Below are 144,179 nucleotides of genomic sequence, written 5' to 3'. Positions count from 1 at the left end.
TTTGTGTTTTTTCACCTAAGCTTATGTCTAATAATTGTCTGCATTCTTGGCCAATTGTGAGGCAGCTCATCTAGGTGTTATCCATCACTGTGGCAGACACACAATTGCAGTGTCCAACACAAAGAGCGTGACCCCCTTAATGTGCTTTGTCAAAGCAATCTGCCTCGAAATAATGGAGACCTGCTTATCCATTCTTTGAAATGTTATCTGGGGACAACATACTGGGAGACCTTATTTTGTAGTCCCACTGACCACAGGAACTGTATGACTTGAGAACTTGCTTTGTTTGTGTTTAAAAAAAAGTTTACATGTCAACAAGTTTCCCCCAACTTGCTCCTGGACCTTTAAGGCCCTATTTACACCTGGTATTAAGATGCTTTTTGTTTGATTGGATCACAAGTAGACGAGGGAGACACATTCTCATTTACACCTGGTGTTTTAATCCGTCTCTTTTGTCCACTTTCGACCACTTCTGTCTTTATTTCTTCAAGTAGAGGGTCTACTGGGTGGGTTGTAAACGTATGGGCTTTTTCAGATCTTTCGATCTAATGGACGAAATAAGCTCACGCAATTTACATGAACGCGACTGGAGATGACGGAAAAAAATACGAAGAGCAGCAGCTTTTGTCTCTGCTCTGACAGCCGCAAGACCACGCTGGACGCTGTGAGTGCGGGTTAGAAATCAGGAATGGAAGGAGAACATTGTGCTTGGAAAGTTTTTCGTCTTCAAACCAAGGGTCTTCAGTCGACAAAGTTTAAATCCCGTCTGGCTTGCACACTTACCATAATGTTTACACATTAGGTCAGTAGGTGGAGAGTAGGCGATTTTTTGTGGCTGTTCGAATGCATTCTACCACATGACACTAATGCGTTTTTGACTACCTCTGGAAGTGGTCGAAAGTGGACAAGCTCAAAGCGTTTTAGACTCCGTTTACATCTGTATTTAGCATTGTCCTCTTGTGATCCGATCAACCAAAACGCATCTTAATACCAATTTGTAAACTGGGCCTAATAGGTAATAATGTGACACAATTGTTTTTAATTTATTCTAAAACAACAAAAACTGCACTTCACACTTACAATGACTTGAATAAACATGTTTTAAGATGAGCATGTTTAATTTCTTTATGACGATTCATTTTGATATGTCATATTAAAATAAACAATATTTGAAACATATTAGTATTTGAAAATCCTTTGCTCCTCCTGCAGATTCTCATAACAATGTCAATAAGGCTTTTAAAATAACTGAAAATGTGACTTTTTTCATCAAAATATATAAACACTTTTTTGAACAATGATTATATTCAAATCCATTCAAGGTAGGGACAAATATGTTATTACATTAATCTTGATGGTTACACCACAGTCATTACATTGAAACGTTTTTGAAGATGGTGTAAAAGTTTTCCAAAACCATATATGAAATCAACGTGAATAGGAAGAATACATGTGTTCTAGATTTAAAAAAAGAAAAGAAAAGAATTGTCCTATTCTTTATCTTGGACACTCTTCTACGTCATTGACCCTAAGACATTTACGAAATTGAAATAATTGTGTTTACAGGATCTTCCACCACTGCTCAGTCAACAGAAACATCAAACGTTTCCGAAGAGCGACTGCTGTTTGATTTAGTGATATTTAATTTTTAATGCATTCTGGTGGCGAATTTGATCCGCTATGCAAATAATTTCAAATACCATTACGCCGCGTGTTGACAAGCATAGCGACAATCCTAGAATTTGTGTTCACGCTGAGCAGTGTAAAGCTAAAAACATGTGAGAGCAACACATCGGATGGGACTTACAACAAGCTAAGATTGCCCTTAATGTTATCTAGTTCGAGACATTAGTGAATTTCAAATTAAAGGTACAGCTGGCTCAAACTTGCTATGTGCCCCACACAAATAGAATACTTACATCAATCAGGATGCATGTGAAGGGCCATTGGAAGCGAGTTTGATGCTTGTTAGGCCCCACATCAAAGACACATTGCATGCCCAAAAGCCATTTAGGTCCCAGGGAGCCAGTCCTTCTCACATCTCCTCTGCTCACTCTCATGTAGTTTCCCCTGCTTAAAAATCATTAAAATGGAAAATATCGTCTAGATTCCCTCTGTTCAGTTTATTTTTATTTTATTATTATTATTTAAAAGACTCGCACACTAAAACCAGAGAGGGATGGTTTGCTGGTCTTAGAACTTGGTAAAGAGGAGCCCCACTTTACTTGAGAAAACAAGAATATCCACCATAATTATTAGGGCCAAAGGGGGTCTGAATGTCAACAAGGTGTTTTCAGACTTCCAGACAAAAGCCTTGGAAAAGCAAAAGGGCTTTTGATTATGTTTCTGTTTACAATGTGACATTTCCAGTGATCTTTGGTCATCACTCAGGGCATGTTTAGGCCGCTGCGGATCTGCGTCAACTCCACAAAGGCACAAAGGATTAATCAGAATGAATACGAGTGTATGGAGACTCCTGCTGGGAGCGAACGGAGGCTACTTGCGCATTAATGCAATGTTAGAGAAAGAAAAATAGATTAGAGGCATCACAGTCCAGCTCGTTCAATCAAATATTTAGCTTGGCTCAAGTTAAAGAGGGGTGGGGGCGAGAAACAACTCATGAAATTATGGAGTCCAAATTAAAAGCCTGATTCATATGCACTGTTTGTGTGACTGTCGGCTGTGTTGATGTTCAGATCTGAGGGTTGATCTAGCCGTCCCTTTGTGATGGTCTCTGCCCTAACACATTTAAGTATGACTAAGATCAGGTGGAATGGACCACGGCAGTGCATTTCTCCAGCGATTCCTTTTATGACAGTTCAATAGAGCATGTGCTTGCGCTGAACTTTAAAAGGGCATTAAAAATGCTTGGGGCTCTCCTGTGGTGAAGCCTTGTTGAATATTTCTAAGTGATGCTTTTGGAAATGGAAGAGCTATCAGTTCTCGCTCGCTAGGCCCATGAGTCCATCCTGTGCTTTAATAAGTTTGGATAGCACAAAGCGCTCATTCTCTAGAACTGTCATCGCATATACCTGACGGGAGAGAGGTTCCTGACGCAGCTCTTCGGCTAAATGAATATTGGCATTAGACTTTTGGTGAAACCTTCCCACCCTCAGGCAGCAAAGGTCAGTACATGACAGGGTTAAAACCCCTCTCTTCCCAATCCAACCTCACACCACTATAATTACCAATGGAATAACTGCACAAAGGGAGCGAGAGAGCGATGCGAGGACATATACAGCATATAAAAGTCTGTCTCAAAGCAGAAGATAAGTTCTTATCTTAATCTACTGACTCCACTTGCTTAATTCATCAGACTGGACTTGCTGAGGAAGAAAGAAAAAAAAACTGTTTACTGGTTGCCAGTGTTAATAGGGACATCTTTTAAGTCTTGGAGATGGTTCACAAGGTTTATTGTGGGGAGGAGGCCGGGCACGTTGGTCCTTCGAACGATTGGCGACAACGACAATGTGCATCGCGTTCCTCGCAAGTGGTATTCCTGCTAAGAGCCACTAATTAGCACCTTATCACCCGCCAAATAGCTGCTCGCCACAGACAGAATCCGCCAGTTAGAGTATTTATAGTGTGGCTCCTGTGACTAAACGTTAAGAGTGTTCAGAAAGTGTTCAGCCTGTGCCATGTGTTGTGGGGGTAATGAGAATTCTGGTACACATAGCGCTATTTCACACCCCTGACAAATCTTACCCCACTTCAAAGGAAAATTCAATTCACATTTATTTGTATAGCGCTTTTCACAACACATAGTATCTTTTTAAAGCAGCTTTACAGAAAATGCATTTGTCTGCATTACAAGAGTGATCTGTTGTGTCCAAGTAATGCATTTCAGAAATGTACATATACAAATCACGCAGTTAGTTAACAATGTATTAATTTAAACAATGTGTTAATTTAAGGCAGAAACAATGAGCTTGTTGAAGTAACGAATACATGTTGTTAACAAAATGTTCAGGATATATAGATTTATCTAGGTTCAATGTCTCAATCTAAAGCATCTGTGGAATAACGTTGATTATCATAAAATTGTCAATTTCATTTTTTTTTTTTATAAGCCATTGTTTTAGAGCCATTATTGTCATCGCAATGAAATAAAATTGGATAGAACTTTACACAGGTTAGTTAGCAATTATTTTTAAGAAGGAAAAAGACAAAATTATTTTTTGTGGTAATCAATATTATACCACAAGTTCTGTCGATCGATCTTGACTTGTATTGAGCCTTGACTATTTATTTAAAAACAATAAGGAAAAACATTTCTCAAAGGTATTGTTGCATTACTGCTACAGGCGAGACTGTGGAGTGCCATAATCAAATGTACAAAAAAGACTTCTACACAGGAAGACAACATAATTAAAAGAAGATTTCGGTCAAGTACTAAACAAATTCAAGAATCATACTCTTCTCAATCACTAATGAGAATGGCTGTTTTAGAAGAGAGCAGATTTGCTTTGACCTCCCTCACCTCTCAGAATTTGCTCTCCACCAGAGCCAATTAAAATTACACCAAAGACACACTTTCTCATAGCACCTTCCCCCTTAGCAACAATTACTTCCTGAAAGTAAAAAATACAACTCCGTTCGCACCCCTAAGCATGGCCAAACAAATGTTCCACTGTCTGTCCAACTCTTTAGCTGATGGTGGGGTTGTTTTTTTCTGAACACGCTGACTAACTTAAGATCACACACACACAGTCTGTCTAATTTGCAGAACTACGAATTAGATTGGTGACATAATGAGACCAGCTGCATCTCTGTCAGTCCAGAACGTCTACAAACACACAGTCCAAAGCCATTGCTGGACCAGTACTGAAGAGGTAAAACAGAACTAAGAAAGAAGAAAAAGAACAGAGAAATGTTCTGCTTCAGACAAAGGATAAAAAAGGTGAGGGCAAATCTCTTAAGATTAAATTGAAGCTCAGTGGATTGTGATTCAGTTTCTTTAATTAATGTTAGAATTATTTTAACGGCATTGTTAATGCATTCCTAAAGGGATTGAGCTGCTAGCGATTTTTCCCCCTTTTTTTTCTTGCAGTGAACAAAAGCTCTACACATCTCTCTTGACATTCACACAACTCTAAATTTGCCGGTGTCGGCGTGCAATCGTTCATGTCGGGTGAAATTTGTCTCGCTAGAACACCGTGTTACTTGGAGATGATTTCTGTGTTCGGGTGAGACAACTTGACAGAAAATCTTTGAGATTTCGGGAATAATAATGATGGAAGCAGAATTAAGTGAGGGGTGTTTGAGACTACATCCCAGCACTTTGAGATACTTTTAACATATAAATTGCTCTTCATCCATCCACCCGCTCTGTTAAATCCATCAAAGCTGCCTGCAAAATGACACTGAGTTTGTGAAGACATAAAAAAGAGAGAAAAAAATATCAAAGAAACCACAATTTCACAATCACCTCCACTTTTTAAAGGATTCATCCAGAAAATGCAGCACCCCTGCCGTGGTCCAAGTCATTGTTGTATCAGAGGTGATATTATAGCAGATGAGAAATATCGCCACTCAAAGTCTGTGTAAAAGCATTTTTCAGGGTTTAAGCCCATCATGTGTCTGTGTTAGTGACGATATAGGGGTAGAAGCCTTAGGACCAATACGCTGATCCTCTTTCCCTCTAATGTGTTTTGAAAGGGCAGTTGAGCTCCATGCTGGAATGAGAGTGACATTTAGTTTCAGTCCCTCAGACACATGTTTTTGTCAGATGGCCCACACAGCGAAGCTTCTGAAAAACTAGATCATGCTGCTAAAGGTACAGAAATCCAAATAAAACAGGCTGGGTACTTTTAAAGTCGTCTGGATTTATGGGGCCTGAAAATTTGAATAAAAATGCAATAATCATTCAAATAGACCCCACTAGTTTTCAGTGAACGCTGTACGTACGCAGGAGAATTGATACAAATAGTTTTTAATTCAAGGGAACACCGGGAAACAGAGATTACTGCAATAAAACATTGGCGATATGGAACAATGAGCAAACAAAACAGGAAGTATAAATACACGGGGTAACAGAGGGAACTAAGCAGGAACAGCTGAACCTGAACCATGTTTTTCACATATATATGAATTGTAGGACACAGCTTTTACTACTTGACAATTTCTTTTTTTTTATGTCCTAGTCGATACATGTTGTTTGTATTCCTGTGACAATGAATTGTGAATGAAGATACCCAGTCTCAAAAATTACGCAAAATCATTTGATAGCTTTGTAATTTTTTTGTCTCTTTGTTTAAGGACTGTTATTTTGATATTCATTTGTCTTGTTGTTTCTCAGTTCCTGTGTATTTAAGTTCCTGTTTCCTTTGTTTCCATTGCCATCTTGTTTGTTTCCATAGTTACCCTTGATTCTTACCACGTCGACTTATCACCTGCACCTGTCTCTCATTAGTCCCTTGTCATAAGCTGCTTCTCAATTCAGAGGCTGCATCCTGTGAAGGTTCGAAAGCTGATTGTTCCAGCGCTTGCCGACAAAGGCCCAATTTGAAGGCTCCTTCAAATGCGGCCTGCTTTCCCGTGAAATGAAGGATACAACAGATGGATCCTTTGTGGCGTTGCCTACCCCAGAATTCATTGCACGCCAGTGACGACAGGATTTTGTTTTTAAATGAAATTGCCGAATTACACTTTCAAACATAAGTATTGGGTTTCAGCTTACTCAAATATCTAATGATACAAATTATACAAAAATAAACTTTAAAGCAGCTTTAAAGTGACATATCTTACTAAGATTTTTGTTTTCAGACAGTTTAAAGGTGCATTGCGCAACTTTTCATGTTAAAAATACCTGTTTTTCTATCCTATACATGCTTAAAGAACTGCCTGATGGGCTGAATGAGCCCTTCTCTGCGCACTGAGATTGCCTCTATAATCCTGTACAGTAAAATATATAAGAGGGATTTGGGCTCGAATTTGAGACTGGGCGTGACGTCATGCGCGTTCACGCTCACCAGGCTATGTCTCGCAGGTTTGTGTATTCGCCGGCGCCGCCATTCTCCGCATCAGCGAAGACAACTCCTGCGTCAAAGGTAGAAGATGGATTCAAAGAGACCGGCTTGTAGTCCATTCCAAACCCCAACGCAAACTCCACGTAAAGTAAAGAAAAGAAAAATTTTGTCTAGTGCCACCAAAAGGTCCAAATTGGAGTCAGACAGGCGTCGGAGTAAGACGAGAGTCAACCTCGGGAAGGCATTCAACAAATGTAGAGATCTCCAGTCTGCTCTTGGTCTCAAACGGGATCCTCAATTGGCTTTTTTCTTGATAAAACGGTAAGATATAGCCCAGTCTCTAATGTTTGATACGGCCAATCTATGTATGACAACAAATGACGATGCGTAAAATGTGTAATGCTTTAGCGTAAGCTAGATACATGTACAATCAGAATTGGTTTTACTACCATTGTTAGTGAACAGTTTCATAAACTAGGAATTGTGTTCGGAAGAATAGTACAACATGAAACATAAAACATATCCAATAAAAGATGTGTGTGGTCCATGAGCGTGCACAACTCTGGTTGCAGTTTCGCTTGTCGCCAGAGGGGGCGTAGTTCTGCAAAAACTCAGAGACTTGCGTTTAATATAACCACCTTTAATATAACTTTCAAAAAAGACTTGTACAAATGTTAGCCACTCATCAGGCGACAAGAACAATTCTCCTTAGGCTAGACCGTCCCAACAACGCTCAGTCCGACCTTCGCAGCCTTTGAAGTCCGAGTCCTTCGAAGGATGCAGCCTTTGAATTGGGACACAGCCTTTGTGTATTCTGTTCATTGTCTTGTGAATTGTCATTGGCGTGTTGTGCTGGTGTTTATCTCTATTATTCCTAGTGTGTATTAAATGGGATTTCATCGTTCATCTGCATCAAGCATCTTATTTTGGATTTATCAAGCCAGTACATGACACTTTGTGTGAGAAATAGACCCAAGTTCAATCACAATTTTTTTAATGTTTTTTTTTCACACATTAGTATATCCTTGGTGAATTTCTTGAAATTTCATATCAATTTATTTTCTTATTCTGCGGAACATAAAAAGTTGCAGTAACACTTTATTTTACAATGGCCTTGTTACAAATCGTACTTATAGCAATAACAGTAAATTATGCATAAATCCATGCAACTAACCCTTAACCAAACAACAATCCTAACCCTAAAGGCCTGTTCACACCAAAGACGATAACTATAATGATAAAGATCTAGTTCTAAAAGTCATTCTAAGTATAAAAGAATAGCAGAGTTCACACCACAACTATAATGATAACGGCACAGAGAAACGATAAAGTTGGAATCACATTCAGAATCATTTTTTTTTCAGCTGATGAAAGATAAAAACATTGAGAGCCAATCAGAATCCACCAGACAATAAAGAGTTCGAGCATTTAAAGCAGCAGACGACAAAACTGCAGCACAAGCAATAAAACGAGATTGTCCATTGGTGTTGATGCTAATACAATTATAGTTATCTTTATGGTTATCGTTCTTTGTGTGAACAGGCCTTAACCCTAAGTACATGTTGTTAATACATATTGCATAGGACTTAAATGTGCAATATTTTACTGTAAAAAGGACTTAACATCTGGGCGTTGGCCTGCTTTGACTATAAAGACAAGACGTCACCTTCCATGGAGGGTAAACCAAAGAAAAAAACAACAACACATGGTTTTAAAATGGGAGAAAGGAGCAATCTTAGAGCATCGTAGTACCAGCACAACGATTCCCCATGCAGGCCTGTCCTGCATGATGTACGTAACACGGCCATATCTTCCCCCAGCAGAGCTCTGATTGTTTTGATACTTTTATTAACGTCGTCTCAATCATAAATCACCAGCAGGGGCTGCAGCCAAGTGCTGCTCTCTGCATCAGATTACAGGTGAAAGACAAAGTTCTCTTCACTGCCTCATGCTGCCATGCCTAACCCACAACCCCCAAGAGGTGACTTGGTAATATTTAATGTACAAATATACAGTGAAAAACTGTATTGAAATGTAATCCATCAAGTTTTTTATTTAGATACAAATATATAAAAATGCGCTGAGCTGAGGAGGATTTTTGCATCTGCGATGATTCAATGACATGGTTATCCTCCGAGGTTCATCTGTTTTTATCAAACTCGGAGACAAAACCAAGGGGACAGGCTGCAAGGACTTTCTGCTACGTCAGGCCTCAGTGTCATATTGCTTTAAATGACCTCTACGGACATCAGCCCCTGTTACTGTGGATCCCCTGATGGTATCTGGGCAGGTTCTGTTTAAATCGCGATGCCGCAACTATTTGCATCACAATATAACCATATTGTCCTCTTGAGTTCACCTGGTAACCAATCGCATTGCTCATGGGAGGTCAGGTAATTCAATTTAGGATTTTTGAGTTACGGGACACTAAAATCTGGCTTAGTGATTGTGGAAAAAAAACAACAAAAAAAAACCGTTGAAACCCTGGTAATAATAAAAACTAAACTAAAATATAAATAATATTTAATATGAAACCCTTTGATAATTAATACAATATTCATATTTAAAAATAATAAAATAAATGTATTAATAAGTAATAAGACTCCATTTGGTAACTAGGCAATATACATTTAAAATAACAATACAATAAATAGAATAAAATAAAATAAATATTAAAAATATTTGCATATCTAGGTATACAAGATATATCTAGGTATAAAAATGACAGAACTTTGATCATAAAACTAAGCATTTTTTTATATCACCTTACTAAGACTAATAGATTAATATAGGAGATATAGAGTGACAACTGATATTTATATGCATTTTATGCCAGCAGTCTGCTACTGCTATTACAAGCTTGCAGTAGCAGCATGATGCATTAAAGCATGATGTATTAAATATAAATAAATAAAAAACAAAATAATAATATAAATGGCACTTTTTATACTTAATATTTTTTAAATGTTTAAATATAAAATGTGCCAACCCAATCTAACCATACAGCCAAACACATTTTCATTTGACAGCAAGTCAATCCAGTACACTAAACTGTCCACATGTCTCATAGTGCTCAGATACAATCTGTAATTCCTTTAAATCTGGGCAGTGCAGACATACTATCATTGTAGTAATAGCATGGCCACGCAACCTCATATGCCTCTGTACTCAAACAGACCCCGGGTAATTTGTTTAATTTACTCATACTGGACAGAGGGCCGAGAACAGACTGCTGAAAATATCACATTGTCTTCCATTTGCATATATCACGTAACAATATGCCATGCACGTCACAGTAAAAGGTCAATAATGATGATTTTGCGGCCACTCATACATGCACACATTAACAGAGATAATGTTGCACGTTTAACTCTATTACAGTAGTTTTGGATGACGAGCCCAGTTATTGCAGTGATTCTTTTCAACTTTTGTAGTGCTGAGCACAGAATATATACAGAAGTGGCCAAAAAAATGTCTTGTCTAGGAAATTTGACATCTTCACCCTTTATTCAAATATTATTAAAAATGTTTAAAGATTTTGAAAGCATATGGCATAGCTGTGCTTGGAGTCAATTCTTTAACAATGATATATGCCAAATTGTGCAGACATATTTTTTTGCCAGGCTGTCCTACAAATAAATTATGAACATGCAAAAACAATTAAGAGAGAACCAACTAAATAATATTATAACTTAACTTATGTTGTAATATTATAATAATATTATAAATTATTATCTTGTAGTCAGTGTATGCTTTTCCTGTGAGCTTTTTGCTTCGGAGCTGAGCGGTTGTTTGTCAGCACTCTGCCAATCTGCCTTCATTCATGAGAGGATGTTCTGAGTTGGAGAGATTGCACATTCAACAGTGTGTTTTGCCCCAAAGAGCAAACGTGCACAGTTAAATGAAGCCATCACACCCCTGGGCACTAAAAGAGCAAGCACGGGTGATGTTGCGTCTTTTTAAAGATGGCATTCCACCCGAGTGTTTCTGAATGCGGTCGTTTCCTGGCCCTGTCTGACAGCCACAATCACTGCCTCATGTCAGGGCCGTAAGCACGCTGAGGCAGCATTCGTTAATGACTCATGTTCTCACTGAGGGAACATGACCATCACGATGTTAAGATCGAGACTCCAATACCTTGAAAAAGGTGGAGTCCCCTTTGCTACTCCCCGTTCTGGTTTCTCTGCAGAGGACCACTTCGGTTGAAATACAGGGTGATCTGATAATTAAAGTGGGAGCTCTCCCACCAGGCAAGTCCCCATGGGCCTCTCACTCCTCACAGACATCCATGCTTTCACTCCACATCCATGGAATTCACTCCACCCCGTCCTAAATGTTTGCGGTTGGATGATTGGTATCTCGGTGCGGGGCGTGCTGCACAGTACATCAGGCCAAAGCATTGAAAGAGCTGCACAAGGGTAGTTGGACGAACTGGGGTTGATGCAGGAACTGTGTACGGAGACGGACCTCGCCCTCTGGCCTTTCTACAGAGTGCCCTTAGAACAAGTGTCCAGGCATGCTGTTGTCACAACTGATGTCTCCTGAACAGGCTGGGGCATTGTATCCAACAGACTGGACAGGACCTTGACTGCAGTGGCACATCAACTGTTTTGAGTTGCTAGCAGAACTTCTGGCCCTGTGCCGGGTTCGACTGTTGTCGCAGGGCAAGCATGTACTGGTCTGGACGGACAACACGGTGGCGTACATCAACCATCAGGGTGGTCTACGTTCACATCGCATGTCGCAACTCATCTGCCATCTCCTCTGGAATCAGCAGCGGCTCAGGGTGCTCCCTGCCATTTACATTCCGGGCGAGCTCAATCGTGCAGCGGACGTGCTTTCACTACAGCTCACGCTCCCGGGAGAATGGAGACTCCACCCCCAGTTGGTCTAGCTGATATGGAGTCGACCCAGGTAGACCCGTTTGCCTTTCTGGAGTAATCTCGTTGCCAATTGTTCTATTCCCTGACCGAGGGGACCCTCGGCACAGATGCACTGGCACACAGCTGGCCCCGGGGCCTACGCAAGTATGCATTTCTCCCAGTGAGCTTGTTGGCACACACACTGTGCAAGGCAAGCAGGTCTTGATGGTTGTGGCTTATTGGCCCACCCGGACCTGATTTTTGGACCTGACAGCCCCTCCTTGGGTAATTCCCCTGGGGAAGGACCTGCTTTCTCAGGGATGGGACACCATATGGCACCCGCATCCAAATCTCTGGAACCTCCATGTGTGGCTTCTGGAAGGGATGCGGCAGAATTTAGCAGCCTACCACAGGCAGTGGTAGAGACTGTCACTCAAGCCAGAGCACCCTCTACTAGGCGAGCTTATGGCTTGAAGTGGAGTCTGTTTGTTGATTGGTGTTCTTCCCACCAGGAAGACACCCGTAAATTCCCGATCAGCTCTGTACTTTCTTTCTAGCAGGAGAGGTTCGAGCGAAGGCTGTCTCCCTCCACCTTGAAAGTGTACGTATGTTGCTGCCATTGCAGCACATCACGATGCAGTAGACTCTAGGTCTTTGGGAAAGCACTTCTTTTGTAGCGCCCTTTGAGCTGCTACAGTCAGTCGAACTTAAGATCCTGCCTCTTAAGACAGCTCATTTCTATCAAGGGGGCAGGGGAGCTTTAGAAGCTTTAGAAGCTCAAAGCAGCTCTTTGTCTGCTTTGGAGGTCAGCAGAAGGGAAAGGCTGTCTCCAAACAGAGGTTGGCCCACTGGAAAGTAGATGCCATCGTCTTGGTGTATCAGTCCCAAGGTGAGCCGTGCACCCTCAGAGTTGGAGTGTTGCCTCCTCCTGGGCGTTGACGCGGCACCTCTCTGGCAGACAACTGTAGAGCTGCGTGCTGGGCGACACCTAATACCTTTGTGAGATTCTACAATCTCCGGGTCGAGCAGGTTTCTTCCCGTGTGTTGGTACAAACAGGTAATGTGCGGAAGGGCTGGCTTGGTGTTTTGCTTGCTGCACCATTCCCCTCTAAGGGGGGATAAGAGGTCCCTATTTGCTCTCCAGGTGAGTTCCTCACCTGGCGAACCCTGAATAGAGTTTCCTTCAATCGTCCTTCTGCAGTCAGACACGGTGGAGGTGTTCCACGCCAGGCCCAGTACTTGGGTTGCCTGCCCAGTTGGTCAGCCCCTGTACTGGGCTAGTTGCCCCATATGTTATGATTCCCTCTTGGTAATCTCAAATGTATATTCCACGGTAAGGTTTCCTTGCCGGTAAACCCGTATTTTTCCCTCTGCAGATTCTGCTCTGACCTGTCTCTGCGTCCGTAGAGGTCTTCCATATGTAGCACTCTCGGGTCAGTCCATATGCTAATTCCCACATGTTACCTCCCTATGGGCAGGATGTGGTCTCTGTAGAGTCCCTTTCCATCTGGATTCGGCACGCTTCCCCAGTGTTATCCAATCAGCCGTGGCTGAATTGGGTGAAACAGACCGGAACTGTGGCTATCAACCTTCCCCTTAGAAGTTTCTGTCCTTCCATCCCACCAGGTAAGGAGGCCTGTTAAACTTACACGGGCGCTGGGAAGGGTCAGCAGTTGTGGTGCTTTCCATAGGGACCCCACAACGTCAGTCTTATCGACGTAATGATGAACGTGACTGACAGATATAGGGGATGTCTCGGTTACTGCTGTAACCCTCGTTCCCTGGGAACAGATGGTCGGGACCCCGTCTCGGCTCCTCAGCACAAACCTGAATGAGTGAGTTGCCAGCAACTTATATACACGATGTTTGGGGGATGGAATGGCTTGCCATGAAACTCTCAATCGCCAATGTCCATAAAGTCAGTCTTTTCGATGTAATGTCTCCATTCCCTCCTTCAGTAACTGAGATGTTTGCTTTTTTTGCCAAATAATTTTGCTGGATAAATACCTTAACCAAGTTTAGTGTTTTTTTGTTTGTTGCTTTTCTCATATTTATATATGCCATGATATTGAAAAAATAATAAAATATATATATATATATATATATATATATATATATATATATATATATATATATATATATATATATATTATATTTTGATGGTTTAATCAAACTTGTAGGGCCATTTAAAACAAATATCCTCTCTGGAGACCACTTTTGGCCGCTACAGTATGCTATATGTTGTAACTTTATTATATTCATTAATTACAGTTTTTGTTGGTCAAAATAAAAGGTTTGTTAGATACTTATATATATTTAACTTTTTCAAGTTCTTTTACTGTTTAAACTTAGCTGAAAATAATAAGCTATTTACTGACATGCACATATTGTGACAATGTACCATATGATGTGACATTATATGACACACTTTAACAAAAGGTCATTATTTAACCACAATTTATATAATTTAAATACAATTTTACAGAAATTGACTCTCACAATTTTACAGAAACTGACTCTCACAAATTAATTGTTACAGATCCTGAATAGAAAGTGTGACAACTAGCCCCAATTCTTCCCTATAAAGATTGCATTCAAATGATGTGTTCATTTTTCATGTGTCAAAAGACCCTTTCATCCACCATCCTGTGGAACCCAATTATCCAAACCTTTTTTTTGTTGTGAAATGACATTGTAAACAGAGAACATAAACAGGCTTTCTTTATTTAACTATGAACCATTGTGTGGGTTTTATGGATACCTTAGCAGATCTTTCATCCTTCCTACTTTGTTTTTTTGTGGATCTGGGGAGCTTGTCTGAGAGGATCTTCAAACATGTCAAACAGAATGATGGGATGCTCTTTAGAAAATCACTCACTTTATTTTAGTGCTGTGAGGAGGTTTTTGCTGTCAAGCCAAGCGGCAGGTCATCTGACTGAGATAGCCACAGGGTTTTACACATCAAATGCAAATGCTATCTGGCTTTTGTTTAATCCGCCTCATCAGGTAGCCGAGCACAGAGCAGATCAAAAATCCCCCACTGCCCTGGACATTTGCCACGGAGGACCCCTCTGCCAAATCTGCACTGGAGCTTCAAAGCAACCTGCTATGTCACCTGTGGCTTAAACACAGTGTGTTTGTCCACCTGGACCTCACAGGCTGTGCTGAGGTGGCCCTATCTGTTTATCAGTGATAAACCTAGCTAATTAGTCTTAAAAGACTAGTTTGCCCACTGCTAAGAGCTAAGTTACTTTGAATATTTGAGCTTTTTCCATAACATTTTTAATTTAACAAATAAGGATTAAAAGGAATATTTCACTTAAAAAATTATTTTTTTCTTTTTTTTTTACTCACCCTCAAGTTGTTTCAAAGCTGTATGAATTTCTTTCTTCTGCTGAATACAAAGGAAGTTATTTTGAAGAATGTCTGTAATGTGGATGTACCCCATTGACTTCCAAAAAATACTAAGTCAATGGAATGATCAACTGTTTGGTTACCGACATTCTTCAAAATATCTTCTTTTGTGTTCAGCAGAAGAAAGACACTTATAGAGGTTTGAAACAACTTGAGGGTGAGTAAATGATGACAGAATTTTCATTTTTAAGTGAATTTCCTTTAAGTTATTGTTGATTATGTTTTATGATGCATAGCTCATTGCCATGATCCATTAGCACACATTCAAAATATAACGTCATAAATAACTTGTTTGAATCCTTCAAGTCAGCGTAAAAATGTGATCGCAACCTATTTTACATAAATGACACGTCAGTATGAAATATGGTGAAACAAATGTAGGGTAGGATTGACTGAAGAGTAAAAATGGCTGGATATTTAACATGTTAATTTGATATTATATTTACATCAAGCTCACAATGGCTGCATTTACAGTATCTAATCAGACATACAATAAAAAGTTTAATATCTTGAAATAGTATTACAATGTAAAATTACTGTTCTGTATAGCTATATACACGTTGCAAAACAATATGATTAGTCAAACAATGTTTACATTACTTTAACTTATCAAAATAATTAAAGCAGCTTGATTTTGTATGTCAGTTTATTATAATTTAAGTTTAAATGACTTGTACAATCAAGATGATTATACTTAACATTTTAAGGCAGCAACTGAACTTTAAGTTGAAATATGTGGAACACACACACAGTTCTTCTCACAAAGTTTTTCTCTGTTATTAATGCAGTGGAATTGTTCCATGAAACAACTTAAAAAGATCCAGCCCCATTTGTAATTGCACGGAAAACAGTGATAAATATTTTTTTTGTTTGTTTGTTTGTTTGTTTTTTAATTCTTTTGGGTTTTTACGAAAGACTGCCATGTTTGAGATGAAATGTGGGGGACTAAATAATTTCCTCTAGAATCAGAGCATTTTAAGCTCTTAATTTGAGTTGGGGAGACGACGAGATAAGAAAATAAAGTGAGGAAGAGAGAATGAAAAACAAGAGGTTCTCTGCTTGTCGTGCAAGAGATTGCCATCTGTGGGTTAACAGCTAGTTATGATGTCTGAGCCCATCCAAGACCCAAGCTGATTACATTTTTGACCTGCAGTTTAATGGTGAGAGCATTTTTGTTACATTTCCAAGAGGAGAGTCTGCACTCCATGGAAATTGAAAAGCACTTGAGCCACATGACCAGTTTATCTCACCAGTAATGGCGGGGAATGACAATGCAGGTCATCCTGCAGAATTGGCCAAGAGACAATACATATCAAGCATGCTCCATCCTGGACACAAACAAGCTGTAGTGCACGTTCTATTTAATTATGATTCCTACAAATCACATTATCTGTCGTACACACTTCACCAGAGGCAGGTTTGGCTTATTAAGTTGATTGCACAAAATGTAATTATACGGTGTATTATAGTGAATGTATTGTTTTAGAAGCCACATTGTAAGTTTTGTAATAATTTTAGAACTTTAGTGATCTTAAAAGTTCTTGTCTAATGGACAGTCTTGTCAGCATTATCATTACAATTAACATTAGTGTTGATGAAAGTCTAAGTATATAATTGATACTTTTATATATAAATTATCTTAATCATAATTCATATATATATGTAAATTTAATTTACACATCACATTTACACAACACATGCCAGATGTATACAGTTTTAATTCAATAATATTAATTGAATATATTATGCATTTATTTAATAAATAAAAGTTAACTATAATGATATAAAGTATTTTGGCATTTTTAAAAAATTTTCACCATAAATCGTAATTTCCGTTTCATACGTTTGACAAAACAAAATCAGTCTTTCCACATATCACCTGAGGTACACATATTTGATTAGGACTAAATAAAGAAACATGTCCGTAATCTCAAAAGTTAACACATCACTTCACAGAATCATGAAAATACTTTTCCTATATCTGAGAACATCCAGGAGGTCGAAGGCCTTGTTGTTTTACTCAAATACAGTTAGGTTAACTCTATATAAATGGCTTTGCAATGGTCCTGTGGCTGTAGCGGGGACATGTGACCTTTTCATTTGGCATTTGTGCCAGTGCCCTGCTGGAGAACACGGCTGTCATATAGGGATCCTTGAAGAGGGGGTGGCAGTGCCCGCCCGCCCGCCTCACTCTCCTGCCGTAGTCTGCTGTGCCATGTGGAGACCCAGATGTAGCAGGCAGAGTAATCCACACTCACACACTCATGAAAGTGCCCATCTGGCCCTGTACGTGCACACTAAGCTCTGGGAGTACACACACGCAAGGCATGGGCAGACTGGAGACCACGATGATGTTAGTGGGGATGCAGTGGCATTTACTGACCTCTGTAAGATGTAAAATGACTTTCTGATTTCTACATACAGCACACGACAACATAAAATCACATATGCAATTAGACTGTACATGGCCAATAGGATGTAGACACCTCCCAGACTCCATGGGAAGGCTTTACAATAGATGTTGGAACATGGATTTGGAGATATGCTTCCATTTAGACATGAGTATCAGTGAGGTCAGGCGATGGGGTCTGGCTCGCACTCGGCATTCCAATTCATCCCATAGGTGTTTAGGTCGGGGTTTTATCTACAGCAGATGAAGTCCCACAGACTCGGGTCATGCTGGAGCAGAACATGTTACCACAAAGTTAAAAGCACAAAATTCTCTAGAACGTTCACTACATGCGAATTAAAGTTTCTCTTTACTGGAATTAAGGGGTCTAGTCAAACCTGTTAATAAGGAGGGACTGTCAATATACTTGTGGTCGTGTAAAGCATATGTGGAGAAAACAAGTGTGTCAGAAGTACTATTAATATACAGTAGATTAACATATTCAAGGGTTTTCTGTGTATAACTGTAACCATGTTCTTTGTTATTGCTATTCGTACAGTATATGTTCGTTAACGTCTTTTGAGTGTAACATTTTAAAGAAAATACTAAATGCTAAAAAATAAATTAATTACTTAAAAGAAATACTTTTATTCAGCAAGGATGCATTAAACTGATCAAGAGAGACAGTAAAGACTTTTACATTTCTTTTACTATTCATCAAAGAATCCTAAAAAATGCACCATGGTTTCCACAAAAATATTGAGAAGCATAATTGTTTTTAACATTGACAATAAGACCTTTCTTCAATAATCAGAATGGTTTCCGAAGGATCGTGTGACACTGAATGCTGGAGTAATGACTGCTGAACATTCAGCTTTAAAGGGGCTATGTGTAGGTTTTTACTTAAAAAAATCTTTAAGATAGAGTCTTCATTTGTACATTTATGAGCCAACCATAATGTAATAGAAAGAATGACACCTTGACTGTCCACCACAGTTGCCTCTATCAGCCTGTAGGCTCAATTGTGTTTGGAGGAGTCGGGTCCGAATTGGCGTGAAAATTCACAAAATGTGACGTCATGCGCGTTCTCATCTACTTGAGCTTACATCCGTACGACAGCCATTAGTAAGCAGCGGCAATCGCTAGCAGTAGTGTTTCAAATGGATAGAAGCGACCAGCCTCCAGCACAATCCAGATACCCACGAAAACTCCTCGTAAGTAAAAAAAAAAGAAAAAAAAAAGCCTTATCTAGTGCGGCCAACGAGCGTGCGCACCGAGAACGAGCATGAGACTGGCTGCAGTTTCTCTAACGGCCACTGGTGTCAGTAACGGTAACAAATTTCAGAACTTCCGCAATGCTCCTTTAACATCACAGGAATACATTTCATTTTAAGATATATTCAACTAGAAAACAGCTATTATAAATTGTAATAATATTTCTAATATTTTGATCAAATACATGCAGCCTTAGTGAACATAAGGGACAACTTTCAAAAAAAAATTTTTTAATTCTGGCCGACCCCAAACTTTTGAACGGTAGTGCATCTTAAAACACTTTGAAATCGAGTGAAACCGAGTACAAAAACACACACACTGGAACTTTCGTCAAATTACAGTGGTCTTCGGGAGCAAGGCACAAGAAGCCCTGTGAGAAGGGAAGTATTGAAAGATATCAAATAAAGTATCCATTAGGTTACACATACAATAATTGTACACACTCTACAGAAAAAGATAAGAGATCACTAACAGCTCGCACTCAGCTCTCGGCACTTTTATTAACATGTGGGAGTACAGTAACTATACAGCACTTCACCTTTCCTTTTATTTAACATGCTCAAAACTAGGGATGGCCCGATACCATTTTTTTTCAAACCGATACGAGTACGAGTATTTACATTTGTGTACTTGCCGATACCGAGTACCGATACCGATATTTCTACCGCAAAAGTAATAGGCTCCCAGAAAAGAAGACGACTATTTTAGAACACAGGTTAGAAGACAAGGTTATTTTCTTCTCTGCTTGTTTTAACAAGTCTAAAAATAAATAAAAATTAGTAAAATAAAAAATGTATTAACACACAAACCACTGTTAATTTAACATAAAAGCAAGCAGGCTAGTGCATGGTCTGGCATGACTGAATGCGCGCAAAGTGCGCTCCCTTAATAAATCCTAAAAGCTGACAGTTCATCGCGATCTCACACATCTCTGTTATTATCAATGAAGCTGACTGCACAATGAATCTTTCATAATATCCACACTTTGTTTGTTATAATTAGAGGATTTGCCAGCATACAGAATTCAGCACTGAACAAAAAAGTCCGTTTTGAGCGGTGAGGGTAGTCTATCTTAAATGCTTCTGATTGGCCATTGCGTTCAAGAAATCAACACATATGTCTGTGATTGGCTACATCGCTCAACGCTGTAACCATGTTATGAATAGAAACTCTGTCCTGTAAATCGTTTCTATTTTGTTGTAGTTGTTCTTGTTGCTTTTCTGCAAGAGATGAATAAAAATCTTTTAGTTTTTATGTTTTATTCATAGATATTTCTAGTTTGCGGGAGTCCCGCGAATCGTTTTATTCTCTCGTAACCCGCACACACAGAGTGAGTGCATTACCGCCCGCGCGCGCGCTCGGCCATCAGATCTATGATGCGTCTTCAGATGTTTAATTAGATTGCTGGTGTTAAACGATGTACTTTCTTTCCCTCCTCTCGACACCTTAGCTGAACATAACTCACAGTCTGCCTTGCTGTTGTCATCACCCCTTTTCTTGAAATGAGCCCAAACCGCCGACATTATACTTTCCTATGCCTCAGTTCACCTCGACAAAGCACTCGCGGCGGCCAGTTTCGTTTTGCAAAATGTATGTGGTATTGGTGCGTGGTATCGGCGAATTTTTATGAGTACGAGTACGAGTATATTAGGACAGTATCGACCCGATCCCCGATGCCAGTATCGGTATCGGGCCATCCCTACTCAAAACCTGTTACCATCTCAATCCTCATTAGTCATGTCATTATAATATTGCTACATTATTCAGCGCTGCAAGGGTTGAGAATGTTACTTGTTCTAAGTGCAAAGATGAAGAACAGGCAAGAGAGAGGAAAGAAATTTCTTTAACATGATATAGATAATAATATTTGCTATGAGGACAACCACTACTTGCATTGGCAATTGTTTTGATTATGAGTTTGTTTCTGGAAAGATTTTTTTTACACCTATAAACTGATGGTGGAAATAAAGAAATCCAAATAGAAAGCAAGCAATGTTTTAGGTAAATATACTTTATATATTTGGATTATATAACACTGTTTCTGAAAGTCTCAGAAGTTCTGAAAATCCCTTGAAAAAGTGACATGTGCAATGAATTATATAAAATCTATTATATGGCAAAAGTGCTTTGGGATATTGATTAAGTAAATTAATAAAGCTTTGTACCAACTCAAGTGTACTAATTAAACACTGTTTTGATTATACCATCCAAAAAAAAAAAACATCCATCCATTTTTAACCCAGGAAAACAGTGGCATCATCCATTTCCGTTTCCCCCCCCCGCTTACGCTGGGTTTCGTCTTCTGAAACTCTGCTAGTGTCAGCAGCAGGGCCTCTCCAGACATTTAAATAAGTCACTTTTTTTTTGCTTCCTGCTCCACAGGTCTTATTCCCTCTGGTCATATTTATCAGTGGCAGCCCTGATCCTCTCCTCTCACAGCTTATAAGCAAGTGTCTCCTCTCTCCCGCCACTGCCGGTGAGTCCTAACCTTTGACCCCTGCCGTGTCGCACTGCCTCAGATTGGTATGGACTTCATGCTCTTCAGATCTGCGAGGCTGGAGGCTAAAGGAGCTTTGCGCTGCTCGCTGGAGTCGGTGGCTGAAGTAACAGCACATGCACCTTTGGAAAAAAAAGAGAAACAAGAATGTCAGCAAGTAGAAGATTGTGGGATGGCACTTAGTAACAGATTAAATAGATGTCCACAAGTCAAACATTATATTTCTGCTTAGTATTCTGAGTTATACACTAACATTCAAAGGGTTGGTAGGATTTTTTGAAAGAAGTCCCTTATGCTCACCAAAGCTACATTTGATCAATAATACAGTTAAACAGTAATATTGTCAAATATTATTACAATAAAAAAACAAAACTTTAATATATTCTTGATTCATATATTTTAAAATTTTACTTCTTCCTGTGATGGCAAAGCTGAACTTTCAGTAGCCATTACTCAGTCTTGAGTATCACATGATCCTTCAGAATTCATTATAGGCCTATGCTGATTTGGGCGCTCAAGAAACATTTCTTATTATCAATGCTGAAAACAGTTGTGCTGCATGCTTAATATTTTTGTGGATACCATAATGCATTTTTTTTCAGGATTCGTTGATTGAAAATCAATGCTTTAAAAGCATTTATTTTAAATATTTTTTTAACATTATAAATGACTTTACCGTCACTTTTGTTCAATTTAATGTGTCCTTAATAAATAAAGAAACATTTTTAAAGGAGTAAAGAAGTAGTGCATCTGTAAAATTGTTTATTATGCTATTTTTCAGTGTTTTCTTTTTTTGTGTGCACCATTATTGTTTTAAAATTTATATATTTTTAAATAAAATGTATTTTTTTATTTATTATTGTGCTATACAATTCCCGTCTAAGCAAGTTCTAGGTCAGAATAAGCTGTAATGTGGAATAGAACTTGGTCCGCTTAGTTAAAAGTCTGACTCCACCAGACTAGAGTCTTTAACAGCAGAGTTAACTACCACTGTTGGGTGGATACTGACATGTGATGAGATGTAGAGATGAATGAACTTAAAACTAGTAGTAATACGAAATGGTTCTATATTCATCCATACCGTAATTGGTCTTGCATGTTTAAGCAACCTTAATCTCATTATTATCCAATTTGCCTTCCCTCTCTCTTACAGGTCCCATGGGAGCCTTGAAAAATCCTCTTGAGATCCATAAATGACCAGATATGCCTTTCTACAACAATTTATTCTCTGCTTCCTTACTCCAGGCAGATCGTAGCATATTGGATTTAGGCAAGCAATCATCTTCAAAAGACATATTGTGGACCTCTAAGTGAAACATCACCCAAGCTGTCACTCTGCCACATTTATGTAGCTGTATAATTACAGAAACAGTTTAGAAAGTGTTGAAGAGAGATAATAAGAAAGGTAGCAAATCCGAAAGAATCTGCTCAGAACACCTTCAAAGTGAGACGCACATTTATGAGGTGATATCAAAGTGCCAATTACTACAGTGCTCGGATGACTTCATTTACCCTGCAAACTCAAACATTTGAAAGTGTAAAAAGTAAATGGTACATGCAAGGCACATTATACCTCTCATATTTTTTATGTGATCTGATCACGATATATATATACACTCACCCAAAGGATTATTAGGAACACCATACTAATACTGTGTTTGACCCCCTTTCGCCTTCAGAACTGCCTTAATTCTACGTGGCATTGATTCAACAAGGTGCTGAAAGCATTCTTTAGAAATGTTGGCCCATATTGATAGGATAGCATCTTGCAGTTGATGGAGATTTGTGGGATGCACATCCAGGGCACGAAGCTCCCGTTCCACCAAATCCCAAAGATGCTCTATTGGGTTGAGATCTGGTGACTGTGGGGGCCATTTTAGTACAGTGAACTCATTGTCATGTTCAAGAAACCAATTTGAAATGATTCGAGCTTTGTGACATGGTGCATTATCCTGCTGGAAGTAACCATCAGAGGATGGGTACATGGTGGCCATAAAGGGATGGACATGGTCAGAAACAATGCTCAGGTAGGCCGTGGCATTTAAACGATGCCCAATTGGCACTAAGGGGCCTAAAGTGTGGCTTCACAAATGCTTTGCTGCATACCTCGGTTGTAACGAGTGGTTATTTCAGTCAAAGTTGCTCTTCTAACAGCTTGAATCAGTCGGCCCATTCTCCTCTGACCTCTAGCATCAACAAGGCATTTTCGCCCACGGGACTGCCGCATACGGGATGTTTTTCCCTTTTCACACCATTCTTTGTAAACCCTAGAAATGGTTGTGCGTGAAAATCCCAGTAACTGAGCAGATTGTGAAATACTCAGACCAGCCCGTCTGGCACCAACAACCATGCCACGCTCAAAATGGCTTAATCACCTTTCTTTTCCATTCTGACATTCAGTTTGGAGTTCAGGAGATTGTCTTGAGCAGGACCACACCCCTAAATGCATTGAATCAACTGCCATGTGATTGGTTGATTAGATAATTGCATTAATGAGAAATTAAACAGGTGTTCCTAATAATCCTTTAGGTGAGTGTATATATATCCTGTGTATATATATATCTTTTTTTTTTAAGCAGCAGACGACAATGCAATTACATTGGTTAAAAGAAGAACTTAAAGTTAGTGACTCGCCATGTCACAAATTATCTTGAAACAAGTAGTCTCTGAGACTTCAAGGGTGACAACTAAAAACATTCAGAGAAGCATTCTGAGATTCATTTCAACAGTCACTCAGCTCTACAATCAAGAGCCTCTCCATCTGAAGAGTCGGGCCACTCACAAGTTGCCAGGCAACCTCAAAGAAGAAGTGGAAGTGTCACAATCGAGAAGAGTCATTTAGACACCATCATTCCCAGGTTACAGTGCACTTCAAAAGCTTTGATAAAGTGTTTACTTCATCTGAAATAGTAATTAATGGAGTGTCAATTTGTTATTCAATCACTCTTGACCCTGAAAAACATCATTGCATTAAAATGGCCCTTTTTCCGAGCCCAGCCCGAGTGATGAAATTCAGATGGAGATTCACAAATGGCTAACCACATTTGAATAGAATCTGCAGATGTCACATCATAATTAACACACATCAATTCACCCTGGCAAAAGGAGATAAAAAAAAATCCCGAAGCAATATGTTGACGCATTTGAACGTCCATCTGTGTATGTGGATATTTGTCCTTTAAAAGGCGACATTGAAGCTCAGGAACGGAACTTTAATTGTTTTGCACATTTCTGTTGAAAAGTACTCGGCAAACTTTGTAGCCAATAAATAATCCGAATCGCAGACCAAATCAAGCGTTCTTCCAAACTCATTTTCAAGGCCAGTTATTTGAGAGTTATCAGGTCCGATCGCACAATCCCATAATGCAGGTCTATGGGGACAAAGGAGAGCTCCATTCTGGCTGAATTGAAAAACACAGTTCTTGTTCTTAACGGTAACTAAGCTGTCAACAGATAAGGAAGTTCACAGTATCGCCTCCCTGGTAATCCATCTCGTGATCGCTCGCCTTGTATTTTCTTTCTAAACAGCTTGGAAATATGGTTTGAGGCCTTTGCCAAATGTCACTCCAAATGCTTCCTCCAAATGCTCCCACAATGAAAGATTTAAAATTGTGGAATGAAAACTGGAGCACACAGAAGGAGCAAAGGAACACAGTGTTACTATATGCTAATGGACTCCATGCCCATGTTGCCCACTCCATGCCCACTCCATGCCCACTTTTATCCAATAGACTGTCAAAGTACTTACCTCCATTTGACAACACAAAACAAGAACGCAAAAGTCCGTTGAAACTGCCTGTGGTGGCACAAGTGGGTGCTCGTGCTCTCCACATGTGTCTGCCTGCTATCTTCTACTGCGTATGTGCAAATGAACCACATTTTCTACGAGTTCAGTAAACTTAGTTGCAATGATTTAAGTAACAGAATAAGAAGAAAAGTAATAAAAACTCACTCAAAATGAGTAATTTCAACAGAACAGAAACAATTAAGTAATATGAACTTGTTTTAAAGGAGTAGTTCACTTTAAAATGAAAATTACCCCATGATACTCACCCTCAAGCCACCCAGGTGTATATGACATTCTTCTTTTAGACTAATACAATCAGAGTAACATTAAAACAATGTGCAAAATGTAAACTTTATCACCCAGCTCCAATCTGCTAAATGCGACTATAAGGCATGAAGATATTAAGATATTATACACATTACCAACATTTTTTTTTCAGTAAAGCCGCTTTACTTGACTTGAAAATGTAACTTTTACTACCATTATTATCATATTTCGACCTATGATTCCATAAAAGGTGCATACTGTATGTTTACATGATGTATGGATGATAAAAATAAACTAAGCTTATTGCTGTACGCATGGTTAGTATGATCCATAGTGGTAGACCTGGACATTCTGTATATCAGACACCATCATGTCAAATTTAATACCTTAAGAGTAAGCACACATTCGTGCACACACATCCGACACCAACCCTCCCCCAGTTTGTCAGCTCCCCCCTCCAAACCACAAATGCTCACCGCATTATCTGTCAATGCTGATTAAATAATGTAATTAATGACTTAATTAACATTTCTGTAATCTATTTTAATAAATCTCAGGCGGCGTAATGAGCGATTTTAACCTCCGGGCTCCGAGTATGAAAATGTGCAGCGCCGGGTTGGAGCGGTCGGGGGAGTTTTCCTGCGTGACAGTGAGACGGTGGGACTGAAAGGGGGGCACATGAGCAGAGCTCAAGGCTAGTGTCATCAGACTTGCTGTCTGTGCAAGATGAGAAACCTGTGGCAGAACCCTGTCCTCACTCATCATGGCTGACACAGAGGCCTCACGTGAAGTTAAACCTGCATCATCACATCTCAAATAGCATCATTACTGTTTTGGTGTAATAGTACTTGAGCTCATCTAAACAGTTTGTGCTGAATAATCTATATTTTTCACTGTGGAGGACTGACAGCTGTCAAAAACACACCCATACATGCTGTCAACAAACATCCGTCAAATGCATTCGAAACAGATCTGAAGTGACGTCACTTGGAAATTAATGTAGTAGGCTACACACACACACACAATTATAGTACCCTCCACTTTCATTCAAAATATTTACAAAATAACCTTTAATTCATGTAAAATGACAGAAATAATGGATGAATTAATGAGATAAATGTTATATTTCCCATTTATGTTGTACATTTTTAAGTTAAGTAATTGTAAATACTTATTGCAAGTAGTAAGCCATGACTTCCTGTAAGTGCTAAGCAATGATTTCCTATACTATACCCGATGCTATATATTTTTAGCATCCAAAAAGTATATTTAATATTGCTAAGTAATTTGTAGGATGACTCCCTAAAAAGTAGATGTGTGTTTCTGTGGCACCACCAAAACATCACTTGTTTAAGCATCCAAACTGTAACGCTTAGATCCGAAGACGAATATGAAGATAACACAAACACAAGGTTTAATAGATAAATCCAAATAGACAGCCAACATGTAAACATAAACACGAACACAAACAATACCGGACACTGAGCAGAACACAGGCAGGAACTTAAATACACAGTGATGATTAACTAAAAGACAAACAGCTGTGATGATTAGTGTTAGTGTCCATGGTGATTGATGAGTGGCGGGAAACTAGAACAAAGGAACACATGTGATGAATGGAAACAAACAGAAAGTCCAAGAAAACTGAAACAAACTGAACATGTTACATGACAGTGACACCAACCAACCCTACATAGAAAAATACGGCTTTGTCCCAAATTTTCAACCAATGGCTGAAGGAGTGATTAGGGAAACCTGATTGAAAACAGTCACAACAGCCAAAATTTCACACATCAGCTAATGTTTTTGCAAAGTTAAATTATTTTTGGACAATAATTGATTTTTGCTAGCATTTCTTTTTCTTGAAGACGGGTGGACTTTCAGAGAATGAAGAGAGGTTCGGAAAAGGCCTAGTCCCTTCAACTGGACCCTGACCATAACCCTGAGTAATTGGTTGTGATAAAGATCTGACTCTACTTGTTCACAGCCTGGGGACTCACAAGAACCCTATTGTTTATCACTGAGTGCTCCCTGAACCTAACAGACCATCAGCAAATGCATTACAATTACAGGCCCTACTCAAACAACATGTAGATACAGTGCAATGCAGTCTGTGTTTGTTCAGTTTTATGAGGTGGAATTTAATCATCCAGATCACACAGCACTTTCTTCTGTCATACATTTGGGCTTTATGACTCGTTGGTAGATTTGAAGATCAAACAGATGGAGTAGCCTCGACCCTGGGGTGAATCTGTATCAGTTCGGACAAAAGCATCAAACAACCTTTGTTATTCAGAAACACCACGTCACCGTTGATCCCAGACAAGAGACAGTACATCATTCAGTATCTTCAAGTACCTGAACAGAAAAGTCTGAGGGTCAAACTATCCTGACTGTCGCATCCCCACATAATGTTTCCAAAATTGCACTCAATTTCCAGATGCCTTTAATGTCACTGCAATTTTGTTCTGCCTTAGGACAAAATGTGCATATTACCAGGACAGCAACCCTACATTAATAAGCTATTGTGATAAATAAATAAGTAGTTTCCTAAAATGAGATGAACATAACAGGGAAAGGTCAGGAGACATGCAGAGAAGAGGGTGTTTTTTTTTCTTTTGTTTTCCTAAACGGTTGTCTCCGAGCGCTTTTCCAAAGGTTAAGATGACAGAAGCTCAGCTGAGATGAGGGTGGGTAGGAGGGGCTGGTCCCTAAGCGGGGGCCTACAGTCCCCCAAGGGTCCTTGCTGACTGAGACGCACCCTGACAGTAGGCAGCAGGACACTGGCACACCACGGGCAGCATGGGCACCATGGGGCAAATCCCCTTCTCTGTGCCTCATACACACACACACATGCACACGCCTCCCAACCGTAGACAGTGTACGGAAAAAAAAAACAAAGACCAGAAATGAGAGGATAATTGTAGTGAAATGGCATAAAGATCGGAAATGACCGAGACGGGAAGAGTGCCAATGAGTGAAAGTTAAGGAGAGAAACAGATTGTGGCAGTGCATCATAACCCAATAAAAGAGTGCCATTACACAGCCATCGGGAACATTATGAGTCCTGTTCCAGTCTCTTCTTATTCCAGTGCCCATTCTGATGTCTAATTCTACTCTATTGTTTGATGATGGATTAGCTGACTGGATTTTCATTTGCATACCACAATTGTCATTCTTTTTAAAGGAGCAAAAAAGTCACGGTGGAGTTTCTTATAAATGGAACTGCACTAGAGCAGTGGGTTGTAATCCAAAAGAGTCGCAGGACAGCAGGAAAAAAAAACAATGATAAATGCAAATAATAAAAAGCAACTGACCATATAATTGTGTATAATTAGGACCAGTTTATGGGCTTTTAAAAAGGACGAGAAAATGCTTCCAGTATCTGTTGTTGTTAACATTGAAGGCTGTGACTTTACTGTGTAAATGTATCTGTCACTTCAACAATTTAGGTAGATGGGTCACTTATGTGACTAACACATGACTAAGAATTTGACACTTTTTTAAACAATACTTTACAAATTTTTTTTTCCTTTTCTTTCTCATAGACACTCTTATACAGCGTCAGCATGTCAATATGCCAACATGTACAGGTTGCTTGAGACCCCCTCGTTCTAAAAACCATGAACAAAACTATGCAAGGTAACAAAAAATACTGTACGACCCAAATTACATTACATACGGGTTACATTTTTCTTTGGTGTTGGGCTGGTTCCACTTTAGTTGAGCGCTAACAACAGTAAGCGAGAAAATAATATGTATCCAGAAGACATTGCATGCATCTGTGGACATTTCAAGTTCCCAAAATAGGGGTTTCTTGCTCCACACAACATTCTTTATGCAAGCTACACTTAATGAGATGGGATGTCAACTTGTTACACAAGACTGATCTTACACAAGATATCAGATAGCTTTTTGGTAATAAATAACTCCCATGCAATTATCAAGAGGTGGAATTCGTTACACGAACATTCTACAATTGTCTGCTCATTTGCATAGATTGCACCTGGGGTGCAATGCATCAAAATGGCACCCCCTCTGCCCTGGTAATCACATACATATACACATGCAGATTGGTGCACACACATATAAATATGATTGTAAGACAAACCTTTTACACTTACACATGTTGTGTTTTACAAAGAAACAAAAGGTAAAAAAAAAAAGAAGAAAGTTTTTCAAAGCTGATAATATCAATATTATAACATTGGTTACACTTTATTTCAATGTTTCACTGACATTCTACTACCTATAAGTACCTTTGCAACTAGAGGTCAACTAACTCTAGTTAATTACAATCATTTTACTACAGCAAACGTCACTGATGACATCAAAACTTAGCCTACCTCTCCTAAAAGAAAAGATATTAAAAAAAATAAAAATAAAGAGATGAATATTCGTGAGCAGGTAACAGTTTTTCACTGTTGTTTGAAAAAAAAAATGTTACAAAAGTTTGACATAATGACATAAGGAGACTCCACGTTTCGGAAAGAAGTCTCATTTGTTTGACGAAAAATACAGTAAAACTGTAATATTGTGAAATATTAAAATATAATATTATTACAATTATTAAAATAACTGTTTTCTATTTCAATACATTTAAAAATGTAATTAATCTTAGTGTCACATGATCCTTCAGAAATCATTCTAGCTTGTTGGTGGTCAAGTGACATTTCTTATCTTTATCAATGTTGAAAATAGTTTATATATTTGTGGAAACTGTGATGCATTTTTTTAAGGATTCTTTGATGAACAGAACGTTCAAAACAACAGGATTCATGTGGAAAAAGTAATCTTTTGAAATGTCTTTACTGTAACTTTTGATCAATTTAAATGGAACCTTACTGAATAAAAATCTCTCAGATCCCAAACACTTGAACGGTAGTGTATGCTATAACTGTTAAAAACAGTGTATTGTTTTTAATCACAGGTTTATCAACACGATGAGATGAGCAGTGGACCAATAAAACTATAAATCTAAAAATAATCCAAGCCATCTGATTGGCTACTTTCACAGAGCCATTATACTATCCACAGCTCCTTCTGCTATTTAATTCTACTTATGTTGTTCTCTGGGTTTGATTTTGCTGTCAATAATTTGCAGGCAGTGTGATGATTCGAGAAAGACATTCTACATCTCTCAGGTGTACATGTACTTGTGTCTGGTTTCTTTTTATAGTAGTTATATGCATCTAACATGGGAAATAGTGTATATAGGCACTTTAAAATCATGCAAATTGAGTATTTGACAGAACAGGCTGTAGATTAGCAGTAATGTGTGCAAATGTTTTTATTGGCCTTGCTCTTAATAGAGTAACTACACTAGATATGGACAAGTGTACTTAGGACAAATGTTTGATATGACCAAGATACAACATTTTATCCTTCATGGTAAACCTGGGCTTAAAACAACATTGTATTATACTTAAAAAAGCCTTTTTTTCCTGGCCCAAAATATAAGGCGAGATATGTAAAGCAATGCAGAACTTTAGCCTGATGCGTCTCTCTAACAATTTAATGTGTTGTTTAAACATAAACCAATTTCCCGTAGTAAAATTACAGCTCATTACTAGTGTGGATAACGGCTGGAACAACAGTATAATGGCGTGAGAGCAAATTACCAGCCCAGCCACAATATTAATTACCAGTTCACAAGGCACATTCCTAGCTGAAAAAAGTGTTTAATAAGAAAACCTATGAACCCTATTTCCTTGATTACTAACAGCCACAATTTTTTTTTCTTTTTTTTTTCTTTCTCTCAAACAAATAAATTAAAGGAGGGGGAGGGGGGGATGTATTGGAACAATTATCGTACATATCACAACATTTAATTTCCCTCATTATTCTGAAAAGGCACCCACTGTGAATTTGTATCACCGTTTTCACAAATATCATAAATGTACACATTTCGCTCAATGACTTGCCTCAATTGTGGAAGTCAAGCAATGTATTTTTTTTTCCATTATGGATACAGAGCAGAGTTGATCATGTTTATTTCAGAAGTTTAATGCATTATTTACAAGTCGGATGCTAATAAAAGCAGACTGCTCATTTACTAATGACTTGAAACACCCGGAGCATTTTTCCAATTACTTATATTAAAACTGAAAAACACTCTTATAAAACCTAGCAGGATAAAGAGGGAGAGGGAGGGAGGGAGAGAGAGAGAGAGAGAGAGAGAGAGAGAGAGAGAGAGAGAGAGAGAGAGAGAGAGAGAGAGAGAGAGAGAGAGAGAGAGAGAGAGAGAGCATAGATAGAGAGAAAGTATGTGTATCTTGTTTTTTGCTTTAATTGAAACGGTACAAAGATTATTTCTCTGTATCAAATAGACAAAGGAATAAAATACAAATGCGATAAATGAAGGCTTGTATTCAAATAAAGGCAAAATGAACAGAGGCGCTCAGGAGAAACAGGATAACGCTGCTTCTTTTCAAAAACACCCGGCCTCTCTTTATGACCTGTTCATTTCAGATCTTTATAAAGCGATTCAGAATCAGGCAAGAGAGCAGTTGTCATAAGTCAGAAATGAATGTATTTTATGAACCTGTTCTCGGAGGAAAATAACACTTCAGATTAAATTTGTTTTCTTGTCAGTTGTTGACAGGACGAGCCCAGCAACTTATTACTGTTCGATCTGAAAATGGGTTTTGATATAAATTACAGTAATTTTTTTTCAGTGTAAATGAAAGACATTACAGACATACAAATAGTGGATAGTCAGATAATCAGACATAAAAAAAAGCTATTCTCTGTTATTGGACTATGGATTTGTCACACGTTTTTTTGAATCAGCGAGGAAGCATGCGAACGGTTTTGCAACGATACCGCCCAACTGGATGAAAAAAAAATGGGCATTTTTATTATTGTTACAGCTTTTACAGTAATGGATGCTGCTCTCATAGGTTGTATTGATTGTATGGATTTTTTTTCTCTCTTTTTATTCTTCCAAAAAAAAAAAAAAACATCAGTTTCACTTCTCTCTAGCTCTGAAGTTTTCACAGAGAGCAACACAAAACGTTTCTCATTCATTCCTAAAAGATCTCAAAAGACCTCGAAGAGTAAGAAAGTTCATTTCCCATCATTATTGTAATGCAGACCGACCAATCTTTTAATAACATCAGTTTATGCACACTCACTAAATATGATACATCTCATGTGGACAGGACACACACTGCATTATTATCAAAGTGTTATATTAGTGTTTGGCTATTTTTCCTATTTATTTCCCTATTTCCTATTGTTTTTCTTTTCTTTTTTTTAAAGGAGCAATATCCACCAGGCTTATGAGCTGCATGTGTCATCATGTATTTCATCTAATGACTTGTCATTACTGATAACATCTAAATGAGTTACCTATTAACTTCATATGCTCCACTCATTGGAAAATACAGGAAAATTAGTTAAGCTTGGCTATTGAGTTACCACATATATATGTATAACAAATGAAAGAAGGGGAAATGCGATCAATATAGCTTTTAATTTTACACCTCATTGATCATGTCAATATCGCACACACCTTCAGCCATCTGTAGGAAAACTGACTCTTTCTTGGCTAGATTTCCAAGCTGAGTGTGTATGACTGAGTATAGGCTAACGCATATCTCCTTTAAAAGAAAAATGATTGCATGCGCTCATGCTCACTGCTCATGCAATATGATAATTAGGTTCTACAACACTACATAACCTACTTACATAGGCAACATACACAAACATAGACGAAAGGAACCTCATGTGATCTCATTTCCCTACAGTTGGCTTATTGCTTTACTGATTATAATGGTGAGCATACAGAAGTAAATTAAGAGTGAGATAGTAAAGGGCTGATTGAAATCTAATCAAATTGATCTCAACTTTAATCAAGCATTAGTAATGACTTGAGGCAACAGTGGCCTGCAAAAAATACGGCACACACACACACATGCGCACACACACACGCGCACGCACACACACACGCACACACGACAGTCTGAGAAGCCATCTGGTCATAATGAAATATGAAAGGCTTGTTTAATCCAACACACTTTAAACACATACAGATAGATATGCACTGTTTAAGAAGAGCTGGAACAAATAACACAGCGGTGGTCTGGATCTCCCCTTCTCGTTCTCTGATGTCAAAAGGTAGTTGGAGTTTGCAAATGGTGTCTCATGGTTTATTGTCATTTCTATAATTAGACAGACACAGATGTGCACACCTCCTGCCAACTCCGAGCCTCAATTCCTAAATTAATTTTAGTTTCCCTATTCATCTCTAAAACAGGTTGAACTGGAATAGGGAGTTTTTTTTTTTTTTTTTATTGGGAACATACTCACTCAGGTGTTTAGCCACAAGGCAGGTATCAACAAAGCTTGGGCGGAACTCACTTGATCAACAGGGCTTCACTAAGCAGGCCGAAGCAGATTGCAGCCGACTTGAAGAGCGAGTGTGGAGGGGGATTTTCAAAAGCAGTCATCATCCGATACACCACATACGGCACCAGAGCCAGCAGGAGAACAGCGATGACTAGAATGGGCCAGGTCTGCCACTGAGAAGCCACAGTCCGCCAGGGTGCACATCTCTGCAGCTGATACTGAAGGAGACAATAGAAGGAGTCTCATTAATGAGGGATAAACAGAAAGATGATTTATTAAATATCTGAGTTAGTAAAATTGTCTTTGTCACACTGTAAAAAAATACTGTAAAAAAAACCTGTAAAAAAATATTTGACCAATAAGTTATGACAACATATGTTTTTACATCGCTTTAACTCATCAAAATAAGTTAAGCAATTTTCAACTTTCATAATAACACTAAACCCCCCCCCCCCCCCCCCCCAACCCCCCATTAAATTATAGTTAATGCAATTTAAGTTAACACGACTTACACATCCAAGTTGATTCCACTTAAACATTTTTTACTTTTTTTTACACTGCATATGTGACCCTGGACCACAAAACCAGTCACATGGGTCAATTTTTTTGTAATTGAGATGTATACATCATCAGAACGCTGAATAACTAAGCTTTCCATTGATACATGATACAAGGATAGGACAATATTTGTCTGAGATATAACTATTTGAAATCTGAGGGTGCAAAAAAAATCGAAACATTGAGAAAATCACGCTTTTGGTGCATTCACTCACACAAATAAATGTTTTATATATTTACGGTAGGGAATTTACAAAATATCTTCATGGAACATGATCTTTACTTAATATCCTAATGATTTTTGGCATAAAAGAAAAATCGTTCATTTTGACCCATACAATGTATTGTTGGCTATTGCCACAAATATACCCGTGCGACTTGGGACTGGTTTTGTGATCCAGGGTCACATATACAGGTGAAGTGTGTACTTTTTTAACATACATTTTTTACTATCCCTGCTCAATGTAGGCTGAAAAGAGTAAATATTGTGACTGGGGCATTTTTAAAACATTGCCCTCCTTGTTCGAACATCTTTGTTTGTGTGAATTAGATGCAGATGGGATAATTCCTCTGGAAACAGAGTGTGACAAACTTTCAAACATCTGGATACAAAAAGCCTCGATCTTCATTGTTGGCAATTAAAAACAATATAGAGATAAATATTACAAACCTCCTTGGGCTACATCAATGAACTAATGTTTTGAAAGTCAGATCAGGTCCTGATCCATAAGAAAACAAGTGCACATTTGTACCGTTTAACTTTACAGTGTAAACATTCACTTTTTTTTTTTTAATTCAATAGCTAGTTAAACAATAATTACATTAACACAATAAACTTTAATCATATCAGCAATTCAAAATATTTCTGATAAAATATCAGAAAAGCTTGTATAGAAGTATGCTGTTCTGTTTTCGTTCCGTATTCTGAGGCCTAGTCATTAGGGCTCCACAGAAAACAAACAAGCCGCCTTTTTGAGGCTAAACATCCATCCTGACTACAGCTTGTGGTTTCACACCTGTTCTCTCCCTCTCTCTCTCTCCCTCTCTCGCCTTGGCTTCAGGCATAGAGAACTCTGTCACGGCCACACATTGCATGCGTGCGTGTGTGTGTGCACTCCTGCGCCCTCAGGCACTTTGTCGCTGACATTTTGTTTTATAGCCTGTTTTATTAATATTCTTGCCACTTACCAAATTAATATCCGAGTTGGTGAGAAATTTAATAACCACAAAATATTTTACAGGAAAGTATTTACTCTGAGGAAGTAGATGAATAGATCGCCACATCCTCAATTCATCTCATAAACCAAACAGAGGATTTTCTGTAGGCCACACAGAATGCTCACCTACAGCATATTAGAACGGGTCTTTATTCCTCTTACAACTTAAAATCTCAGTCCTCGTGTTTTGCTTTTGTGGATGAGGAATAACAAATTCCCCTAGAAAAAAGAAAAGAACTTGAGAAAAAAAAAAAAAAAACCTGACAAGCTAACCACTCCTGGTGTGATATCTGGAACAGCATTTAATTAGTGTCCCTGCCTCATCTGCAAATGCATACCGCCGCCTCACTTGTGTTAGAACAGCTATTCATTAATTAGATTCTTTGTGGCAAGTGCCACTGAACTATCTGCACTGTTTAAGGTTGCATCAAGCTGCAGTAAGTGCTTTCCTGATAGTGGGACGCATCCATCTTCATTTCTCAGCCTCTATGTTTGACTCTGCCCTTCAGCCAGATGGAGAAAAACAGACAGAGAGAGGGGGAGAGAGCAAGAAGGAAATAGAGCTTCAGAGAGACCTGATACGATTCATCCCAGGCAGACCCTGAACTTTCACCTGCTTTTATTTCCGCACCGAAGCTAATTAATTTACAGTGGTAAAGTGGATGCCCACTTGTGGAGGCGTACAAGAGCTGCCATGATCATACGGCAACAGATACAAACCAACATGTGGAGCTTTTCAGGATCTCACTGGGAAAAAACCTCAACATCAAAGTCGGACAAATATAAACAGGCCAGATTCCTACAGCAAACAGACATGGGCCGTGAGAGGAGAAGCTGTTCCACTAGCATACAGATACTTCCTGAATGGCCTTTTCTCCCTCCCTGTGGTTCAAAACTACACAGTGTACCTACACAACTCCCATGCCAGCCTAATCTTCATTCAAACAACCCTCCTTCATCTGAATGTAAACACTAGATAGTCTTTACATCACGAGCTTTGCTCCTCTGGGTGTTTTGCATTGCTGTGCTCCAGGTGTAATATTGGAGTTTATTTAGTCAGGGAGGGTACATAGCATTAGTAGAACAGTTAGACTGGTTTCTATATATGGATGCATGATTGCCTCTAGTCCCACAAGAGCACTGATGGATAAATGGATTTAGGTTTGACTTGATGACGGTTTGAAGCTGCTGTTTTTAATGGGGGCTGTGTGTTTTGAGTACATTTAAGGGGGTATTTACATAACCCAAGAATAGGGGGCATTGCAAAGTGCGGGGCCTGTGAGGACCGTCATGCTTGCTAATACAGTTTTAATTTAGCTGATTTCCTTCACCCTCATGTACCTCTTTCCCAAAGCCAAACCCAAATTCAGTTCCTACATGTCACACGCAAACATTTAGGTTTCTCTTCAGTAAAAAAAAAAAGAATCTGTATACCAGCATACTACCCAACCCTAACTTGAAGTAGCCAAGACATTGGAGCTATAAAGATATTCTTACTGACAACTCTCAATTAATGTAAAAGAAAAAGCTGCCATTCTAAAGTATTAAAAAGTCCTGCTTTTATTTATACACTTCAACTTATGGAGGTAAAGTGTCTGGCTTTGTGCTTGAGCTGAATAGATACATGGCAATGTATTTGTTAAAAAAGAAACATAGTTTTCCATCTTCTAAAGATAATGGACACAATTCCCAAGGTAAACTCTGCTGAGAGCTAATATGATGTTGAACAATGTGAGACTTCTAATGGAGGGACAGTAAGGAAAAGAAACGCACAGGGGAAAATAAGGGTGGAGAGAACGGGTCAGTCTCTTTGTCTTAAATAATCAGAGGCAAGATGGCAGAGGCCGGTTAAAGTGTTTTTTTTTTTTTTTTTATGGGTGAGCAATGAAATGGAGCACTACTGTGCAGCTGTTAGCCTTGTATCTCTATCCTCTCAATATGCCCCTGGACCCCTGTCATATTTGTATTTAAACAATGGCTATCAAAGCTAAGGAGACTCAGTTTGGGTTAAAAGCACTGCAAAAGGGTCATAAGATACAGCAGGAAAATTTGATTACCCTGGAAGACCGAAAGATAAGAAGCAGCATTATTGAGACAAGCAGTGGAAAAGATGGGCTTGTGGGTTTCCATGTTTTTCCTGTTCTTTCTGGAATAGAACTATTGGATGTAAACTGTAAAATCAATTGGCATTAGTGTTTGTTGGTTGGATGGATGGATGGATGGATAGAATTTTGTAATCTATCTATAAATTACAGGAACGTCTGTCTGTCCGTCTGTCTGTCTGTGTGTGACTTTTATTCGCATATCTCTCGAACCGTTAGTCAAATGGATTTCAAACTTGACAGATGTCTTGCTACGGGCACGAGTAAGTGCAGTGCCAAGTTTGACGTTGTTTGGATTAGAAATGCAAAATATATCGTTAAATATATCGGTAAAAGCAGCACACATTGGCTTTTGCCGCTCCCCCTCTCACAGTGCACAATGAGTGGCCACTTCCCCTCTCACACTGCACACAGAGGCCACTCCCCCTCTCACACTGCGCACTGAGTGGCCACTCCCCCTCTCACACTGCACACTGAGGCCACTCCCCCTCTCACAGTGCACAATGAGTGGCCACATCCCCTCTCACACTGCGCACAGAGGCCACTCCCCCTCTCCCACTGCGCACTGAGTGGCCACTCCCCCCTCACACTGCACACTGAGGCCACTCCCCCTCTCACAGTACACAATGAGTGGCCACATCCCCTCTCACACTGCACACAGAGGCCACTCCCCCTCTCACACTGCGCACTGAGTGGCCACTCCCCCTCTCACACTGCACAATGAGTGGCCACTCCCCCTCTCACAGTGCACAATGAGTGGCCACTCCCCCTCTCACACTGCACACTGAGTGGCCACTCCCCCTCTCACACTGCACACTGAGGCCAGTCCCCCTCTCGCACTGCACAATGAGTGGCCACTTCCCCTCTCACACTGCACACAGAGGCCAGTCCCCCTCTCACACTGCACACTGAGGCCACTCCCCCTCTCACACTGCACACTGAGTGGCCACTCCCCCTCTCACACTGCGGCCACTCCCCCTCTCACACTGCACACTGAGGCCACTCCCCCTCTCACACTGCACACTGAGGCCACTCCCCCTCTCACACTGCACACTAAGTGAGCACAGCGCAGGACCAGAGACAGAGAGGGTCGAAAAAAGCAGCGAAGCTTAAGTAGCGTTTTCTCTGAGTTCACTGTGTAGCCTGCTCCCTGAATCGTGTAGTTAAATTTTCCATATTTATTGTATGTCATTATGTCAGTATCAGTATTTGCTTTCTACCATGCACAAATAAAAATGTCACTGAACTTTTGTTGTGTAATTGTAGCAATGAGCACTCAAACACACCAAACCAACAATTACTAAAAACACACACAAAAACTGATTTTGCACGGGCACTTTGCACTAGTTAATTAATTAATTATGATAAATCAATAAATGATCCATACATGCATTATAAATATGTTTTTATAATACAATAATATAATACAATTATATATATATATATATATATATATATATATATAGTTGGAACTGAAAATACTCACACTCTCTGCAGTCACCACAATAGCAAAAATCCCTTTTGTATTGTTACAATGTACATTTTTAACCTTAATAAAGCAATTACTTTGGATGTGCATCTCATATTCAAGTGGGATAAATTCAAACCTGCTATAAGTTGATACAGATTAGCTCTCTAATGGGTAATGAATGTAAAAATTATTCTTGCAGCTTTTGAAACATGACCTCTTTACATGTTATGAATACATATGTGCAATAAAGTGGAAGTAAAGGAAAAATTAACTGGGTCAGGCATCTGATGTGATAAAAGAGATGCTTTATATGTAATTAGGTATTCAAAATAGTGGTGGATAATTAAACATCATATTATCCCAAATGGTGCGAATTTGTAACATCTTTACTAGGTAATCCAGTATAACTGCATAGTTAATATGCTTGTTGTAATAAATTAACTCTTGGTTAACAATCACAGACAGCATTGTGTTCATCACCTCCTAATGTTTTATGAAAATGACCTTTAGGAGCCATCCTAATCAATCAATTAGGCGACACAAGGCCTATTGGGATTATTTAAAAGCCAACATCATGGAAGTAGGACACTATACACATTCTTCTATGATCCATATTAATAAGGCAACCCAAATACATTTTCTACATTTGTGCATTACATATACATGACATAATTTTTGGAAATGCATTTCACCTGAGGGCCTAACTACACATCTATTATAAATTTGTTTCTATATTTACAAGATGTCCTCTTTGCACTAGTGCAAAAAATAAATAAAGTATGCAACCAAAAGAAGTCCAAACAGTACACAAGCTTTGCCGCCGATGTGGTACAACCAGCACAGATCCATTGCTATTTTAGGTACGCTGGGATACGCAATCTAAGGAAACTGTCACAAAAACATTTCTCTCAGGGGAACTCATAATGACTGATCAAATCTACAATAGGGGCACAGTTCATCTTTAACATGCTGTAAATGATGTCTGCTGAAGAAAGGAAACAAAAAGCACAAACGGTCAAGTGAAAGGAAAGATAAAAACACCCCGGAGAGAAAGGACCGAGTTGGAAAAGAAGGATGGAGAAAAAAAGGCATGCATATATTTTGTCCTCTCCCTCCGGCTGCTGTTTTGCATAGCCATTGCTGTGTTGGCGTGGGAGTGGAGGGCTCTGTTAGACCAGCATTAGCATAAGTTGATCAGAGGGCCTGTCTGAATCTGACAGGAAAGAGGATGGACCCTGAAGTGAACACTTTGTGACCACTACGAGATTCAGAGAGACAACTTTACTACAGCATCAAAGACTCATTTCCTGTAGCTAAGTGAATACTGACGGTTTGCTTAGAGGTTCCACTTGCTTTAAAAGTGGGAGGTGTACAGAAAAAATATAATATAAAGTCTTGCTTACGCTTTAGTTTAGGGTCCAATTCTAACTGTTAACTAGTTGCTTATTAGCAGGTATATTACTATATTGGCTTCATTAGTACTTATAAAGCACATTTTAATGGCTTGTTCTGCATGACCATATTCTACATCCCCTAATCTTACCCTACCCAAACTTAACAACTACCTCACTAACTATTAATAAGCAGTAATTTAGGAGTTTAATGAGGCAAAAGTTGTAGTAAACAGTTAATTAATAGTGAGAATTAGACCCTAATCTAAAGTGTGACCACAGTCTTCTGAAGACATACGATAGCTTTGTGTAACAAACAGACCAAAATTTAAGTCATTATTCACTGATAATCTTCCAATCCAGTTAGAACTTGAGAACTGGATCAGTCAGATTCGTGAACGAATCATTCAGGCTGGTTTTGTGAATCAGATCAACCTTGAATGATTCATTCATGAAAAGCACACTGTCTGCTACACACCAACTCTTATGAATGCACAAGGCCAGATTTTCAGTGAATAATGCATCCGTTCCTAACACAAAGAAGTACTTCATCACAACATTTTCAGTTTTGAAAAAAACATTACATGGGAGTGTTTTTCTTTCTTTCTTAAAAATATACAATTGACATCTAATTCAGCAGTGCAGTAATAAAAAATGATACTACAATAATACAGCAGAACATTTACATTTAGATTTTTTAAGAGTCTTTCCTTTTAAGCACTGAAGTGTTACGATAAGTTTTGTTTTTATTTTCCACATTTTTGGTCAAAAACAAAACAACAACAACCACTGTTCTAAGCAATTGCTTTCCATAATGATTCACAGTTCGTTAGTCAATTTAATTTATAATTGAATCGGATGGATGTGGCTCTGCCTAACTCCCTGTCTCCCAAGGATGAGAGCACATTTAAACTGTTTCATTAACACCAGGGGCCTATAGAAAAACGACCCCTGAGCGCACAGTGATGTTCCGAGTGCAAGTTGTTCTGCAAAACATACAGCGCTAATGGAACATATCCGAGTGCTGTAAAATACTACTGGGAAAAAGAAATGACAAGTTTCATGACAGCTTTGCCTCTTTGGCTCACTCACAAGCAGTCTCTCATAAAAAATAAAAATAAACCTTTAGTCAAATTAATTCAACAACTGGCAGCACTTTGCTAAGCCACCCAAAAGCACCCGAAATCTCCACCCTTTGGCAAAAACGTACCACAAATTACACATAAAAGCTAATTAATACAAAAATATCCCAACAAATGCACTACTTGCGTACAAAGGAAGCTTTATAGTCACATAACTAATTTAAGATTGCACATTTTCCAACAGCGTTTCGAAGTTTTGCTGAGGAGCAGAAGCTCGGACAGAGCCTCTGAAACGAGCTTGTGCGTTGTTTGCAGACCGACAGTCTAACGTTCCTGAAGCATGAGAGTAGAGTCCATTAACTAATAGAGATTAAAAGCCTGATGCCTCTCCCCTTCCCTCGGATTACACTTCCAAAGCACAAGGCTGATTGATGAGAACCAGCAGGCTGCCTGGAATCTCCGCTTTCATTAAGGTTTCCCTCCCTCCTTCGCTCTTTCCATCCACCCATTCCACCATCCGCTTCCACCATATACCTCCGTCCATCTCAGTGGGGGAAGAGGGAGGTAAACAGATGGAGAGGTCTGGAGGAGATAAGTGGCAGCACTTTAGCATGAGCACTAGAAGGGTTCCATGCAACCAAGGGTCACTTCTGCCACCTGATGTGATCTATTCTGACATGAAAGAAGTCCACCTATATGTCATCATCTGCTTTGTGCAGGTTCTCCCATGAGCAAGACTGGAGTAGTCAGAGTTCCTGGACCAAGAGGTTTGACTTTTACACTTTAAAACTGCAGAGAAATGAAATAAAATGAGTTCAATTTACTCAAATATTTCAGAAAGTTCATTGCTCTTAATAAAACAAGATATGTGAACTCAATAACGGATTAAATTAAGCTGAACTTAAACTGAATAAGTTGCAGTCAGACCACCATGCTCTCTATAATGAGACTTAAAGATGAAATTAAGTGTTATTTTGTGTGTTTTTCCCACAAGATTAATGTAGGTAGAGATGTGTTAGTGTTTAATGTTCTGTTATGTTGGGATTTATAGGGGTTTCTGTTGTGTTATGTTGCTGTTTTGCAGCGATTAGTTTAGTCAACCTTTCAATTAAATTGCAATTAACATGTTTGTATAGTGCAACATCAAAATGTAAAGTTCTGCTAACTTAATCTTTGAGTTTATTAACTTTAAAAAAAAAATTATATAACTGATTACCTCAAAATTTTTTGAGTTATGCCAACTTATCCGTGTATGTCTTATAAGGTGCTCAAAGAGTCCGCAAGATGGACGATTTTTGGAAATAGCAGTCCGAGATGGAGATAGAGGCAACCAGGTAAGAGTGTGTGTGTTCGAGAGGGGCGGTTATGTCATTCTCAGGAGGATAAGGTGCCCTGACAAGGCAATCAGGAGTGAAGTGATTCTGCAGCCACGCAGCCTCAGTGCTCTCGTCCCTCACTCTGATGAGCTTTTGACAAATGGAGAGCAGCCGAAATTGGTTTTGTATGAGTGCTTTCAGATCTGTCTCTTAGCAGGATTATTGCCACCTGTCTTCATTGGCTACATGAGTCCGTCTATTCAGCTCACTCAAGGGTTTAGCGGCTGGTCGTTCTGGATAAAATGGTGAAATGGCTCAAAAATAAAACCCACTAACCTTCCGTCTCAGCCTTATAACTATTAATATTCAATCCAGCCCTCCCCTCTACGGTCTGGGCCCAGGTGACCAAATTGCAGAGGTCAACAGCGCCACTCCAAACAAATCTGTTCATCGCATATCGTCCAAATGTCAACCAGAAGCTGAAACAGGAGGCTCATGGAAGTGCGGGACCTATTACCAAAGCCCCGTCTCAAACCTTACAATCTGCTCATGCTCCTTATTAAATTAATGACAGATAGTGCATCACAATCAAGTGAACCTCCATAATCGGATAAGTTACTCAATTCAGATAATGAAAGCTGGGGGAAACTTTGTCTTGAGGACAGTGATATCTCCAGTGATCAATCAAGTAGCAGCTGCAGCACTTTAGAGATTCTCTTCTGTCTAATCATTAATACGGCAACAAAAGAAAAACTATTATTTTAAGCCTGGGAAACAGAATCAATAATCATGATCGATAGGCAGATTCACAGACTGTGTCACATTTACAGGATGAGAGTGTTGGATTGCGGTGACTCAGCTCTGTTTTTTGTTATGTGAGTATTTCCACATCAGGGACTGGAGGGAAATAGGGGGGAAAAAAAAACTGAGGATACAAATGGAGGTGTGTAATGTACACAGTGATGTTGTACAGGGGGAACAACAAATTTGCAGTATTAAAGGGTAGTTATTAGATCTCATAGGAAAATGTAACTGTTACGAATAGCGAATTCATATCCATTCATACATTAATCATACAAAAACATATGATTATTAAAACAAATCATGAAGGTCCACTCCTAACCCCAGCCCAAGCATACACTAAACTACACTAGGCAGATCGTACGGAAATGTTAGCCTGACTACGTCAGACTTCGTACTTCCGCTCAATTTCATTTCGTTTCTGTACTTAGTCTGAGACATCGACATGTCTCTCAGTTTTCCTCCGGCCTGAAAACAGCCGGCCAATCAACGAACAGAGGGCGGGCTGAGAGCCGTTGACGTAGACGCTAAGCGCCGAGTTTTAGTTTGGGGAAATCGAAAACGACCGCGGATATGGAGACACGGGATGCAATTCGCTCTGTTGTGGAGAATATTCCCGGCATTTGCAAACTGAAGCCCAAACAAGAAGAGTGTTTGTTAAACATTTTGAATGGAGGTGATGTTGTGGCCCTACTCCCGACAGGTTTTGGTAAAAGTTTAATTTATCAAATATTATCGATCGTCAGCGAGAAATTGGGCAGGCCAAAGGCCGGCAAGGCGATAGGTGTGATTGTGTCCCCCTTGGTTGCACTCATGGAGGATCAGGTTAAGGAGGCAGCAAAACTCGGTCAGCCATGTTCACTCCGGTATTTCGCTCGATGGTTTCGTTTTCGCATCATACATGTGTTTACAGTGGAGGGTCGATGCGGCTGAGCTGGCGAATAACACACGTCATAACCAAACGTTATGTGATTGGCTTACGGGTAACCAATGATTTTATACTTCAGACAAGCGCCCCCCCGCGATAAAGTAAACACTTTTTAATGATGACATGCCAGACTCTGTCTATGAAGCAAAGCGAAGTAGCAGAGTTTGGTATTACCAGGCTACGGAAATGTATGAATTCACACAAATTAGCCACCAATTCACCAAAACGTTAAAAAAGTTACAAATTACCATGAGATTGTGTTGATTAACCTCAAATTGTGTCTGGCTTTTATGCAGCTCTACACAATTTCGATTTGCAGATGGCACAAGGGAGAGGGGTGCACCCATGGGCCCCAAGCTACAACCACCCAAAAAATACCCAAAAGCTTCTCCCTATGGCAAAAACATACCACAAATTACTCATAAAGTCTAATTAACACAAAAATATCCCTGGAAATGTACTTTTTGTGTAAATGAGCCAGCATTATAGACCTTATTCAGAGGAGCACAATGTGGTATGAAAGCGAGACTGTGAGGGATAGACTTACCGTGTTTTTAATGGCATCCGCTTTAAAAAGCTGCATAAAGCTCCTAGATCACTTATAATTTTCCACAGCTCATGTTGTCTGGAGTTTTTTTATCTAATGAGATTTATTGGAAAGATATTTTTGCAGTGTTTCGTTAGCAGAACAATCCAAAAAGCAGATTAAATAACAGTATAACTCAATGAAGAGATGTATGTCTATCCCTAAAAGCCTCGCTTTCATTAACGTTAAAAATAAAATATGGCGCTGCTGTGAATAAGGGCTATAGCTTTATACTCTATGCAAAATCCAGTTGACCTCAGTTGAAGTGATATGTATAAACATGTGAAGATGAAAAGGACTAGTATTCACTCAAGGTTAGTCTGACACCTGTGTCAGATTGTAAGCACGGGGATTTTTTTAATTAAAAAGGAATGCCCTCATAACAAATGGGACAGGACAGATACATCAGAGATCCATTAATTAATATGCGTCAGTATGGTATGTTTGGCACAGACTGAGCTTATCAACTGTGGTGAAACGAGAGCTATTACACAACCTTAAGCTGTGGTAAAAACATCAGTTAGTGAAATTAAAGGTGCAGAGTGAAAGAGAGATACACTGTCTGTATATGAGTGTGTATGAGTGTGCCTGTGAGTGTGTGTGTGTGTGTGTGTGTGTGGACCTTGTAAACCCTACGTTGTGGGGACAAAAGGTCCACATGAGGAAAACAGCTTATAAATCATCCTAAATGTAAAAATACAGTTTATATCTCGCAATTCAGTTTTTTTTTTCCTCCTCAGAATTGTGAGCTATAAACTAGCAATAACCTTTTAATTTTTTATTCTGCGGCTTCCATAGACTGCTACTGAAGAACTGTCACCAAAACACCAAAATGGTCTATACAGTTTGTACAGTATAGAAATCATTATGTCTATGGAATGTCCCCATACTGTAAAACATGGAAACCCAATGTGTGTGTGTGTGTGTGTGTGTGTGTGTGTGTGTGTGTGTGTGTGTGTGTGTGTGTGTGTGTGTGTGTGTGTGTGTGTGTGTGTGTGTGTGTGTGCGCGCGTGTGTGTGTGTGCGTGCGTGCGTGTGTGTGTGTGTGGCCTGGTAAACCCTACATTTTGGGGACAAAATCCCCACAACGATGGAAATAACTGAAATTTTTGTCCTTGTTGGGACATTTTTTGGACCCCATAAGGAAAACAGCCTATAAATCACACCAAGTAATGTTTTTTTTTATTTGACTTGATTCATAATGTAGGTTTAGGGGTGGGTTAGTGTAAAGAGTTTGTAAAGTATAAAAATAGTTATGTACATGGAAAGTCCCCATAAAACATGAAAACGTGTGTGTGTGTGAGAGAGAGAGAGTTCAGTAACATCTCTGGTTTACATGTATAATACACTGTTTGTTCCTTAGGCTATATTCCACAGAAGAAAGAACAACATGAGAGTGAGAAAAGTATGACCAAATTTTCATTTTTGGGTGACCTGTCCCTATAAATATGGTTAACATACATACTGTTTTTAAACAACTAATATGAAGCTACACATTCATGGATTGAACTATACCTGACAACAAGGAAACTCTAAATGGGAATTCTATAAATGTTGCTTTGTGGAAGGGTTTTATATGTCCATTTCAAACCATAAAACAGAAGGAAAGGGCCTTTTTGAAGTGATCTATTTAAACTTATATCCGTCACTACACAAGAGCCTATATACACTTCTGGCCCAAAACCTTCTGAAAAACAAAGTCTGCAAGATTTGAATTAATTCACATTCATAAAAAAAAAAGAACTTACATCTGACATTTACACAAGTAAGTGGGACATCAATTATGTAAAATTAAACCAATCCCTTGTGTTTGACTTTGGATGAGTGCCTTTAAATACCTTATGGCAGTAATTTTGCAAATGATTAGGCAGATAACTCATGATGGAATGGTAATTTCAGTGATTAATACAAATAAGGGGGGATTGGTTGGAGCCATGATCTAAAAAGTCATTCTTGCATTTCATAAAAAGGGTCATATCATATAATTGTACTATTTAATTAAAAAAAATTCCCTTGTAATGTTAGTCATGGTTTCTTGCCACAAACAGTTGCAATTTATATTTACCTGATCATGAACTGCCAATGTCAGGTAAATATAAATTGGTCTCTCTGACCTTTAATATTAAACAGTCTTTGCTGCTATATCTTAAAGACCACTATGTAAAAACTCTTTGTTAACCACTCAGCATATGTTTTGCTGATGTTAGGACACAATAATTATTAAACTGGGCGATTTCAGATAACAGTTCAACTGGACTAGCCAGCCATTCACACCTATGGACACCTACGTCAAATTGCAGTGCACACAAAATAATTTCATCCTGCGGGGGCAGTCGTGGCCTAATGGTTAGAGAGTCAGACTGGTAACCTGAAGGTTGAAGGTTTGATTCTCATTACCAGAAGGAAATGACTGAGGTGCCCTTGAGCAAGGCACCTAACCCCCAATCGCTCCCCAGGCGCCGCATTGAATAGCTGCCCACTGCTCTGGGTGTGTGTGTCCATGGTTTGCAGTGTGTGTGTTCACTACTCCTAATGTGTGTGCACTAACTTTAAATAAGGGTTAAATGCAGAGGACATATTCTGAGTATGGGTTACCATACTTGGCCTTCACATATGTCACTTTCACTTATTAATGAAGATATAACTGCTAAACATTAGTAAATGTTTGCTAAGGTCCATTACATACTATTAACAGATACAAATTTTAATTTAAGAAATATATTAGTAGTATATTATTTGTATTTGATAATTCATGTTAACTAATGTAGTTAACTAATATTAACAAATGGAACCTTATTGTAAAGTGTTGCCATATAATAATCACAGTGTAGTTTAGAGTGAAAGTTTCAACCTACTGTAAAAAACATTTGTATTTTCAGCAATGCTCAAGAACCCCTAACAATAATAATATTTATCACTCTAAACAGAGCGTATTCTTCACCACAAACTACACAGATCAGTGATCACATTAATAAATAACAAAGCAAATAATGTTTAGCACAAATTTCCCTAAAGACTGTCAGCGAGCGTAATCAACTCTTTTAAGTATGTGTTGATTAAAGTAAAAATGAACTGTTTTGTCCTCAGGGATACGAGGATATGAGGCTGCCTCTTCTGTTCTCTCTCTCTTTTAACACATTCTCTTCAAACTAGAGCCCTGCATTTAGTCTTCCATAAGTATAATCATCCAGAAAATTAATAATCATTTTCGAACACCACAATGAATCACTACGCTTTGGACAATTAATAATGGAGGAATGAACCAAGATCTATAATTACAATGCTTATGATGCATATCATCAAAATTTTAATCCAACATTCCCCCGTTTAATTTAGCTCAGGTTGTTGGTCATTAGTGGCTTTTCCGGTTGACTTGAAGGTGTTTCAATCAGCAAAATCATTGCTCACCTCAAAAGCTGTATGCAGGTTGATTAATTCTGTCAAAAGAAGCCATGGGGAGTTTTTTTTTTCTCTCTCTTTCCCAAAATGAAAACTAAAGCGGTAGTTCTCATCTCGAAAATGTAAAATGATTAAATTTAGAACGGCTACTTTTGTGAGTACACCGTGCAGCAATATTGATTATAAGATAAAATGCAGAATATTGACTTGGAATATTGATAAAAAAAATCTAAAATTAATTTCAGCCTTTGAATTTCGTCAAACCAGTTAAACTGTCAACGCCCACATGAAGAATGTAAATACTGAGTGAACCTTTTAACGGTTCTATTGTTGGGTGTGTCTTAAATGTTCATGCAAGCTTTAGGGCAGAACAGGCATCCGTCCCCCACGGCCTTGAAAGTACCACTCAACAAATTAATTACCATTTTTTGATGAAATATAGTTCAAGCTCGTCCTTATTTCACATAGTGAAGGGCCCTTTGCTCTTCACACAGGCAAATGGCATGTTTTTGCATTCATGCACTAGAATGACAGGATAAAAAGAAGTGGGTGGGGTAGCACTTCTCAAACCAACAGGTCAATGCGAAAAGTGGCCTGAGATGTTGTGTCATTTCCATAAACTCGAGAGCAAGCCCTCACATTGAGTGGATATGTTCAACTCAAAATATCAGCACAATTGCAAGCTTAATAAACCCATTTACTCAACTAATCATGAAGAAGAAAAGCAGTTCTTCAGCCTGGTTCAGAGGAATCCAGGAGCGATCGTTCTCAATGGACTCATTACAAATGATTGCGCACTCTTCTACAACTCCTCATTGCAGCTCCATGGTCAATGACAAATAAGAATGCCCACGATAAAGAAAAGGAAAAATCCTTTAAAATCTACTTTAAAGCACATATGCCACATTCTTAGAAATGCACTCTTTGGACTCTTAGAAAAGTTTTCTGTCATTTTCAAGAACAATTTCAGTGTAATGACTCTAAAAATGCCATGTAAAAACGATAGTTTTATTGACAAATATTATTTTTATCCAATACACTTTTTTATGAGACTTTTATCTTCATTGTGATATCAAGACAGTTGAATCATCCTGACATTTTTGCCTTTATTTTCTAAAAAAAAATATTTTAATTAAAAAGAAGTATTCAAGTTATTGTGTGTATAAATTTCCTTTTAATTTGTTTTTGTTAATTGATATCCATACAAAAGGCGTTGCTCAAAAGATCTCAAGCAAGCATTAAACGTGTGTATGATTCATTATTATGTTTCATTGCTATCATGTAGACGTAAATGTCGAAAGATAAAATGTCCAAGGCTTTGTCTTCATTTTACTAATTAGATAAACTTCAGGAAAAAAGACAAATGCAGTTAGCCAGTCTAGTCATAACATATGACGTCTTTTTAAACACAGAAACTCATGATCATTACTTCCGTACACCAACCCGGTACACACACACACACACGTTTTAATCAGTTTCTGAAGATGCAGTCTGAAAACATCTCTGCATTGAAGTGGTTGAGGAATGTCCTTGAGATTTTGCGGATTTAAATAGCCTATTCTTGCAATGAGAGGAGCTTCATTAAATGAGCTAGAAAAATGTCTTTTAACGTTCTGAAAAAAAAAAAATCCTCCTCAGTAAAAAAATTGTGTGTTTTCAGAGGTCCACATATTCATTAGCACACAACATTATCGTACCTTCTGACAAAATGGCAAGGTAATTTGGTCGCTTCTAGTGTAACAGAAAACTGATCCCCAGATTCCAACTAATGACCCGGCTACTTTTTTCCAGTAAGGCAGCAGCAATTGGCACTCAAAAGTGCATGCTAAAACTTACTGGACCTCGATGAATGACCAATTGTAGTTACAATATCAATGATATCATTGTTAAGTTTGATCTCAGATGAAATGGACGCAAGCAGCGTATTTACCAGTCCCACGAACCAGATGTTGTCTAAGTACAGGCAAACGGGGACGTATATCTCCACAACCGAAGACGATATACATTTACCTACAGAAGTGCTTTTGCAGTAAGCTTTCTCATGCATTCAAGCCCATCTGTTTGGGAGAAGTGAGCAGCGCAGTCTTTAGCCTGTGATAACATACTGCTTTGTAAAGGCTGACTTGTTTTACCATCGCTGAAATTTCCTGACAAGGAGAAACGAATATGACAACTATCAGAACAACACTTCATTAGATCTGCCTTTGCTAAAATTAATCAACGGCAGGCGGAGGGCTGGGAACGCGCGTGAAAGGCAGGAACATCAAATAGAGCGCCGTCCCAAAGCCTGAGCCTTTGTAGAACTTGTTTACTCTCCCCAAGCCATTCAAAATGTCAAACTTATTTATTCTAACTTGAAGAGGCACTGCGGCCTTCTTTTTATATTTGTCAACACTGCAAGCCACCAAAGCATTATTTGAGGAGAGAAGGCAAGAGAGAGAGGGGGAACAGGAGAAAAAAGACAGACAGACAGAAAGAAAGCATTCCAGATAAAATCCCTTTATTTCTCCATTTCTCTTGAGGGAAAAACCACCCTGACCACTTCATAGTTCTCGCTCTGCCATGTCAGGGCAGAGTGTTGTGCTGAAAGCACAAAAATACCAGTGCAAATCATGACCACACACAATGGGCATCTGATTTATTTAAACACCCTGTGACTCACTCAAAAACACTTTTTTCCCCCCCCCTGTAAGCAAACTCCTCCATGCTCTTCAGAACCAACAATCTAATGAATGAACATGCATAAAATGAGCTAACAAAATGATAAAACTATAGAGTTGCTTCATAACTGAATCAAATTTGTTTTAGTTGACGAATTTTGCAACATCGACACTGCTGTTTAACTGGATTGAATCAACATTTGACTCGAGCTGAATAACTACTGTCTTCTGTAGAGTTGCTTCACGGCTGAAACTGAATTTATTTTTACTGAACTTTTCACAGTCATTGAACTGAACTGAACCAACGCTGAACTGACTCGTGACAATGACAGTATTGGTTTTTTTTTAGAGCTGCTTTACAGAATTTGTCTCATATTTGATTATGTTTGCATCATTGGTTATTTGTATTAATGTGAATCTGCTTTGAAACGATCTGTATTGTATAAAGCGCTAGAGAAATACTTTAAAGGTGACTTGACTTGACAAAAGAGTAAATCTCACTTTGAGAATCAATCGTTCCGATCTTTTTGGTTTCATTTCGCTGCATTTGTTCGGTTCTTTTCTGTCTTACTTTGTGTCCGTGTTGAGATTTATAGCGCTCGCATCCGCTATCTGCACTGGCCACACCTTGGCAGAGACGGCGAATGGTGAGCGTTGGAGAGAGCAGGCGGAACCAATACAACGAGCCATATGCCTCAACATATGTATGCTGAGCAGCAGGATGGATGAAGGAGAAAAGGAGAGGGAGGTGGGGAGGAGAGCTAGAGAAACTTGAGGAATCGAAGAGAATAAAAGATAAATGTGAAATATGGGTGAATGAGAAAAGGAGAGAGAAAGAGATGGAGGGAGGGGGGGCAGGTATGTCCTGACAGGTCTTAGCTTGTCACGCTTTGAGAGTCCTCGGCCATTAGCAGTGGCAGCTTGACAAACTCTGGCTCATGATTTATTCTGCTAAGGCATGTTGCGAGGCTGTCGGAATTCGTCACGTTAAAATCCTAATTAAAACTGTTAATCACAGATTCCTGTTTGTTCAGCACACCGTGTGAAATGAAAAATGCATTCAAATTATTCACTAATGCTCTTTTTAGACAGGTAAGCCTGCATACCCTCAAGCGTCAATATGCACAGGAACTCTGCAAAGTTTTCACCAAAGCTTATGAACACCTTGGGGCTTGCCTTTTATATATTTTTTTTCCTCGTTCTCATCACTTTCATGTGCACATCTGCAGTTTTAAAATTACTTCAAACAAAATACCTTGTTTTTAGGTTAAAAAAAAGTGCAATGACTAAAAGCTCATGAAACAACCTTTATTTGCATGGACGTAACTACATACATTATTGATTTTCAGGGTCCCTCAATTAAAATACATATAAAATACTGTAACAATGAAAATGTGTTTTTTTTTCTTCATGTGGGCACTCTTTTTAGCTTGCCCCAGATCTGTTTCTAAACTTTTTCTTGCTATATTAGCAAATATGCAAATTTCGGTTATATTTAAACCAGTTTAAAACAGTTCTTCATATGAATGGATCCCTAAAACAAATCTTATATTATTATTTCTTCTGTTTTTTATTATTATATTATTATCCTCTCATGAACCAAACAATTTTAAGGGCACTATTATTCAGAATTTGGGAGATGGTCCTCACTGCAGAACACGAAATCCAGGGGGAGGAGTTGGATCCAGATCCAACTCCTCCCACCTTACATATACCTAAACCTACCCATCTCCGCCCCCTGATCCCTAACCCCACCCCTAATTCCTACCCATCTGCACCCCTTGATCCCTAACCCCACCCCTAATTCCTACCCATCTGCACCCCCTGATCCCTAACCCCACCCCTAATCCTACCCATCTCCACCCCGTGATCCCTAACCCCACCCCTAATCCTACCCATCTCCACCCCGTGATCCCTAACCCCACCCCTAATTCCTACCCATCTGCACCCCCTGATCCCTAACCCCACCCCTAATTCCTACCCATCTGCACCCCCTGATCCCTAACCCCACCCCTAATCCTACCCATCTCCACCCCTTAGATCTGGATCCAACTCCGCCCCCTGGATCTCGTGTACTGCAATGAGGTGCTACTGGAATTTGGGGGAAGGATATTTTTATTCAGCATGAGACATTAAATTGATCAAAATTGACAGTTTATACAGCGCAGTCTCATCCCAAGACGTCATATAACTGACGTCTTGGGACGTCTTTTGACCATACGTCAATATCCGCCTTTTTAGGGTACCCTTAAACGTCGGTTAGATGACGTTATCGGATCCTAACTCTACCCCAGACCTAAACCTACCCCTAAACCTACCCCGTCACTTAACTGACGTTAAAGGTAAAGCGTCAGTTGTATGACGTCCCAGGATCGTCATAAACCGACGTTTAAGGGTACCCTAAAAAGGCGGATATTGACGTATGGTCAAAAGACGTCCCAAGACGTCAGTTATATGACTTCTTGGGATGAGACTGTGTTGGTTTATATTACATTATGTAACATTATATTATATTGTTTAAAGTTGCAGTCCATAACTTTTTTGGGTTAAAAATGATCCAAAATACATTTTTGAGCAAGTACATAACCAGCCAGTGTTTAGAACTATCTACTTGCTTTAGCTCGATTCAAAGCGGTAAGCTTGTAATAATGTTTTTAATTCCAGTGGTACTGGTGGATTTTCAGCAGGAAATTCGAGCATGTCTTTACGTCATTACGTCACATCTGTACACATAAAGAAGATGTCCCGGCTAGTAGGCTATATTGCGTGTGAGGATGTTGGAGGTAGAGATTTATAGCCTTTTCTCACAGCACTTGATATAATTAAACTTATCAATTTGATGGCGGATCCAGAAAGGTTCAAACGACAATCACCAGTGACAACTGGATATTCACCCGTTATAAAATGCAAAAGACTTCAGACTTCGGAGTGGCTACAGAAAAAAAAGAGACTGCAACCGGGCCCATGCGAAAACAAGGATAAATATCGGAAGGGCTTTTGAAAGGTAAAAATTAGATTCCAGTTTTAAATATGCATCTGACTACAGATAAGTGTGTATGTATTTCAAAGAGAACTAGTTCTAAGGAACATTAATTTGTTGGTATGACAATTCGAAATTAGACAGCACAGAAATGGAAACTGAACTACAGGTAGCCCTTATACACATTAAATGTAATCACGCAATGCGGATGTTGTTAACATTAACAATTTGAGAACAAAGTATAGTTTGACGTGATAAGCGATTGTTAGATTTAATCAGCACGATTTTGTGCAATGCTTTTTTTCCCTTAGTTGGTCAGAACAAAAGTGGATGTTACTTGTTCAGATGACATTTTCCGGTGAAAATTCTTATGTTGGCCATATTTCCAAAAAGAATAATCTGTGATTCCGAATGACAGTATCCACACCGGCACGGTGACTGACAGCCGCACATTCTCCTCAAAACATTGGATTCATCCGCGCTGTGCTGTGCCGAGGCACAACCCACGTAAAGTTGATAATTCTGTGAATAACTGCAATTGCAGATTTCGAACAGAGATGGCGACAAAGAGGGAAAACTACAGACTGCAGCTTTAAATAAATGTTCTTTTAAGCATTCTATCATTGATTCCACAAAAATATTAAGCAGCACTGTTTTTAACATTGATAATAAAAATAAAATGTTAACTAAGCACCACATCAGCATATCAGAATGATTTCTGAAGGACAGACTGCAAACTTATAATAATAATACAATTTATTTATAATGCACTTTGATTGCTTGATTGCTTTATTGATTGATCTGACTATTGTCCAATATTGTAAATTCTCCTTTGGCGTCTCATAAAAAACAAAATTATACACATACACAAATCACAAGCATTGCACATACATATTATATCAATATGAAAGTTATATTCACAAGGAGTTGCTTACCCTTCATATAATATTCTAATTGTATAAAGGAATGTTTATACATATGTCTAAGATATTTTGGGACATTAAACCTTCTTCCAGATGGAAGCATTACAAATTTTGAGTAAAGTGCACGTGTGGAGTCAGATACAACCCTTGTTGCTCTTCTGTGTATTGCCAGGAAATACAGTTTATCATGCTGTGTTTGCTGGGATCCTTTTTTTTTCTGCCATTCCCATTATCCTCTGCAACTTATTCTTATTCATCACTCCTAAGTTACCATACCAGGCTGTAATATTAAACAATAAAATACTCTCAACATGACATTTGTATTCCATTCCCAAAACGGATTGACTAACATCGAAACTCTTCAGTTTACCCACAAGAAACATCCTTTGAATTGATATTGTGTACATTCTCACAAAAACTAAACCTTGTATCCAGTTAAGTTGCCAAATATATCAAACTTTACACCATCTCAACTACCTGATCATATAATTTTAGTTTCCTTAAACACGTTTTCCTTAATTTATGTGCAAGGCACTCAGTTTGCACCAGTCTTCAAGAACAACCACATTTTTAAAATAGGTTTGCTCACTAATTACTTGATTATTAGAACAAAGTTGCACCAGAACCATATCATAAGCATACTTAAACAGACCCGATGTATTAATTTGTAGCTCATTGGTACAGTATATAAGAGTGGTGACAACACACAACCCTGTGGTGCCCAGTTTTTTTCTTTTTTATATGTCTATTCATTCAGTTAGAATTGGTTAAATTTTCCTAAATTCACAGCAAGTTTGTTTCTTGGTTGGTAAGGCAGCAGAATTCCTTCTCAAAATCTGTACTGACCACACAAAATGAGTAAACGAGGAAATATCTCTAGATGTTTGAGTGAGGTGTGAGGTTACCATCTTCATGAGTAACATTTTCCACCCCATAAACAGAGAAGCTTTTCCACACACCAGCATCCAGAACATTCCAGACCTCTACTGAAGCATGTTCAAATAAAGCAGATGAACAGAAAGAAGGACAGAAGGAAAGTTCAGACAGGTGTTGGGGTTAGTAATTGAGAAAATAACGTTAATTTTCTCAATTCTATATAATGGCATATATATATATATATATATATATATATATATATATATATATATATATATGCCATTAACATGTTATTTTCTCAATATATATATATCTTTTTTCTGCGCCTGAGCCGAATTCTAGTATTTGGATGTGCAAATCCATTTTGTATTTTTATTTTAAGACATAAATCCTAAAATAAATACATGATATGTTGATATGTGCTGGCCAAATTATGAAACATTTTAACAGAAAAGAAAACTACACTCGTCACGGGGGTCTTTATCTCTTTAAAAGCTAAAAAATAAAAAAAAGTCTTAGTTGCAGGTAGTATTAGGGGAGGGACATTATCATTGTCGAGACCATTTGATTGGACAAAAAATTTCTGTGTACACCAAGACAAGTCTGTAAAAAATACAGCCCAATGTAGCTACCGTGTTAATTTTCCATAACACTTTTTTGCAGGCGTTTTAGCCATATTTTGAAATATGCATTGTGTTTTTAGAATTGAAGAAAAGCTATTTTAACTTCAGTAAAGTTGATTTTCGGCCAAGACATGATCCGTTTTTGTTCTTAGTGTAGTGGAACATACGTTGCCAATATTTATGAGAGACTCTGCAAATTTAGAATACATACATCCACTGAAATTTAATTTAGTCAGCATTTATGAGAATGCTAACATACAGATTTGCCTCAAAGCTAACACACATGGACTAAAAGCCACAAAATGTAGATTTTGTAGTGTCTTTAAAGGAATGAGTTTGATATTACATTCTACTGTTGAAGAAGAATTCAAAGATGCCTGTCTGAAAAACCAGACCGTGAACTGAAGTGCCAAGTAAAGATAGAGGCAAAGAATGGGAATGCCAAAGAGGATTCTTGAGGGAGAGAGGGGGTGGGATAAAGGGAAGTAAAGGGGACTGGTGAAACACAAATGGTTCTGTGGCTGCCTGCTGTGAAGACCCCATTAAAAACAACAAGGGAAGCAGCAGGCAGTCGGTCCACACACCTCTGCGCGGCTCTATGATGTATCTGTCAGATAACCCAGCGCTACCCAATGAAGGAACATCAGACAGAAGTTTGACTGGACAAGGAGCAAGGCAGAGGAGATTTGGAGGTGGAATTTTGGCATTTTGAGCATTCGTATCTTGTCGTCAGCTTTCTTTTTTGTTGTCGGATGTCATTTTGTGCCACCCACAGGAGAGTGTTTTTCCTTTCCTACTTCAAATGCTAATAAAGTGTTCAGGCCAGTGACTTTGCTCATATGATCAAGTTTGATTCAAAGTTCTAATAGAAATCCTAACCTTATCTCAATCCCCATATCGTTTCTGCCCAAATTTATTTCCTCAAATCATTCAGGCCAAATGTCAAAGCGGCTGCACCATGACTCCTATCAAAATAGTGCTTCCATCTTCCCTCCTACAGTCGCTGTAATCCTCTCTCTCAGAGCAGCCCACCAATTTTATCAAGCCTTATATGATGAGCGCATAACAGCTGAAGCTTACAACTTAAACCAGACCAGCGGGACAGAGTTAAATCTTTCAGTTCCCATCTGAATTACACAATAGGTTACGAGCCTGTTGGATTTGCATCACACAAGGAGTGTGTACAACTCTCACTTTTAAAGAGTCCCGTAAAATCACGTTTTATGGCTAAACGTTTTGAAGCTACACTTTTAGCAGATATACACATTTTAAATCTTGGTAACATTTTACAATATAGTTCAATTTAATAACATCAGTTAATGCATTAGGTACCATGAACAATGAATACTTTTACAAAATGTATGTTTAGTGTTATTTTCTACATAAACTAATATGATAATGCATTAACTGTTGTTATTTTAACATGTTACTGTAAATTCATTTTCTTCTATTTTCCCTATTGGATTATGATTTTAAAAATAAAAATCAGCATCAGCATAAGAAAGAAAAGTGTGCTCGTCAAGCAATTTCATGAGATCTTGAAATGCAAACAAACAATATGGATCACCAGAGAGCGATTTTTCCACTGCAGAAAGAAATGGTGGCATTTTAAAACATGAAGCAGTTCTTTTTAAAATGTAAAAAAAAAAAAAAAAGTAAAAAAAAAAAAAGTAAAAAAAAAAAGAGAGACTATGGGCAGTGTTGATTTAGGCCTGTGACAGGCTTTTGCTGCACTTAATGTTGCGGACTGAAAAGAAAACACTGCTTTGCAGTCAGAGCAGGTGTGAAAAAGCCTTAGCATAATTCATTTGTCTGCCTAATTACTCCAAGGACAGGCCTAGTGTTTCACCTACAGCCAACGCTAATGAGCAAACGTTACCTTCCACAAAACTAATACATTCTCGTTAATGTGAGGGGAACCAGCCCCTACCACACTGAACTGTCTCTCAGATGAGCCTCCTCTTTTCAGTCATTGGTGGTCACCATCCCTCTGTAATGGTCACACTGACCCCGTGCAGTGCATTAGCCGCATCGTCCTGGCTGTTAAGCCCTTTGTTTAGCTAGATCAAGAGCACATTAATGGGGGAAGATGAAACGGAGCATGCTGCATTCAAAAAGACAGCCCTCCAGCAGGAAGTAGGAAGTCAAGACAGATACTAACTACACTGGCTTTTAGACGTGCAAAACCAAAAAAAGTATGACACAAAAGCAATTCGAACTTATAGCACCTCAGGAAGTGGTCAAGCTATGTTTCGCTTTACATATGCGGTGCAATAGAACAACAGTACTAACACAGTCTCATCCCAAGACGTCAAATGACTGACGCTTTTGACCATACGTCAACATCCGACGTTTTAGGGTACCCTTTAACGTCAGTTAGATGACGATCCTAGGGCGTCATCTAACTGACGCTTTACCTTTAGCGTCAGTTAGATGACGCGGGTAGGTTTAGGTCTGGGGTAGGGTTAGGATTAGATAGCGTCATCTAACTGACGTTAAAGGGTACCCTAAAACGTCGGATGTTGACGTATGGTCAAAAGCGTCAGTCATATGACGTCTTGGTACAATGGGTAAGCTATTTTCTGTCAATGTGTGCGACTTCTGATTGATTAGCCACAAGGTAAATGACTAGAAGAATAATAAAGTGAAGTAAACGGTAAAACTATTTGCGCTCAAAAACAATGTGTTTCTGATCACAATAAATGAAAACAATATGATAACAAATACAACTTTGCAATATCAGGCAGCATAACAGACTGCTTTTGTATAGCTAGACTAACTGGAAGCGAATGACAACGGAAGCCTCACACATTCAAGTTGCAAATGGCCGCACCTGCTCTTGCTTTAAAAATAAGCTGGATATAAAAATATTTGTTCAGTGTGAGTGACCAATCAGAAGCAACCTCTGAAATACTTCTAAATGTTTTGGCCATTACTTGTTACCATACAAAGCTAATGTATGCTTAATGTAAAAGCTAATTAAGATGTTTCTTTAGATTCCTGCACAAATGACTGACAATCTGTGCTGCAAAAAACTCTGGTCCATGCCATCTTTTATCCCTAAAGTGTCTGTGAACAATTACAGCTGAACTTCTCGTTCTCATTTTTTTTTCAATTAACAAAGACTCATGGGAAATCACTGTTGCCCCACAACGGTTTAGAAAGTTTGTATATTCATCCTCACACTCAAAAGCTCACACATGCTGTGACAGCCCTTATAATATGAGTAATGGACTAACTGACAGAGCGAGTAATTGATTTGAAATATCAACAGGGCTGAATAACCTCTACATGTAATTCGAGCCCATGTAACTTTAAGTGGATGGCACTTGAGTTAAATGCTCTGTGCGATAGAAGAGCCATGCACTTGAATCATCTGTTGAGATGTGTAATGTTCACTGCTGAGAAGCAGGTTATATTTCATATTTACTGTAAATATGCAGTCAGATCTTGATGATAGAACTTGTTTAGTATAAATGAATTAGGATTGAAGTGATGCAAGTAATTTCTCAGCTGAATGTAGTGTTATATATGTTTATATATAAAAGCACGTGCATATATATATATATATATATATATATACTTCACTTCAACCCTATATAAAAATAACTATGCTATGTTACATGTATGAAATAAATAGTGAAGAATGAGGGATTGGAGATGCCTTTGTTCTGTGTTGTATTGGTTCTTACTGGACAATTTGTTAAAATTTGTTAATTTTAATATTTAATAAAAAATAAAACTATTAAATAAAATAATAATAAAAAATAAAAACATTACAATAAATTTTGAAACGACCCAACATTTTTAGAGTGTATGTTAACTATGAAAAGAACATAATTATATTTAAAATCAGCTCGGTTTAACCCCTGCCTACATCGGTTTTATCTGAATACAAATAATTTTGTCATTGCAACAGATGTTGGCTTCACTTCACACCCCTAGAGAGAGCAGCAGTGACATATTTTTGTAAGCCAATCCGGAAGTTACCATCAACCTGGTTCCCTCGCAAAAATCCAATAGGATTTTTTTTCATTGGCTTTTGGATTATTGGAGAAAATAAGCTCTGTGACCAACAAACGTTTTTGATTCTTACATGTTTTGCTCACCATGATAATCTTAAGAAAGTTTGAAGCCTAAATACAATTGGCATAGGTAAATTATTTTTTTTTTTTTTTTAAAGCTAAAAAATGCTGCCTCCGCTGTCATAATACGTAGGTAGAAAGGCAACAAAGCACGTCCGAATCCAATGACCGTGCCACATCCTGTCTATTGAGATACCGGATCGATTTTTGGCAGCTTATGGCGCTTTTCCATTACCAGTACCAGCTCGACTCGACTCGACTCGCCTTGGCTCGCCTCGACTCGGCTCGCTTTTCGCTCCGTTTTCCATTGCAGAAAGTACTGCCACAAATAGTACCCGGTCGTCATAGCGACGCCTTTCGTTCCTCGTTGCCCCATCAAGCTCTCGCTGGATCCTCTCTTCGGCAACCAAACAAAGGAATGTCTGCACCTCCTCGTTTGACCACGGCGTATTCTTCCGAGTTGCCATAATAATAGTAGTAAGTTTAGTAACTATCTCTGGCCAAACTATTTAAAAATGGCGGGGTTATTCTGGATACTCCATCTGGCACGTGCAATGATGACGCAGATTCTCTGTGACCAATCAGCAGTCGGCATTGTTTTCACGTCACATTTTAGTATCGGCTTAGCTCGCCTTAGCTCGCTTAGAACCTCGCCGGAGGTGGTACGAAAAAAAGTACCCGAAAGCAGGTACAGGTACAACTTTTACACAGTGGAAAACCAAACAAAGGCGAGTCGAGTCGAGCCGAGGCGAGCTGGTACTGTGTAGTGGAAAAGCGCCATTAGATGTATCCTTGGCAGCCTTTGATATCCCAGAATCCTATGCGTTCCATTCCGTGACAGTTGAGCTCAAACAAATTGCTGTTGGTTGTCAGTTTGAGTGTAATTGTACATTTTGACCAACTTTTTTCCAGTTTTGATGTAATTTTTAGCGATACATTTGTATTTTAGTAATTAAATATTTGCATAGTTATCACTAAAGCTCTCACTATTTTGTTGCAGATCATTCAACCGTTAAGCTGCCTCAGAATTATTGCCTCATAGGGCAGACTTTCAGAGGCAGTCATTAGACTATAAACTACACCGACCATCATCGCATGACTGCAACATCACCACAATTAAGTTTCCGATAACTCTTTCAGTATTGATTAAAAAACCCAAAAGATTAAAAACATTTTCCCTGAAAGTTTGAGTTAGAATAGGCTCCAAGAGAGTGACTAGTAAGTTTACCTGTTCTGCGTGATGACGTTTAATGTCCTCAACAGCCTCTGTAATCCCATTTAGCCACTTAATTAATAGTTTACATCCACCTTTTTAAAGACAAGTAAAAGCTTTAAAAAAGGTGTTACTGATATATTTTATGTCATAGAATAAAACTTGTAAATATCTTGAGCTTGTGTATTTCAGGCATTTCAGCAAAAACCCATAAAAAAAAATCAAATCATTTCTAGGTTTTAGCCTACAAAAATACATAATCCGTGCAGAACTCTAGTCTGTAGTTAAGTAACACTAGCGTTAGTGTAGTTCTGCTAGCTACAGTTCACCCGTTAGTGTAGTTCTGCTAGATACAGTTCACCCTCTCATGAAGTGCTGAACTTTCTTCATCCGTGCTAACAGGCCCCACCAGTGCTTAGCTCCACTCGCTGACCTTTAATTCCACTCAGACCGTATACAAATGACTTCAGTCAAGCCCACTCAGAACATGCACGCACAAGCGAAGATACTCGTCGATTGTTGCCACTCCACTTTCGCCCGGTCTCTCTCTCTCTCTCTCTCGCTCTCACTCTCTCTCTTTCCGCGGCATTATCTCCTCGCCTGTGCTCTAATGACTTCCCACCGAGAGAGGCCCTGGCGAGCAGCTCCGGCTCTCGGCCCCGAAGAATAGCATTAGACACAAGGTTATCTGGGCATTACACTCACTGTAACATGCAATTAGCTCGCCTCCTCCATTTTCATTACACAATTATTCATTAATGTCAATTTAATTTTATGCATTGTTCTACATGACCGAAGGCTGATTACTGGGCCCTTGCACTCCAATATCCCAAGTTAACCGGTGGCAGACTCACTCGCCGGACCGCTAATTGCAATTTAGCCCCAGACAGCACCTCCCCTCTTTAGTCCGGCTTTAATGGAGGAACTGATTCCAAGACAGGTAACGATTGGAAAGACAAAGTGCCTCTAGCTGAATGGAAAACAAATGCCCCGCTGCTAAGCTGTTTTCTTTGCGATAGCACATGAGGTAAAGCCTTTGTATTCAGAGGGTGAGGGATAAGAGAGTAATATGCTCGGTGTTTCTAGCCTGATACCCTATTCGTCTCTTCCCTCCTTCCGACTGTAATATGACTCAAACTGGGAAAGTGTGGCTGGAGTTAATATGATAGTCAGGTGAGGCCACACTGTGGTGTGTCGTCTACTATGGCCATAAATTAAATAGTGCTTGGTATAATGCGAACGTGTCTACATATTTCACAATGCAGCCAGACAAAATGAGTAAATACACAATGTAATATGACCAAAACAAATTCTTGGTAGATTATAGCAGCAGCATGTGCTCGCAGCATGCTGACTGCCTAGTGTGTTTAATATGTTTCAGAAGCTTCAGCACACCTTCAACTTGCTGTTGTATAATATGGAGAGATATTTCAGGAGGTTGTAATAAATATAGCCAGCATGAGCATTTGTTTTAATTTATTTTTTAGTCTTCAGTTCATTCTTGACCAGATTTCTGTAAAGAATGCACTATAAAATATACTTTTTGTCATTGGAACCAGACTTTGTGACATTGTCAGTTATATCTGAACACAATAAAACTTTATTTTCATTAACATTTACTTTCTTTACCAGTCAAATCGCATCGTATTTGAAAACAGCAGCTATGGTTGTTCTCCTTTTGCATTTCAAACACAACTTCAACTAAGCCCTTTCGATTGTCAATGCATTTCACTTTTGCGCATTACATCATTGCATACATCATAAGATTTAAAGCTACATAACAAGCAGAAAAGTTACTTTGTTTCAGTATTCTTTGATGAAAAGAAAGTTAAATTATAGTAAAAAAAATATTGGTAACACTTTACAATAAGGTTAATATTAACTAATAATGAACTGCACTTCTACAGCATTTATAATCTTTGTTAATGTTAATTTCAACATTTAGTAATACATTATTAAAAAGTAGTTGTGTTTGTTAACATTAGTTAATGCACTGTGAACTAACATGAACAATCAATGAGCAGCTGTATTTGTATTAACTAACATTAACAAAGATGAACAAATACAGTTACAAATGTATACAGTAGATCAGGGTTAGTTCATGTTAGTTAATACTTTAAATAATGTTAAAGGGGTCATATAATGGTACATGCACTTTTACAAGTTGATTGTACTGAAATGTGTGTTGAAAGTGCCTGTACACAAACATCATGAAATGATAAAAATCCATCCAGTGTTTTTGTTTTAATCTCCTTATATGTTTTCCCCTGCCTCAAATCGAGCCGTTCGAGCCTGTGACGTCACAAGCTCGCACGCCCCACCCACGATTGTTGAATGACAGCCGCGTTTCAACACAGACCCGCCCTCGCTCGTGAGCCAGCTGTCAATCATAGTCTGCGCGGACCGGCGCAGTAATTGTTGATATGCTGGAGCACTGTCTATGAGCAGAATGGCGTCTAAGCGATTGTGGTGTTCTGTTCTTGGGTGTAATAACGAACACAGCAGTCATTTTAATGTTCCTAAATCCGAACCGCTGAAGACGCAGTGGCTGAGTTTGTTTTCGAAGGGAATATTCCCCACGAGCAACGTCAATGCTTTCATATTTGCGCGAATCTTATAAACGAGGAGGGTCAGTGCTGGTTTTGCTAAGAAGCTGCTCCTGGACCGGTACCAACTATTCGTGTTCCTGCTGGACCTCTAGAACAACTGAAGTGAGTGTAACGTTTTATTAACCTTTAATATTTATATTAATCTTTGCAAATCGCTAGATGCATGCTTCACAATGAATGCGTCTAAGGTTTACACTTAGGGTACATTACGGCATGTTTTCTATGTACGACGTTCTCAATATAATTCATAATCCCACGTTTATACTGAACAGCACGTTATGGTTATTGTGTTACAAACGGTGTACACAGAACAGAGAGGCGGGGTGAGCAAAGCTCATTATCATTTAAAGTCATATGCACTGAAACGGCGTGCTGAATACAGAGCTGTTTTTGACCGAGTAAAATAAGTGTTTTCTTACAATACTAATGAGAATTTTTAATTAAAGTATAATACAAAGTTTTAATTTAGACTCTAAAGAATCATATTAGCTTGTACAAAAATGGCATTATATGACCCCTTTAACAAATGAGACGTAAGTCTTAACAGTAATTTTTTTATCAGTTTAATGTATATGCAGACAGAAGACCCCCAAGTTGTTCCAAACACGTATTAAATTCTTCTGCTAAACACAAACGAAGATATTTTGAAGAATGACAGTCAATAAACAGTTGATAAGTTGAACAGTTTTTTTTATTTATTTTTTTTATACTATGGAAGTCAATGGGGCCCATGAACTGTTTGGTTACCCACATTCTTCAAAATATCTTCTTTTGTGTCCAGCAGAAGAAATAAATTCATAGGTTTGGAACAACCTGAGAGTGAGTAAATGATGACAGAATTTTCATTTTTGGGTGAACTATACCTTTTAAAATTCATGGATTGACCCAAGAACCACATAGAGTTTCATGGGGGCATTTCAAGTTCGTTAAGTTAAAATTTGCATTACAATAATATACATGGATTCAAGTTGGACTGTTCTTAGGTGAGGAAAAGCCTTAACAGAGCTTCATTCAAAGATCAAACAACAGATGTTCCTGTTTCGTAATCCTCTGTTGTCTTTTTGATTTATCCGAGTAATTCAGAGAAGGAGCCAGTTTCATCTGACATAAACAAGTGTCCATTTCATACATCAGAGAAAAGTAGTCCCTCACCTGCTCGACGTTACCAATGACAGAGGAAAATAAACCACTTCAGGTTGCTTTGGGTGTGGTACGAGGTGAGCAACAATCTTATCAGTAGCAAATAGATGCTCTCTACCTCCCCTTCCTGTCCCACCTTATACTCTCACTATATCAGAAAAAAGGCATCATTAACCTTTTGCTTCTCTAAAGCTGATGGTAATCAGGTTCTGCCATCTTTGGCTTTAATAAAGCATTAAACCAACAAACCGTTTCAGATTTCCCCCGACAAAGCCCCTACAGCTCGTCTTTTTCGAGCTCGCACAAACGCGCACCTGAGGGGGAGAAGGGTGTGTCGCGGCGATAATGAAATCTCCTTTTTGGAGCAAAAAATCGTTTCACACCGTTCTGTCGCAGCGAGTTAGGAGACTCCTCATCCTGGAAATGATCAACTAAACGGGGCGGTTTGCGCTTGACACGCACCTGCCGGAGCAGGCGAGCGTGCGATTAAAATGTGTAAATATCAGCAAGTACCTGCAGGCCAGAGTGGACCCGTCTTTCATGAGCTAAGATCCACATCAAAGTGACTCCGGCAACAGAGCTCCAGGCCAACCTGTTCAAAGCACGAGGCCTCCTCTGAATTCTGTTTTATGCTTGTTGTGCGTATTGTGTCTCTGAATAGAGCATGTATGATTCACGGCGGAAGGGAAAGGGTACAAGGGTTTAATCCAGAGGATAGATGTGTGTTGGGAGCACAGAAACGAGACACGGTAGAAAGAGATTCATTTGCCTGCTTTGTTGTTCCTTGAATAAAAATGATTTCGGCCTCTTTCTGCCGGAGACCTTTTGTAGTGGGGCAGTAATTACTGTCCATTTTCAGGCAAAGTGTAATCAAGGCCTGAAAAAGAAAATTAGATAATAAGCATCAAATGTGAAAAGGAGGGAACAGCGAGAAAACTAGAATCTTAATTTGGAATAAAAGAAGATTTGATTAACATGACCAAAGGTTTACAACATCTTGTTTGAATATAATAGATAGTAATTACTTTCATATTGAATCAAGTTCACTTCAGAGCAAATTATTTAAATGAGAAGATAAAATGTATCTGGATTAAAATGAGTATGACAGCTTTCAAGTCTTTCCTTTTTTCAGGGCTTGACCAAATTAGGCTAATTTACAAAATACGCACATTAGAGTGCATCAAGCTTTATGTAGTTTATCTCAAAGCGCTGTGCTGAAAAGGAACGCTGGCTAAAGCAACATCCGTTCTCTTAAGAGAAAGCTTTGTTTTCGCTGTAGACGGGCGAATACTGGCGCATTAACGTCAGAAACTCCCGAAATGCAGTACATGATCTTTTTTTTGGATCATCTGACGTAGAGTAAAATGAAGTATGCCTTCTGTTCCTAGGTCAGACGATAAAATACACTGTTGAAAGTTTGTGGTCAGTAAGATTTTGTTTTCTTTTTAAATGAATAAATACTTTTATTCAGCAATGATGCAATTGGTCAAAAGTAACAGTAAGGACACGGTTACAAAATATTTCTATTTAAAATAAATATGGTTGTTTAAACCTTTATATTCATCAGAGTAAAAAAAAAAAAAATCACGTTTGCACAAAAATTAAGCACCACTGTTGTCAACATAAGAAATTGATTTTGAGCAGTAATATTCCACAAAATTAGTTTTTACTGTTTTGATCAAATAAAGCCTTGGTGAGGATGAGAGATATTTAAAATATCTTACCGACCACAAACTGTTACCTATATTCATGTAGCTATATCTCAAATAGGACACCTCACCACCCAAAGCTGGAGCGGTTTACCAGTTTTTTTTTTTAATGAAGTTCAAATGAGTTGTGACTCACTTTTTAAAGGCTTTGTAAAGTGAACTCAGGTTAAACGGATCAGTCGAGCGAAAAATATCGTCATAATCCCTGACCCACCTTACCTTTCATATTTCCATAAATTATCCAATAAAAGCGCTATTATCAATGTCATAATCAGCAGTACCTAATTGACTTGCATTTGGGTCTCATGAATTATTAAGCAAGAGGATATTGAAATAATGAATATTCAGGGGGAAAAAAGACATGGAGCATTAAGATGATTAGAAGGTATGACATAATCTTCATTATATTGTCTATGTAACCTCAAAGTCTTGTGTCATCCGAATCATTACCCCAGTATAGCAGAGTGTGTTCTGCTATGCAAATGAGCAGTATGGGCAGCCTTACTTCACAGATTCATCAATAAATTGACAGTTAAAACTTCCAAACCTTTGCTAAAAACATCTCCGTGAATAAGCGTCACCAGGCAAACAAGAACTTGTGAAATTAGCTGTTTGACAGGCATAGCAGTTTGGAGAGGTTAATGTCATTAATTCATTATGTCATTATTGGCGTGCCCTGTTTGCAAAACAGCGAAAATAACAGCCGAATCTTTTAAATGACTATTGTAATTGCACCTGTTGCCAATTACAGCGTGTAGGATGCATCAATCACTGCACATCATTGCCCAGCGAAGCAGCAAGTGCGTCGTTCCTGTTTGCCCATGCAGATATACCTGTATGCTTATCAAAATCTCTTTTAATCAATCAAACTCCAACATGAAGAAACTTCATGAAACTTATTGAAGATAAACGGGCATTAAACTGCAGTGATTTGCATGGCTGCTACAGTCCTCCTATTCAATGAAAGCTGATGACTACAGAGAACACGTACATGAATATCAGGAGACAGACATAAACTTACTTTCAGAACCTTGATAAATTCATTAGTCGATGGCCTTGTTCTGAATAATTAGATTTCAATCTCACAGAAAGTTCTTAGGCTATAAAGCTGAAACAATCTTAACTGTCAGAGCTTCCCCGATGCAAGATTGGGAAGAACAAGAATAGGGCATTAAAATAGTTAAGCAAACAAAGTTAAAATCATTTCACTCCCTATTAATTTAATAGGGTTGAGAACCCGTTAACAGTTCAGACAGAACAACATAAAATACTTGTGACAGACCTTCCTGCACTACTTGTGTAGCGCCAATGGCTTTGCAGCGCCAACTTTGTAGTCCGATTCCTGAGCCATATTATTTGTTCTATTTTTGAATATTAATATATGTATATATCCAATTATAGTACGAATAACTCTTAGTGCATTTTCACACCTATAGATTGCTTGTTTTGTTCCGAAACACGGACTTAAATTGATATAATGTTGCATTTTCTTCTTAGTTTGGTTAGCTTTCACAAGGCAACATTTCAAAACGTACCAAAATGTGTGGTTTCACTTTATTTTGATGGTGCCTTTAACACATTCTGTTCCCTATAAGTAGCATTGCACCTACATAACTCTTATTAGAGTGTTAGTAGAGTATTAGTCGACTGGTAGGGTTAGGGTTAGAATAAGTTGACATGTAGTTGCAAAGTTACTTATTGTCAGTAGAATGTATGTTGGGGAACCACCACAATAAAGAGCAGATATTAAGCAGACAGTTTACTTTAATGAGAGTTAGTTGACATGTTGTTGCAAAGATACTTGTAGTCAATAAATGTACAAAAGGGACCATCAAAATAAAGTGTTACCAAATGGGTTTATGCAAGTCACATGAGAGTACAACTGTCCTTTTATTGGTCAGAGTTTCCTCTGCATCATCTATCAAGATGATTGATAATTTCGCTCCATGAGCTTATTGTGACTTTATTTGTAACTGTCGCGACACATGCAAACACTATACGCATGTAGCCGTAATTCTCGATTTAAATGATATACTACATTCGTATATATTAATACTGCAGCAAATTCAAACGTGCTCTCTCTGGATCTCCCAGTGCTGTCTAGAGGTTTACTGTTTCAAGAGACGGAAATACTATATGAATGTTATAATGCAGATACAGCAGGAATCAAGGCTTCATCGGGACAGCATTCTCGCACAGAGAAGTGCAATTCATTATTCAACATTTTAAAAATGAAGAGGTGCCTCTTTTGGTTTTCAACTGTGATAACTAATGTGCTCGCTCACAGAATCAGACCCTACTGCTATTTCCCGTTATGAATTATAATACCAATTGGTTCATTGGTCCGTTGGGTCAGATTGCTTTCATACCTCAATCAAACCGCCCCAGAGTTCGTTTGCAATCGGGCCGAGAACACCTGCTGTCTTGAGGAGGATCCGAGTGTGACTTTTTGTGACGCTTTTGTGACGTAATGCCACTTTTACTACTTGTATCCCAAGCATGAGGCGGGGCCCAGTATGAGGTAGTGGAAGCAGGGCCCCCCTGGGGTCCCTTTCTGTCCATTTGCAATTGATAAGGACAGCCCTGGCTGTGGAGCTCACTTCAGTGCGGGCTCAGCAAAGGTTCACATATCGGCAGTAAAGGGGGAGCTTGCGAACACCATTCTAAAACTCAAAATAGCTATGGGACACCCTACGGTCTTGTGGACTTGAAGGACGAACACACACGCCATCCATTGTAAGTCCACAAGTGCACATGAAGTGTGCCATTTGGGACAGGGCCAACTCCCAATGATGAATGACTCTCATGAGTTATTTTAATGACTCAAACAAGTGCAGCTTAAAAACAACTGAGAGGGTTAAATCAGTGTAGTTAAAGACTTGTTGTTAAATATGCATATGATTATAGTTTGTCAGTAATATAAAAAAAGTTATTTAAAATATATTTAATTACATATTAAACAACAATACTAAACATAAATTGTGGAAATATATTTAATTATCCAATTATTGGATGGCATGTATGGCCATGGAGAGGGATATGAAAAGTCATTAAATAGTTTAAGCACACAATTTAAAAGAATGTGTTTATTAATGAAATTACCTCACACTTGGCAATGAAAATAGTTTTTCTTTTAAATATTTATTCTTTACAATTACTAAAAGAATAATTAATGTATAACCATTAAAGTTGCAATGTACTGGAAGTAGCAACTGATCATTCCTTCCTTATTGTGATGTACTTTCGAGTGAAACAGATTATTGAAAAGGAAAAAAAATAATAGTGTGGGAACTTGGTTCTGTAAGTTGATTCGAGGCAGATCTGAATGCAAGCCTGGGGTTGGAATCAGAATTAAATCAGAATCGAGACTGAAACTGAATTGTTAACTGAAACCTTCTCTGAACCCAATACAAGATGACAAAAACATATAAACCAGGCCTGAATGATATAAAAATAGAAATAACCAGGACATGCTCAGTGACATGGCAGAGAGGACGCCTTCAGTTGGTTTGATTTGTGTGAGATGATCTTCAAATCATCATTAGCTCAACTTTCTCTCTCCAGGCTGTTGACGCACATGCAGTTAGCGAGCTGGACCGTGCTGGATTGTGGAAACAGCCATCCATTTCCTTCATCGCGGCCCCCATCATTGCTACAAGGGTCAATTTGGAGAGCGAAATAAAAACAAAACGTGTGGTTCATTTTCCTGACGATGTCCAGCATTGGTGACGAGTCTAATCATTGTCATCCAAGAGATTTGAATGAATCTACCTCACCCTAGTTTAATTTCTATCTGTTTTAATTAAAAGCGTGTTATATTTACCCCTGACTGCACAGCTTTGAGTGTAGCAGAGAGAAGCCCAAGGGTAAAATTCTTCAGAAGAAACTTTATAATAAGGAATAAAAGGACAAGATTTTTCCACATGCCTATGTGAAATGTAGATTCAGTCTTCCTTGAACACTGTAATGCCCTCCTGCAAACAGTCTTAACATCTGAGGACAAAGGCAAGGGAAGGCAAGTTTATTTATATAGCACATTTCATACACAATGGTAATTCAAAGTGCAATCAATTAAAATAATTAAAACAGTTTAGAATAAAAAATTAAATAAAATACAGTCGGACGAACAGTGGCACAGTGCTCATTCAGTAAATGCACAGCAGTAAATGCACAGCTCATTCAGTAACTGCACAGTAAATGCGCAGCTGGATGTCACAAAGTGACATCTAATGCGCATGTCACAACTACATGTATGAAGACACCACAGGAAAAGCAACTTGGATCCTCACAAAGCTTTCAAAGCAAATCAGAGAAGTCATTATATACTTCAAATATAAATACAAAGTAGCAAACAAATGACAACATTCCCACCAAGTAAAATGGTTTGACAGGACAAAAGACATGCGTAGGCTCCAAAGATCCTTTCATCAGCAGTCTGACACAACCAAACGGAACTTCTCCCATCTGCTGAGGGCTGGACGCAATGATCGTCCACTGAGGGTTGTTTACATTTCTTCAAAAGCCCCATTTAGTTTCCCCTGACAAGGTAGAGTAAGAGAGTGAGGCGAAGATGGATGGAGGCACCTGCCCTAATGGAGGCTCAAACTGTGCCCACTAGTGCACGTTACATTGATAAATTGACAACAGTTGGGACATGCTCTACTAGTAGGGAGAATGAGGCTACTAGGACACTGGCTTGTTCTCTCCCTTGATCCTTTTCTCTCTCCCTCTCTCTCTGTACCTGAGAATAATCCTTACAATGTTACATGCGGTCTTGGCTGTACCACAACGCACCAAACCGGAACCTCCCGACCAACTGTATACCAGGAAATTGGATTTTGTTGTGGGCATGGAATAATTCACGTTTTGGGCCCAGGCAGAAATGGCAGCACACATATGAAGGAAAACCATTTTTGTGCGTTCTGCTGAAAACACCAGCTTTATGCCAGCATGAATTTCCATTCCATTCATTTTAGTCAATGCTGGTTTGGTGCTGATATTTATGGAAGCTTGTTTCCACCTCTGAGTAAAAAAAAAATAAGAAAGGTAACTGAATTACATTCTTGCATTCCCAAGTTTATTGCAAGTCAACTATGCAAAATAAAATATAAATTATGAGAAAGAAACTTGCAACTTAGAATTAATTTCTCATAATTGCGATTGTATTTATTTTAAATGCTTTTATCACCTCACAATTGAGAAACTTTTCCTTTGAATTCTGACTTTAAATCTTACAATTGACTTTATATCTCACAACAGCAACTGTGTCTCAAAATGTGACTTTAAATCATAATATGACTCACAATAAAACTATTTACTGTATATTTTCACCTTTATTCCTCATAATTTTTCGCTTACTTTTTCGTTAACTTTACTACTCCTGATTCTGACTTTTTATCTCATAATTGTGAATTTATTTATTACAACAACAGCAACTTTGTATGGCAATGTTACTTCATATCTAACCATATAACTACTTGTAATTTTGACTCTATTTGTCATTTCTGTCATGACCACTATCGTCAAATACGATTGACAATTAGCATACAGTTAGGATTGGCGGTATGGTTCTGTTCTGTGCAAGAACTCCCAGGAGATCCAATGCAGGCTAGCATGGATAAGAGCAGGGAGAGCAGAAATAACCCCACTTAGGGTAAACAGAACAGAACCAACATGAATGTATTGCAGATATAATTAATTTAAGATTTGAAAGCACAGCATAATTCGAGAATTTATTCTGATTTAAAGGGCAATCTGAATGCCAAATCCTGACTGGGAGAGAGGAGGAGCTGGGGATGGAGGAGGGTATTTAGCTCCTGAGAAACGCGATAGCTGCTGATAATACTGAAGGAGCTTATGTATGTATACAGTGATAGGCGTCGTATTCCTATGGGCAGACGTGGATCAGCTGAGAGTCAGCTGATGCGAGCTTGACTAACGTGACCTGCCAGAACTGACGCTACACTTAATAATTGTGACTTTATATCTCATTATTGCAATTATGTCATTATGTAATGATGACTATCATGTAATGATGAGTTGATATTATGAGAAATAAAGTTGCATTGCAAATGTGTTGTGAGTCAAAATGATGAGAAATAAAGTCACAATTGTCGTAATTTTGACGCACAATGTGCCTGTAAAACATAGAATGTGACTTTAAATTACAATCATAAATGTATTTCTTATTTTAAAATTTTTGTTTCATTTTTTACTCATTTACAGATTTTCATAGGGGCTGAAAGAATAACACAATAAAAAAAATGCTGCCCAACAGGTTTTTAGGCTCAAGGTGTAAGATGAGCAATTTTCAAAATGAATCATTGTTCTGAGCACCGCCTACTGCGGCATCTGTGAGGAATTAGTGAGGGGAAATACATTTAGTTAAAATAACACTGGAAAATGTCCTCACTCCAAATGCAGCAGGCTGTGAATAATAAGTGTGGTAATTTCAGGAATAAATGGAAACAGAGACAAGTGACGTTTCTCAATATCAAGTACACAAATTTCGGACCTGCTTCCTTGGTAGTTCGACTCAAGAGTACAAACTCACGAGAACGGGAGGACGAAAGTCCGATAATTCAGCAAATGGAACAGCAGCGCACTTGCTAACATTACTCACCTCACATTGGCTACTACGTTTATCTTCACATATTAACAATAAAAAGAATTATGGTATAAAACACCACTGCCTCTTTTCATTTTCATTTTTAAAATATACAGTAACATGTTAATGTGGTTCAGGCAATGTGCATATAGGCTCTGCTTATCTTTGGTGTATATGTACAGTATAATAAAATGAAATACGACAAAGCACAACCCTTTCTCTTTTTGTTAAATGTCAGTTTTAATGAACAATAATAGCCATTATAAAAGTATGTATAAAGTATAAGAAGCTTATACAATAGGAAATAAAGACAAGGAAACACGTTCGGTAAAACTACTGTAACATGTCCACTGTAGGCAAGTTTGAACAACCAAAGTGCAATTTATCAAAAATCCCAACGTGAACATATACAAAATAAATGCCTTGCCCAATACTAGACAAGAGACCAATAAAACATGAGGGCTATGTATACACAGACACACAAGACTAATCACCAAACAAGAAACACCTGAACACAATTAAAAAATGAACCAATCAAAACGTGACACATAAGACAAGGGAACCAGTAAGAACATAGGACACATGACCAAAACAACCAATCAGAACATGACACATAGCAAGCACAAGACATGATCACATGATTGCAAGATACATGAGGAGCAAGGGAAGCACATGACAAACAGGAAGCATGACTAAGAGTATGAATTACAAAATAAAAGACATGAACACAAACAAAACCCAAAACCAACCATGACACGTACAAAGTCAGTGCTCTAGTCGAACGGTATACATATCTAAAGTAATGAAGTCTAACTTTGGAACAAATTATATATTCATGAGTCCAATTTTTTCTATTAGATACACAAGACAAACTAAACTATACTATATCCTATATTTAAGCATTATAGAGACATCAGAGGCAGTGGCAAATGTCCGAAGGACTAGCCAAGGTAAGGCTGGTGGGGTACATGAGCACTGAGCGCCCGGTGATCGACTGGATTTCACAACTCCAGTCCAAAATGTAGGAGCATCTTTTCAAATAGGCACTATCTTTAACAATAAACCACAGATTTGAGCTTTGAGAAACTTTATTCTCACCTGAGTAACTCTTTAACCTATATTTCGTGACTCAATAGAAGTAGAATTTTTTAAACTATGCGGGTTAAACTCCTGCTCCATTGACGCTTGCTTGTTGCGAGATGCATTCTGGGATAACGTTTCACAAGTCCACAAGAGCACAAGTACTGACAAGAACACTTATTGAGGAAAGTCTACCGTCAATCCCTGATGAGAGAAGAGGTCAGAGGTCAAGGATCTGTTAACCCTTTCACACGTAAGTTTAAAATATTCTAACTGACCCCCCAGCGTGAGTTTTTCTAGGCGACCGTTATTTAGAACCGGTCACTTTAATGTTTCCATGGTGACGCGTCATTGCTTGTCACGTGACACAGCGCAACCACAACAGCGCTGAATGAATGATGATCTGCTTTTATGTCATTTTTCCTTTTTTATTCATAATATTCACAAATGTATTAGCTATAACATGAAACACTGATATTCTGATTGTCAAGTATGTGCAAGTGGATGTGTTTTGTTGTTTAAACACCTTTATAACGATCGCGTTAGTTGAGCTGTATGTGCGATGGGCGGCGCCATTTTAGTTTACAACACGTCAATTCCTCAACTTCTCACGAAATACATGAAAGTAAGTGGCCGGTGAACTGGGAGAAGAATAGGGTCAAATGTAAAGCTACTTACACAATGTGTATCTGATATGAATAAAACGTGTCATCTTATTATAATGGAAAAGATTGTTATTGCCGCTTTCATAGACATCAGTGTGTATTTTACAAACTCAAAATATTTTTTTTGCTAGTACTTATGTGTATTTAAATGTCTGAAACCTAAAATAAACATTATGTGGTTGAAAACACTGAATAGTTGTGATATATGACAGCACTGAGCGTGTCTGTCTCTGGCTCAGCGCCAGCCAACGCGCAAAAGCACGTTTGAATTTAGCAGTTGATCACGTGATGCACTGACCGTTCTAATCACACCGGTGTGATCGTACGCTCCAGGGACCAGCCAAGACTGATCACACCGGTGTGATCGTACGTGTGAAAAGGTTAAAGCCCAGGATGAATGTGAGAATGTCAGGTAAATATGTATACATAGACACACAGCTAAAAACTATGCACTGTAACCACTCGAACTACTTCTCATCACTGTTCTTCAGAGTTAGGCCACATACTCAGCCTGGATCTAAAACAAGAGAGTTAGACAAGAGGAGAGAGAAATTAAGGCTACGCGGGGCACATACGCACACATTAAAGAGTTGTATTCGGTTTTAAGTCTTGCCCAGCACATGTTGTAAAAGCTCTTCGGGCCTTGCTGTGAATCCTTTTCTGAGTTCGTACCTAATAAGCAACATTTTGCTTCCCTCCCCAGCTGAGTTGTTGTAAGTCAGCTCCTGGCTCCACTCCTCTCTCTGACGTCTGGTTTGCCTTAGTATGCTCTGGGTTTCTAAACAATCAGCAATGGTCTAATTAGTTTTGGCACTCAAACTGCTCTCTGAAGGGAAGAGGACCAATTTAAGGACCTTAAAAATGCCTAGCCTGTTTTAAAGAGCCAATTAGTTAGAATATCCAACCATGTAGCCTGGTATTACTTGGCATCGGTGTCACTTCTCTGCAAAGCAACCAATTATTTACAATTATAGAAAATATTCTCTAACGCACATGGGTTGAATTCAACTGTCTTGGTTTCCCCTACTGGTTTTCTCACTGATCATATTGAATCTTCATCCCCTGCTGTCACATGCTGTCTGCTTTAACATGATCAGAGAAAATGCTCTAAACCCCTCTCATGCTGATAGGAGGAATTCTAGGGAGAATTTGAAAAAAAAAAAATAATGTGATGGTGAGAGTAATTGCTGTATTGCAACAAATTTCATCAAAATGGCTTCTATTTTTAAAGCACCTGTTTAGATCGGGCTCTAGTCTTTCTCCAGCTTCTTCTTGTCTAATTGCTTTGTGAAAGCTATTCAGGTCAAATACAAACATATACACATATAATGTTATAGTGCCCTGCACGCAAGACTAAGATATACACAAGGTGATTTCGCCCTTTCATAACAGGCAAATTTAAAAACAATACTGTATTAGTGTTGCAGAAGAAGCAAGGTGTGACTGGCCTGACTTATTTAATCAGAGCTGGAATATTCTCGAGTTGTCTGTTCTCACAACTCAATGAGTTCACGATTCAGACCTGGCACTGATATAGTTGGGACAAATTATTCTTGAAATCCTACAAATTCTAAATTACACCTCAGGTGTTTCAGATTATATGCATTTTGCTTTAGGTTTTCATGTAAAGTTTGGCACATTGTACTTTCTTACACTCTCTATAGAGTTACAAAGTCACAAATATAGGCACTTAAACTTTTTACTTAGAATAAAAGGAAGAAAAAAAACAGGATGCCTAACAGGGTGGAAATACATACAGAAATAAATACATACATACATGTTCACTTAATGTAATATTGTGATTAATGTTAAAAAATATCAGTTTTTAAGTGAGAATATTTTATCAAATATATTAATGATGGACACATGAATATGTACTGCATAACAATAATTATTCACTTCTTTAAAGCTGCAGTCCGTAGCTTTTTTGGGGTTAAAAATGATCCAAAATACATATTTGAGAAAATACATAACCAGCCAGTGTTCAAAACTCTCTGCTTGCCTTAGCTCGATTCAAAGCGGTAAGCTTATGATAATGTTTTTAATTCCAGTGGTACTGGTGGATTTCCGCGGGAGATTCGAGCATGTCTTTGCGTCATTACGTCACATCTGTACACATAAAGGAGGAGTCTCGTCTAGTAGGCTATATTGTGTGTGAGGATGTTGGAGGTGGAGATTTATAGCCTTTTCTCACTGCACTTGAAAAAGGCTAATTAAACTTATCAATTTGATGGCGGTTCCAGAAAGGTTCAAACGACAATCACCAGTGACAACAGATTCACCCGTTGTAAAATGCAAAAGACTTCGTTTGGACTTCGGAGTGGCTAACTTACAGAAAAAAAGAGACTGCAACCGGACCCATACGAAAACAAGGATACATATCGGAAGGACATTACATGTAGTCACGCAATGCTGACGTTGTTAACATTAACAATTTGAGAACAAAGTATAATTTGCACGGTTTTGCGTGATATGATAACTTATAAGCGATTGTTAGATTTAATCAGCGCGATTTACTGCAATGTCAGAACCAGAACAAAAGTGGATGTTTCGTCTTGTTCAGATGACATTTTCCGGTGAAAATTATTATGTTGGTCATACTTCCAAAAAGAATAATCTGTGATTCTGAATGACAGTATCCACACCGGCGCGGAGACTGACAGCTGCACACTCTCCTCAAACATTGTGTTCCTCCGCGCTGTGAGGTGTCGAGGGTGTTGAAGTACAACTCACGTAAAGTTGATAATTCCGCGAATGACTGCAATTGCAGATTTCGAACAGAGATAGCGACAAAGAGGAAAAACGCCGGACTGCAGCTTTAAAAATATATATATATACAAAGATGTAATGTTTCTATATAAAACATTGTTTAAAGTAAATCTTGAAAAATCTTATAAATTAAATAATTCTTAAAAAGTGTTATAATCATAAAAGAACAGCCTGCTGCAGAAAAAAAAAAAACCCAGCTTGGCCAGTCTAAGACCAGCTTAAACCAGAAGATCAGATCAGGCTTGTTTAAGATGTCTTTTCAGCAAGGTTTTAGACCTGAACACATTTTAATTTCCTTCAAACCCTCTAAAAGTTACAACCAAAAAAGTGCAAGAAAATGAGCTCCTACGAAAATGTTTTCCACTCTCACTTCCCAATAAGCTTCAATGTTGCAGAGGCTCGAAGATTTGAGACTCCCCCAAATGATGTTGTTTTGAAAGCCCGCTCCTTGCAATTATCTCACATCTGTGATAGTTTACCTGAGTTACTCTAGCGATTACTGAGAGTCCTGCAGCCTTATCCAGATCAGATCCAGATGGCCTGACTCGCTCGCAGCTGAGGAAGCACAACCCTGTTTCAGCACCCGAGTCTCAGCTTTCATCAGCACCTTTATTAGGTGTAATCCACTCCCTTTCCTGTGATAGATGAGCAAAACAATCCAAAAACATGGGCGTGTTGCTGACTGCGTGATGAAATGAGCAATTCTAAATGCGTCACAATCTCCTTGGGAAGTTACAAAAGACCCTAAATCATATTATTGACGCCATATGCATGACTATATTAGTACAGAACAGATGTTGTTGCGAGCGAAATGAGATAATTAGATCAATTAAATGGCAGAATTGGTCAAACTTCAGCGTCTTCGGCAGGGGGTGCTGATGAGACCCTGTCTAGAAGCGAGGCAGTGCATATGTTGTCTAAGTCAAGGCTAAAGTGCTACTGATTAATCTCCTATTTAGAACAGTACAAGATGCCGAAGAACACCCTTGTAGTTTAAATCAATGTCATTATCAAAACCGAGGGGTCATAAAAATTAGGACATCAGTCCTCTGGGAACACCTGCTACCCGACTAGAAGTACACAGCTTGTATAGAACTGACAAAAAGGCTGTTAATGGCCCCACCTCATTTTCCATTTCCTCATCTCACAGTTCTGCACTTCTGTACGGCCCGCTGAAGAAATCTAAGAGCACTTTTGTCCTCCTCACTCTCTGTCTCTGCTGCCATGCAAATCTGCACCTTTTTAACCAAACAGATTAATCATGGCATGTTTGAGATTTAGACAGCTCAATTTGTGGCCAGCTTGTTCCAATTGCGGAGGCCATTTTTATCTTGGCTCAACACCTCTGGTATCTTGAAATGCTCTTGCATTGGAAATAAATCATAGGCATTATCTAGGTATTTGAAATGTAATCTAGGTCAGAATAAAGACCAACTTAAGCAAACTTAAATTTGAAACAATCAAATACACCACATTTTCCGTTTTCAAGTTGAGTAATATATTAAACTTCAAAAATTAAACATAATAGAAGGAAATGCAATTACACAGATTTCTTTGTATGATACGATGTGCATGAACCACACGACAAACGTTTACAGGAATATCACGGGGGAATAGCTCGTGTTTAATTGATTTGACATATTCATTTCAATAAATACAAACAATTTCAAAGTAATCCAGTACCTCAAGTTATGTGTGTGTACCTACTTAACTATATTTTGGGGACAAATTTGTACCCAGAAGTGACCAAAACTTGACAAAATCTCCAAAAACCTCCCTTTCGGGACGTCCTCATTTGTAAATCTGGTATAAAAATAAAGCAATTAAAGTTTTTTTTTTTTTTTATGTAAAAATGCAGAAAGTTTTTGTGTGATGGGTTTAGGGGTAGGGTTTAGTGTAAGGGGATATAATATACAGTTTGTACAGTCTAAAAATCATTATGCCTATGTAGAGTCCCCACAAAGATAAACCTAACAACTCTCTCTCTCTCTGTGTGTGTGTGTGTGTGTGTGTGTGTGTGTGTGTCCAGTTGCTAACAGAATTATTCTCAGGATGGGAAAGAGAGATAAGACCTGACGATATTACTAACCCTTCAACACCCATCTGCAATCTTTTGTTTCCTGAAGTGAAGATGAACTCAACCTGCTTGAAACAACAGCCCACTTCCACCCTTCGTCCCTCCCACTCCCCTGCAGGGTCAGAGAGCTCGAGAGAAACATGTTGTCGAACTGTTCTTTTGCCAAGCAGTGAGCATGTTATTGGACAACAGAGACTAATCTGTAGTTGACAAGCCTGACCCAACTTCATTTAAATAAACGCTGTGAGAATGCTAGCGGGCATCGTCTCAGATAATTCACTGCATTATTTAAAGAGAGTCTGCAGGCATCTCAATCACCCAGCATTCACACAAATGTGATTGGGCTGAACTTTCTCTACAGCTTCTCTTGTTGGATTGCCCACTAATCAACTCACACTTACACATTGCCTTTTTTCTTCTTTCACTCGCAGGTGAAATTACTTTGGGTCTGTTTTTTCAGACTTCCAAATTTGCACATGGTGCACTTGCCCTTCTTGAGCTTATTTTCAGTGGTGAACTTTGAGTGGTGCCTGCCAATCATCTCCATCAGCCAGCCTGTTTAAAACGACAGAGAGCCGTAATCTGGATGAAACAAGAATCCAGAGTTATCTAAGAGTGCAGGTTGTTAAGTGAAAGCAAAATATACCAAAGAGCAACATCTTTCATTATTACTGTCCTTTTCTTTCTGCTGAAAAATGCCTGATACATTTTTTAAGTGCCTTAAGTTTGAGATTTAATTTACAAAAGTGGAAGCTTTGAAGTCCTTATATGAAAGGCTAACTACTAATAGTTATAAGGCTAATAGCTAACTACTAACTAATATGCCCCAACAACTAGATGACTTTGAAAAAATAGTTCACCCTACAATAACGATAATAAATTCAATTTCTGTCTCTTCATCACTGTAACATCAAGGAGAAGAAGGACGACGAGGAGAGGCAAAGCTGATGTAGTTGCAGCATAACTTTACATACAAAACACAAGAGAACAACCCATTAACAGAATAAACGCAACAAAACAGTGTGCAAAGCACAGACAATTCATTCATTTTTATGTATAAAGCACTTTAAAACTGCCAATGCTAACCAATGTGCTGTACAACATAGAAATACTGTACATAGAATTCCATAAAACATAAAACAAGATAACCCAAAAATGGAATCAACTAAAATACTCTCACAGTAGCTTAACCCTTAAAAAGCAAATTACAAGAAATATTTTTTTTTACACTGAGCTTTAAAAGTGTTTATAGATGTGACCGCTCTAATTTCATGTGGCAGACTATTCCACAGCCTCAGACACGCAACGGCAAAGGCCTTATCCCCTTTGTGCTTTAAATTAGTTTGTGGGATAGTAAGAAGCAACTTGTTATTTAGATCTAGATGTTAGACCTAGATGTTTGGCGAAAAGTGATGAGCTCAGACACAGAAGCAGGAGCCATCCCATGCACTGCTTTAAAAACATACAGCAATATTTTATATTTTATCCTAAAGTCAACTGGCAGCCACCTGAGCGAGGCTAAACTAGGGGAGATATAATCGCTCGTATAAGCACTCACAAGCAGCCTGGCCGCCGCAGTCTGAACTAGCTGCAAGAGTGAAATGACGGCCTGACAGGTGAACACATTCTCATCCCAAGGCGTCATCTAACTGACACTTTTGACCATGCGTCAACATGCCGACGCACATGGTACCCCTTAAGCGTCAATATGAGACGCTCATCCTTGGGCGTCATCTAACTGACGCTTTTGACCATGCGTCTAAATCCGATGCACATGGCACCCTTTAGCGTCAGTTAGATGACGCTTCCGTTATGGGTAGGTTTAGGTCTGGGGTAGGGTTAGGGTTAGACCACTAGGAGGCGCGTCTCATATTGACGCTTAAGGGGTACCATGTGCGTCGGCATGTTGACGCATGGTCAAAAGCGTCAGTTAGATGACGCCTTGGGATGAGAACGGGCTGGACAGGTTCCCACATAAAGAATAGTACAGTAGTCCAAACGAGACTAAACAAAGGCATTGATGACCTTCTCTAGATTTTTTTTATCAAAAGTAGCAAGACAATCTTCTTCTTCTTCTTCTTGCTATTTTACGGCGGTTGGCATCCAACTTATTGGTGCATTTCCGCCACCTTCTGCTCCGGAGTGTGGAACAGAAAATAGGTTTACAGACTAAATCCCCCTCTCCCACTCACACACACACCTCCTCCCATTCATTCTGCATGTTAATAATTATAATAGTAATAACAACAATTATTATTACCACCATAATTACAACATCAATATTTATACTTTAACCCTCATCCATACTACCTTTAACCTATCACTACTCAATAACCCTTTTAATGTGATATTCTGAACTCCCATCTCCCTCAGCTTATTCCTCATCATCTCTCTCTGTGCTCCATACCTACTACATCTCAACATAATATGCTCTACAGACTCCTCTTCCTGGCATCCTTCACACAATCCAGTATTATGTTTCCCTATTAACTTAAGCGTTTTATTTAATAAACAATGTCCCATTCTTAACCTAGAGATCACAATTTCTTCTCTCCTATTTCCACTTCCAACCCTTGTTTCTTTAACTTCCCTTTGAATTTGATATAAGTGTCTTCCTGTCCTCTCTCTATCCCACATTTCTTGCCACTTTTGATTTATTTTCTCCCATATCACACTTTTAACTTCTGCTTTACTAATACTAACTTGCATTTCTATATTTCCTTTTGTTAATGCCCTTTTTGCTAATTGATCAGCCATTTCATTCCCCCTTATCCCTACATGTCCTGGTACCCATATAAACTTTACTTGTCCACCTTGGTTAACTATTCTTGTTACTGACTGAAGTACTTCCCACAGAATATCTTGACGACTTTTGGATTTGAATGACCGAAGACTTGTTAAAACTGCTGATGAATCTGAGCATAACAATACTTTTTTTCTGTCCCGTCCTTTCTACCCATCGTAATGCAATTACTATAGCCAACATTTCCACTGTATAAACCCCTAATTGATTAGATGTTCTCCTATTGATTCCTGTCCCTTTATCTGGTATCACCACCCCTAATCCTGTTGCTTCCGTCTCTGGATTCTTAGCTCCATCAGTATAAATCGTCCCGGGTTACGTATGTAACCCTAGTTCCCCGAAGGGACGGACGCTGCGTGTAATCGCAGTGGGAACGCCCTCAGCGTGACGCGTCTGAAGCATGAATGAAATCAGTCAATGGAGAGAATGAGCGTACGGCGAGTGACGTCATCGACCAGGAAGCTATAAATATCCCCTGAGTACACAATACGCCAGCTTAAAAGTTACTGAAGCAGCGACCCAAGGGGATGCCGAGAGTATGGCAGGACACGCAGCGTCCGTCCCTTCGGGGAACTAGGGTTACATACGTAACCCGGGACGTTCCCCTTCAGGGACTACCGCTGCGTGTAATCGCAGTGGGAACGCAATACCCACATCCCCATACGACCAAATCCCCGTCGTGTGTCATTAGGAGACACAAGCCGACGAGAGAACCTGAGCCCCAGGAGTGGAGCTAAGATCGAGGGAATAAAATCTAACGAAAGTGTGCGGTGAGGACCAGCCTGCCGCATCACAAACGTCCTGAAGAGAAGCTCCTGAAAGAAGAGCTGTAGAAGCAGCCATACTCCGGGTGGAACGAGCCCTTACAGCCAAAGGTGAAGGCTGATGGGCCGAACCATAAGCAAGTGGGATGGCCTCGACCACCCACTTGCTCATCCTTTGCCTAGATGCAGGACACCCTTTCTTAGGTGACCCAAACAGACGAACAGTTGTTCCGATCTCCTCCACAGGGCAGCTCTGTGGACGTACGCATCTAAAACCCAAACTGGGCACAGCAAATTAATTTTCTCCTGGTCTGACGTCAGAAAAGGCGGAGGACAGAAAACCTGCAGAACTATAGGTCTAACAGAAACAGTTGGAACCTTAGGAACATAACCTGGTCTCGGAAAGAGAAAGGCCTTAACCAACCAGGAGCAAATTCCAGGCACGAGGGAGCCACCGAAAGTGCTTGAATATCTCCAATTCTTTTTAGAGATGAGATAGCAAGAAGAAGGATAGTCTTAAGAGTAAGAAACTTTTCCGAAACTTCCTCAATGGGGTCGAAAGGAGCAAGGGAGAGACCTTCTAAGATGATGGCCAGATCCCAAGCTGGTACCCTCGTGCGAACTGCAGGCCTCAGCGTCAAGGTGCCACGAAGGAAGCGAGACATAAGTGGGTGTTTCCCGAGGGAACCTCCACTTGAAGGGGTGTGGTAAGCAGCTAAGGCCGCCACAAACACCTTCAGTGTGGAGTGGGATAACCCTGTGGAGAGACGGTCCTGCAGGAAATCCAGCACTGTACCAACCGGGCAGTTAACTGGGTCCTGCTGGCGCTCTCCACACCAAGAGGTGAAAAGTTTCCACCTCGCGGCATATAACTTCCTCGTGGAGGGAGCTCTGGATCGGAGGATGGTCTCAACGACCTCAGCCGAGAGACCAGAATCTATGAGCTGGGCCCCCTCAGAGGCCAAGCCCACAGCCTCCATAGCTCTAGACGGGGGTGAAGGATCGACCCACTCGCCTGAGAGAGCAGATCTCTCCTGATCGGTATCTCTAGGGGAGAGCCGTCGAGGAGAGACACTAGGTCCGCAAACCATACCCGGGCCGACCAGAACGGGGCTATTAGCAGGAGACTGAGCCCGTCCCGGCGAACCCTCTCCAGAACTCCTGGGAGCAGAGCGATCGGGGAAAAAGCGTACAAGCGTGACCTCGGCCACGGATGTACCATCGCATCCAACCCCAGCGGGGCTGGATGGCTGAGAGAGAACCACAGCGGGCAGTGTGATGTTTCTCGAGAAGCAAATAGGTCTACCTCGGCAAGACCGAAATGTTTCCATAGGAGTTCCACCACCTCGGGGTGAAGACTCCATTCCCCGGGCCTCGGCCCCTGTCTTGACAGGATGTCTGCCCCCTGATTAAAATACCCCGGGAGATAAATAGCTCTCAGAGAAAGAATTTTCCCCTGGGACCATAGAAGGATCTGACGTGCCAGTTTGTAAAGCGGGCGAGAACGTAAACCCCCCTGATGGTTGATTTAAGAAACCACCGATGTGTTGTCTGTCCGGACAAGAACATGGTGGCCCCTTAGGTCTGGGAGGAAGTGTTTCAGAGCCTGAAACACCGCCAACATCTCTAGGCAGTTTATGTGCCACAGACGATGATGGTCCTCCCACAGACCCTGAGCCGGGCGACCATCCATGATCGCCCCCCCAACCCGTGAGAGAGGCATCTGTCGTTAGCATAACGCGACGACAAGGAGCTCCCAACACAGGGCCTTGGGACAGAAACCAAGGATCTTTCCACATAACCAGGGCGCGATGACACCGTCGCGAACTCATGATCATGCGAAGCGGATTTCCCCTCGGGGAGAATCCCTTGGTTCTGAGCCACCACTGTAACGGTCTCATGTGCAAGAGGCCAAAAGGTATCACGTTGGACGCAGCTGCCATGAGACCTAACAGTCTCTGGAACTGTTTTACAGTGGATGACTGGCCTAGCTTGACCTGATCTACTGCGGCGAGAATCAAAGCAATATGAGCAGGTGACAATCGTGCCTGCATCGTCGTTGAATCCCACACTACACCTAGAAAAGTGGTTCTCTGTAATGGAGAAAGAACACTCTTTTTGGCGTTCAGCCTCAGCCCCAGTCACTTGATATGAGCAAGAACGACATCTCGGTGCCGAACCGCCTGTTGTTCCGATTGAGCTAGAATCAAGCAATCGTCTAAATAGTACAGAAAGCGGATGCCCTGTAACCTCAGCGGGGCTATAGCAGCATCCATACACTTCGTGAATGTTCGGGGTGACAGTGCTAGGCCGAACGGAAGAACCCGATATTGGTACGCTTCGCCCCCGAAAGCGAACCTCAGGAACTTCCTGTGTTGAGGGAGGATAGATACATGGAAGTAAACGTCCTTTAGATCTATCATGACAAACCAGTCCTCGGATCTGATTTGAACATCCCCAGTGACAGACACAGCGCCCTGTAACGTACTGGCAGGGAACAGCTGGCCTGGGCACTCCACAACCCTCCTCGGAGGGGGCGAGCGTCCCTCGGGAAATCGCTCGCCGAGTCTCTCTACGCCCTGTGAAGGCAGGGTTAGCAGAGCAGACCCCTGAGGGCATCGGAAAAGACAGGGCACCGTGTTCTTGTGCAGTGAACTCAGGTCTTTCACGATAGGGACCACCCTTAGAGTCCTGACGTTCAGCACGTCAGGATTTTTCTTTTTCCCGATGAAGTAGTATCCTAACTCCCTGCTGGGTGGGGGACCCATTCCGCCAGGAACTCTACTAAGGGAACCAGCCTCTCGAGGCTGGCCTCTGGATGAACATCCCGAGTGACAGACACAGCGCCCTGTAACATACTGGCAGGAAACAGCTGGTCTGAGCACTCCACAACCCTCCTTGGAGGGGGCGAGCGTCCCTCGGGAAATCGCTCGCCGAGTCTCTCTACGCCCTGTATAGGCAGGGTTAGTAGAACAGACCCCTGAGGGCATCGAGAAAAACAGGGCACCGTGTTTTTGTGCGGTGAACTCAAGTTTTTCCCGATGGGGACCACCCTCAGAGTCCTGACGTTCAGCCCGTCAGGACTTTTTCGACGCGGCCTTTCTGGCGACAATGACTGTCCTCAGATCAGTCCTGCCCCGAAAAGGCCGCGCCGGAGAGCGCCCGCCTCGTCCCTCCAGTTTCTCTGCAGGGGGGCACGAGACGTGACACTCCGCTTCTGCTGTGCCCTTTTGGAAGACGAACTCGACGAAAAACTTTGCTCTGGTTGAACACTCTACATGACAGACACAGTGCCCTGTAACGGCGCACCAGCAGGGAACGACTGGTCTGAACACACCAGAACCCTCCTTAGAGGCGGCGAGCGTCCCTCGGGAAAGCACTCGCCAGACCCTTCTACGCCCTGTTTCGGCAGGGTTAGTAGGACGGGCCCCTGAGGGCGCCGGGAGAGACAGGGCACCCTTAAGGGAGGTGAACGCAAGTCTCTCTCGGCGGGGACCCCCCTCAGATTTTTCTTTGAGCAGGTCGGCCTGAAAAGCCTGCATAAAAGTCTTTTTTTTTTCTTTTTCTTTTTTTCTTTTTTTTATCGTATGAAAACATGCAGGCCCAGCCACCGAGTAAGCCTTCCCCACCAGCACAGAGGTATATATATTTATTTATTTATTTTTTGGTGGAAGAGCCGGTGCTTTAAGTGAAGACGATGAAGCAGGAGAGAGATAGCTCGCGAGCGTCTCCTCCGCCTACAGTATCGTCACATAACCAGCAGATTTAGCACCAACAATGTTACCATAAGCATTGGAATGATTTGTGTAAATTCTGCTTGAAACCGGTCTAACCCAGGTCTTTGAAACCTCAGCATGAAGGTCTGGGAAGAACGGTAAGGACCGGCGAGAAGGTTGAGGTCGTGCAGACAGAAATCTATCATCTAGATTGCTTTTAATTCTAGAAACCTGTCTATCAGCTGGCCACTCGATACTGTTTTTTTTTTTTTTTTTAGCTTTTCAACAGCCCGAGATAACACATCCATAAAACCTTCTTCATTTGCAGTATAATGTGATAAACTAGTTTTCTCTGATGCAAAACTTTCGACATCCAGCTTCTCAGAACTGGAAAATCTCAATTCAACATCATCATGTCATGTGCCTCCACCCGGGCAGAAGTAACCGCCGCAGCGCGTGCTTCCAGAGCCGGGTGAGAGGCACTAGATCTCGGCGGAGATAGCTGAGATCTCAGCCCGTCTCAACGTCGCCAGCGAGATCCATCTGCGAGCCCCAAGACAAGCGCCGCCGCTCTGCCTCAACAGAAGCGGGACCCGAGCCTCGGGGAGCTCGCAGCAAATCACTCTCCTCGAAGAGCGATCGCCGCGAGCGCAGAGTTCTCAAGGGAAAACGCTCGCAATGCTGACAATCGACTCCCTCGAGAGCCGACTGGGCATTGCTGCACTCCCAAACAAGCCACACATAGCTCGTGTGAATCCCCACCCGTGATGTACCGAGTACAGGGGGGAACACACTTCAAATACTGCTCGCTCATATTGTTTTTTTTTTATATAAAATATATATAGTGAAAACTCCTGACAAAACAGACAAACACAATCGACAGATTCAGACACACACAGAGCTGCTGAAGTAACTAAAAGCTGGCGTATTGTGTACTCAGGGGATATTTATAGCTTCCTGGTCGATGACGTCACTCGCCGTACGCTCATTCTCTCCATTGACTGATTTCATTCATGCTTCAGACGCGTCACGCTGAGGGCGTTCCCACTGCGATTACACGCAGCGGTAGTCCCTGAAGGGGAACTGTATATATGTATTATATTTTTCCAACAACCGATTTTTGAACAGTCTTTCTAAATTAATATCCTCCTGAGCCTTCCTTTTTTTCCTGTAACACAAACCAGTCTACCTCTGGCCAAACTATCTTCCATGGCGCAATCTCTGGATAAACTATCGTGGGACTCATCCTCAAATTATACACTTGTAGTTCTTTGGCTATTTCATTTCCAATCCGTCCAAAATTTTCCTTTAAATTTTTCCCATACTCCCAGCTTTCCTGCAATACTGCCTTAGTGATATGTGAATTATTATGTCCTTTTAAACCAGCCCAATAGTTAGCCATTAACTGTTTCCTCCTTAAATCTAGTGGTAATTCTCCCATTTCTACCTGAATGGCTGCTACAGGAGTTGTTTTGACTGCTCCACAGCATATTCTCAGGGCCTGAGCCTGGATTACATCTAACTTTTTAAACTGAGACTTAGCTGCCGATCCAACTACTACACTTACATAATCTGATCGTATTAATGCCACATATATTCTTTTCAATGATGATCTACTTTAGCAAGACAATGACCTACTGAAAATAAGGACTATACTGAGGGAAATCAATGAACAAAACAAGGAACAGGTGTGTGGAATCAATAAAACAATGAGTAACCATGACAACCAATGATATACATGCTAGAAACCATGACAACAGAAAGGAAACACAGGCAATTACATAAGACCTTGAAAATGAAAATGAAAAACCACAAAAACATGGCAATCACACAATTGGTATCGTAAAAAAACTGTACTTGCAGACAACATAAAAAAATAACAAAACCAGTCACATGGGTCAATTTTTTGAAATTGAGATTTATACATCATCTGAAAGCTGAATAAATAATATTTGGCCGAGATACAACTATTTGAAAATCTGGAATCTGAGGGTGCAAAAAAATCTAAACATTGAGAAAATCGCCTTTAAAGTTGTCCATTTATGTTCGCAATTGTGCTGCATTCACTCACAAAAATAGATGTTTTATATATTTACGGTAGGAAATTTACAAAATATCTTCATGGAACATGATCTTTACTTAATATCCTAATGATTTTTGGCATATAAGAAAACTCGATCATTTTAACCCATACAATGTATTGTTGGCTATTGCCACAAATATACCTGTGCGACATGTGACTGGTTTTGTGATCCAGGGTCACATATAGAGTACAATTTCTTGATTATGTTTTTTAACACAATTAAGAATTTAAAATTAAAAGTTTTACTTAAAAGTATATTTTAAATCATTGTTTTTTAAAACTTTTCCCGTGCTTTGAAGAAGTTCTATTATTATGCTGTGTTGACAAAAACATACTAAAGCATGTGCGTAATGTACTTAATGTGCTTAATTATAAATGTAAGTGTAGTGTGCTATTTGATATTACATTTAAAGGTAATATATTTTGAATATACTAAATTCCAACTTCATTTTTACCAATGTCTAATAATTGTGTAAAATATAATAGGAATGACATTTTAGGTAATGTGATTACATAAAGATAAAAAAAAAGCATTTTAAAGTTCAGCTTATTGTATTTAATATAACACATTTTCATTTTAATTGCAATTAACATGCAATAAAGTGCCTAAGCACATTACAAGCAGTTCACAATTAATGGGATAGTTCACCCCAAAATTAAAATTTTGTCATTTACTCACCCTCAAGTTGTTCCAAACCTGTGTGAGGTTTTTTCTTCTTCTGCTGAACACAAAATAAGATATTTTGAAGAATGTTGGAAACCAGCCAGTTGACAGTAGCCATTGACTTAGTAGGAAAAAATACTAAGGAAGTCAATACCTATACCATCAACTGTCTGGTTACCAACATTCTTCAAAATATCTTCTTTTGAAGTTTACATTTTTGGGTGAATATTTATTTCCTTTAAGTATATTATTTCTGTAATAAGTTTTCTTTTTAAAACTATGCTAAACTGTTTTACTTCTTTACAAGGAATTCCTTTAAGAACTACTACCAATGGTCTTTTAGAAAAAAAAAAAGGATACATTTTTGTAATTATTGGAATAGGAAAGCACCCTGTTAGATTAGCATGCATAGACTACATCTCATATTAGAGCGTTAAACAGCTCGGCTCGTAAATGTGCTTATCTCTAACAGAGAGATTCACCTCTTACAACACAGATGGGATCATCAGGGATCAACTAATGCTTCCGTGTATTTTGATTTCCCCCTTTTTCTCCACATAAAATAGAGTTTAATAAAGTCTTAATTTTCTTTAGTACATCATTATTATCTTTTGATATGGATGTGCCATCTGGCAAATGTTCAAGTGAAAGGAGATAAGAATGCGTAATGAGGATGTGGATGACTCTGGCAGATTCAGTCACAGAATCACAGGTGTATTGTGGTTAGTGGAATGAAAAAAAAATCCACGTATTCTCAATAACAATAAAACCTGCACCATTTTGAGTGATTAGCTAACAACCTATGGCTGTTTTCACAGAATATAATGTTTCTCCGAGAAACGTTTGGTTCTAACAGCAAGCAGATGATGGCATGCTATTTATAAATTATTACAAGTATGAGATAATGTCCGAGCAGGAATCATTATGTGGAACATTAAAAAGAAGATATTTTGAAGAACGTTAAACAGTTTTGGTCAACTCTGACTTCCACTGCATAACAAACTGAACCACTGAACCAAACTGAACCCACTGAAACATTTCTCAAACTATCTTCTTTCATGTTCCACAGAAGAATGAGACAATTTTAATTTTAGGAGAAGCATCCATTTAAACGGAACTGTTAAATTCTGTCATCATTTACACCCCTTAATTTGTCCCAATCCTGAAGACATTTCCATTTTCTGTTGAACACAGAGGTAGTAGTTTTGGAGAATGTTTATGGTGCTCACTTCCATACAATGCAAGGGGACGGACCATAGGTCATCAAAGCTCCAAATGGAAAAAAAATAAAATAATAAAACACTAAACAAGTAGTCTGTAAAACACACCATATTCCAATTATTTTGAAACTTTGCTTTGGGTGGGTAACAGGCTGAAACCTCGAAAATCTTGCTTGACAGTTGTGCTCACCATTCACTTACACTGGAAAAGACTGAACTGTTTGTACAAGTTCAGAAAGACAGGAGTGTGCGTAAATTAAGAATTGTTTAGTTGAACTATTCCTTACATGTTACATACACAACATCATCTTCCAAAATAATGTAACAGACAGTGTAATGCCACAGTAAACATATTTACCCAAATGTATAGCGGAAAGAAAATTAATCTTATCGGTATGTCTCTGTGACAGTTGTTACCCTGCTAGGCCTGTCTTTGGCAGGATATTCATAGTTTTATCAGAGGAAACACTTGCAAGACGATGAAGGCTTTGTTCTTTCATCAACCTCCTTTAATTAAATCTACCCATCTTCAGGCATTTCCGTGATCTTAGCAAATAAAACCGAAAGTGAGCACACCTAATTAAAGAAAGTCACTGTTAAAACAACCCGTCAAGACTGTGCAAGCGTTTGCAGACACACCGTGCTGAAAGGATGGCGGCTCCATTCCTGTCAAGCAGCAGAATTTCCCCCTTTTTCTCCCTCTATCTCTCTCTCTCTCGCAGTCAGTTCATGCTAAAATTATGTGTCATTAGTGAATTACACAGGTGCCAGAATGAGTTTATCATCTTCAGTATGTAAATCTTGCCTGTAACCGGAGGTGCTGCTTATAAAAACGTCCTATCTCTTAAGCCAAATGAGAACGCCACACTGATAGGAGATTACGCAGTTCTGATGCAGGCTGCTGCTGCCCCCCCCCCCCCCCCCCGGGCTAGGAACTGAGTTATGATGTGCTCGTTTCCTTAATCTTTATGCAACCATAACGAGGATACACACTGGGCCAAACAAAGAGAGGTGGAGGGGGGTAAACAGTGCATCTGTAAATGATGTTGCTGTTGTTGTTAAACAGACAAACTTGGCTTATTGTGCTGCATTCATGTCAGGAATGTTGCAATTATTTTCCTGAGATTGTCTTATGATGAGTTTGACTGGGTGAAAGGTTAAGTCTATAGGCCGAGGATATATAGACCAACCCGCAATCCAGGGCTACTGGTGAAGCACGGAAACCATGAGAATTCGGGAACGTATAGTGCTACCCATGTGTTTTGAGTGACTATCCATTGCTTCATTATAATCGTCAATTGGGGGAATACATGCTGTAGCTCAAGAAGGCCAGTTCATGGATCTGATTTCAGACTAATCTGCCATAGGAGGCTGATGCGCATGGAAAAATGTTGACTAAACATTCACTTTTTTAAAGGAAATATTTTGTTGCACACATTTCTGATATTTCAAACTTGCTAAGCTTTGATGATATTAAATCCTGCTATAAAAAAACCTGCTAATTACAATACTTTTGTTAAATGTCTCTAAATTTGCTATAAGATCTTTCACAGGAAATTTCTCAATGATTTTATCCTAGTACTGTCAAACCTTTGAAAAACTGTGAAAGACAAACAAGCTCAGGTGCCTCATTAAGAAAGAGAGAGAAAGAGGAGGCTTTTTTTCCCTCCCACATAAATTTTTACTTTGAAAGTAAATAATTGGTAATAATTTTTTCTTTTTTATATGAGTTACAAATACATTCCTGGTTTGGTGTTGATGAATGGCAGCCCATTCTCATCCCTAGGCGTCATGAAACTGACGCCTTGGGAATCATTTTGACCATGCTTCAATATTCGACGCTTTAGGCACCCTTTAGCGTCAGTTACATGACGCGATCCTAGGGCGTCATCTTGCTGACGCTTTACCTTTAACGTCAGTTAGATGACGCTATCTAATCCTAACCCTACCCCAGACCTAAACCTACCCGCGTCATCTAACTGACGCTTAGGTAAAGCGTCAGTAAGATGACGCCCTAGGATCGCGTCATTTAACTGACGCTAAAGGGTGCCTAAAGCGTCGAATATTGAAGCATGGTCAAAATTGTCATTTTAGTGACGCCTTGGGGTGAGAATGGTATTGAAATATTACATGAGGGGGTACATAAGATGAAAAAAATAGAATAGGAAATAGAATGATTAGACTGATATGGATGATAGATTATTGCAATTCTACCTTATAATAGATTATATTATAATACATACATTGATTCTGATTGGTTAGCCATGTATAGGGGGGGGGGGGGGGGGGGGTTAGGTTAATGAATGAAAGGAAGAATCGTTCAAAAATTGATCAATAACATGGATTTAGGGTGAATAGGTTGAATTTTCATTTCATTTCGACTTTAAAGCTGGCTAAAGGGGCCCTTAATTCTAAGGGGCCTTTGGAAGAACTTAAATTGTCCAGCAATTATATAAGTAAATTATGATTTAATGGTGAATTATGATTTAATGAATTAATTTGCTTATACACAGCAACTGATAATCTAATTTGTAACCACATATACTGTACTCAGAAATATTACTTATTTCACTGCATCGTTTTACAGTTGAGAGGTCAGAAAACTTCTTGACACATCAGACGTGTTGTAGCTTGTCTAAGAGTGAATGCCTACTTTACTGTCACTCAGTCTTCAACAATAAAAAGCAACATGAAGCTTCCGCCCCTGAACGAGACCATCAGCATCGACCTTGAGAGGGGACAGCAGTCGTAGCGATGCTGTGCAGGCCTGCTGTCACGTTCACATGCTAATGGAGTAGTGAGTGTCTGCTGCTCCACTTCCTCTTGCTCCTGTAAACGCGCAGATTGTCATTACCCGTGTTTATATGCAGAGATAACACGCCCAGAGCTAGATATCAATACAGAGAGTGAAAGGAGATTATGAGCAGCATTTAAAAGGGCGTCACTCACAAAAGAATGCATTAGGTAAAGGTCCAGATATAATGGATGTCTGCAGAGTGCCCTTGGTAGGGTGCGCTGAATAAAAGCATGCAGATCGCCGCCACTGGTGTCCCGGACCGATCCGTGAACCACTCCGTTGATGCACAGACAGTAGCAATGAATTTTTAAACTGGATTTATACAAAATAATACAAGGGATGGACAAGCTGTGGCGAAATTAAAATTTGCTTCCTGCAGATATTTGAGGTGATGATCAGAATCATTTTTCAACTTGACAGCGGTATGACCTCCTCTTTCAGGCGCAAATGTAAAATTTTCCAGCGTTTTCTACATATATACTAAGCCATTTCATTTTTTTCCCAAAAAAATAAATCTGTTTTTTGTTTTTGTTGTTTTAATTAAACTGTAAAAATCAAAAATGTCGAATCAAATGTAATAATTTATATAAAAAAAATGTAACAATAATAAGCCCCTTTCACACAGCCCTTTGAACCCGGCAAATTGCCAGAGTTCCTTCTGTGTGAACGCAAACACGACCCGGGATTGATGCTGGGATCGATGCCGGGTTAGGGACCTAGTAACATTGCCGTGTTCAGACCCGGAACGTTAAAATTGAACGTTGTTAGTTCACAGTGCATTAACTAATGTTAACAAATAACATTTTTGAAATGTTGAAATTAACATTTTATTAATAAGATTAATTTATTAATCAAGATTAATAAATTCTGTAGAAGTATTGTTCATTCTTAGTTCATGATAACTAAATTAGTTAATGTTAACTAATGAAAGTGTTATCAATACATTATTTAAAATGTAATTAAATTGAACAATTTATTTTATTTATGTGACTTTTTTCAAATCTTGTTACATTCCACATTATACAATAAATTCCATTTTTATCACAGGATTCTGTAAATTCTTAGGGCCTTAAATGTATATGTCTGTAGAGATGCATGTGGTGATATTACGTTTATTTGATGGTGATTGAACGCTGTTGGCTTTGGGCATAAGCAAGAGCAGAATTCATCATTAATGATGAGCGGACGCTAATGCCGAGCTGTTCGGAGCCCCAGGGACTGCTGGGATTTGGGTGGCCTATTAGCTAAAGCCCTAAGGCTAACAACACCAGACCAAAAGTGCTCTCCATAACCTACATGCGCTAACACACTCCTCACACTCACACTCTCACACATACTCTTCACTTCCACTTTCAGACCTCCCTCGGTTAAGCGGACAAGACCGAGGGGTTAAATATTGACCAGAGTTGGACTCACTTAGTGTCAAGGTGTATTGTACTCTATCTGTCAAACTCATTTGGATGATTGTGTCTTGTCCACACTGCTCTGCCTTATGGCCCCTTCCGTGTTGGGGAGAGTGCCTGAAACCAGAGTAGCGATGGAAAAAAACACACCTTCCTCCTTCCTTCTGACACATTCACAGTATAAGAAAAAGTTGAGCATTAAAGCATAGTAATCCCATAATTGATGTCAGATATGTGCTGGCCCTTTGAGAGGAGCAGTGCATCTCCTCGAGGGTTGAGAGACGATACTGAATGAAAGGTGGAAATGAAAGGAAAGGGGGTTGAGTAGAATCTGAGCTGTAACTGTATCCATTTGAAAGAGCATTGTGTTAGAAATTCACTATCCAACCTAGCTGACACAGACATCCTTAAGGCTATAAATGCTTCAAGCCTGTGGCCTGAGTAAGAAAGCAGTACAAAACTGCTGCCCTGATAGAAATTCTGACAGGACTTTGTCCAGCTTGGCCACAAGTATACAGCAAAAATAGCTATTTGTGGATCAACAGACCCTATACATCATACGAATACTGGTCGATCAATTTAGGTTGTTTGGCCAATGCCAATATTTGGCCCATGCCACCAGACAACAGGGTGGCCGATATAAAGTTGATATATACATACACTATATATATATATATATATATCATACTATTTAATTTAAAGATAGTAAATAAAGCATATCGACTTAGACAATATCGGTCAACGACTACATACAACACAATACAATATCACAGAAATGCAAACTCATAGAAATACTAGAAGGTCAAAAGGTAAAATTTGTTCTACTGTCAGGCCCCATTATATTTCTGACTAAACAACACATGGTATTTTGAGGCCCTAGCAACATTACAAAACCATAAAACCATGTAAAACATTTCAAATATTTAGGTAATTCATTGCTTTAATGGATAACTGTGACAGGGAAGTATAAGGGGAGATTGTCAGAAGATTATAGAGATGAAATGGTCAAATTCATTATCCTGACAGCTGGAGATTCAGGTTCCTTTTTAACACAGCACATGTAAATTTTCCAGAATGCAAACACATTTTAAAGAGGTTCTTGAAATCCAATTAAATCAGATTCAAGATTACCAAATTACCATTTTTATTAACCTGCAGGTTAGCAGTTTTGTGATTTAAAATTCCTATTAGGAAGACTATTAAAACAGCCTCACCATGAATGTGGAGACAAGGGTCATTTAAAGAGCAGGGAAAAAAACATATGTAACTTCACATTTTCTTTTCAATTCATTATCCACCTCCCTCTTTTAGTTCCATGTCTCCTGGAAGCATAGCAAATGAGACGGATTAGGGTTTAATGAAAGCACTGAGACCAAGCAAAGAGCAGAAGTGAAGGAAATCAATGTGGGCCATCTTAGGGGCCAAGCTTGGAAATGGAACCTGAAATATACCCCACCGCTGAAGCCTACCAACGTTCCTCCTTTTCTCAAACTGAATTTGAACATTTCAGACTTGAAAACCCCTAGGAATCCCCTTCTCCTTTGGCTGTATGTCTGTCTGAGGAGACGGAAAGAAAATATATATCAAAAGAACATTAACCTTTACCACCCATTCAAAGATGAGACCTCAATTAACAGAAGTAAATAATCCTTGTAATTACTTCATGGCCATACTCAGCTGGCATAAAACCTACTAAATGGACCGTTAAAACATAAAATGGGTATCTAATTGAAAAAAGAGGGCATATGAGACTGGGATGTAGACCAATCCACACAGCTCTTCCTGTGATTAAAAAAAAAAATCCATTGATATTTACGTCACACAAGAAGTTGGAAATGATCAGATCAGGGCAAGCCATCAAATGTGTAATAACATTTAAATGTTGTGACATTTATTAAGCTTATTCATTTACATTTTTTATTAATTAATTTAGATCTTAACAAAAAAAAATCGTAACAAAATAATCGTTTTACTGTTTAGCTGTTCCTATAAATGAAAAGCCTATAAATGGCAGGCTAAGTCTGACGCCACCACGTTCCAGTTACAGGAGGAGCGTTCCCTCAGCATTCACATAATACATTATCGACTTCTATAATTCAATGTTAGGCTGCATAGATTAGGTCAGCCGGAACTGGGAACACTTCCCTTAAATCCTGATGTACCAGCCCGTTCTCATCCCAAGGCGTCATACATGTGACGCTTTGGACATTTCGTCGAAATGTTACGCACATGGCATCCTTTAGCGTCAATATGAGACGCAGAACCCAAGGCGTCATACAGGTGACGCTCGTCTAAATCCGACGCACATGGCATCCTTTAGCGTCAAAATGAGACGCAGATCCCAAGGAGTCATAACCGTAACCCTACCCCAGACCTAAACCTACCCATAACAGTGCATGTTATATTGACGCTAAAGGATGCCATGTGCGTAAGATTTCGACGAAATGTCATATGGCGTCACCTATATGACGCCAAAGGATGAGAATGTGTTGGATGTACTCGTTACATCATAATAAGAATGGCATCTACGCTAATTTTAGTGTCTTTGTCTTTGAAACAATCTACATTGTTAAAAGCGCTATATAAATGAGGATGACTCAAAGACCAGACAAGGGATTTCATAGATCTGGCACGCCACAATCACTACCCTGACTACTCGCTCTGATTCTTTTATTACACCAGCCTCAACGAGCAGTCCAAGGCACGCCTGCCCATGAACTTGAGTGGGTGCTGGTGAGATGTGGATCCCCCTACACCATCTGCACTGCAGATGAAGATGTCCTCTGCAGCCCCACTCCGGACCCAGAGCCCAGTCAGCCATCCAACATGCCCATCATGGACATTCTGCCAGAGCCCACTGCAGACACAGAGCCCAAGACCTCCTCAATGCCAGTGCCAGAGCTAACACTTGAGCACAAGATCGCCCCGGAGCCTGAGCCTAACAGTATGTCTGACCAGATGCGTGAGCTGGCAACATTGTCCACGCCAGTGGATGTCGTCGTGGAGTTTAAAAGAATGGATTGGAGACCTACCCATACTCCCACCGCTGAGGGTGAGCTGAGTCTGGCCTCTGTAAAGTTATTTGAGTATTTAAAAGAGGACATTCCCCAAAGTCTCCCACCTGGTCATGCCCAGCTCCAAGTCTCCTTCATCTGGGATGGTCCCACCCAGCTTCCCTCTTCCGCCTCCTCTAACTAAGCCAGCCAGTTTCCTCAGCCATGTTGAACTCTCTCTTCAAAGTTCTTTTCAACTTTCACTCACGGTACTTGTCCGCTATCGGTCTCGTGATGGTATTTAGCCTTGGATGGAGTTTACCACTTCGCTGGCTCCATTCAGTCCCTCGTTTTCTCCTCTGTTATTTACACACACAGATCTGCTTCAGTCCTTCCAGTCTTCAGTTCCGCCTAGGCACGTGGATCCCGTCTCCACAACAGACTGCCGAGCTTGTCACTCCACATTGGCTCGGCTCCGCCTTGGCTCCTCCCTACCTCGGCTCCACCTGGGACCAACGTCCTTACAGCTCCACCTTGGTCAATCGTCGCTCTGCCTGCGTCATGGACTTCCAGCCCTTCAGCTGCACTGAAGGTGCGGAGATCCGGAGGTCCTTCTTCCTGGCTGTGCTCGGGGTCTTCAGCTGTCTCCTCTATCCATCGTCTCCACCCTGGCTCCTCCCACTATCGGTTCCACAGTGGGCCATCATCCTGGCCGTGCTCGGGGTCTTCAGCTGTCTCCTCTATCCATTGTCTCAGCCCTGGCACCTCCCTCCATCCATTCACTCCCCCATGGACTGTTCTGCCAGCCCCTCCTTGGTTATGACACTTACCTTAAATGTGTAATGTGAATAAATAGTGTTCATTAACAGCCATTGTGATAATATGCTAATTTGAAGAAAAAAAAATTCTTTACAGCACAACTTAACAAGCGGATAGAAAGTGATTATCAAAAATAAACCTACCCTGACAAAAAGTCACTAGAGCAAAAAAATACCACCGGTCTTCCATACACTGTAAACTGTTTTTTTTTCACATAACCTAAAAAATGCATTTCGTTTGATAACATCTAAATTAATGTGTGTCATTCAAGTCAAATATAGTATTTAATATGACTAAATTCACCTGAAACCAATTTTTAAATGTCAGGTCAGACAGAAAAAGCTTGTTAAGTTAACAACAGCACATTCACTTTTCACATATATTTGCAAGTTATAAAATGAAGAATAAATTTCAAACTAAGTTTTATTTATGTTATTGAAGTACTGTGAGCCCCTAAAATCACTGATAAGTCATTGCAAGACAATAGAGTATAATAAAAGAAAAAAGGTGTGCCTGTTCCCAATTTCTGTTCATTTGTTGGTCTTAGTTAAGATAATCATATACATCAGCAGTACCACTTCACTATGATCAAAAGATGACAATAGAGAGAGAGGATTTGACACAATTTTCGGAGCCTGAGGAGGACTCTAAATTCAAAGCTTATGCAAATATGTTTGCGGTATTCAATCGAGGACTATTTGAGCTAGGGCAATTCACATGGAGATTGAGGATAAATATGTTTTCATTGTGCTCAGACAGTAATACATTCATTTCCCTTTATTATTTGTAAGAATCACTGGCAATATCCTTCTGAAATAAGCATGACATTAAAGGCCCAGTGGAAAATCAGGATGGAACAAAAAGCCTTTAATTTAGTTGGTGCCAGAAGGCAGAGTAAGGATGAACCAAATGGAGGGATCCTAAAGTTAAAACTTGCCTCCCAAAATTGTGCCTCTTTTCCCTGAAACATGAACTTAATGAAATAGATACCCTGTGCATTCATAAAATACAAAATGTAAACACAATTGATTTGACACGAATGCAAAAGCCTGTTGCCAGACCTTGCTAATCCACCAACGATTCAGCAAGCAATGAATGTTTCAAATTTCTATCCAACAACCAGGAAAGACCTTCAGCCAGCTTCAAAGTTGCTGGTAACATTGGAAGACATTCATGGACACCAAACCTTCTTTTCTTTCTGATGTTTCTTTGTTCAATCTCTCTCTATCTCCCTCTCTCACTTTTTTTTCTGCTCTGATATTAACATTTTGCTTGTGGCAAGTGGAGCAAATGTGGATTGGTATTTTCATTATAAGTCACCCCAAAGCCATGCTCAGCTGTATCTGTGGTTTCCAAATTGAGCTGTAAATTTTGAGAGCATCTGACACCCGTGCCCCAGGCTTACATCAGAATACTAACAAGAGGACGACGACATTTCCGTCTCCGTAATTCGAGTCGCACCGTATATCAGGTCAAGCCAGAACACCGTCCGCTAGAACACAGCAGAGCGTGGGACAATCCAGACATAACACTCTTTAAGTATCCCAGCCACACCAGAGAGAATAATGAATGAACCTATTTAGACTGGATTTACTGCCACTTTAAAACCTGATTGCTGCGAATTCAGAATAATTCATAAGACTTTTAGTGCCGTTTATCATGTAGCCTAGGTTGTTTCGATGTGAATGGCTGCTTTATTTGTAGTTTATCAAATAAACTCCTCCTTATCTGCCAGTGTAATATGCAATATCCATGCATATGTATCAGTTCTGCCTTTAATTAAGGGGCATGTTACCAGAGTAGCAAAATGTAATCTTCACTTCACCACAAAGCCTGGAACCATGTGAGAGGTGGTAAGATGAAGTTGAGAAAAATTTGGTGAGCAACAAGAAGAAAGGAATGTTACAAAATGCAAATTTACAAATATCCTGTAACTCAACTTCCAAGAAACACAACTGATTGTAAATTGTTGTCTAATAATGTCTGATATTATGTGTTTGGCAGATGTTTTTATCCAGAGTAGACTAAACATTTTGTTTTATTAATAATAATAATAATAAGTTTCATTCAGCAAGGACGAATTAAATTGAAGAAAAAGTGACAGTAAAAAAATGATATTTCTAAAGTTACAAAAAATCTATTTCAAATAAATGCTGTAGTAATAGTAAAATAAGAAATATTGTGTATCATTTTATTTATTTATTTGAGCACCAAATCAGCATATTAGAATGATTTTTGAATGATCATGTGATACCCTACTGAGGACTAATGGCTGCTGAAAATTTAACTTTGCCATCACAGGAATAAATCACATTTTAAAACAGTTCAAAAGTTGATCAAAACCTTTTTCAGGGTTCTCAAAAACACAGATGGGCTGAACAAAAAGCAACAGTAATGGGGCCATGGACTACCAGTCTCCACCCAAACACCAAAGCCGTGGCTTCTAGACATGGTTTAGTCAATGTCCTCTCTTAGCATATGTGAATGCCTACCAATTACAGTACATGGTCTACATTTCAACAAGCAGAGCGTTTATTTGCAGAGCCCCACACAGCTGTGACCATGAACCTCTGTTTTTATGACTGAACTAATTTTGTGGTTTGTGCTATTTTGTATTTTTAGAAGGCATCGGTTTGTTCAAAACACACAGAGAAGGACAAGTACCAAAACACAAAAAGCGCACAGACCATCAACTGGATATCTTATTGTAATAATGATGTCAGAACATAATGTTAGTTAGATGGATACTTCAAAGGCAGTCTGTATAGATGTTTTTTTTCATACTTGTTTAACTGACCAGTAAATAAGGCTCTTTCTCAAACCCTGCTAAGTTTTATTATTATTATTATTATTAGAGTTGCACATGTGTAATGACTCTAGTGTATGAGGACCGGGAGTGCCACAATGCATCTGCACCAGCGACACTGTAGTGACAGACACTGGCTGGGCACATACATTCACACAACTCATACACACACAGACACAAACATAGCCACACACACTTCAGGCCCCTGCCTCTGAACTGTCAGGTATGGTTACAGCTATAAAGGGCACATACTCCTGCTGAGAGAGAATTAAGAAGAGAGGAATGAAACTTGAACTTGTGCACACTGTTAGTGTGGGACAGACAGGATAAAATAAGACGACATTATTGCGGGGTTTTTTTTTTTTTTTTTGCCAAATGCACAGATAACCCTTTTAAAATGTAAAAGCACTGGAGACTGCTTAAAATCAGCTTTGTTACTTCATACAGTGTATATATATACATATATATATAAATATATATATATATATATATATATATATATATATATATATACATATGACAATACATGATATAGTACAATATATAATTTTGTGTCATTTGAGAAGTAAATGTTATTTTTTAAATGATCATTTCACTACTATTCGTACAAACTCAAATGTTGACTTGAGGAGCATCCTTTGAGTTTTACCATCTGCTAGTGCAGCTTTCTAGACAGATCAAGAGGTCACCAACAGCATTTAGTAAAAGTGCTTTGCTTGTGAAGGCCTCGTCTTCCTCTCACCATCATGCCTACACCACCCTTTCATCTGCAGTTGTCAAAACACGCAGGGCAATAATGGCCGCGATGAACTGCTTTTCAGTAAACATTAGCAGCAGCTCAGAGTGCGGGACATGCCTGAACTGTCTGTTAAAACTGAGAGAAGGCCCCACCGAACACCTGTGTGTGTTCGTGAGTGTGTGTTTTCATTTGTCTACATGACTGAGAGGTGGAAGGTGATGACATGGTGGAATGGACCGGAGGGCAGCACACACAAAAACACACAACACACACACACACACACACACACACACAAAACTGGTATGGCCACTAGAAATTCCAGTCACAGTTATGTTACAAAATCACTCTGAGGTCGCGGAAGAAACAAAGAATAGCCCTTGGGGTCTGTGTGTGTGCGTGTGTGTTTTAATAGTTCTCTCAACCAAACCCACCAAAATCCTGCCTGCAATTAAAAAGTGCCCCGCTCTGGCACCACAACTAATTTTCCCTCGGTTTCTACAGCTACAAACCAGTAGGGCAATTGTTATTAGTTCTCCATCGGTTTCTATTTGAATGCCTGAGAGCCAATTAAGGCTGCGGCTGATTGAATCCGCCCCAGGACCTTCCCATGCAGGAACCCAAATGAGTTCAGCCTGAGGTGGGGAGGAGTGGAGAGATGGAGGAAGAGGGGCACAGAGGTTAAATAAGAGGAGTTATACTAGCAAATCCCAAGCACACTGCAGTCAGGAACAATGGTTGGCTGCAGTGCTGATGCAAAGTAAATCAACTATCCCAACTTATTCATTCAGTCCAGTACCTTCGTTAGGCTCAAATTCCACCAGCAACCTCATGACCTTCTCCAGTCAGACTGCATCATACCGATGGAAGGTATTAGCAATACAAATTACATCAGACTGCTTAATTAGCCAGTGCAATGCACTTAAATGGAAAGAAATTACATTATTTTGCTTTGTTCTTGCACTTTAGTTCCCTTTTGATTTCACAACCATGTAGGATTCAAACACAATTGCTCAGTTTTATAGCTACTCTTTATGTTTTCAAAGGTAAGCATCTCAATTATACTACCTCTTTTGTTGCTGAATTCAATGTAGAGAAGACAATAATGCACTGCGACAAATATAAATTTCATTAATTGCCAAAAAATATCGATAAAAATATTTCAACAAACAAATATTATCTACTTTACTAAAAAATGGGTCAGTAAGATTTATTTATTGAAAAAATAATGCTTCTCTTCATCAAGGATGCATTAACTTCATCAAAAATTACAGTAAATACATTTATAATTGTATGAAAGTTTTTTTTCTCAAATAAATGCTGTTACATGAATAAATTACATATTCAAATAAAAAAAACTGATTTTAAATTGTAATATTTACAAAATTAATGTTTTTATTATTTGAACAAATAAATAAGTATGATAGTATGATACTTTTGCATAAAGAACAGCATAAAAACTTTTGAACTGTAGTGTATTTGAGTGTGCTCAGTTCACTAAATATTATAACACAGCTAATAAAACAAAAAAACAGACAGTATTGCAAGAAGTCCTCTTGCTAAGAATGTCTGAAGTTCAGCGCATGACATATCCTCTCATCAGTTATCATATTGGATGGAAGAGAAGTGTATGGATGTATTGGACCGAATCATTGTAAAAACATCACACGCTGCTTTTAGCTAAATGACGAGGCAAGCAGCTACTGGTCTCATCCACATCACAGGATAAGCTGCTTTTCATCTGAATTGAAGTAATGATTAGCATTTTTTCCCCGCAAAGTGGTGGAGACGAGAGAAAAGCGTGCTCACTTTTAAGGAGACACTTGAGAGACAGAGGAAGGGAAAAGTTTTTAAGGGTGTCAGTGGATAAGAACTAGAGGAATTAACCCTAAAGAGAGTTCTAGAGGAAGACCTGGAGATTTATGCCTTGAGTTGAAGAGGATGAGTTTAGGTGCCAACCTCGTAGGTATTCATTTAAAAACAGCTGCCAAGATGATTAAGACACAGTCCTGAGGAACATCAAAAGCGCGAGTATCAAGCTGACAGTGAATATTATAAAGTTGCTAAAGCGATAATCAAACAGCTGACACTTGATAAGTGACTTCATTATCATTTGATATATAAAATAATACAATTACACTATAGAAAACGCTTTCTTAATCAGTATTTGTCAGTAATCAATCAATCAATTAAACCTAAACGTCATAAAAAATGGTTGCTTGTAAAATTAAGGGTTGTCTTCAGAGAATATATATCTTGAGCAAATTATAAATATTTTTCAAATTTTTAAACATAAATGTATAGAAGAAAACTCTATATAAAAAATAATACTAAAAAGTTGACTTTCTCAAGGCTGCAACTTTATTTCTCACAATTGTGACTTTATATCTCAAAATATGAGTGTCACAATGTGACTGTACTTTATAATCCACAATCACCTGTTAAGTTTTAAATAACAATTAAATGTATTATTATTTAAAATGAATGTATACAATTTGAAGACTTTTTACAAATGTGTACTGCAAAACAAGATAAAAACAAATTCTACTTATCGCCTTTTCTTCTTGCTGTGATACATGCAGATAAACTTACAGAAGACCTAAAAACCAACCACTGCTGTCTGTCTAAAAACCCAAGAATCAAAATGTTTTCCCCAGTCTGGCCAACAGCTAAGGAGAAGTGTTTCCCCTCCTCCTCGAGTGGACTCCAATCAATGGGAGCAGAGACTGCTTCAGTAGCCCCTGCCCTCCTTTCTCTTATAATTACACCCCTCTGGATTCACTGAGTACCAGCTAGCCCAGTGCTATTTGCGGTAATTAGTCCAGAATGTAAGCTGTCAACATGCAAACCAACCCAAACCCACCACTCTTCCTCCTGCCAACTCCCTCCTCCCTTCAACACAACAACACACACCTTATACCTTAGCTGCTGGAGAACATTAACTTTCTTTCCTTGTTCTTTCTCTCTCTCTCCTTCGGCTACTCATGTCAAATCTAGGTCTCTCCGAACAAAATCTTAATAATTAACTGGCAAATTTTAACATGATTGCTTGTGACACACCTACTCTGGTAATTATTGCTTTGAGGCCATTTGCTAATGAAATTAATGCATTCGTTGCCCTAACAAATTAGCATAACTCATGCAAATGGCCCACATTTTAGACCCACTTGCTAAGATGGAAAAGGACAAGGGGGGAAAAATATAAGAAAAAGCAGTGTCAACAAAATGCAGTGAAATTAAATTGCACATGGATGCAATGAAGAAATTACATTAGCAGAATTGCAAGCGGTTATTTTTTCTATAGCCATAATGGCTAAAAGCTCTTCATTTTAACCACCGGTGAGCACAGTAATGCAATGCTTTAAGATAGCGGCTTATGAGCATATGATTACCATTATCATCATTACGGTCATTGCTGATCTACATGCGCATCTTTCCGAGAGCAAATATTAAATGACCGCCATAATACAGACATTAAAAGGTTATTAGACTGATGCATTAAGTGATCTGAGAGCGGGCGCCGCAGAAACTCCATCAGTGAGTGAGAAGGAAGCTGTCTCCTCTGCACAGACACTGTCTGTCACAGAGCTACTGTATATGTCAGCCCACCATGATTTTTAACACACTGACTGGCGTTATTAATAATTGATGACATTACCCCAAACTGGACACAAAATGAGGGATGTATTTTTGAGTGTATTTTTTTGTGTTTTGGTATGTGGGTCAGATTTGTTCCTGCATTGTAGCAACCTGATGTCCCCAAAAGTATGGTTACAATGAAATATCATGTGGGGTCCAACCTGTTTCAATGTGGGAAAAAAGTCAAGTCAAGTCGCCTTTATTTTTACTGTGCTTTAAATAATACAGATTGGTTCAAAGCAGCTTTACAGTGATACACTGTAAAATAATGATTCAAAGCTCAATTTGGCTGTAAAGCAGCTCTAAAAAAAATAGCGTTCACTGTTCAGCTGAAGTCAGTTCAGTGTTGATTCAGTTCCGAAGATATTGTTAAATTAGTTAATCTATAAAGCAGTTCTGCAAAAAAATGTGTCATCGTCCAGTTCTCATACAGCAGCGTCAGTACAGTCAGATCAATAATATTGTTGAATGTTAGGTGTCCCCAACTAAGCAAAGCAAAGGCTCAGTTGGGGTGCCGGTTCTCCTATGGCCAACGAACGAACATGGTGTGACAGTGTGAAAAAAAGTATTAATAAACATATCTTTAACCTACAGATGCACTAATTGACCGGCCAGGGACCGGAATCGGCCGATTATCCACGTGATCGCCCCAGGTCTCACGTCTTTCCGATTCAGAGCCGGTCCGTTTTGTTGCCAGCGGGACACAGGCAATAACGTCAGTCTCACTCTCTTTTCTCAGACGGCCCACACCCGCCTTATCTCACTCACTCGTCTCATTCGCTCTGGTTAAATAGTGCTTTTATTACGCATAATTTTACTAACTCCAGTAGGTTTCGTGCTCACACCAAAAGTGTGCGCACCACTGATCTATTTAAGTGGAGCGCACAAGCCGCCTCTCAGTCTCAAGCAGCTTGAGTAGCATTTATCAAAATGAGTGGCTTACTGCACTTAAACGGTCAAATACACACAAAATTATGTCAAAATGCCCATCTTGACACGTATTCAGTTAAACACAGGCAGTTTTGGATCCTAATTGGATCCTAAAGATAACGTTGTTGTGTAACAGTATGTGGTGCAGGTATTACGTCATTTTGTAGGCCAACCGGCAGTTATCGTCACACTGATTCCCTCGACAAAAACCCAATATGATTTTTCCATAGGCTTTTGAATTATCGCAAAAAAAACAAGGTCTGTGATCAACAAAAGTTTGATACTTGCACGGTTTTCCCATCAAAATAATTTTCACTGATGGACAGACATTTTATCAATTTTGAAGCGTAAATGCAGTCGCCAGAAGTAAAAAGCTAGGCTATAAACGGACTACACCACGGACCGACAAATTCAACGTCACCATCACTAAGCTTCCGACAACTCTTTCAGTTTTTATCTAAAAAACATTTTCCCTAAAAGTTTGAGTTAGATTAGTTTGTAAGAGCACAATTATAAGCATAACGATGGTGTAAAAGTGGACTGAGCTGACCTGTTATGCGTGATGGCGTTTAATCTCCCCGACTGCCTCTGTAGTGCCATTTAGCCACTTGTTAGCAACGGCCTTTTTCAAGACACGTAACAGCTTCACAAAAGCGTAATACTGATGTACTTTATGTCGTAGAATAAAACGTGAAAGTATCTCGAGCTTGTGTTCTTTACAGCCATTTAAACAAAAACCCATTGACTTTGATACGATGAAACCGGAAGTGCTAAAATGCTAATTGTTTCAGCCTTTTGGCCAACAAAGTGATGTCATACCTGCTCTACTGGATCTGTGCATAAACTCTTAAAGTGACAGCAGTCTAATATTCCTGCTGCTGTCAGACATGTTAATAAAAGAACAAAAGAGAAAGAAAATCACTCTCTACTCTGGACTGAATAACTTTTGTAACTAATTGTAAGCATTAATCTTTGATTTTACACAATGAAGACTATCCAGTGTTATTTTACATTTGATTACTTTAATTTATGTATTATTTCTTACCTGAATATACCGAAAACCGTAAAGCCATGTTTATTTCATATTTATTTATTCTATTGCATTTGTTTGTGCCGTCTTTTTTAACTTTTTTTAATGAAAATAAAATTTAGCATTGAAGAAAAGTACATGTTTGTGTTGTCAATTATAGCTCTTTGAAAGAAAATCTGAATCGTCAAAAATCTGTTTCGGCTGGTCACACTTACAAAATAATCGGAAATTGTAATCGGCCAAGAAAATTGCAATCGGTACATCTCTATTTTTAACCCATTTTCATGTTGTTCCAAACTCATGTCACTTTCTTTCTTTCGGTGGAACACAAAAGAAGCGTTTTTGTCCATATTATGAAAGTCAATGGGACCCAACATTTTTAAGCTACAAAATGTACATAAAGGTAGCATGAAATTAATCCATATTACCAAATCAAATATTTATCAATGCAAACATACACAGACTACATCAAATATGATGACACAAAACTAAAACATCATGACTTCTGGTCATATGACATGCAAGAACAAGTGAAGTTTGACATATGTTTTATGGAATATCTAATGAAGTCTCTGTATGCATGCATTTATGAATGTTTTGATTTGATTTTAAAGTGAATAAATTATTACATTTTGATCCATTTATCATAATCATATGGATTAACTTCATTGAACTTTTATATCATTTTTGGAGCTTGAAAGTTTTGGGCTGAACCATTCCTTTAGTGAAAATCTTAAAATGCAGAAAGGTTTCTGTGAGGTGCAAACAATTTAATTCAAAGGAAAGTCTCCGCTATAGAACGTTTTGCATGAGTATGTTCAACTTTCACACACCATAAAACAACAGCAACTGTGTACACGAATACACATGACATATTCATAAGAGCATGTTGGTAAGGTGTGTTGTTGCATGGCAGGTGAGGAATCGTAGGGATAAGTTGCAGTTTAACAGGATTTTAAATGGGCTAGCATGGATTGGCGGGCTGGAGCTGTGTTCACTCAAGAGAGACAGAAGCGCTGCTACACTTCCCTCTAAATTGTTTTGCTCAGCGTCCTCAGCTTCCCTCTGTTGCCCCGAGGCTCACTGTGGTAACAAAAGCTGAAAATGACTCCCATTTAAACGGTATTGGGTTGCATTACCATGGTCAGGTGGGAGAGTCTGGAAGCCATTATGGAGGTTTGCAGAGGCCACTTGGTGCTGCAAGGCGCAAAACTAGACAAGAAAAGGCCAGGGAGAGACCTTGAGTCACTGAATGATCACACACATATGATCACTCAGGCTACATGTACTAGCCAGGAATCTACATTTACATCGGTTCTGGGAAATGGGATCAAATATTTGGATGGATCATGTTGTCCTATTGGGTCCGATTAAAAAGCACCAAAAAGTAACCTTTTAATGCACTCATCCTTTAATGCTGCAGAATCACAAACCGAATAAAGAGGTTTAACAGTAAAATATTGATAATCAGATGATGCCCTAAATACTAAAACATGGCAGCTGATATATCCTGCCAGGGAATATGGGAATAATCAATTTTAATATATGTTATACTACAGTTCAGTCAGACTAGACACAGTGACTTTTTAAACGCTATTGATTCAAAAAGAACACCACTGATTCTTGATACAACTTTACCTGCCTTCATTATCCAATATGAAATTAATCAAATATGTTGTTAACAGAAATGCAGTATTTAGTTTTTTCTTAATTTTTTTCTCACAATTATGACATTAAATTACCTCTCTCTCTTCCTAAAACATGTTATCTAAACATATAACTTTTATCAAATGTATAATAAACATAAGTAAATTAATATTTGTTTAATTGACACAATTATGCCCAGGCAGAATGAAAGGGTTAATATGCAGGTATTTTCGAAATTGTTTGGGATTTTTCAATAATTACCCTTATTTTAAAGACAGCATGTCCTATTAGTAGCAGAAACTCACATTTTAAGCCATCTTAAGGTTATCTAAATGTGGTTTCCTCATAGCTCAAAAAAAGTCAAAAAGACAGAAAAGAGTATATGAAATGAAACAGGCCTGAAAGGGGGAAAGGATTGGTGTTACCATTTAGCCTTAAGAGGGGGTTGCTTAGATGTGGAAAAAACACTAAAAACAGCCTAAAAAGCACTTAATAAGGAGAAGATTTGATATCAAGACCATGGTTTAAAATGCTAGCCTTTTAAAGACTGAAAAATCCAAGAGACTAGAGTGAAAATGAGAAAATAGAAGACTGTTCCACACAAGAAAAGACAAATCAGACTGTTTATTCTCCGCACGGCCATATATAAAGATGAGATGTAGCGTTTGTATGAATACACAGCAAACACCTAAACGCAGTAGGGCGGTTGAACCGCACGTCTAAGCGGAGAACTGACCCTCTGTGTGATGCCACATCAACATCCACCATTTCACACAAATGAGCTCCTGCCGCGCCGGGCAAGATGGCCACGTGGAATTAGCATTGGGAACACATTGGGGAGAAAGCGTGCTAAATTTGAGCTCGCAGACTGAATATGGATTTGGATATTATGTTGTCCGTCTCCCATGCCAAATATTATGACCGTTTATTTTTCCCACAGTGGGTGTCTTGGCATATTATTAATGTAATAAAAACAGGCTTTTATATTCATCGACCAAACCAATGACATGGGGAGAGAGAGAGTGAAAGAGAGTGAGAGTGAGCAAGAGAGAGAGAGAGAGAGAGAGAGAGAGAGAGAGAGAGAGAGAGAGAGAGAGAGAGAGAGAGAGAGAGATGATTGCTCATTAGTAGTATTTGTGTTCTGGATCCTTTGGGCTTCTATCTGTTCCAGGAGCTGATGTTCTTCTAATGAGTTAAATACTATCTGCTGCAAGAGGGCATCAACCTATTACACATGCACACACACTTACACAATCATAGACATACACTAGAGGTTTAGGAGTTTATAGTGTAGAGTTTGTTCTCTGTCAGAACTGCTTTTCAGTAATAAGGTATGAAACCCGGCACTGAGAAGGAACAGTGCAGCTGCTGTCCTTTCACTATCAATATCGCCATACTAGGTAAACAAATAGCAAACATATCTGCATTTTAGGCTAGCCATAACAGTGAGTGATGGAACATGAAAAAGACCACTGTAACCAAGGGTGAGCTGCAAAAATGATGTTTCCTTCATTTTAAACTTACAAAGTTGGACATGGAAGAGAAACTGATTGCAAACGATATTAACAACTAAAGCTACTACTAAAACTATTACAATTGTTTTAGTTTTCAATCATTGAAATTAAGATGGAACATAAACATTAGACGGAAAACTTAAATGAAAATCAGAAATGTTGCCAATTAACTGAAATAAAATAAGTTGAAATACTAAAATTAGTAAAACTTAAACAGAAATAAATATAAATTAAAGCTAAATAGAAATATATAAAAAAATTAATTAAAAAAAATTGGCCAAAGCACATAACATAATTACTAAAATTAAAACGAAAACTAACATTATAAATATAAAAGTTAATTCAAAATATTAATAAATACTATAATAGTGTATTAATAATACTAAAACAACAAACACAAACAACATACCTCAGCATTGCAAATGCTACACCTCAGTCTCTCCTTTCGTCCCAGACCCTACACAAAAATGCAAAATATGAAAGGATGTTTATTAAATTAAAATCAGTGCACTATATTACATTGCAGTACTCATTTACATTTAAACATTAAACAAATGTTTTCATCCAACGCTGATTGACAAATTAGTTTACCATAATTTATTTACGATTTGCACTGGAACTGGATGCCAAGTGTATTTCATTGGTTTTGCACTGTAACACAATGACAACAAAGCTGAATCTAATCTAAATTACCAAAACCAAATAGTAAAAATATTTTGCCACTCTATAAAGTTTAAAAATATTTCAGAAAAGAATAAAGTATGAGCTTGTGCAGAGATGCTATTTCTACTTAAACAAATGCTTTAAACGTGCTTATGTTTATCTAAGCTGACGATTCAGTCATATTAAACATGATTTCTAAATAAAGGGATTTACTTAAAGGGATAGTTCACCCAAAAATGAAAATTCTGTCATCATTTACTCATTCCGTCATTCCAAACCCGTATGACTTTCTTTTTAATGCAGAACACAGAAGAAGATATTTTGAAGACGTTTTGGTTATCATTGACTTCCATTGTATGGACAAAAATATATATCTTTTCACGTTAAATGATGACAGAATGTACATTTTTGGGAGGTCTATCCCTTTCATTTTTCTGATTTAAAAAAAAAAAATTATTTGAATACATCCCAGGTTCTTTTTTAGATTACCAAAGACATTTTGTGTAAAAATATATTTTGTAATCCTTTACTGACCGTTTAAGATGTTTATTTCAAAAAGATGAGCACTAAATGGAACAACAGATGTTCTCTACGGTGAACGGCCACTTTTCATAATCAACATGTTATGTATCATGCATTTGATATAGCTCAGCTATTCCATATATGATAATTAAGAGGTTGCTTGGTTGATAAAATGGGATACAACTAGAATTAATTATCTAAATAATTAAGGAGCCCATTGTACAAATATTACACATTAGCAATTAGCCTATTTTATCCCAATGGATGCTGGTCTCCATAATGGAAAGACGTAGAGTGGGGGAACACAGTTGCTAAATCCAGAGCTTATATGCATGACATGTGGGAGCTCATTTTGATAGATGTTAATGGCATATAATTATAGAACAGTGCTATTAAGCGATGTGATTTTACAAGAGGCCTGGTGCCCCTGGCGCTATGGCCTGATTGCTAAGAGTGTTTGGCTAATGAATGGAAATGCATGTCTGTTTGCAATGATGGGAATTATCAAACCATGAGAGAGGGAGGGAGAGCGAGAGAGAAATGGTATCTAAACTCAACCACTTAAAATTACTTTCACACACACAGAACCCACTTAACTGCACTCATATGTCACACGCAGACACCAAGAAACAGGCACGTCCTTAAACAGCGTTGTTACACATCAACCTTATTGAATAAGACAATAAATCAGACAAAAATCTGCAACATCCATTTATGTAACAAATTTTCTAATAATGCCTCATAAATCTTTCTGCATTTATCTCAAAATAATTTATTTAACGCTTTTAGAAAAATAACAGTGTATTTAATACTTCATTTTCATATTTAAATATTCTATTCTGACATTGCTTGAACATTGCCTAATTTATCTTTTTTTGATAAGGCCTCTCAATTATCAACATGATCAAAACTTTGCTGAAAAACCTGTTACACAATCTACTATATAGCTTCTGTTGTCTGATTAATACCTTTTTAGCAAGTAAAAGACCTTTTAATTCTAAAAGTGTCCACCTTCAGGTCGTGGTGTATTTTTTTCTGTGACATCTTTATTGATTTTAACTTAAGGATAACTTTTCTGTTGTTAAGAATCACTTTTATATTGTTAATATTCAAGATAAACACTTGCTGGACTGAAGCAAGTTAGGCTTACTTGATTATCCATACATCATGTTTTAAAATGTGTGTATGGAATATGGTACATTAGGCTTATACAATGTTTATTTTCTCTCAATCATCATTATATTGCATTGCATTACAAAATGTTTTTAAACTACAGAGCTTTGATCATAAAACTAAGCATTTTAATATTATCTTACTATGACCAAGTAGTCTGCTATACTGTTAAAGATCACATTGATAGACATTACAATCTATCAGAATTGCATCTTACTTTTTGGCTGCACCACATTCCATATTTTTTTTTTCTCTTTGTTTTGTTCTTCTTCAGTACAAGATCTAATCTCCCTAAACAATATATGAGCCATAAAAGCCTGATGTAATCATTTATGATCCTCGACAAAAAACACATATGCAAACTTTTTTAAAAGATTTTTTCTTTATATATTTTGTTTAAACCTGCACTGCATGCGAACAGTATAAATGCAGCTAGTTGTTAGCATTTTAAAGACTCTCTGCACACCATAATCATATCTACTTTCTCTTGTCATTTACTCCACAACTCTGAGGGTTATTTCACATGGATTAGATTACATATTTGGAAAGCGTATTCTTTTTTTCATGCAAGATCATTTCCATTAACTGCAATAGACTGAAACCAGATGGCAGACTTTCATAAAAAAAAAATGGAAAACATATTTATGTGGGTATATGAAGCAAGTAATTGCGGTGGTTTTGACATGAGCCCTGTGCGGAGCAGTAATAGATGACATTGTCCTTGATCTGTGGTATCTCAATAGCAACTTTCTTTCTCTCTCTTTCTCGTGGGGAAAGCTCTCTGAGTAATGACGGGTCGTGGTTCTGGTGCGGGGCGGGTCTAACGTGGTCGTTCCGATTCCTCGTACGCCCTTGTACACCACTGAGGGCCTCATCCTACCAGGAATGCCCTCTGCCTAATGAGGGTCAAAGGTCAGCAAGTGGTGTGCCTTGAGGGGGCAGGATCTCCCAGGCACACTCAGTCACTGACTCTGGCCCTATATTTAAATCAAGCCTCGGGCTCCCTGCTTCCACTCTCAGGCCATTCTCTTAACTAGTTCCCGCTCGCTAATTAGTTTTTGTGCCATGTTATTTGTCTCTCTGAGCTTGAACAGAGGAAGAGGGCAGTGTTAAAGATTGCTGGCCTGAAAAGCTTCTTCTCTGCCTTGTCACGGACAATAAGTCCAACTACATTGTTATGAGCCAGACCGTATTTGAAGTATATATTAGCCAGGAAGAGAAAATGAATTATGAGCATTTTGTTTTCTTCGGCTGGTTCTTGGCCACTGCAGTTGCACTGTAACTGCTCTTCCTGAAATTAGATAAGGACCTGGAATTTGCCTTTGTTCTCTTTTCTTTCTCTTTTTTACCTAAGCTGCTTTTAAGAGTAGTATCGTTCCCAGCCGCCAAGCGTAAAGCAATCACGAGTCAAACGGTTATTGGATTACATTTTCTGGCTTCATAAAATGTGGTTAAGAGGCACTTTAGGCGTATATGCCTGACCTTCTTTCAGGGAGATGGCAATCAGACAAGAAGTGACAGGTCGATCGCTGATTTCAGCTCCACTGTCAGAGGCACACTGTCTCGCAACGTCTCCTCTTTCCTTTCCTTCTCTCCTCTCCTTCCATTTAAAAGAAGCGTGAGTCATTGTGTGTGTGTGTGTGTGTGTGTGTGTGTGTGTGTGTGTGTGTGTGTGTGTGTGTGTGTGTGTGTGTGTGTGTGTGTGTGTGTGTGTGTGTGTGTGTGTGTGTGTGTGTGTGTGTGTGTGTGTGTGTGTGTGTGTGTGTGTGTTTTAAGAACAGGGTCTACTGTCCCACAAATCTTGGTCAGAATAATAAAGGCTTGTGCAGCAGGATAATTGCTTTTTTTTTAAAGAGTAAAAATATCATCAAAATAGAATGCAGTATTCATCATCAAACACAGTGCATCCATCTACCAATTACTGTATATCAAAGCAAAAGCATTGTCTATACAGACCACATTTAATATCTGAGATGTAAAATCTAATTTAAACTAGTAAGTAGATTTTTTTAGGATTGTATTATGTTATCATGTGAAATGAAAAAGAAAGGTTTATTTGTCTGCACCATTTTTAGGTCACTATTCAATTAGGCAAATTTGTGGAATTTACCTAATAAACTCATTTGTTCAGACAGTCAGATGTTCTTGCTTTCATCAAAGCAGAAGATGTTTTTTTTTATCATTCTCAAAACATGATAGATAACATGATTATCAGCATGCTGTCATAAGCTAAAGGAAAACCAAATTAAAATGATAAAATTCATGGTTTTTTTCAGTGAAATTCATTATGCTGAATGTTAATGCTAATAAATAAGTTAATGTTTACAAATAAATTACATTTTAATATAATGCACTATTATATTTAAAATATGAACATTTTAAAAGTGCTGCAAGGGAACTGCTAATTATTTGGTACAGAAGATACATACAATAAATACGCACTGTATATTGTAAATATCGCAATGCATATAAATATGCATGAATATGTACAAACAAACTGGCTTCTGGTGACGGATCTATATTTGTGGTACCCTGCATAAAAAAAAAAACATTATTTCAATAAAAGACAAATCTGTCACATAAAATGCAATTTCTCTCATTCATGGACATCTATTTATTCTTAATAAACTTATTCAAACTTGCATACTCTTTTAGATAGGAAAACAGAGAACTAAAACAAGACACGATCAGACTTCCAAAGTGGAATAAGTGAACTGTAAAATATAGACAAATCCTTCAGCAGCCTTTGTCACATTTGAAAAATGCGTCTTTTGATCACTATAATCTCACTGTGGATTTGGACTCTCTATTTTGGAATACTTTAGGCATGACGGCAGGGGAAATCTGCTGGTTTCAATTTCGTTCTGGAAAACAATAAGCTTGGCTTCTGTGTGTTTGTATGCGTGTATGTGTTTTCATGTGTATGTGCATATGTCTGTGGGCGTCTTGGTACAGTGTGCTGTTTTGGAAAAGTGTGGTGGGGTCTGTGGTGGACTCAGAGATCCAGTGTTTATGGAAAGGCTGCTGAATAAACAGGGTTTAGTGGGACTTTCAGTGCATCATGCATGAGAAGACAAAAACAGCATTAACTGTCATTAACTGTTGGGGCAAGTGATCACACTGCTGGCAAATCGTAGTTATAGTCTAAACAGCGCAAAACAGAGACAGGCACAGTCAAAATTAGTTTTGCTGTTGAGTTGCTTTTGCCGGTGCGCTTTCATGCTAGCCTGGGAGGTCCGGCTAATTACGACCATTGCTTTGAAATACAGTTAGATTTGTTAGTATTTATTTGCCTGGTCATTCTTTTTTGTAAGGTTTGGCTTTTGCCTCAGAAATCATAAAGAGGTGACCGGAAATTATTAGAGACACTTATATTCTGACAATTTATTCACCCTCATGTTATTCCAAACCTATATGATTTTTTTTTTTATGATGTTGGGAGAGGAGTGTCCAATCCTGTTCCTGGAGGGCCACTGTCCAGCAAAGTTTAGCTTTAAGCCCAACTAAACAAACCTAAACCAGCTAATCAAGGTCTCATTCTAGAAACTTCCAGGCAGGTGTGTTGAGGCAAGTTGGAGCTAAACTCTGCAGGACAGTGGCACTCCAGGACCGACTTTGGACAACACTGTGTTAGGAGATGTTAAGCAGGACATTCTCACTTCTCTTTTTCATAGAATGAAAGTGGATGTTCACCAGGGGATGTTGCGCTATGTCCCAAATCTTTTGAAGTTGTATTCATTGGCAGAGTAACAGACCGAAATTGATATATATATATATATATATATATATATATTTATTTATTTTTAATTGCCATCACTGAAAATCTTCATCCTTTGGCTGCGCAACAGTATTTGATCACACTATCATTCATTGAAATGCTATTAACCCTCTGGGGTCTGAGGTGTTTTCGGGGTCCTTGAGATGTTTTGGCATGCTCTGACATTTGTGCATTTTTCAGTTGCTTATAAACATATTAATGGCACAGGTGAAATTACACTCTATATAGCACACACAGGGCTACCATTATATGTGAGCAACATGTATGTACATGTTTGTATTTTTGAGAGAATATTGTTTATGCGTGGTTATTGAAAAAACTAAAAAATAAATTTTCTAATATATGGCCACAAATAACATACTAAATATCTGTCCACAAGACTTTTGACTAGTGGATGTTGTCGCCTAGAGTATTTGCTTCAAATTGATCTGAAAATCATTCTGGCTAATCATTCACATAAAACAATAGATTGTTTTAAATTGTGAAAAACATTTTTTTGTTTGCAAAGGCAATATGCGGATGGGCGGATCGGCCCAACCCCCTCATGAATAATTAGGCAGTTCTCACCTGAGCAGACTGCATACTAATGAGCCTTTCATTCAGGGGTGTCACACAAGAAAGAATGCAAGGACAATATATATATATAAATAAATAAATATTTATATACACACACACACACACACACACACACACACACACACATATATATATATATATATATATATGTGTGTGTGTGTGTGTGTGTGTGTGTGTGTGTATATAAATATTTATTTATTTATATATATATATATATTGTCCTTGCATTCTTTCTTGTGTGACACCCCTGAATGAAAGGCTCATTATATATATATATATATATATATATATATATATATATATATATATATATATATATATATATATACATATATATATATATATATATATATATATATATATATATATATATACATATACATATATATATATATATATATATACAAACAATCAAAATATAAATGAAAGCCAAAAGCACATTTTTAGTCACACATTTTAGCCATCCACATACCATTTTTAGCCATCCACCGCGGTAAAAATAAACCAGTCGCATTTCAAAGTCGTACGCGAAATGACCGCCAGGTGGCGCAAAGGGACATTTAGCAAAACGTAAGTGGGGCTAATGTCTATTAACAGTAGCCTAAGGATGAAATACTACAAGTTATGGTAATTTCCAAATAAGCCTACAACAAATTGTTGGTCATACAGATAAGATATAATCTTTTAAAACTGTAAAAGGTTAAAGTAGGCCTACACTCACAGGCTAAAGACAAAACGTTTTCTCGCTCATGTGAGAATCAAACGTTTGGTTATTTCTCAGTAACAAAATTCATAGCCGAGCGGTAGAACTGATGGTTCATCATCAAGATGACACAGGTTCAAATCCCGCACAAACATGGTCTGCTGTATATTTTATATTTATTATTGCAGAGAGATTTGTCTAGCTCTAAAACTCTGTTACACCATACAGTTTTGTTTTATATAGGCTATATATATTTTTTTATTTTTTTATTCCAGGCTCTCACGCCACCCCCCCGATTTCTCACGCTGAAGTGTCAACCCGGTCGGTCAAATTCCTGAAAGATATAGTTTATCTATAGATCTACCTGTTGAGCCACTCGTGATCGACTAGTTATACCGTAAATTAGTTAAAATATCCCGTAATCTATTTAGAGCGAGCGTGCATGCGAGACAGATATTGTGCTCCAAACCGTGCGCGCGCATGGCAGAGAGGTCTGTTCCCTACAACCTAGAGTTTTTAAAAACATGGTTTTAAGTAAAGTGTGATTTGCCAGGGGGGACTGGGATTTCCTTCTGGTCTAAACATCCCTACTTCTGCTGAATTATTTTAATCCCCACACCCCTCCCTCCACAGCTAATCAATGCTATAGGCTACTTCACCAATATCAAATATATAAAATAGAGATATGCAACAGGCACGTTTAAACGAAAAACAATAAAATCAAAACCAGCGTTTCAGTTGTTCATTAGTTCCAGTGGCCTTAATGCATGCACGGCTTTTCAAAATTTCACAAAGCGTGTTGAGATTATTTTGAATGAAATATTGAAGTTTATAATTAAGTGTTTTGGCACACCACGCCGAGTGACCCTATGCATTTTTCTAAAGTCGGGTTTTATTCTGGCATCGTGAGTTAGTGTTCGACAAACGCGGCGGCGCGTTCATTTAGATTAATTTATTTATCTCATTATTACAGCTAAAATAACTTAATAGGCGACTCCGTAATTTTTTGGTCATACAGATAAGAGTAGAGTAGCTTACATCGTTCAAAACTGTAAACTTGTATTCATATTAGGCTAACGACAAAAACAGTATATCTGTCGTCTCTGTCTCCGGGAACTGCGCGTCACAAAAATGAACCGAAAGCCACTTCAGCTCAGTCACGATAAGAAATCGGCTATGTCTAAAGCCTTTAAATGTCTAAATATTTAGGCTAATAAATGTTATCTGATTATGTAGGCTAATCCATATGAAAACGAGAGGTACAGAGGATCTACTCAAACATGCGCTTCCCAATGAGAAAATGACAAGACATGGGTGAAAATCTCGCTCTAATTAAATGTAGGCTAAATCGCCCTGAATTAAAATGTAAAAACATAATAATGTATTTGTCGAAATGTTGCGATATTGTTTCATTTAAGTTCATAATTATTCTATAAATGTTATTTAATTTAGCAGCATTACCACGAAGCACCGTGTTTCGATATTTATTTGAATAATACAAAATAAAATAAAAACTTAATTCACAAATTGCATGCCTGGTTGTAAGGATCCAAAGATCCCTGTAGACTTTAATATTAAGTGACAACAAATTCACAAGCGTTTTTTCAGATTATATTTAGTTTTGCTTGGAAAAAGCTGCCCCAAACCAGTTTTATTTCATCAATTATTGAAATAATGAAATATTTAGTAATAAACTTTTATGACAGAAATATCACTAGGCTACATGTAACTTAAATCATTTAATTCCTTCATTATCAACACTGTCTAGAATGGCGATTTAAGTGTGAATTGCGACTTCTCTTTGTGTTAAGTCAGCCTCAGACTCCGATAGCCTGTGGGGGGTTGGAGGGACAGTTGCTGGACAAAGGTGTTAATGTTCCTCTTTCATATGGAGAGTGTCGGATAGCCAGCCTGATGAGCAGGCAAAATTATTGTAAGGATAAATCTGTGTCCAAATGTAGGCCCCATATCTTATTAAATTATAAATATTGTAGTTTATTTATTGTAGCCTATTTAAAGTTTTTTTTTCACACAAAATTTCAATTGAAGTTATTGTAAGGTGAATTCAACAAGGCATGCTGTGTCTTTGAAGCAACAATTAAAGGTTAAATAATTTTTTCGTGATTTGTATGGCTGACACGCAGCGACATATACAGTATTATCAGCTGTATGATGTGTTTTTACCCTGAAATGATTAATTTCGAGAGAGAGACCCGCGCGCGCAGCGAGGGAGACTAAATAAACTTGTTAAAAAGAGATCCAGCGCGAGAGAGGCAAAGAGAAACGCATGTTTTTAATTTAATTATGTTTCTTTGGACAATTTTCGTTTTGTAGGCCTACTGTTTTAATTGTTTAATTTAGCTGTAATTTCTTTGGCAATACAAATTTAAAATGTCGCAAGAATAAGATTAGCCTAGTGTTTCTTATTTTGCATCGCAAAAGAAATAAACTCTAAACAAGATGCAACCCTGTTTTAAATTAAACAATTTAAACCTTGAAATGTTCGAACTTGGTTTCAAACTTAAGTAATTTTAGTGTTCTTTTACATTACACAATAATTTAGCAGACTAAAGACGAGCTTCTTCATTTTCATTTTCTGATCGGCTGACAATCTTCATCAGTTTTTGTCGTTTGTGCAGCGGCTGCGGTTCTACAGGAATGTAGCAAATTTATGTTGTAATGATAATCAAACAAAACTCTTGACTTTAAATAAGTAAACAGATATAAACAGTTACCTATTTAAGCATCAAGGTGGGAAAATATAAACGTAGGACAACATCGGTTAACAACATCTATGCTACATTGAGATTCGATCTCGGGTCTGTTGAAGCTCCTCGAAGCTCGTGTGTTGCGTTGATCACTGAGCTATCGTCTGTACGCTGTTAAAGTTGTAAAGCCTCGTTCATGTAGCCTAAATGTTTTTATTGCAATGTTTTATGTTGAAATGTTTTCATTATTTATTCAATTACATTTCAGTAGCCTAATTTCAGTATTGTGATTATGAATTATTTTAACTACGTTTCACTTGTTGAATTCTTCTGCTACCAGCTTTCAATCGCTCTGAATCAGCGCGGTGCGGCAGCAGATTACGCATTAGAGAGAATAAACCGGAATAAACGAACACTTTTCAGAGTCTATGATTGTAGCGCCTCTTAGCGGTAAAAGGCAGCAAATACACCACACATTTTACCGCCGCGGTGGAACAGCTGATGTGGGCGTTGTCATGGCTTGCCTCGACATTTGCGTTTGAATAGCGCGCGTCGTCCGTGGGCGTGTCAGATTAACGCGTAATGAAGTGTAATGAGCTGGGGGAAAAAATACTGACAGCACTCTCTTTTCATACAGATTGCATAAACTGAGAATATTTGTTTTTTATATATATTACTTCATTTAAAAGAAGAGAATTCAAGCTTCATAAAGAAAAACCTCTCGTGCCTGTGTGACAAGTAATCGCGGAGTTACAGTTAATCTTAGGACGCGTTTCAGAATGGACTTCACTGACAGAGAGAACGCAAAACTCGCATCATGTTTGTTTTTCTTTATTTGGTGAAAAGCACAACACTTTGTTTTTATTGTGAGTATCCACAAAAAAAATAGAAACTTAACAGGATCTAATGATGTACAACACTTATATGTAAGATCAAAATTAACAGAGTAATTTGAGTCTCTTTTGCACTGATAAGGAAAAAAGTGAGCTGGTATCGCCGGCGAGACCGCCGACCCCAGAGAGTTAAACCATTCAAGCGCGATAAGATGCAAAAAAAAGAACTAAAATCTGTACTGCGTGTACTGTTCTCTTTAACGCTTGAACGGTCAAAAACACAAAATTATGTCAAAATTCCCGTTCTGTTGAGTATCCTCGTAAGCACAGTCTTAAATTCTCAATTATATTTAATTTCTGTATATTAATGCAGAATCTATGTTAGACCTACCTGAGACATCAGTACCAGTACTGGCATCAATGATACTGGCCTTCATTCACAGTGCTTAGTAAAAAGATGGCATTAAACAAATATTTAAAATATACCGTCTTTATGTTGTTTCTACATTATTTTGGAGATTCAATGTAAAAGTATTTCAATATAAAAATATATTAAAAACTTTAATGTTAGGTGTGATTAATTGCAGAAAAGCGTGGGATTAATTAGTTAATTTTTTAATCAATTGACAGCACTAATTGATATAATAAAAATCAAATTTTATTTATTAAAAGAAAGTCAATTCACCCTTCGCCCGGAGTTTGAGACAGGCAATCTGATCAATCATAATCCGACATTTTGTCTGACAAAACAGTCAGGAGAGTTGTAGTAGATAAACATCAGTGGACTTGAACTTGAAAAACGGTGTGTATTGACGACTTTCTGCGGTTGAAACAGCATTCCATCTTTATTTGATATCCATAACTTAACTAGAAGGAAGAGATGATCGGTTCACAAACAGCTTTAACTGAGATTAATCTATCACGACACATTAAAGAGCCACAAAACGGTATTTATTGTTTAAATGTCTTAAAGAAAAGGCAAACTTTGAAAGCTGAGACTTTGTTTCATATCAAAAGTAACCTGTTCTCTCCTGCCTGTTGGCGCGTTGTCAGTATCCTCTCTGCTCCGCAATGTATTTATCAGAGAACATGATATGTGGTGTAAGAGCGCCATGGCTTGTTGGACGAAGTAACAGTAACTAAATAGAGTGGGTCTTTGCGAACAGTCAATAGGGTCCAATGTTATTCTGGACCAATCTGACACTCATAGGATGGTCAGAAACAGCTCTTCTTCAAAATATCATCTTCTGTGTTCCAAAGACAGTGATACGTAATTGGAATCACATGAGGATGAGTAAATGGCACCATTTTTGGGTGGACTATCCCTTTAATGGTTGATAACATAATCTTTAAGAATATTTCCTTTCCTCTGCTCTAGAATCCATTTGTGCTTGCACAAAGCATGGTTTAATTAAAAAGAACTAACTACAGGAAGTATCGGCTGTTATTAATCATTCCAGTGGGCTATTGATATCTGGAGTGCAGTGATGATGTACGACGAGCCGTGTGTATTTATCACTTTGCCCACTCAAACTGTGCCTGCCCTGGGAGGCTGGGGTTAGGAAGGCCCCCTACCACCTCCACCTCCAGGACTTAATGTAGCGCAGAGCCAGAGGAGGGCACATGCACGGTTCGGGATACAAGACAAAAGACATCCAGCTACACCCCAACAAAAGACAGAACGCTCCTTCAACCAGCCCATCTGAAGTTTTAATTAACAAGAAAAATTGTTAGGATACAACAAAACAACTATGTCTTCTGCATAGTGTTACATGGCCTCCAATAGTTAGAGAATGGAGAACAGCCTGGGTGGTTAAGAATCTAAAGGACTGATGTTTATTGATTTAAACACATCTATGCAGGCACATGCTTTATGTTAGCTACAGTCTGAGGCTTTTTGTTCAGATCAAGGCTGATTTATACTTCTGCGTCGGAGCTACGCCTTATCCTCTACGCTGCAGGCTACGCGTTGGTTTTCATTTATACGTCTGCGTCCTTGTCCGTGTTGATGCGCAATTACACATGCAGAAGGAGCATGTGAAATCTGAGGTAGGGGTTCTAGTAGACCAATCACAGCACTTGCATCCGCGTAGAATTGACACGTTGTTCCATTTTTGGAGAGGTGCACGTCAGGGTAAGCCGAAGGGTATGCGTACTCAGTGTTTCCCCTACAATGTATTTAGCAGTGGCGAAGCGCCACCACTGGATTTTCAGTGCCGCTACAAAATCTTCACATGATCAGTAATATCACGACATTCACTTACACACCTAAAAACACTGAGACATGGCGACCGCCGGCGCTGCTAATGCGGTGGCTCTGAATCCATTTGTTGACAAGAAAGGAGGAAAGAGCCACATATGGAAATATTTTCGATTAGGCTAATGTCACGTTGCCATAAGGGGCCGTTCACATAGCGCGTTTTTCTGCGCGTGCAAATTCGTTATTTCAAATGTAGGCGCGCGGGAAGCGTGCTCGTAGCAACGACAGACTCCACGGGAGAGCAAGCGCTTGTGGAAAGGAGAAAGCGGCGCTCTCCATGAGGACGAGGAAGTATCAGCAAAGAATTAATTGATTTCTAGCCCTTGCATTAGCTTTACTACTAGATATATTTATGGAGATGAGAAATAAAAAGCCGCCCTGTACAGCTATGATCAGCTGTTCGGCCGAGCTTTCGATGTTGTTACGGAAATGCCGAAGCTGATCGGTTGGTTTTTGTCACATGGCCTGTTGAGATGAGATGTTACGATGTTTTCATCTCGCCACGCGCACCTACAATTGAAATAACGAATTTGCCTGCAAAAAACGCGATATGTGAACGGCCCCTAAAGTGGACTCGGGTGTGGTTGTATCGGGGTAGTTTTACGAGTAGGAGTACATGAGCACAGTATCGGACCGACACCCAAGTACTGTTTATGTCATTATTAGTCCGTCAGAAAAGCAGTTCTAGGCTTATTCTTGGCTGGATAACTCTTAGCAGGTTTAAAAAGCCTTTTAAAATTAAATATGAACACAGTTTTGGATTAAATAAAAGTACAGTCAAGTCAAATAAAACACGTTTTTTCTCCTGTATTGTTGGGTAACACTACAATAAGACACCATTCATTAACATTACCTAATGCGTTATCTAACATCAACACATTGAGTTAACAATATATTTTTACAACATGAATTAATGTTTGTGAATGTTATTTAATACAAACACTTGATTGTTCATGTTTGATCAGTTCATTCATTGTGCATTAAATAATGTTAACATAAAACTTTTGCTTTTAAAAATGTTAGAAAAATTAAGTGCTCCCAGATTGGGTGTGGCCTTTGCCATTAAGATAAAAATTTCAATAAATTCTAAATAATCTTTTTCTGGGTTGTGCCATTTCATTTTTCCCCTATCAATATCTACCTTATAGCTGAAAATTAACACAAAACAAAAACGTGAAAAATCCTGTCTAAAATGATAAAATGAAGGTTTCTGTTTGTGACCAGTTCAAGGTACGTGCTGCGATAATCATGCATTGAATCTGTTGATGGTATGTCATATTTAAATTGTCTCAAAATGTCAATTTCTATCCGCAAAACTTGCCAGAAGTCATGGTTTAAGGGGTTATTTAAAAAAAAAAACAATTCTTCCGGAGGTACGCCCCTGGACCCTCCCGCGCGCGACTTGGTAACTTCCTCCGGCACGTGACAGCACCGCTGCTGGAGAAATTTCTAGGGGAAACACTGTGTGCTACACAGCCTATGACGTAGCTATGGCGTAAATTCGACGCAGAAGTATAAATTGGGCTTTAGTCCCAGAATGACAACTTGAAAGGGTTACCAGCCAGAGTTTTGTAGTGTACGGATGAATAAAATGCTGATTGTACCTTTTTGATCCAGGTGAGCAAGCAGCTGTGGTGAGCCACGAGATTCTTACAATCACAGAAGGTTCTCAGTGGATCCTCACCCACCAGGCCCACATCTCGGCAAATGAAGCACTCAGACTCATCTGTCAAAAGAAGAATGAGAGTTTTAACCCTGAGTATAAGAACAGAGTGGCTCTAGCAGGAAGAGTCACCAAAGATTTAGATAAGACAAATATATGTTTACATAGCACTTGAGTGATTAATAATGCACTGTCACACTCTGTGTTTTTTCTCCAATTAAAACATTTTACACCTAAGGAAGAAAATAATAAATGTTTATATACTGTATATATATACACTCACCGGCCACTTTATTAGGTACCCCATGCTAGTAACGGGTTGGACCCCCTTTTGCCTTCAGAACTGCCTCAATTCTTCGTGGCATAGATTCAACAAGGTGCTGGAAGCATTCCTCAGGGAGTTTGGTCCATATTGACATGATGGCATCACACAGTTGCCGCAGATTTGTCGGCTGCACATCCATGATGCGAATCTCCCGTTCCACCACATCCCAAAGATGCTCTATTGGGTTGAGATCTGGTGACTGTGGAGGCCATTTTAGTACAGTGAACTCATTGTCATGTTCAAGAAACCAATTTGAAATGATTAGAGCTTTGTGACATGGTGGAAGTAGCCATCAGAGGATGGGTACATGGTGGCCATAAAGGGATGGACATGGTCAGAAACAATGCTCAGGTAGGCCGTGGCATTTAAACGATGCCCAATTGGCACTAAGGGGCCTAAAGTGTGCCAGGAAAACATCCCCCACACCATTACACCACCACCACCAGCCTGCACAGTGGTAACAAGGCATGATGGTTCCATGTTCTCATTCTGTTTACGCCAAATTCTGACTCTAACATCTGAATGTCTCAACAGAAATCGAGACTCATCAGACCAGGCAACATTTTTCCAGTCTTCAACTGTTCAATTTTGGTGAGCTCTTGCAAATTGCAGCCTCTTTTTCCTATTTGTAGTGGAGATGAGTGGTACCCGGTGGAGTCTTCTGCTGTTGTAGCCCATCCGCCTCAAGGTTGTGCGTGTTGTGGCTTCACAAATGCTTTGCTGCATACCTCGGTTGTAACGAGTGGTTATTTCAGTCACTGTTGCCCTTCTATCAGCTCGAACCAGTCTGGCCATTCTCCTCTGACCTCTGGCATCAACAAGGCATTTCCGCCCACAGAACTGCCGCTCACTGGATGTTTTTTCTTTTCGGACCATTCTCTGTAAACCCTAGAGATGGTTGTGCGTGAAAATCCCAGTAGATTAGCAGTTTCTGAAATACTCAGACCAGCCCTTCTGGCACCAACAATCATGCCACGTTCAAAGTCACTCAAATCACCTTTCTTCCCCATACTGATGCTCGGTTTGAACTGCAGGAGATTGTCTTGACCATATCTACATGCCTAAATGCACTGAGTTGCCGCCATGTGATTGGCTGCTTAGAAATTAAGTGTTAACGAGCAGTTGGACAGGTGTACCTAATAAAGTGGCCGGTGAGTGTATATATATATACATTAGAATGTATATATATATATATATATATATATATATATACATTAGATGAGGTATTATTGGTAGCACAGTCAAAGCGGTAATCATTTTATTAATCTTATTTAGAAATGCAGAAGTAAATGAACAACTCATACTTTTGTTTTTGTTTTGTTGGCCATTGTTTGTATTAAGACAACCTTTAACTGTGCAAAGTATTTTAGAAATAAATACTTTTAATTTAAACTCAACTATACTGAAATGGTAAGTCTTTTGACATTGATGATAAGATATTTTTTTTTCTTTTTTACTTTGGGATATATACTTGATGACTTGATATACTGTATAACAAACAATCATATGTCCATATGATTTTTCGTCCACTTTTACATTAGAGCGTTAATGTCTACCTGCTTGAATTGCATGTTCCCTGCTGTGTTTTACTTCACCACAAAATGTCATGTTAAAGGGATAGGCCTAGTCCACCCCCAAAATCAAAATTGCCATCATTTATCCTCATGGTGTTCCAAAAATGCTTCATCCACACCACTAGGTGTCAATATAAGTGCATGACATCCATCATATTGGCCAGCACAACATTAAAAAAAAATCCAGAGTGCACCTTGACACTTAAAATGTGACATGAGAACCTAGTGCTTAATGGTGTGCTGCAAAACAATTTATAGATCGAGTGTATGCCCATTACTGAATTTCTGTGGGCGTAATAACAAATTTACATAACATTAGGCATGCACAAGATAATTATTTGATGATGACAAGAGAGAAATCAAGGTGTTTGTCTTTAATGCCTCACCTAATGCTAACTGCTTATTTACTTGTCACTTTGACATTTTGTCACACTAACAGTGATTGACAGAATTTGTTTTTGTCAAGTCATTAATGCGCTCATACTCTCAAAGTGCTGCCGCAGGTACAATCTGAACAGAAAATTACTCACAACTTCCATAAACAGCGAACAAAACGGGAGAAAACAAGCAATCACGTCAAGCAATAGTTAACCCGTAATGAAGACTTAATCAACCATTAACACCTGAGTGCTTGCAGGGAAAATAATTATCTCAGCTTAATTTGTTGTGCAAATTATTTATTAATTAATTAATTAATTACGAACCATAGGAAGAATAACCCTCGGTACTTCTAAAGAAATAATCTATTCCAGACTGTCCATGAGCCATTATCTGAAGACTAAACCCAGATAGCATTATGCTTAATGTTACTAAATATATGCATCTTATAATGTTGTCCTCCATTTTTCTTATTTGCTTTGTCTGCAGGGTGTCTGTGAGTGAAGAGAAAAGTTCCTCCAGTATCTGCCGTGGAGGAGTGTGTGTCTGGATGTCTGCTTTTTGTCACACTAGCAGACACTTCTTCATCCAGTCCCCAGACTGCTTGGCTGCCCAGTATTCGCCGGCATATACATCAAAGTTCTGCAAGACGCTGGATGTTAACGTCCAAGAAAAATGCAATTAGAAGATATGCCTATAAGATCCAGCCATGCTATCGAGTATAATGCAAGGGTAGTTGTACAGAAACCAAATGTTTCGATATAAAACAACATTATTTCATTTGTTTAAATGCATTCCTCAGCCATCTGTCAAATAGGATTTAAATAGGGAAACGAAACATCCCATGGCATCCAGAGTCATTCATGAAGGGGAAAGTCATCCTGCCTCTTTTATCAGCATATCAGTAATAGCCTTGTCTTTACAGGGCTTGTACAGGACAGGAGAACATATGGTTGTAATCATCCACCATTTGAAGCCGAATCTATGAGGAGGAGGAAATCTTGGGTGAAGACACTGGAAATTAAAGAGGAAGTTTGTTGAAGTTTGTCAAAGCTATCTGTGACTCCACAGTGGACAATCCAACGTACGCTGTGTGTCACTCTACTACATACACTCAAAAGTCCCTTGGAGCAAAAACAAGTTATTTGAAATGTTGGAAACCACATCACCCCCACGGCTATTGTATTAATTTATCTTAGACAAGCAATTATGTTGACGGAGCAAAGTTAAATTAAAATGGTAGCTATTTTCGTTCATTCAGATAATGTAGCCTAATCGGAAAAAATGCAACCAATACGAAAACAGAAGAACGGACTCCGGAGGTGAATTACAATTTGTCAATATCTGTTAAAGACAAAATAAACGATGACACTCCTTACGGCGTAGACTACAATAGGCTTTATGCCGAGCGTCACGTGACCAAACCGGAAAACGGGTCTCATTGCATCAGTTTGTCAGAGAAAGTGTTAACGGCCGTAAGAACTAACTACGATACCTATGGTCTCTAGGTTGTACGTCACGCATCACACACATGACCAGCATCAGCCAATAGTGAACCTGCGTGTGACGTGCAACCTAGAAGCTTTGCGCAATATCACTACGTGAAATATCACTGCCGTACAGAGAAGGAAATGATTAGTTGAATAAAGTCATTATTTTTGTTTGTTTTTTGCGCACAAAAAGTATTCTCGTCGCTTGATAAACTTAAGGTTGAGCCACTGTAGTCACTCGGACTATTTTAAGGATGTCTTTCATAACTTTTGGGCCGGTCAGATATTGCTTATATATTGCCGGTCAGTTTCGATCCCTTAAAGTGTAAATTGCAGGTTAACCACCACAACCAATTAATGTGTAAATTAAAGTGCTTAATATGTATACATAAAAAAAAATCTGTCTTAAAATGCGTTAAAATAACAATTATTGGGGTTTCTTCAAAGGTAGCATGTTTTCTACAGTAACTGGGTGATGACGTCATAAGAGGGAGCGCGGGCGGTAATGCACTCTCTCTGTGTGTGCGGGTTGAGGGAGAATAAAACTATTCGCGGGACTCCCGCAAACTAGAAATATCTCTGAATAAAACATAAAAACTAATACACTTTTGTGTATCTGTTGCAGAAAAGCAACAATAACAACTGAAACAAAATAGAAACGATTTACAGGCAGAGTTTCTATTTCTAACATGTCTGCAGCGTACTTGAAAGTATTTTGAGGTACAGAAAAAAAGTCTTTTTGTGGGCGGGAGCGGGACAAAACATACATGTTGCGGGCGGGAGAAAGTAATATAGAAAGTAGTTGAGAACGTCAGTAATAACGACCCACGTATAAAAAATAGTCGGGTTTAAACCGGGCTCGGGCTCATAATTACAGTTAATGTGACGGGCAGGGCCGGACCGGGCTCGGGTAGGGTCTTGCTTGATTTTTTTGGGCCTGATCTAAGCTCTACCTCGGGTAAGTTATGCTAACACTTACAGGCACGAATCAGCCGTTTGTCCTTGGAGAACTTGTGGAGCCTCTCCCCCGGTTTTGATGTATTCGTACATCCCGCACAAACACAATAGTTAACCATTTTTGCAAGCTACTAGCTAGGTCTCCAATATAACGTAACTCTAGCTTGGAGCATAGACAGAAAAAGCTTGGAGTACCTTTTATGACATCACGGCCAGCTAGTGGAAGGGAGGGGGCGTGCTTAAAACCACTGTAAAACGTACCAACTTTTCATATTATATTCAGCATTTGGGTATAAAAAAACATAAAAAAACAATGGTGGACGGATTTTATCTTTATGTTTAGTAAGCACATTGCATTATCTTCGTGAAAAATTTTACCTGCAATTTACACTTTAAGAAGCCTATGGAGGAGTGATCCAGCTCTCAGATTTAATCAAAAATATCTTAATTTGTGTTCCGAAGATGAACGAAAGTCTTACGGGGTTGGAACAACATGAGGGTGAGTAATTACTGACAGAATTTTCATTTTTGGGTGAACTAACCCTTTAAGTTGCATCCCAAATTGTGTAGCCTATTTATGCCATTTTGTACTGTGAGTAGTTTGTTCACACTGAAAAATCAAAAAAGAAACTTCAAGTGCTCGATTGATGCATTTAATTAACCGAATAAAAAAAAAAGTGTGGAGCGTTGGACACTTCATGCACTCAAATGTCACAATTTAATTATGTACCGGAGAGGCACACGGCTGCTGGATTACAAAATAACTGTAGCATATAAAATTCATACACTAGATGGTTAAATACCTATGAGTGCACATAGTAGGCTACATCATTAAGGACACAATTAAAGTCACCATGAATTCAAAATGCACAATTCTTTTTTTTTTTTTTTATGGAATATTGCAGTTTTTACTATTTAAATGATTTATCTGCTCATATCATTATTTTTTTTAATTCTTGTGCCCTCGTAATCTTTAATCAAAATAACGTCCCCTCCCTTTTGCAGTGACATCTCTTCTCTATTCTGATGACGTATTTACTGACTCGGGGGCGGGACAACCTGTCACTCACAAGAGATCGCAGCAATATCAAACCACAATGATCCAATCAATTGCAGATGATTTTTTTCTTGTTTGAGAAGCTGTTTTATTCGGATACGTCACAATTGACCGTTCGCAAAGACCCGCCCCCTTTAGTTACTGTTGCTATGTCCGACAAGCCACGCCACACCATGTTCTCATGCGGTGAAAAATACATTGCGGAGCAGAGAGGACACTGACGACGTGCTGACAGACAGGAGAGAACAGGTTACTTTTGATATGAAACAAAGTCACTCTCAACTTTCAAATGTGGTCATTTTTTGAAGAAATTTAAACAATAAATACCGTTTTGTGGCTCTTTAATGTGTCTGACAGATCGCTGTAGAGCCTCAGTTAAAGCTGCTCGTGAACCGATCATCTCTTCCTTCTAGTTATTTTAAAGCATCAAATAGACATGAATGAACATAAGAAGGAATGTTGTTTTAACCACGGAAAGACGTCAGTACACTCCGTTTTTCAAGTTCAAATCCTCCAAGGTAAATCTACTAACTTTTCTGACTGTTTTCAGACAAAAATGGCGGATTCGGCGGATGGCGGATTATGATTGGTCAGATCGCCTGTCAATCAAACTCCCTACAAAGGGTCAATTGGGAAGAAAAGACTATCGCATATTCCGTTTCATGCTGACTTTAACAGTTGAAAAGTAAGTTCTTATTTAAATGGTGATTTTGGATTCAGCTTTTGCCCCTTTAGCTTCATCATTAGCTTCATCAACTTGTAGTGTAATGATTTTCCCTTCGCTTGCCAACGATGGCACTTGTATTTAAGGTCCCGTGTACCCACAGATTGTACTGTGTTTTTCATCATTCTAGAGCACGAACACTTAAAATGGTTGTCCTTTGCTCAATTGACACAGTGTTGTTGGCCGAGCAGCAAAGATTAAGTCATGTCAAAAAAAAGTTAATGCTCCACCTTGACAGTGCGAGTCAGTGAGTGAGTGTGTGTGAGTTTGTGTGTGTAGGCGTGTGCTCACATTGCAGCGAATGAGAGGAAGTGTGTGCCACTCAAGCTGTGCAGTAATGAGAAGACTAACACGCACGTCTCATCCCATGACTGAGAAATGACCCTTCCCTCCCTCTCTCTTCCACTTTCTCTCTCATCAGATCCTCCCTCGCTCAGTGAGGTGTTTATTTAATGCCACTGTGACTGAAGCTTTTCTTAATTATGTTAAATACTGTCAGCCTTGATCAGACTCTACACTTAGCAATCACAGGTCCTCCCCTTACCCCCATCAGAGAAGGGCCGCGCACACACACGCTAATGAATACAGACACAGAAGTGCTAATGAAGGCACTCGTATGTTAATTGTGGAGACACACAAGCGCTGACAGATTCGCTTAGTCTAACTAGCCCAAAAACATTATGAACGAGTAACAAAATAAACATTTTAAAAATAAATCCTATTACACTATAAAAAAGAGATAAGAAAATAAATACGGTCACGGAAAAGGACAGTGGATGATCTTTATACTGGACAGTATTGTATGGGGAAAAAAATATGAGACTTAAAGAGGACCTATTGTGCTTTTTTTTACATTTTCAGTGCATACTGTTGTTGTTTGAGCGTGAAAAAGGTCTGCAGTTACAAAACAAAATGTCCACTCCAAAGGGATTTATTCTCTATATCTAAAGTATAAGTACGGTTTCTGAACTCACTGAAACGCCTCAGTTGTAGTCTGAAATTTTCTTGTGGGAACGTACAATATTCCTCATTAAGTTATCTCCTGGGAATGTACAATATTCCAATATTCTCAAAATAAAGGGGGGCAAGGCCTGGTTTATCACGGTCACCATGATTTTTCCAAGTAAGACATGTTCCTGGATCAGCATATTTTGTTGATCTTTGAACAACACTCCTGAGAAAATTTTGTTCTAACCCTATCCTTACCCTTAAACCTAACCCTACCCATAACTCATCCCTAAAATGGGAAACGATAGGTGACAAACACTGATGTATAAGCGGCTAAACCTGCACTTAAGCCTAACCTTGACATAGACTGTAAACGTGTCCCTAAATTCTGATTGGAATGTTGTTCCAGGATCATAAAAGTTGTTGATCCTGGAACATGTTGTACTTGGTGAAATCACATTCAGCATCACAACACACTGATCCAGAGGGTGCCTCATAGAGACAGGAACTGAACAGAACTTTACTGACAGACTGGGAAGAGAGGTGTTGCAATTATATAAAAGGAATAATTGGCAATGGGCTGTTGAATTATTAGAACAATAATACACACCCGAGGTGGTAATGCAGCCACAATTCAAAGCGGAGTTACTGCTGCATCTCTCAACAGTGTTCGGCAGCAGTGTCTCTACTAATAGCGAAACTGTGAGTTTATCTACCTCGCTAGTGATAAATTCATGTAGCTTTTAAGTTGTAAAACTATTTTACTGATAAAATCGTCAGAACAGCGCTGACAACACGTTTCTGTGCGAGTGTGTGTACTTTGTGTATGCATTTGAGTGCTAGAGAGAGCGAGAAAAAGAGAGCACACGGAAATGTGTTGTCCGTATAAAACGTAATTTTGTGGCAACATAATTTGTCATTTTTATCCGATTGCTTACTATATTTATTTGCTTGGTCAGTGTCATTGTGAGTTTTGGTTTCTTTTGCTGTTGTAAGGACTAAAATCATTTGGCAAGGTTAAATGGAATTGTAATGCGGTCAAGACGTTCCTGGAACGTAGTATAAGTGAAAAATAAGGTGGTTTTTGAACATTCAACCACCTGTTCTAGTAGACCCCATAAACAAAATCAAGACTAAAAGGGTGGCAAAAACACTATAATAAACGATGCCTCTGTTTAAAAATTAGTTAAATATATGAACTATGATTAGACTGTGTGGTTACCGGTGTGTTTATGGTCAATTTACAGTTGCTTTGAACACAGCTCATCCAATTAGTATATAAATCTGTGTGTGTTTTTTTTAAATATTAAATATTACAGTAACACTTTATTTTGATGGTCCTTTTTGAACATTCTGTTGACTTAAGTAACTTTGCAACTACATGTCAACTAACTCTCATTAAAGTAGACTGATTAATATCTGCTTACTCTTTATTGAGATGGTCCACCGTATCTGGCATTCTACTGACTATAAGTAACTTTGCAACTACATGTCAACTTATTCTAACCCTAACCCTACCAGTCTACTAACACTCTAATAAGAGTTAGTAGACATGTGGGTGAAATGCTACTTATTCACGTTATTCGATCTGCGTCATCAATGTTTGCGGCGGCCATATTGTTGACATAGAAACCACGCAACTGTCAGTCTGTCAATTGACAAGCGAGGCAGCGTTGGTATTATCCATGGTATTATCACTGTATTTTTTTTTTAAACAGCGTGATGGTGTGTTGTGTAATACACGGCTGTTCTAACAACAGCAATAAGAACCCCGGAGTTAGTTTTTATGCGATAAGTTACCGACTGTCAGAAAACGTGAAGGGAAGGAGACAGAGTTGAGCTAGCGCAGGAGAGGCTAGCTAGGGTAAATAGGCTAAACTTTCAGCCAACTCCCCACAGAAAAGTCTGTTCCCGTCATTTTACCACAGGTTTCACACATAATCCATGTGCAATGCGTGTGCGGTGCGTATACGGTACAGAAGCAGGACCCACTATAGTGCTTTATATGCTGCGTTTGCAGTGCGTAACTGATCCGCGGCTGTACCACAAACACCCCGGTACTCACTATTTTTATTTTAACACATACTCACTATTTTAACAACGTAAGCCAATTATTCCATGCATTACTTCTATATATTAAGTTGCTCAAGCAAGTGGTCAAATATGTAACCATGTACTTATATTAAAATCACAAACATTTTAAATTAAAACTTAAAATTGACAAAAACAACCGACTCTCATGCCTTTTTTTTTTTGCATTTACATTTTAATACAACAAATCTTGCATGTCACAAAGAACTTGTTTTTCCACCTCCACGAATGAGACGAGTGTCGTTCATTATGTTGCCTTGTTGAGGTAAATTGTAGTTTGTATACGAAATGGATACTGTATGAACGAGATAAGTTAGTTATAAATATCCGGATAAGTTACGGCTGGAAATAAGGACGGATCTTTACTTAACGCTATTGGGTCTATTTGATGTGGGTCCACACCAATCAAGCTTATCTTCTCTTGATACCGACGAGATGAAGCCATTAGGCTACTTCTCCCCTCAACTCAAATCTGCACGCGGCTAGGGGCAGCAGGACAGATGTCATGTCAACAATAGGCCACAGTTAGCTACTTCCGGTGTTTGCGAATAAGGTCTATAGGCAACAGAATGTGCTAAAGGCACCATCAAAATAAAGTGAAACCAATTTAAAAAATTTTTTACATATAATTTTACAAGGAAAAAATCAATAAAAAGTTAATTAGTAACTCTTTAGAAGACATCAAATCTGGAAGGATCATAGGCCCCCAACAAGTATTAGCCAATCAGCTGTGTTAAGAAAGTACAATGGATTCATCCCACCTACTTCTGTCAGCCTTGGCTTGACATAAATGAAAATGTAAATGCAAAAAAAAAACAAAAAAAAAAATTCAATTCAAGACTTATCTTATCCACAACAGTTTCTTCCAAAATATTATAATATCCCCAACTCTGACAGACATGTGGAATGATAAAATCACAGAATTCACCCTGGCACCATGTGTACACACCCATCTGCTACAACCCTGACTTTTTAATCAACAAATTACAGATAAAAGAAAATAAATTGAAAGTAAAAGGTATCGCTCACGTTGAAATTGCTATAAAAAATTTAAAAAACTCTTTGAGCTAAAAGTTCACTGTCTCCTCCGGTATCTAGACTACATTCATTTATAATAAAAAATATCAGTTTGATACAGGTTTGAAAACAGGTTTGGTAGTAAACCTCAACAAATTGGCAAATTCGCTTAAAGTCCCCCTGTGGTGGAAATCAAGTTTTTAATGTTGTTTATGTCTATGTGCTGTTTTTAATTTGCTTTAAGACAAAGCATGTCCAAATTCATATCAACACCATTGCTGAGTAGTTTTTCCTTAAAACTGCAGTCAACCAAAGACAGTCTCAAAAATGTGGTTTGAAATTGCTGGTGTTTCTGACGTCACAAACTACCTTATAACCAATCACGTGAATGTGCCGGAGGGCTTTAGCATATCATTAACAGCGAACTAGCAGGGGAGGTTGATATCGGGTAGATTTAGCAAGGTGTATGATGTATATGTTCTGATGAACTATATACCTTTCTCCACTGACGTTCTGAGTTGTTGGTGATTGTTAGAAGGCAGCTGTCTGACTCTGAGATGGTGAACGGGAACATGGTTTGTGTAACATTAGCAACACATTATTAGCTGTTTGATATCATAGTCAAGCAAAAGGCTATTCATATTAATTACAGATAAGCGATAATTAGCGATAAAGGGATACAATTATTCACTACAGGGGAATTGTACAGAATCTTGGGATCTTATGACCCTTCCATATCACTTCCCAATAGTAAATGGGATAGTATCTCAAATAATGCCAATTTTTGGACGCAAATATAAAAGTCTTCACATATTGTCAGAGGCGGCGCCAGGGGGGGTCTTGGGGGGTCTCAAGACCCTCCCAAAAAATGCTTTGACCCCCCATTTGACCCCCCACCCCCTTCCTGATTAAAAAATATACATATCCGGGATAAATATTTAAAAATGTTTATCTTCAAACTACGCAGAACAATAATAATTAATAATTTATTCGACATACAAAATATATAAACATAAGAATCACGTTCCCTCTAAGCTGCGCGCGTGCGCGGTGGTGCACTTCTGATGCCGCGGCTGCGCAGAAAAGAATAATATGCCACGCGGAGGACTGACGCGAAATGTGTGGGGAAATCCATTTGATTGTATGTGAGAAATAATTGCAGTGCTCAAACTGGTGAGTGCAGTTAACAGGTTTCAAAGAAAGAGAATGATATGAGCGCGTGTGATTGGCAGTGAGTCGTGTGTGCGGACCAAATATCCGAGAGGCAACGAGAAACGCAAAGACATGTGAAATAAAATCACAATATCATGTTTTAAAGAAGAGTGGTTTGATTAAAGTGGTGGAAATAACGGATGATGGACACAGAACGGTAACAATTACACACCCACCCGCGTGCAAACTCAAAATACATCATTAGTTTACATAGATTTAAATAGTTTCAGGCATGGTTAGATTAGGCTACTATAAAAGAGTTCACATTGACTTTTCTTGAATATATTTAGCTATTAGATCTAGCTATTTACAGTAAATGCTTCAGTTTGTTTTCATATTATAATAATATAATATGAAAACAAATTGAAGCATTTAAACTATCACTTCAAATACTTCAATTCATTTTTTTATATTATATTATATTGGGCATATATTTTATTATATTATAAGCCTAAATAAAGAATCTCACAAGGGTATTGTTTAGGGCTCATTGCCATTAAAAAGTTTGAAACCCCCTGCTAAAAAAAATTTAGGCTCGGAAATTCATAAGCTATAAACAATCATTTAATGATGGTTTAATGCTGCCTGTACAATTAATTGACTGTACAAAAACACTTTATGGTTTTCCTAAACCATCTCAGTGTAACAGCTTCATTTTCTTTTATAATATATTATATTATTGTAAAGAATTGAACTGTCCTGCAGAAGATTTTGTCAATAATTTTTCATAGGATTTCTTAGTATAGACTGGAAACAGAGGACACCGAGGAATTGGAGGATGAGGAGGATACTATTTTGTAAATATGTTTTCTGTCATGGGTGTGACTATGGCAATTAAAGCTCGAGCATATTGTTTGCAAACTGCATTTGATTAATTAATTAAAAACAAAAAACCGTCGGTGTGTGAATGGGTGAATGTGAGGCAATATGTAAAGCGCTTTGGTGGCCATTGGGTCTGTGAAAGCGCTATATAAATGCAGTCCATTTACCATTTACCATTTGTTAAGTAGCAGCAATATGCAGTTATTAGCCGTGTCCACTGTATTTTTTGTTGGTTTTCATGAGACCCCCCTTGAAATGACCAGGACCCCCCATTGCCCCCCCAATCAAAATTGTCTGGAGCCGCCACTGCATATTGTTAGGGGTATTCTGGGTTTAATGTCTGTTTTGGCTGTGTTTTGCAATTGTTTTAGTTCAGTTTTCTGTGTTTGGGTTTGGTTTCCTTGGTTTTTCACTGATTAATTATGATCTCCACCTGTTCTCTATTTTGTTGATACTTGCAGCCACGCCCCGGCCCAGTGCCTTTCTTCACGAAACCACTCATCCATTATGTAGCACAATCTCTGGCTCAAACTTGCTGAGACCAGCTCTTTTTCTGTTTTGGGGGACAGCAGAATGGGAAGGCTGTCCCCAAACTAAGGATGGCCCATTGGATTGTGGATGCCACTGCCTTGGCATACTAGGCCCATAACTTCTAACTGTAATTCTCACCCCTGTCCACTTAGTGGCGAGTGCGCTCTTGCTGACTTTCAAGTTAATGGTAGACGAATGGCTTTTCTGACTTATGTGACATTGTTTACAAGCTGTTTTATTGACGTCTTTCTGCGGTTGAAACACTGATTTAGTGATTACATGAGATGAGAGACATGTACGGATTTCGGTAAGTTGGACTGTATCTTTCAACATATTTTCTGATGTTCAATCATGTTTATTTCCTTCTGTAACATAGTAAAGGGGAAGGGATGATGTTGTTCACTTTGCTTGAACTGAGGCTACAGTGATCTCTCGTGCCACATTAAAGAGCGCCAAAACGGTATTGATTGTTTGAATTGTGTGATCAAATGGACAGAATTTGAAAGCCTGAAAGACTTTGTTTCATATCAAAAGTAACAAAACACAAAGCTTATTGCGATTTATTGGACAAACATTCATGATAAAACCTGAAAAGTGGCTCACGATCGCTGTTCAACTTTCTCTTCATAAACAAATGCATAATCTAGCCTATAGCTTGTCCTGTAAGTTTGTGAATAAAAATGAAAATGTGAAAAAAAAAGAGTCTGTTACATTGCTTATTATCATTAAAATATGAAAAATAAAATGATGTGTAATAATAGATTATGACGGACGAATTTGTACGACCCTGTCCGTCAAAATGATGAACAATGCGGAAGTCTAACGACCTCTGATATATATATATATATATATATATATATAATTTATATATCCTTGTGAACAAGAAAGTAAATACAAAAATTAAGTTTTGTACACATTTCAGTATGTATATGGTAGGATGGGGGAAGATGCCCCTCTTAAGAACAATGTGAACTTATTTTTAAATTTTAAAGTTTATCATGTGCAGGATGATGATGCATTAGTCAATGTGTTATTATAGGAAATAAGTAGGAACATTTGCTGAAATAGTTGTTGTAGCACAAAATATCAAATATTAAAAGAGGGGTAAGATGGCCCCTACAGGGGTCTAATTTATATTTTTACTTCAAAATAAAATCTATAAATTTTACTCCACAAACATAAAAACATCAATGTCTCAGCAAGTCGCTCATTACCAAATAAAATACTTTGATATTCAACGTAATACAATATCGTAGATCACTATTTTTTTAACCTCAAAACGGTTTTGGCTGACTAAATCTCACAAATGTTGATATTCAGATGAAATGGCAAAATTACAAATAGCGTAGCAAATCATCAAAAATGCTGAGATGAGATTTTGTGTCATCTATGGTCAGGAGAAAGAAAAAAAAGGTGAGTGGGGATCATCTTGCCCCAACAAACCCTAGGCCTATACAAATTTATGTGCGAGTATGAGAGAGTGAGTATACTGTATACATACTTCACAGAGAGATGCATCATCTAATCGGCCCTGAGCAATTCATGTCCTTTCCTAAAACATCAATTAAAGACGGAGTCTTGAGTGATGACATTCCCTTTATTAATCTTATCATGTGTCATAACCTGCTCTCTTGGCTGCAGAACAGCATCATTTGGATACATATTAAAGCTGGCTATTGTAAAAAATAAAAATAAATTAGTAATTACCTCATGGGCAAAACGAGTATGCAGGTGAAAAAAATATCAGAATCTTTGTGCATAAATGTTATATTTATAAATTGTTATAGCATTCAGATATCATTACTCCTGCTAATATTAAAGTGGTGTTTAAGGGAAGCAGTAGGGTTCAATTCACCACAGGCAGTTCTAGCCTGGGGATTGCTTGATTGTGGAATATCCCTTCAACTCCTCCTCCCTTCTCGGCCTTAAACGGATCTCATCGTGATCTCTGGAAGAAGTTCCTACACATGCACTGACACAGGCTGGGCAGGACTGCTGCTTTTTAGCGTTCTGTATTTTCCAGTCATCTCTTCTCATTTCCTGCCCTCAAATGAGTGTGCAGAAAAAGAAAAAATCCTTTATTGGTTCTCAGTACCAATTCAGTTCAACTAAAATGTGTCTACACAACAAGTACAGCCAGGGACGAGCTATAGGTTTCACTGGAATTTCATCAGCTTTTCAAGCAAACAATCATACGAAGACACACGGTAAAAAAGGGCCCTTGCAAAGCCCTGTCCATGTCTCACAAATTCCATGTGATTAAGTAACATAGAGATTGTGTGTGTGCGTGTGTGTGTGTGTAAGAGAGAGACAGCATGAGAGAGTAAATAACACAGTGAGTCCAGAGATGTAATAAAGGCAAAGATTGTCCCTCAGGGAATCATGGTTGTGTGCGACCAATATGCTCTATATTTCTTCTTCGCTGTCTTCTATCATCACTTTAATCCCCCAAATTACCAACAAAGCCTTCCTTGAAATTTGAGCGTATTTTCCATGATATAATCATATAATATATGGCGAGGACAGAAATGAACATGGCTGAGCTCAGAGTAAATATTTGAGGTTTGTTTTTCAGCTGTTTTATAACATTGAGTGTGACTGGAGATGGAACAGAATTTGGGTCGAAATGGAGGCCTTGTGGGTCCCTACATATCTGAGGAGATAATATTTGTCAAATAAAATTTCCTCACACTATGTTGGGGTGGAGCTTTATGAGACAACTTAAGTGGTAGTTAAATTAAATGGAAACTCATAACATATAAATAAACTAATTTATATTCATTACTTAATGCTTTTAAAAAGACCAGTAATGTGTTTATTTACACACTGTCACAGTGTCCGTCTGCACCTCTCAGTCCTCGTCTGCACTACACTTCCCAGAAGCCTTCTTGTCTCCACACCTGAATTCACTCCCTCAATCACCCACCTGTTCTTCGTCATCATCATCCGTGTCACCTGTCCTCACCTAGTTATTGTTCATTTGCATCTGTATTTAGTCTCCTTCTGTTCAGTTAGTCTGGGTCGGTTATTGTCTATGTCACGTTGTTTGTATCATCTGCCCGTTTGCTTGCCTGTATCTGGTTTTAAATTTTTGACTCAGCCCTCTCTTCAACCTGTACCACAACCGTGACACATACATGAAATATTATATAATATATTATTTAAAATGTATATACTTATTTTATTTTCAAACTTTAAATTATTGTATTAATAATTTAACTAATTTTATAATGAATTTAATTTGTGTGACGACAGAGCAGAATTTTCAGTAGCCGTTGCTCTTCAGAAATCATTCTAATATACTGCTTTGGTGCTCAAGAAATATTTCTTATATTATTATCAATGTTGATAACAGTTGTGCTGTTGTTGTTGTTTTGTGGAAACCATGATTTTTTTTCAGGATTCTTATAGAAAGTAAAACAAATATAATTTATTTGACAGAATATTTGTAACAATGTAAAAGTATTTACTGTCACTTTTGATAAATTTAATGCACACTTGCTGAAAAAAAAAAGTATTTTTGGGTTCATGTAACCCAAACTTTCAAATGTGTCACCATTGGTTGCAGCAGGAATGGGGAAAAAAGTAGCAGGATGTTTGTGCTGGGGTCTTTATTAAACATCAAAATCAAAAATCAAAATAACCAAACAATCAGATTTTTCAGAACTTCTCAAAACCTTGAACGAAACAACCAGAGTACATTGATGTTCACAAACAAAGGCCAAGCAGCAATATGGGTTATGTCCTGTATTTGAGTTCTTAGTCTAATACGGTTTACGTAAAGTGAACAACTGAATCCCTTCACGAAGGGCCCTTCCACAGGTCTGTTAGCGAAGGGAACAAGCAATGGTCACTTCAAGGAAGAAATTTAATCATTTATAGTCATGTTCTGCCCTTCGATTTGAATTTACAAAAACTAAAGATCAAAGTCA

At 38.7% G+C, this 144,179-nt stretch overlaps 1 long non-coding RNA gene across 1 annotated transcript; it reads left to right on the top strand.

Moving 5' to 3' along the window:
* Positions 1-54,076: 54,076 nt before the first annotated feature.
* Positions 54,077-127,269, top strand: LOC130081264 (uncharacterized). Its single transcript, XR_008806710.1, has 3 exons — positions 54,077-54,326; positions 71,045-71,205; positions 127,076-127,269. It is a non-coding gene; the product is annotated as an uncharacterized LOC130081264 (long non-coding RNA).
* The last annotated feature ends 16,910 nt before the right edge of the window (positions 127,270-144,179 follow it).

This window comes from Rhinichthys klamathensis, unplaced genomic scaffold (genome assembly GCF_029890125.1).
Source record: "Rhinichthys klamathensis goyatoka isolate OS25496 unplaced genomic scaffold, OSU_Roscu_1.1 h1tg000036l_1, whole genome shotgun sequence".
Lineage (NCBI taxonomy): Eukaryota > Metazoa > Chordata > Actinopteri > Cypriniformes > Leuciscidae > Rhinichthys > Rhinichthys klamathensis.
Note: the sequence above shows the minus strand (reverse complement) of the source record. Positions and strands in the feature narration are given on the sequence as shown.